The sequence below is a fragment of the Ptychodera flava genome, chromosome 10, assembly GCF_041260155.1.
Source record: "Ptychodera flava strain L36383 chromosome 10, AS_Pfla_20210202, whole genome shotgun sequence".
Classification (NCBI taxonomy): domain Eukaryota; kingdom Metazoa; phylum Hemichordata; class Enteropneusta; family Ptychoderidae; genus Ptychodera; species Ptychodera flava.
The window spans coordinates 12,276,435-12,420,613 of record NC_091937.1 but is presented as its reverse complement, the minus strand read 5'-3'; the positions used below and the strand labels follow the sequence as shown (position 1 = coordinate 12,420,613).

General features: G+C 37.5%; 5 protein-coding genes across 6 annotated transcripts; 3 read left to right on the top strand and 2 right to left on the bottom strand.

The window, feature by feature from the left end:
* The first annotated feature begins 30,082 nt into the window (after window positions 1–30,082).
* LOC139142034 (uncharacterized) lies at window positions 30,083–42,693 on the top strand. Its single transcript, XM_070711834.1, has 11 exons — window positions 30,083–30,328; window positions 33,139–33,211; window positions 33,733–33,901; window positions 35,786–35,921; window positions 36,699–36,765; window positions 38,235–38,438; window positions 40,017–40,142; window positions 40,619–40,901; window positions 41,617–41,684; window positions 41,880–42,177; window positions 42,310–42,693. The coding sequence occupies exons 7-11, from the start codon at window positions 40,127–40,129 to the stop codon at window positions 42,377–42,379; spliced, it is 735 nt and encodes a 244-aa protein (XP_070567935.1). The 5' UTR covers window positions 30,083–30,328; window positions 33,139–33,211; window positions 33,733–33,901; window positions 35,786–35,921; window positions 36,699–36,765; window positions 38,235–38,438; window positions 40,017–40,126; the 3' UTR covers window positions 42,380–42,693.
* Window positions 42,694–50,869: 8,176 nt separating this feature from the next.
* On the top strand, window positions 50,870–70,117 carry LOC139142033 (zinc metalloproteinase nas-28-like). Its single transcript, XM_070711832.1, has 11 exons — window positions 50,870–50,977; window positions 54,399–54,483; window positions 55,726–55,903; window positions 57,709–57,844; window positions 64,592–64,658; window positions 66,414–66,617; window positions 66,900–67,026; window positions 68,313–68,595; window positions 68,683–68,750; window positions 69,266–69,545; window positions 69,746–70,117. Exons 2-11 carry the CDS (start codon window positions 54,421–54,423, stop codon window positions 69,813–69,815), a joined length of 1,476 nt encoding a protein of 491 aa, XP_070567933.1. The 5' UTR covers window positions 50,870–50,977; window positions 54,399–54,420; the 3' UTR covers window positions 69,816–70,117.
* Window positions 70,118–71,469: 1,352 nt separating this feature from the next.
* Window positions 71,470–85,059, bottom strand: LOC139142032 (MAM and LDL-receptor class A domain-containing protein 1-like). Of its 2 annotated transcripts, none has more exons than XM_070711831.1 (9): window positions 84,934–85,059; window positions 84,374–84,608; window positions 78,691–78,843; window positions 78,052–78,338; window positions 77,636–77,720; window positions 76,892–77,053; window positions 75,826–75,969; window positions 74,839–74,978; window positions 71,470–74,028 (listed from the first exon to the last, which is right to left on the bottom strand). In XM_070711831.1, exons 2-9 carry the CDS (start codon window positions 84,432–84,434, stop codon window positions 72,943–72,945), a joined length of 2,118 nt encoding a protein of 705 aa, XP_070567932.1. In that variant the 5' UTR covers window positions 84,435–84,608; window positions 84,934–85,059; the 3' UTR covers window positions 71,470–72,942. The 2 variants fall into 2 exon arrangements, with proteins under 2 accessions (XP_070567932.1, XP_070567931.1); XM_070711830.1 differs by having other exon boundaries at window positions 71,477–74,028; window positions 76,892–77,056; window positions 84,934–85,057.
* Window positions 85,060–93,550: 8,491 nt separating this feature from the next.
* On the top strand, window positions 93,551–103,344 carry LOC139142031 (monocarboxylate transporter 10-like). The gene is made up of 4 exons (XM_070711829.1): window positions 93,551–93,824; window positions 98,594–99,174; window positions 100,018–100,399; window positions 101,030–103,344. Exons 1-4 carry the CDS (start codon window positions 93,647–93,649, stop codon window positions 101,236–101,238), a joined length of 1,350 nt encoding a protein of 449 aa, XP_070567930.1. The 5' UTR covers window positions 93,551–93,646; the 3' UTR covers window positions 101,239–103,344.
* Window positions 103,345–104,553: 1,209 nt separating this feature from the next.
* LOC139142020 (monocarboxylate transporter 10-like) lies at window positions 104,554–139,775 on the bottom strand. Its single transcript, XM_070711806.1, has 5 exons — window positions 139,525–139,775; window positions 138,046–138,430; window positions 118,569–119,162; window positions 112,143–112,512; window positions 104,554–111,528 (listed from the first exon to the last, which is right to left on the bottom strand). The coding sequence occupies exons 4-5, from the start codon at window positions 112,438–112,440 to the stop codon at window positions 111,095–111,097; spliced, it is 732 nt and encodes a 243-aa protein (XP_070567907.1). The 5' UTR covers window positions 112,441–112,512; window positions 118,569–119,162; window positions 138,046–138,430; window positions 139,525–139,775; the 3' UTR covers window positions 104,554–111,094.
* Window positions 139,776–144,179: the final 4,404 nt, after the last annotated feature.

The window sequence follows — 144,179 nt, the reverse complement described above, 5'->3', positions numbered from 1 at the left end:
AATTTTGACCATAGTTATCAGTGACGTTTCGGAGTGTCATACCTCCTATTCGCTCGGCTGTTGTATTTACGTATGAACATACCAGCGAAGGTCACGCGTCCGCGTAGCTTTCAGTAGTTCGGTTATAGAGTAAAAAAAATCGTATTTTACCATGCTAAAATACGGTTTCATATGATAATTTCAAGTTATCATGTCAGTTTAAACTTTTGAGAAATGTCACGAATATTTCACCCGAAATAGATGACACAATATGGTGAAAACTTTGGCACTTAAGCAGTACAGTTCTGAAAACCAATCTGAACCCTATGAGCACGTTTCATGTATTTTTAGCTCTATCAAACTGTACCGTGTAAACCTCAATATTCGTTATCTATTCAAGAAGTACTTAGGGGTTATTACACGAAGTTTGGGCGATACCGCGTCGTATTCGAGTGATGTGTCCGTATTTTGACGAGTTGCGCAGCAACGAGTCAAAATACGGACACATCACGAGAATACGACGCGGTATCGCCCTAACTTCGTGTAATAACCCCTTTATCATACATGCATGCTTTTTTATGACTGTTTTCCTAAAGACGCTCCGAAATTAGCGACGAAATCAACTTTAAATCGACCTTGCTTCCTCCAGGCTGTACTTATATAAAGTTGGTTGCTAAGGAGTGATGACAACCGTATCACTTTTCGATAATATTCCGCCATTAGGCCATTCCACTTTAAAGGAGGGTTTATGGAGCACTTTTAAAGCGAACAATTTAAATATTACGATGTCGACACAGGTTTTCACAATTTGAAGAAGATTTATTTTTAGTTTAAAATGACGGTGGATGTAAAACATAGGCGGGAGTTTGTAAAATGGGTGTGTTTTCGTGTTTTGATACATAACCTCATCCCTGCGTGAAAGTTATGAGGCCGCCAAAATCGGGTCAAAATACTCGCGCCACGCCAGCGTTCGATTTCAAACTCGATCGAGTATGAACAGTTGAGGGCATGTATGAATGCACAGTGGATATACCGGTAATACCCGTAGCAGTCAGTTTATCTCGAAGAATTATACATGTCCTCAGACGTCAAATATGCCGAATTTACCATCTTAGAAAGGAATTTGTGAGCGGATTAGGGAAAACATGAAGTGAGTACACTGTATGCTGTAGTGTCGTAACTCGTTCGTGATTTTGTTGCTGTACGAATAAAACATTTCAAAGGTATTTCCGTCGTCTGCTCGTATATTTTCGTTCCTGGCTTGCCTAAATAGAACTAAACTTCCTTTAACAACCTAAGCGAAAGTTTGACTTTCTCTGGATCTTACAATGGATCTGAAACCCGCACCGCACCGGTGCCCCCAGACACGATCACGACCTGTGAATCTCACTGACACTAGTGACAGGTACAAATCGGAAATATTATATGTGCACCTTCGCGAGTATTTTCAGTGCGGTTGGATTTTTGTGGCTCATTTATGGCTGTAAACGATGTAATTCACCGCCCAGATACTTAAGCTCATCAACAGGAAACTTTTCGTAAAGTGTTTCTATCATGATACACTGTCAACCGATATCTTACATGTAATCGTCAGCAGCGTAGACGACATGAAAACACTGCACCCACGGGACCGGCCGTGAACAATGACAGGTGTCGGCAAATGATACAAATTTTCAATACGTTTGTTTGTTATGTTTTTGGTACAACTGTGTCTTTGTACCTGAGTGCAATGCCCATGGAGTGACTGCAAACAACAGAATTTTGACCATAATCATAATGACGTTTCGGATTGTCATTTGTCTTATTCGCTCAGCTGTTTTATATGTACATAGGGCCTATACCAACGAAGGTCATGCATACCAGCGAAGGTCACGCGTACGCGTAGCTGTAAGTAGTTCGGTTACAGTGAAAATATAATTCGTATTTTCACTAGTTAAAATATGGGTTCATATCAGTACCGTCTGAACAATAGAAGAATGGCAATACAGGCATAGCATGTATGATAATACACATGTATCACATTCATACTATATGTAATTAAATGGACTAATCACCTTTATGTTTACTCGGTTTCATAACGTAGTGGGTATGAGCATTCAATGCCGGCAGCCAAATAAGCCAAGCTAAATTGTTAAATAGTAAATAGCGCTTGTAACACAGTGTAACTGGAAATTGATGATTAATCACATGATGCCATGGCATAAATGTGACCCCGCTATCTGTCGTATTGAGTTCCTCTTTCCATGTATGCGTTCTAGTTGATGCGTCACTCCAGCAGTATTTTTTTAGTGTTCATTTCCGGCCAGGTTTTAATTAAGGGTGTTGCGATATGTGATTTGTTCTGTTGTTAATCAATCAAAATTTAAACTGAGTGTCAAAACAAAAAAAAGTGTGATTGACCTCTGTACGAACAGAAACATGTATATAGTTCACCGTAAATATCTTCATATATATATTTACATGTGTAAATATTCACATATCAATCATACAAGGGTGCGCAGTCCACAGAGGAGAACTGACTTTGCGAAAAATACAGCCTAGGTGTCACCATCCTTTGTTTCTTGTATTGGGGCCAAAGCCTGTCGACTTGACCCATATTGGTTTTGTTGGGGTTTTTAGGGGCCCAAGCCTATCGCCTATAGCCTATTCTTCAAACTTTGCAAACAAAATTGCGAGCATTCAGGTGAACTTTGCCGCCATATGGATTTTTCAAAAAAATTTACTTTAATCTATAAAATTCTTAAATTCCAAAACCAAAGCACCATTTTAAGTAAAATTTTATTCATGTCATCAATAATATGAGTTCTATCAAATTTGCGAAAGGCATTTGGATCGGTAACGTGGTTCGACGGCAATCTTTGTTTTTGCGAAAAACCTATGATAACCATTGAGTAACGTTCAAAATACTGCTTCTCCAAAACTAATTCACCATTTAAACTGAAGTTTACTCATAGCATCGCTGGTGTGTGAACATTTAGGTGTGCGAAGCATATTTGAATCGGTCACGTTGTTTGGCGGTCATATTAGTTTTGCCAAAAATCTATATTGCCAGTGAATATTGTTCAAAAACGTTTTTCCCTAAACGCTGTAACTTTTTCTGAAATTTGGTCTGATCGTCATTCGGGCAAATATCTCAAACGGTCTTTTTTCTCTGAATCATTTTAAAATAACTTTTTTGCTTTTTTTGTGAAAATCAGTATTTTCAATTTTACCTTAAAACCACTCATTTGATCATTTCGTTTTATGGGTGGTCGTATAGTTGAAACGTGGTCAGAAATTTTGAAATTGTGGTGATATATGCCTTATTTCATTTTTAGCTCACGTGTTCACACACGTTGGCAAATGTCATAGCGATGTATGTCTGTCTGTCAGTGTGTGTGAGTGTGTCTGTCTGTCTGTCTGTCTGTCTGTTTACACGATTAGTAACAAACACCTTAATAGATTCAAGTCAGATAGGATATGCTACTGTAAGAATTTATTAGATTTTGGTTAGCGTGGCTTGCATATAATGAAGTTATGCAATATCATTTTTGCCGTATAATGCTTTCTCTATGGAGACGGTAATGACAGTGCAGACACATCAAGAAATACTGCACAAAATTTCAAGAAACTTTACACAGATGACAATCTCAGAACATTATGATGATACTGTGAGTGTCATGTCAATTATCTGCTCCAATGCATATTTAATGAACTTTTGTTATTAGTGACATAACTCTGATGTTCCTGCACCAAATTTGATGATACGTGCAACAAATATCGATCTGATATATATCTAATTATACTTAGAAGCATTGGGCATTGTCAAGTTAATAAATAGCTCATTTGCATATTTTATGAAGTTTTGTAATTAGTCATATAACTCCGATATAACTGCACCAAAATTTGATGAAATCTGCTCCAGATACTGATCAGACTGATATCTAACTTTGGTGTTAAGCATTTAGTAGTGTGAAGTTAATTAAGGGTTCATTTGCATATTTAATGAACTTTATAATTTTGTATATAACTCTGAAATTACGGCACCCAAGTCAGTGAAATCTAGTACAGATATTGATCTGATAAATATTTAATTGTACTGAGAAGCATTTGGCAGTGTCAAGTTAATAAGTAGCTCATTTGTTTTTTTATGAAGTTTTGTAATTAGTCATATAACCCCGAAATAATTGCACCAAATGTGATGAAAACTGCTGCATATACTGATCCAACATATATCTTATTGTGCTGTAAAGCATTTAGTTGTACGGGGTTAATTAGGGGTTCATTTGCATCTTTAATGAACTTTGTTATTAGTGATAATACTCCAAAATTACAGCATTAAATTTGATGAAACTTGCTGCATATGTTGATCTGATAAATATTTAATTGTACTGAGAAGCATTGAGCAGTGACACGTTAATAAATAGCTAATTTGCATACTTTATGAAGTTTTATAATAGTCATATAACTCTGAAATGACTGCATCAAATGTGATGAAAAAAGCTGCATATACTGATCCGACTGATATCTGACTGTGTTGTAAAGTATTTAGTAGTATGAACTTTATTAAGGGCTCATTTGCATATTTAATGATATTTGTAATTAGGTATATAACTCTGAAATTACGGTGCCAAATTTGGTGAAACATGCTACAGATAAATATTTAATTGTGCGATGAAACATTGAACAGTGTCAAGTTAATTCCAAAAATTACAGCATTAAATTTAATGAAACATGTACTAATGTTGATATGATGGATATATAATTTTCCCATGAAGCATTGAGCAGTGTCAAGATAATTTACATATTTGCACATCGAAGAAAGTTTTGTAATTGGTGATTTAACTCTGATAGTACTGTGCGAAGTTGATAAAACCTGCTACATATAGTGATATAACATATCTTATTGTTCTGTGAGTTGTATCACTATTAATGAACCTGTTGTAAAACACGTGAGCACATTAAGTTCACATTTGGTTAAGTAATATTTTTATCCCTTTTTACTTCATTTTCGGTTGATTTTAGTCAACTTTGCTAAAGCTACAGTCTGCGCATGCACTGAGTGTAAGAACTAAATGTGAGTTGAAGAATAAAAACCGACGCCATCGTGTTTCTCGGTCTCGCCCGAATTATTATTTTTTTTAACTTTTTCACGTGTATTTAAATGTGTCTCGTAAATATGAAGTTGACAGTGATGGTACTTTCGTCGCCGTAGTGCATTTTTTGTTACGAAAGGCTCCGTCAATCGACGGAAGAACGATGGCTTTCGTAGACTCTCCTTACCGGCTACCGGCAAATCCATTTCCTTTGCGGTAGATCTACCCAGGAAGGCAATCCAACTGGCTGCGATGAGCTCCTGTAGCGGGAGCAGAAGTGAAACGGAAGTGAGAGCGCCGCCACTGTTTGGCGTGTGTGTCAGACTATGACACAACGAATCGTCAATTCATGGCATTTTTGCACTGTCACGATAAGTAATGTTGTTTGTTTCACTGTTTTTACCAATATTTTCGCCAGAAAACCATCAGAATTTTCTCATGGCTACTTGAAATCGGGCACCGGCATGCATGTAATTGTCAACATCAATGCTTGAATGTAGCTGTGGGTCCATACCTGTGGTGTTTTCGGACGGGATTTCTGCCTTTTACGTGGTGGGTTTGACTTTTAGGGCGAGGTGAATAACCTAAAAGTCAATCCCAGCACGTAAAAGGCAGAAATCTCATCCGAAAATACCAGACATATGGACCAACAGCTATGCTTGAATGTAGTAGACTCTCATACTACGTATGAATACAAAGATTGCATATGTGCAAGTCATTCCGTATCGTGTCAAAACAATTTAGTATCGCGACGTTAACTTTGTGCTACCCGAAGCAAGAATTTACAGTTAACGCGAAAGCTATCGTAAAATTTCTAGCCGTGGACAAAAATGCAAGCTATGTTTTATGACCCCGGTAACGCTGCTCGCAGCTTTAATTTAGTTTAATTTTTTGAAAATAGCGATCAGTGTCCTAGAAAAGCTACCTTGCATATTCATATGGTCGACTAAATCTACCCGTCAGGGAACTAGAGTTAGAATAGTTTATATGAGATTACCTTCGCCTCTGAAAATACTATATAGTTGTCGTTGCATGGGACAATGCAATGTTAATATACCTAATTATTGCAACACAGGTAAAGGTAGAATTCTTGAAAGAATATCCTCATCATCGCGCGACGGTCTTCACGCAGGCAAACAACAAATGATAACATTTCCTGACAACAACTACTGTTCTTTATGATATCTGATGATAACTTCAACATCTAAGCTTAAAGAGAGCAGTAGATTTATTATGACAGCCGATACCACTGTAACTATATGCAATTAAGTGGTTTGCTAGGATTCGAATGACATGTCACCCTCCTCTTATCTTAACCTGTGAACATCCTTGGTTTTCAAATCATCAAGACTTATGAAGACTTATGTTTACAGGAGATTAGATGCATCCATAGAGATCCCAATTCCTTTACTTTGAAACCAAAACGGTCACGATCATGTATGTTCATATCTATCTTCAAATGTAGATTATCACATTAAAGTGAGAACTAGGCGTGTTCTCCGGTTAAACCTGTTGACATTTTGTGTAGCCATTCGCATTGTACAGGTTACTTGCTGAGTGTAGTCTGCATACATAAGTTTTCCTGGATTTTTTTCCTCGTTTCTTGTTTGGGATGGACAATATAGAATGTAACAGCTGAGCAAAGATAAGGCTCGGCAAATCTTAAAGTAAGGAAAATCTAACGATTGAAAACTGAAATTTTTACAATCATACGATTTCACTATGGCGATAAGTTATTAATTGTGATACAGTGCCCTACTTAATGCAATTCATATTTAAGCTAGGGCGTCTGCGATTATCTCTTGAAATTTTATAATGGAAGGCGGGACGTGAGACCTCCTTTCATTCTCTGATAAAGGTCCTCATACAATCCACACTTTTTATCGTATTTGCATTGACAGGTCAACCCATTATAGAGCAGTGTGCATGAGCCAAGAAGAAGGTCTCATGACGAGTCAAGTGTGTTTATGTTACTAAAAATCAAGTGTACATATAGAGAAGCTGGCATGACAAATTAACTCAAACAAAAAAAAATCAAAATATATCTTACAACTGCACGTGAATCTGTACGCCATTATTTAATAATGATTTGATAATGAATCGTCTCTCACAATGGTGATGGAATCCTTCACAGTGTTTAGTCAGTCTGATTATAAAAACTTGAGTGTTTAAATTTCAATTTACGACTTTGCCCCTTGACAGCCTTCTCAGACATGCCCGTCACAAGGCAGGTATCTGAAAAACCATTGTAAAACACTTCACCAAATTTAAATTAAAACAATGATAAAACTTATCATATACGCGATGTATTCAACACTCCTTATCTAATATACTGCACGCTAGCGCAGACCTATGAAAACGAGTGAGAAAAAGAAATTATATTCTATTTGTGAATAGCCCTACGACTACGACTAGAGTGTCCGGCTTTGGCTACGCCAGGTGGGAGGCGGCGTAGAAGCCCGTGGAGCTAGAAACGGAATCCGGATACCCTCGCCAGTTCTTAGGGCTGGTCCACAACTTGGTTTACTATTATGCACTTGTGTGACGATTTAACTGAGAATTTCTTTCCATTAGTAATTATGACAAATATTTTGAACATTTTTTAAAAATTTCTTACCAACATTCTTCGCGTTACGTCGCCTAAAGATATACTGGATGGTTGTAGAGACAGAGACAGAGGAGTCCCACTGCCGATGCGACTTCTCTCAGCCCAGCCACACCCCAGTTTTATAATTGTGCCGTTGAGGGCGTGATTGCATGAGCTATCACGTGTCCGAGTACCGCTGTCCGAACACAAGACGCAGCGCTATCTTTCGATCAGATGTGGCAACCAAGATCGACACAAGACTTTTCTAGCAAAAAAATTATCATTATTACCTTGGAACATTGCTCCCCTCTAAGTAACGCGCTTAATCTTCCCTGAGGTTCTATCAACGACAGCATTCCCCTCCAACTACGTATTTCCGGTACCCTCTGAAAAAAAAAAAAAAAAAAAAAAAAAAAAAAAAAAAAAAAAAACATTTTTTTGACATACCGCAAAAGGGTGAAATATTCATACCAGACAATTGCTCATAAACAAATGGTACAAGTCTATACAAAAGTAAAAATGTGCTCACGGAAAGTACAACAACCATAACATAACAAAATCATTGTCTATATAACAAGTAAAAATGTGGTATAAGTCTAGAAAAAAAAGTAGAAATGTGGTAAAGGTCCATATAACAAAATAAAAAAAATGGTACAAGTCTATATAAAAAGTACAAATGTAGTGCAAATCTATATAAAAAGTAAAAATGTGGTACACGTCTATATAAAAAGTAAAATGCGGTTCAAGTCTATATAAAAAAGTAAAAATGTGGTACAGGTCTATATAACAAAGTAAAATGTGGTACAAGTCTATATAACAATGTAAACATGTGCTCACAGAAAGTACAGCAACGATAACATAACAAAATAATTTTCTAAATAAGTATTCAAAACATATCTGTATTCAAGCAGAAATAGATGTTGATAGAATTCAGTAATTGCGGCACAGAGTCACTAGAAAGACATCAGAGTCAAAAGGGCTCGGCTTAAAAGTAGTTCAATACTAATAACGAATAATAACGAAGCCAAGCTGTTACAATTTTCCCACCGCGACCCACGACTCGCGGCTGAGTTCAAGATGTAATCGAACATGACATACTCGCTATCATACATCGCACACAAACGTAATATCAAAGTTATAAATCACTGCTAAACTAGGTTTCAGAAAGAATAGCTACCATAACGTTGTGTTGTTTATCGTCGATAATATGACTATTTGACACTGTTTCCTATAAAGAGTTCCTTACCTGAAGGAGTAATTTGTCTAATGGCTTGGGAAAATGTAGTCAAACAAGAAATCATATTGTAACAGGTTACAGCGTTTGCAATATACACAAAAATTAACTCCTTACCTTTAATTTTGCGCTATCGACTGAGAGATCATAGTAATGTTTTCATATCAATTATTAACAAGACACAAAAACGAGCACATAAGATACTGCTATAAAAATAACACTGAAATAAAATCTTGTTTCACTTTGTCGGTCATTCCTTTTAATTTTTCTGCCGTGTACAAATAAGTGGACAAAATAATCTGTAATAATACATATGAATATCATATCGATCGCAAACGGCAAATTTCAATCATATGTAAATTATTTTATAAACTGCCAGGAATTAGTCATTGATGCATGTAATGTATCTGACATTGGAAACAGTCAATATCCCCTCCTCCCCTTTTTACATAACAAGTGTTGCATTATGTGTCAAAATGGATATATACTTATGTATAGACAAGTCAAGCTTCGTCAGTAACAACGTCTCTCAGTTGTTGCCAAAACTGTTCTCTTTCGACATTATTGGCACCCCTTTCTGGCCAAGCAAGATAAGTTTTCGTATTGATGAAGAACTTCAGTATGTCTGACATATCTTTCTGTGGCACTTTCTCCAACATAATAACACAAGAATACTCTCATTATGGAGCGCATGCAACATCATCGAGAACGCATATCGCATTTCAAAGTCACAGTAAGAACTTTTAACGAAATTTTTCGACACGACAAATATAATCTTTCTGCTCTTTTTGATGTTTCCTCGATATTTGTGAATATGTAATTTCCGATCTGGAAGTCTCTTGTGTGTATACAAAGTGCTAGTTCAAGTTCGTTTTCTAGCACGGGTTGGAGCTGCTCGTCAACCCAATCGGAATCTCCTTCACTAAAACTGATAAAAGCATCGAACTCATACTCTCTTTCGTCTTCTAACCGAAAGTAAAGTGGGTAGAGCTGCTTTAGTCTGTTAATTCTCTTGTATGCATTGTAAACAAGATGCCAGCGTTTTTTCCAAAGCAAGCGGCTTATCAGGATAATTGGCAGTATTAAAAGAACGAGTGAGATTGCTATAAGAGGTCTTTCGTAACATTCTAATCGATACCCATCGATCATCAACACTGGTTTACCAGAGACAGAGTGCGGTTCCGTGCACAAATATGTTTGCCATGGAAAGGAACCGTCTACCGTGAATGAAAGTGTCTTGGTAGATTCAATCCATCTTCGAATAATTGAGTCGCAATCACAATTCAATGGGTTATTTTCAAAGAACACATATAGAAGCATTGGCAGATTATTGAACGTTATTGGGTCTATGAGAGAAATTTTGTTGTTACTTAGATCGAGCTTCGTTAAGTTTATGTTAAATTCAAACATATCCTTCTCAACGAACTTTATCTCATTGTTTGATACATCCAAAACTTTCAAACGCGTCAACTGCTGAAAATAATAGTTGCAAAGTATGGTTATTCCACAATAAGATATATTTAAGAATTCTAAATTTACAAAAGATTGAAAAACGACCTGATCTGCTGTTATATTACACAGTTCATGGACGTTTATTTCATGAAACTGCATATGGCTAAAGTTTGCAACTTTCAAGGTATCAGTTTCCTCAAACTTTAGATTGGCATTGTTTATTTTCATTGTAGAGTAAGATAAATCAATATAAGTTAATGAAGGTACATGTAACACTGCAGGAAATCCACTATCAATAAGTCTAATCTTCATTTCAGTCAAAGATATGAACCACACGTGGAATTTAGTGAAAGAAATGCCCGAACGTCTTAAGTCAATAGCATGCATTTTACTTGGCTCACAATTACAAATTATAGTATAGTCCATTTCGTATATAATAAATTTGCCGTTTTTGTCATACTTGCGAAATGCACAGTCCATGTAATATGCATCGGGTTTGGCTGTTGCTGGATAAAAAAAATTACATACATCTCTTCTTAGCCTTGGTGAGCTACAGTCGCCCGTTTCAAATGAAAAGGGGTCGGCCAAAGACGTATCTCCTAGTTCTTGACAACAGCCTCTTGAATATGAATACATTTCTTCATGCCAGTTAAAACGAAACTTTGACACCGTAGAAAACCTGGCCAATACATATTTCTGTACTGTGAGTGAGTTGTAAGCCATGTTTAAGTACTCAAGCTTCGGCAAGTCACTGAGCAAGTTTTCAGAAACAAACATAATATTATTCATGCTTAGATCGAGAATTTTAAGTGATTCTAAGCCTCTGAAGGCATCTCTCTCGATGTATCTCAGTGGGGAAGCACTATTGTTCAGATACAGAATCTTAATTCCCTTGAAACAGGAAAAAACATTTTCCATTGTATCAGTACCGCTATCGTAGAATAAAGTATCAACGTCGATGGAGTCATTAAAATCACAAACTGGCATCAAATATTTGGCAATTGTGAAATTTAGGGAAAATATTTTTGCATTTTGAAGAGCATCTTTGATCAGATTTGGTACCATTAAATCCAGGGGCAAGGCTGAATTTGATGAAATTGAAGATGCGTACTTGATCCATTCCTTAAAATCCTGCAATAAATCTACATTTTGGGGTATGAAGAGAGAATATAAAGACAAATGTATTCGATGAGTTTGGATATATTGCCAAGAACTCTGTGGTGTCTAGCGTTATACGCAGGGGACTAGAAAGGTAGAGTAGCTATCCAAAGTGTAAAATCGTATTTTTTGAAGGCTTGGAAAATTAGATAGCCAATCGCTTAAAGTATTATACTGTTTGTTGACATTCAGGTAATAAAAAAAGAACATACCACAAAAGACCTAGGAGCAACATGGTCGCCAGGAAAATAACAAGTCCAATCTAATGATTTCAAAACTTTCAATGGTTGGAGTGCATCTATTGTCATATTGTTGGGTATGTAAAGGTATTCTAAACTCTCTAGTTCCTGAAAGGAAGAAGCTCCTATGTTTATGGTGAGAGATAGAAGATTCAAGTAGGAAAGACCTTTGAGGCCCCGAAATGTTTCTGAAGTGATTTCTTTAAATTGTTTATCGACAGGTCCAAATGAACCAAGTTACTGAGGTCATCAAACGTCGATGGTTCAATCACACTTATGAGGCTCAAAGATAGGTTAAGATACCGTACGTTTGACAAACCACGTAAGATCGATGATGAAAGGGTCGGAATTAAGAAAAAGCCCGCCAAATCCAAAAATTTTATATTTCTGAGGTTTGTAAATTGCTCTGCGCTCAATTTAGAATTAAATCCACTATTGATGATAAGACGTTCGAGATTATGCGTACCTGCAAAGGCGGATGATTCAATGCTGCTTAAACTAATGGAGCTTTCAAGATTCAGATGCTTCAAATTAGGCATTCCTTGAAAACTATAGGGTTTGATTTCTGTTAGATTCACATTGTAACGGATGTCAAGATGGTTCATATTACTCTTCTCCATATTAGTGTCTGTGACAGACGGACCCACAAGACAAGAGAATTTTCCAAATGACAATCTAAGTGCTTCAGGTTCGGTAGGTTGTCAAATAATGATAAGTTCAGACAATTATGGATAATAGGGTCGCTATAATTTCGTTGTAAATTGACCCTCAATGTTAATTTTTCGACACTTTGTGGACCACGAAAGTTATGAGTCGATGTGTTTTCAAAATAATAACTCATTTCCAAAGATGTCAGATACATTACACCATTCCAAGAACAGCTATCGAATTCTAAACTGATAGCATCAAGAATCCTAAGAACTTTCAAATTATTGACCTTGCCAAAGTGTTGCATGGAATTGAATGAATACCATTAAAAGACAGGTCTAACACTTCTAGATATGGTAGGTTTAAGAAACTCGCTTCTGTGATAACACGTATCTTGTTATCGCTAAGATTAAGCCTCTTAAGATTAGAAAGAGGTTGAAAGGAGATTTCGTCTATTTTTTCAATGAGGTTACTATATAGGTACAAGTCTACTGTGGAAGTCGGTAAAAAGTCTGGTATTTGTTCCAAGTACATTTTTGAACAGTCAAAGCGATAACCATGATTGCTGTATTCTTCAGCTGGTAAGGAAAGACAGTACTTGTACGTTACTGTTGATTTCGCTCGATCAGATAATACTGGATGCAACAGTGCACATACGAACAGAAACCATAGCGCTTTCTCCAGGGAAAGGAACAGTGTCTGGTTTAAAGAACGAGCCATGACGGGGATGATTTTGTTTCCTTGATTCCTTTACCTCGTTCTTCAAATGTATTGAAACTCGTTCGTTTCTTAGGTGCCCTGCGAATTACGATATACAGTACATCTCTTGAACAAGGAAGATAGTTCGGTAATTTTAATTGACGAGATTAATGTTATCAGTATAAAATATCTCAATCTATAAGTGGAAAAATTTTGTGATATTCAAATATTATTTTTGAAAAAAGTTCTTCCTTTCGTGAAAACTAAAACTATGTCAAACATCTATCATTTGATTATTCAAAATTCGAACAATATTATTTCAAATTCGAAATAAATGTGTTTTAGAGTGACATCTTAACAGCATGCAACGACTTGATTACGGCAATAACATCCAATCAAATATTCAAACATATAAAAATCTTCTAAAGGAAGAATACTTTGCTTTGTTCAACTCTATCGTAAATCGAAAATGTGCAGCCTTAAACGTGATAAAAAGACCATAAAAGAATCATAAATATGAATAGTACCTGAAGTGTCAGTCAGACAAATTTTTGACATTGTAATATTCGTGTTGAGAAACACCTTACAAGCCGAAGCTACCACACTAATTTCTTGAACAAATAAATAGAATTATCAAAGACGCATTATCATTTGCGGTACTTATGTACGACAGAGTCCAATACACAATTAATAAAACTAATTTTATAGGTGACCTTATGTAGTAGATTGAGCTTAGCAGAATTAAACGGTGTCACCATTGTAACGAATACTTCCACCGTAAATTGTACTTCCAAGTCTTCGTATAGGTGCTTTTTAAGAAATTAAAATAAAACGGCACCAGTAAATCTCAATTATTTTAGCAAAAACTGCGCAACCCCACAGAAAACAAAGCTAAAGTCCAAACTAAACCCCATTTACACGTTTTAATTGTATGCTTTTTTTCATTGATCGTGTCATAATCTGTCATGTAAACTCCTGTTTGCTTACTCCAGATGTACAACCGATGTTTCATCAGTGTGAAAACATCTACAGGTAAGAGCCCATCATCTTCATTGACGCAACCCCTATAAGCAAGCCTGAGCAGCAAATGAGTCGAGTCAGTTTGTTAAATATTAAATTTTCGCCTATAACTTATTACAAATTACTTAGCCATTTCCCAGGTGATTATTTGGCATATAGATTACCCAGGTATCTCGTTTTTGGTGTCATTCAGTCTAAATTTTGAAACTATTTTCAAATGAACACAACTTCGAGGGCTTGGCTAAATAGTGGAAATACAGACATTTGTATCTTTTAGTGTCAACAATCTGTCATTTTTTTTACTATATGTCATATATCAGCTATCATTTTTAATTTGCTACAGTGAAAGATCAAATAGATATCCTGCCAAACTTCCATGCAGGACAACGTTCTGCAGAAATTGAACCAACTATGTTACAGCCATGTCTGGTTTCTGTTTACTGCATTATAGTTCAGCAGCAAGTAAACTGATACCGACGTAAGCACCACATGGCATACTCGGCTAGGGTCTTTAGTATGTGACCTATTTTGCCAGATCAAATAAAATGTATGATCTTGTTTATGCAATTATGTACAGCCATCCGAAAATGCAAATCAAGCACCAAGATCTGGGATCATATTTTAGAAATGCGGAACTGGCTCCAGCTAATCTTTTCGATCAGAAACTAGTCTCAGATCAAATTTTTGCAATCTTTTTACTTAAGCAAATTTCCAGCTTCTAGTTGACGAACTTGAATATATCTGCCGTTGATTTTGAAATGCAACCTACACATGTATTCACAAAAACTTACGTGTTGATGTTTAATGTTAGCCCAGATCAGAAACACTGTACACGCTCAGAAGATATCGGGAGCAAACTATTAGATCCAAGAGCATGTCCTCTGATTGGATAAACCCTGTTTTCATTAACTTCCCTTTTATACCTGGCGTTTCACTTTAGACAGTGTATTTATTAGAATACGCTTCCCTCAAATCTGGCGACCTGATAGGTAGGAGCTAGGTTTACATTCTCAACAAGAAGATCTGGGCAAAATTTGGAAGGTCGCGCAAATTTCGATATTCCAGCTTAAGAGCTCAACACGCCATAATGTCAGACAGGTCTACTGCTTGAGGTTAATTTCGAAATTAACGTCAAGCAGTAGACCTGTCTGACATTAGAACGGAATAATATAGTAAAATGCCATTATCAGTCGTTCATTATTTAGTTTGAAATTGTTAGAAGAGTGACTAGTTTCGTTGAAAAGTTACTTTGATGTACATCTATGCAGGTCCGCTCGTCGGAGACCTAGATGTACATGTAGTATACTTTGACCGAGCTTACCTTGGTCTTTCAAAGAATCCCACTTATCAGTGCAGTAGTCCTTACCAGGGTGATGTGCCTAATTATTGCCACATAGTAGAATAAAAGATAGAGCTCTAAAAGAGAACTTTGCTCGACAAAGGTACGCATGCAAACAACGGTTTGTCAAATTTTCGGACGATGCTATGTGCTCGTTTTGAAAACACCTGTTGTTCGTAGGGTTTCATATGCGATCTGATGGTAACTTCCGCATATCAAAGGCTGTTGGTTGTCTCAAAAGGGCGGGAACCTACGTGACACTTTTGTGCATGTGATGCAATTGATTGGTTGTTACGTATCAAAGACACACACACCTTATCTCCTCTACTCTTTAGTTGCCCTTAAATAATAAATTCAATGAAAATAATATCTTAATGATGGAGTATAGCTCACAGTATAAAACCATTCCAACAAAATGTCAGATTTGAACATCAGCTGAAATGATGTTCAAATGCTTCAACATATTTTAAGTGTCCTACAAGGTTCGTAATTCCGTAACTTATGAACAAATACGCTGACGATCATATACGTCTATTTTTTTTTAAAATGTTTATCATAAAGTGTTGATAATCACATAAGAAAAGTAAGTATTCTTAATAGTCATTTTGAAGTTAGATACATAGATTGAGAATTGTCCCTTTCGTGACGAAAGTAGGAAGCGAGAGTTCCCTCTGCGCATTGATAAAAACTCTCATTACGGTCACACAGACCTCATCCACGTGCATGGAGCGGTCGAAACCTCCCCCCCCCCCCACCTCCCCGTACATAGCTAAGAACTCGTGTGACATTTTTACATAATAAGGGTACACAAAGAAAATCCATCTATATACACCCGTGGCCACTTTAGTGTTGATCCAGCCTACTTGATACAGACAGAAATTTTGTTTGTATAAAGACAAGACAGACCCTGTCATGGTTGTAAATGTGAGCTAACGATTGGCACTCTGTGTTAAAAATTGAGACATAAGATACCACTTCCATTCATACAAGCCTCTACGTGATCATTACTTTATTGAGGGAACACACTTTTATGAGATCACTGCTATAGCAGCAGGCAAACTTGAGTGTCCAATGCAGACAGTGTCTGGGGAAATTGAAATAAACAAGACTTGTACATGGACCAGTGCATGGTAATGTTACATTGTATCTCAATTTTGAACACAGGGTGCCAATCGTAAACTCATTTACAACCCCAGACAGAGCTAGTACAAACAAAATTTCTGACCGCATCAAGTGGGTTTAATCACAAAAGAGAAGTAAACCTTAAGTCGTTGTCAGTATGCTATCAGTTCATAACTAATATAATCATAATATTGAATCGTGTCTGAATAAAATATTGATATTTCAATGTATATGATAACATATTCATACTTTAAATACTACACATTACAATTACGAAGTTCTTTAATCGAGTACCGCAAGAAATAACGTTTCGTCATCTGACCCAACGTTTCACTAAATAAAGACTTGATTCAATCGTATAAATAATTCGTTCACTCTGCGTCGAAAGACTAGGGATGTTTACTTCATTGATATATTTTGCGTATTCTACATACAGACTTTCTGTTCCCAAGGGGTACTAGATCAACATAATGGAGATAAGTGAGTGAGCCAATAGGCTATCACAAAATTCTTTGATCCGTTTCCACAGAAAAATAATTAAACCGGTTATGTTGAGCCGAGATTGAGGTGACAATGTGGACGATATGTTCTGATTTAAAACATCATTATCATGTAAGTTAAATTCGACAATTTCAGTCAAGCGTGCATTGATATTATCGATTACAGGAAACATTCAATTTGTAGATCAGAAACATATCAAAATCACTGTCCGTTCGATAAGGTTCAAAAGTTGGATGATAGAACACATGAGCGACCGAGGATGCAAAAAATGCCACAGTCGGAAATCGCAAAGCACATAGATTCTACATTTGATATCTATTACAAATATATCAGGTACTTGTGTTTGTGAATCAACAAAGAGTAGCTTTAAGAGCGACAAATGTGATTATTGATTTGACTTCAAAGTCTGTCATAAATATTTCGAATTGAACTTTTCTTCGCAATTTACAGATTGCGCGGTTTGCAACTAACTGACTGCGATGTATACGATATTGCTAAAACACTACGCTGACCACACATAGAGTTGCGTTGTCTACAATTCCGATAAAGTATTGTTTGTCGCATCCAAACAACTACAGTGTACTTTTACCTCTTGATGTTTTGGGGTAGTGTGTGATTATAACTTGAGAAGTCGTCATCATAACTATAATACTTTACTAAAATCTCAGCTCGAATATCGTTGACATATTGGTTTATTGACCAAAGACTATGCTCGACCAATAATAAAATTCCCCTGATGGTTCTGACCTGTCAAAATCTGACTATGCTATCTTACTTGTATGAAATTTACCAAGTTAGTCACCATTAAGGTTTTGTGCGTAGACCCAATAGACATGCCGTTTCCATTTACAAAAGCATTGATATGGACGACATACAGTTGGGCCCACAAACTGTGGATTGGTTGGTTACGTCAATGACAGATGCAGTCCATGTACCGGGTACAACATAGGCCAATACGGTGTATTCAATCGGGTTCGAACTAACAACATACATCATCAAGTCACCTAGCTGAGAAGCAAGAGACAGAACCGCTGGGACAAATACCGACTCTCAAAAAGAGTGGTTCAGTAGCCGAGCTTATAGTTGGTATATTTTTCTGATTTTGACCTTCCACACGTTGTAGAGTTCAAAAGTACTCATATAACGCTCGTACACTCACTATCACACATTGCACACAAACTTTATCGAAGCAATGAATACGTCGCCTACACTGTGCGAAAGATATATGAACATATGAAAATACTCCAGACCATAATGTATGAAAGCTAGTATCAATGCAAATCAGTTTTGTGACGTTTTCAGACAGGAAAGTAAATGAATTATTATATTGACACACTTTCGGTTCCCTTGTTTCACTCATGCTAGATTATCGTATTGATATCTGTATCTCTGTGCGTGTGTATGAATGTTTGCCTTCTCACTTGGTATCTCAAAACCGTAAACGAAATCTGGAACACGCACGAATTTTAGTAATGGCTAGATCTGGCTAAACTTTGGTGTCCACCTGACCTAGTCTTTCATGAGTAGGGTGTAGATGCGTGACAGCTCAGGTGGAACAATGAAGAGAGTGTACAACAACAATGTCACTTACGTTTTGGTGACAAGTGCACGTCTAGAACTGGACAACCAAATGGGTTCTACCAAATGGGTTCTATATTTAGAATTTTGTTAAGTATTTTATAATTAAAATTATCTTATTACAATTTCGTTCCCACATAGTGGCTTTGAATAGTTAAAATACGATATGGCCATCGGCACTCATCGCCTTTTAGGGGAGGGTTTAACTCAATTCCGATTATCATGTGCAAGTTCGCACAAACGATATGCCACAGTTGAGCTATTGAATCAGCGTTGCAAGCGTAACATTCCATCACCGTTCAGATTTTACTTCTTTAAACCTGTCTGCAATTTAAACTTCCACCGGCCTATTTCGTCGTTTCAAAACTTCAAATTTTCGTGTAGGAAAGGCGAAAATCGTTTCACTTGCAGGGTTTACATGTAAAAGGTCCTGAGCTTTATGTAGTCAGGTCAGGCAATGCACCAAATGATATCGTCGCTTACAAAATTGGACATTCTTTTAGCAATAGTATGATGTATACGATATTGCTAAAACACTACGCTGACCACACATAGAGTTGCGTTGTCTACAATTCCGATAAAGTATTGTTTGTCGCATCCAAACAACTACAGTGTACTTTTACCTCTTGATGTTTTGGGGTAGTGTGTGATTATAACTTGAGAAGTCGTCATCATAACTATAATACTTTACTAAAATCTCAGCTCGAATCGTTGACATATTGGTTTATTGACCAAAGACTATGCTCGACCAATAATAACATTCCCCTGATGAATCTGACCTGTGAAAATCTGACTATGCTGTCTTATTTGTATGAAATTTACCAAGTCACCATTAAGGTTCTGTGCGTAAACCCAATGGACATGCCGTTTCCATTTATAAAAGCATTGATATGGTTGACATACAGTTGGGCCCACAAACTGTGGATTGGCTGCCTACGTCAATGACAGATGCAGTCCATGTACCGGAACAAGATAGTGCCAATACGGTGTTTTTCAATCGGGTTCGAACTAACAGCATGATACGGCATCCATTCACCTACCGGAGAAGCAACAGACAAAACCGCTCGGCCAAATACCAACTCTCAAAAAGAGTGGTTCAGTAGCCGAGCTTATAGTTGTTAAATTCTTTCTGATTGTGACCCCTCAAGACGTATTCATATCACGCTCGTACACTCACTATCACACATCGAACACAAACTTTATCGAAGCAATGAATACATCGCTTACACTGGCGAAAGATACATGAACATTTGAAAATACCCCATACCATGATGAATGAAAGCTATTATCAATCCAAATCCGTTTTGTTACGTTTTCAGACAGGAAAAGTAACAGAATTATTATATTGACACACTTTCAGTTCCCTTGTTTCACTCATGCACGATTATCGTATTGATACCTGTATCTCTGTGCGTGTGTATGAATGTTTGCCTTCTCACTTGGTATCTCAAAACCATAATCGAAATCTGGAACACGCACGAATTTTAATAATGGCTACTTCTGGCTAAACTTTGGTGTCCATTCACGTACGAACGGTACCATTGCAGGAAAAAAGTTCCGGTTAATGACCGAAGTGGCTACAGAATTAAGCCACCATAACAGAATCAAGTTCCAGAAAGGCATATCAAGGTTAGTTTTTTTTCACAAATATTGTTAACACTGTTTATAGTGGATTGTTCACATAGCTACACTTCAGTAATGTAAACTAATAACATACACACATACATACACACATACATACATACATACATACATACATACATACATACATACATACATACATACAGACAGACAGACACACATACATACAGACACACACACACACACACACACACACACACACATACATACATACATACATACATACATACATACATACATACATACATACATACATACATACATACATACATACACACACACACACACACATACATACATACATACATACATACATACATACATACATACATACATACATACATACATACATACATACATACATGTCAATCTTTCAAATAATCAGTGTTTTAAACTAAGTATTTTGCATATCCTTTCTGAGTCTCCGTCGTTCAGTAGGTAGGCATTCATATCACACGTTGTTATTTATCGGAGCTTGACAATGTTATCAAAATTTCATTTGAATATAAACGTGAACGCACTTGCCTTAGTCAATGCTTCTATGATTTTGTCACTTCTATCTCTTGAAAGTAAACATTTCGACCTCACTTTACGTAAGCTTATCTGATGCAAAATAAACTTCTACTATGTCATTATTTCTTATATTTTTTCAGTTGCAGTTCCTATGTTGGAATGGCAGGCACGGGTGCTCAAGAAATCAGCATTGCCTCATGGTGCACGGTGAGTTTCACTTGGACATTGGATTTGCCTTTGTAATCACGATGGACTTCAGATTATTTGGAAATTTCTTTTACCTAAATATTCATTTGTCAATTCAGCCACACAAAGTCCATTAGTGTGTTAGAAAAATATCTGGGCTACTGATGTTTTATATTACAAGTCACTGCAAGATTTGTGATAGCACATACTGCATTTTGTATATATTAATGATCATTCGCTATTAACGTACATATTAAAGAGAAAGCGAGCCCTTTTTCCTGAAGAATAATTCAATTAGTTTCATTTATTATAGCAAAAGGTGCAAGGGTTGAAATTAGACTTTCACATGTATAACAGCACATATCACCCCAGTAGCCGTGTTTTTCCCCGAAATTTAGCGATATTCTCGTCGACGGCCCATAATAATACCTGCTATGTTTTGCAGAGCGTACAATTGAAAGCGGGAGGTCATAGGTTTTCAATTCGTAACCTAGCATGGAAATGTACACATTTCAAGAGAACGATATCTTCATACTTATAGGATCATATATCATCCTTGGGGATTTGTGAGGAAAGACTGTGGATACAGACTACAAAGAAACTGTCGACTTCACCTTAAAGTCATTTGCGAAAAGTCTCGGGTTTAATGTTATAAGACATAGTGAATGTGTCACAGGTTTAAGGCCACTGACATAATTAGAGTTAATAATAATGACTTTATTTCACCAGAAAAAAATGTGTCAACATTACAGGGAAGCAGTTCTAGTGGAACTAATCAAGCCCCTGGCCCTGAATTCATACAAATTATGACATCGAATTAATATACTTTGCCATCCTTTTCAAGAAGTACATATTACCTTTCAACAGCGAGGACACATCACATAAAAAAATACAGAGATTCACTGTTCTGAGTTCAAAAGAAAAATTTTAAGTGGGCTTTTAAATAAATTTCTTGTGTTGTGACAAAAAAACAAACTATTGACGATCACTTTTGGACAAATTCTCTGTTCCTTATCTTAGTTTTTTTTTTGTATTTTTGCTCTTTTGGTATCCTATTTTGGATCTATAGTCCACGAGATTGGCCATGCAATTGGATTTTGGCATGAGCAAATTCGAATTGGCCGAGATGAGTACATTACGGTCCCATTATGAGAACATCAAGCCCGGCAAGGAACATAACTTCAGTAAGTACGATATCGATCGAATTTCTTCGTTTGGGATGCCGTACGACCTTGGTTCGATAATGCACTACCCATCAATGGTAAGAGCTGCCAAACGTTTTTAGCTCACGTGTGTAAACACGTGGGCTAATGTCATAGCGATGTCTGTCTTTCTGTCCGTGTGTGTGTGTCTGTCTGTCTGTTTACACGATAACTCAAAAACGCCTGAACGGATTCAAGTCAGATTTGGTACACAGGTACCATATGCTACTTGCAAGAACTGATTAGATTTTGGTTAGCGTGGCTTGCATATTAATGAAGTTATGCAATATCGTTTTTTTTTCCGTACAATGGTTTCCCTATGGAGACGGTAATGACAGTGTAGACATATATCAAGAAATACTGCACAAAATTTCATGAAACTTTTCACAGATGACAATCTAAGAACATTATGATGATACTGTAAGTGTCATGTCAATTATCTTCTCATTTGCATATTTAATGAACTTTTGTTATTAGTGAGATAACTCTGAAATTCCTGCACCAAACTTGATGATACTTGCAACAAATATTGATTTGATATATATCTAATTATACTTAGAAGCATTAGGCAGTGTCAATTTAACAAATAGCTAATTTGCATATTTTATGAAGGTTTGTAATTAGTCATATAACTCCGATACAACTTCACCAAATGTGATGAAATCTGCTGCAGATACTGATCTGACTGATATCTAACTGTAGTGTAAAACATTTAGTAGCGTGAAATTGATTAACGGTTCATTTGCATATTAAATGAACTTTGTAATTAGGTATATAACTCTGAAATTACGGCACCCAAGTCAGTGAAATTGGGTACAGATATTGTTTTGATAAATATCTAATTGTACTGAGAAGCATTTGGCAGTGTCAAGTTAACAAATAGGTCATTTGCATATTTTATGAAGTTTTGTAATTAGTGATATAACTCCAAAATAACTGCACCAAATGTGATGAAATCTGCTGCAGATACTGATCCGACAGATATCTAATTGTGGTATAGAGCATTTAGTTGTGTGAAGTTAATTAAGGGTTCATTTGCATATTTAATGAACTTTGTAATTAGTGATATTACTCCAAAATTACAGCGTTAAATTTGATGAAACTTGCCACAGATGTTGATCTGATAAATATCCAATTGTACTGACAAGCATTGAGCAGTGTCAAGTTAATAATTAGCTCATTTGCATATTTCATGAAGTTTTATAATTAGTCATATATCTCTGAAATAACTGCATCAAATGTGATGAAAACTGCTGCAGATACTGATCCGATAGATATCTAACTGTGTTGTAAAGCATTTAGTAGTGTAAAGTTAATTAAGGGTTCATTTGCATATTTAATAAACTTTGTAATTAGGTATATAACTCTGAAATTTCGGCAACAAAATTTTGTGAAACGTGCTGCAGATATTGATTTGATAACTATTTAATTGTGCTATGAATCATTGAACAGTGTCAAGTTAATTTAGGGTTTATTTGCATATTTAATGAACTTTGTAATTAGTGACATTACTCTAAAATTACAGCATTAAATTAAATAAAACGTGCTACAAATGTTGATCTGATGGATATCTAATTGTCCCATAAAGCATTGAGCAGTGTCAAGTTAATTAACAGCTCATTTGCATATTAAATAAAGTTTTGTAATTAGTGATTAAACTCTGAGAGTGCTGTGCGAAGTTGGAAAAAAACCTGCTACATATAGTGTTATTACACCTCACTCATTCAGCGTGCACTGCCATTGGTTAAACACGACTCACGTGACATGTAAAAGAACGTGATGATGCCCTCTGCGAACTTGATGATGCCCTCTGCATTTGATATTACATGGATGACGTCATTTTACTTACTGCGCATCCTTTCTGCGCAAAACAAATTGTCGTTCGCTTGTACTTGCTACTATCGCTGCGAAACGTCATCCGAGCTGTCACCGGCACAGTTAGACGATAAATTAATGCAAGTAAACAGCAAACGAGCGAAAATGGCAACAAGGAATGCAATTTCTGTGTTCAGCGACTATGCAAGCAACAAATTTGAATATGCCACCTACTATAGGAGATCGGCAAACTTTCAGCGGCAACCCTGGACTCGGCACTGACAACATTTTACGCTGAGGTCCGGACTCAGAAAGGCGAACTGTACTCGAAGAAGTCTTTGTGTTTTTGTGTCTTTGCATGTTTGCTTGTTCGGTGTAATAAAAATAATAACACATGAGAGCTAGGGCAATATCACGATTTTTTGCCTGCCCTCGGGCTGGTGGTCATGATCGAAATACTGATGATGCCCTCGCCTACGGCTCGGGCATCATCAATATTTCGATCATGACCACCATCCCTTGGGCAGGCAATAAATCGTGATATTGCCCTCGCTCTCATGTGTTATTATTTAAATAACATATATCTCATTGTTCTGTGAGGCGCACTACTTTTAATGAACCTGTTGCAAAACACGTAAGCATATTCAGTTCATATCTGGTTTGACATGTCTTCACTTATCCACTTACATCGGACTGCAAAATACTACCTATGGGCAGAGTAAAAAGAATCAAGGGATCTTGTTCATCGTAGGTTTAATCAAAATAAAAGTATTCTACAGCAATAATCAAAATAGGAAGTAATTCTGTCTTCTCAGATTTATAACTCACACCCTTTATCTCTGCAGGGATTTTCGAAAAATGGAGAGCCAATTATAACTGCAAACGACCCTAACAAACATGATTTAATGGGACAGAGGGATGGTCTTAGCCTGTACGATGTGGAATTCGCTAATGCCATGTACAAATGTTCGGGTATAACATAGTATCTATATAATGTTATATAAACTATATAATGTATATAATATATATGTATATGTGTTTATGTGTGTATATAATATATGTATATATGTAAATACCTGTACGATGTGGAACTCGCCAATGCCATATACAAATGTTCTGGTAAATTATATATATATATATATATATATATATATATATATAATATATATATATATATATATATATATATATATATATATATATATATGTATGTATATATATATATATATATTATATATATATATATATATATATATATATATATATATATATATATATATATATATATATATATATATATATATATATATATACAATGTAATTATTGTTCTCTCACCCCGAAGACAAGAACAAGAAATAAAACATTTCATCTGTTTTTTCTTCTTGGTAAACCATTGAAACAACTCAAACCTGCTCAGAATATTTTTATTGACTACATACCTTCACAAAGAGACGCGAGAGGCATCATGTAATCCTTGATATGTATACAATAAAACGCTAATGAAATTTTGTCTTATGACCTTTGACTTACATACATAATCACGGAAGCAGTTTGCAAATCGAAGTGGTACACTCTTTGTTCCAGACTACATACATCAGGAGATAGATATACGAGAATGCTTGGCTTCTACGAGGCCAAAACAACATGTGAGGACAAAGGTATGACACTCGTCAAAATTACAAGTGAAGCAAAGAATACGGAGGTTGCGATGGCGGTAAAAGCGGCAGGTTTAGATGATGATGGTGTCTGGATAAATGGTTTGAAAACTCCCGATGGCCGTTGGGCAACCACTGACGGATACAAACTGGATGGTTATGAGAATTGGCAAGTTGGTGAACCAAGTGGTGCTGGTACTTGCTTACAACTATGGTAAGTCTGTTTAAAAGTTTATCAAATTGGGAATAGAAGAAATGTTGTTTCCCCTTCCTAGCACGATACTGAAGATTTTGCCGCTTATGTCACATAAGCTGAACGCAAACTTGCTGTGAGAAGAAACTTTGGAGCATTTTAACGAATGTCCCAATCTGATGTCCCTTTCGTTTTAGCTACGATGTTATGAATATACCGTTTAATCAATTGTAGGTAGATATTGAGCATTGTTTTTAAAATTATTGGTATATTGTAGACTTAATTGAAAGTTTCATCAAATGTGGATGAAATAATTTAATGCCTTATTTTTCCAACATGAAGTTGTACTTTGAAGGCTAAAAAATCTAGACTAGCACCTGGTGTACAGACTCTGGACGTTTCATGTATTTTCACTGAACTTAGAATAAATAAATCTATTTGGAACTTTCTAAAGTTTTATTATTTGTTTCTAACGTCATATAATTAGCTACGTGTAACCACAAGTACTGTAATCTAACCCGGTTAGAAGAAGCTTAGACGGAGGTTAAAAAACACTAGAAAATCTTTGTTACTCGTTGAAGTACCTTTAGTTATATGTGGTCATGAGTAGGTTTTGTTCCTGATATTACAGAGAGATTAATTTTGTCATCACCAAATCCTTCGTATGTGATCTAGATGTGTTACAAGGAAGTATGAATTATTGCAGCACCTCTTTATCATTTGGGGAATTCTGTTATTTGATGATTCGATTATGTTTAATATTTTTTTGCTTCTAGGGCTCGCGATATCGCTGGAAATGGATATCGCTGGGATGATACTTACTGTAAGCACAGAAGACCATTTGTGTGTGAGCCAGGTGAGGTTAATTTTATATCTTTAAATAGTAGAATATGATTTCAACTTGACATTGCCTTTTATTGAACGCTTTTGGGCGTGGCAAACTATGTGTGGTATTAATGTGCCTGCGAATGTCCAGTATGATGATTTTAACACAAGTTTAAGCAACTTTGTGACTGCGGTCATCTAACTGGCTTTCAAGGTTTGGTGGTGGCATACATTGAGCAGCTTACCTACGATGATGCCGAAGACGCCTGTGCAAGAATTGGAATGAAGTTGGCCAAAGTCACCAGTGCGGAGAAACACGATATCATAAAATCAAAAGTATCAGCTGCAGGAATGGATGGCAGAGATGTCTGGGTAAACGGTCGACGTGTCTCTGATGACTGGTACACAAGTGATGGAGTTAATTTATCCGACGCCAGGTACCAACCCTGGGCTCTCGGCGAATCTCAAGGTAGTGGAGACTGCCTGCAATTATGGTAAGAGGAAGTCATTGAAACTTATATCATTGAGTGCACATTAGGTATCCTATGGTATAGTTAAGGTATATAGTCAATAAAATTGCCAATACCGGTTTTTTTTATTCTTTCAGGGCTGAGCAAAATTATGATTGGGATGGGACAAACTGCTACACTGCGAAGCCTTACGTCTGTGTATATAAGAATTGACGGAAGAAGCATGTCACTAATTCGGCCAAAAGCAGAAACCAAACTTAAACATCAACAGAGCGAAAACTATCAGATTTCAATACAGGTAGTGACTATTGTGGAATTCTCTACAGTGTTCACTCTATACTTTTCGTAGCCTGTTCTCCAGTTTACATAACCGTATTTGGGCAAAAAGCGTCTTCGATAGCCATTGACATGAACATTTCACGTCATTGTTAAGATGTGGCAGATTTGGAAAATTATTGAATAAATTGATGTGATGAAATAAATTGATTACATTTGTTTTTCACGCTTTGTCGTTATTAATATGGCATGAGTGTGGTCGACTACATTGACATTTAATAATAAAGGTTACCTCATCACTTATTTCACGATTACCGTATTTGCGGAACCGATCTCACTAAAATCTTCGCTGCAGTAGAGATGGGAAATAATAGAAACAAGATTGGAACTAATTTGGGATAATTGGATGGTGAAGTAATGTCGATTTCATCTACAAATGTAATCTCATCTGCCTTTCTTTTTACTTTACACACTTTTTTATGAGTAATTTGTAATATTGCAACATTCAGCTATACGGCACCTAACACTTTTGAGAAATATGAAAAATATTAAAGTCAATTATCCTAAATTAGTTCCAATCGTGTTTAGGGCAAAATATTGATTTGTTTAGGAAAAAACTTATTTTCGATTTACAGGGTCTTTAAAACGCTTTATCTTTACAAAAGGTATAAATATAAATAACAAGGAGCTAAACCATTATTTTGCAAATGAGATGGCACCTGAACATGGCTGGCGTGAGAGAAAGAAACACGGGAAAACACAGTGGTCAGAAAATAAAATTTTCCGACATGCAATACTTTTCTCTCTGTCAATACAAACATAACTGTTATCTCTGCCATAGAAATCGTCTGCGAAATCTTCTGTGCCTAGCAGTTATTATTCGTGCTGTGCAGTATTCCTCGAAGAAGACAATTTTCAATTTGTTTACATAATACTATTCGTTTGAAGACAATAGTAGTGTTTGTTACGCAGTACTCCTCGTCGACGTAGGGGTACGACGCGTGGTAAAATCAATAAACGAAGTAAATGATCTCATTTGAGCAATGTTTCATGTGGAGAGACCGTGTTTATTCAAAGGCTTAAGATGAAAAACGTATTTAAATAATTCGGAGGCCTAGAAAAGCTTTAATATTAAACGGGATACAGGAGGTAAATACATCTTTTAAACCAGGTATGAACCGAAAATGCTCCCATGTTTCGGTAAATGTTGCCGTTGCCTGTAAATTGACTCTTTACTCTAACATTACTGCCATGAGTTTGTCACCTTATTAAAATTATCATAAACAACATCATGACAAATTTTCATCACGTATAATATCGAATGAAAAAATGATAAGTATACAAATTAGTAATTAGCTAAAATTAAAATGTTCGTATATCATTAAATTATCGCTTTACATAGCAAATCTAATTGCCCTTGGTCAAAATTGGTCACGTTCCCAAATTGTGAAAGCTCATTAAATATGCAAATTACAAATTTGCTGCCATGAACATGCAAATTACCTTCTACTACTGCAACACATTGTCTTATCAACATTCATAGTAAGTTACCACAACTTTGAACAAGTCCTGCCTAGATTTCACTAGTTGGTTAAGGCTATTCAATCTGCAAATTAGCAATTAGCCAATGTTTAACTGCTAACTGTCTTCACTGTTACGTCGTCATATCATCAATTTCGGTCTTGTTTTGCCAGTCTTCAGCCCCAAAATAAGTAAAGGTCATTAAATATGTACATTTGTAATTTGCTGCCTTAAAACTGCCAGATGACTTTCAGCAATGTTTATATCATAGTATATTTAGTGTACATTGCAATTTTTCATCAACTTTGTTTGCATAAATTAAGGTATAAATTCTAATCATGAACAGTGTCATCGTTTAAAACTTTTACAGGGCCTTGAAATCAGTCATATTGTTGTTTGATTAATATCTATAAGAATGTTTATAAGATATGATACTGTCTTTTCAGAATACTGATTTCTTGAGAAATAATTATGCACATCATATCAAATATGCAAGCAACGAAATAAAGCATTGCCACATATTTCGAATCCAAACAACTTAACTGTACAGTTAACCCTTTATGTTTTGTGATAATTTTGAAAATTTGCGAAGTAATCACCGTAATTATAACATTTCTCCTAAAATTCAGCTATTTTGAATATATCGATTAAAGCAATGTCTTTAAATTAATATATATATATATATAATTATATATATATATATATATATATATATATATATATATATATATAATTATATATATATATATATATATATATATATATATATATATATATATATATATATATATATATATGATATATTTAAGTTTTGTACTAGGGCGGGGCTCTAAAAATTGTCTTACTATTATTAAAGTTATGCGCCCGAAGGGCGCGCCGACAAATGCAACGGAATGATGAAATTTGTGGCTGGCACAATGCATTTTTCGCAAGTATGAGCTATGTCAAAATTAAAAAACACACTGAACCCCCCCCCCCCTATTGGGCATTTCAAAAACAGGGTGACCCCCCCCCCATGAATCCACCGCCCCCCAGGCTGAAGAAACTGACCAGTCCCTAACGAAACGAACAACCGAGCAGGGTATATATATTGTACACTAGGTAAACAAATCCGACTCTATCCAATCACACGGCTTTGCCCAAAAATACCCTCGTCAACTAGGTCATGGATGATGTCATTTTGAATAATTTACGATGGTAGAGGAGAAATCAATCGCTCGGGTTAGTTTCGAGACATGTATGAAAGTTTTCTATGACTCAGTGGGATGTGAAAGCTGATAAAAGAACAACTGTGTGCAAATGTGATAAAGCTATTATTACGCGTACTCAGTATAAAAAGGGACTAGTGTCAACAGCCTTAGCCACGGACAACTTGTCGCCGACATTCAATACAACTCAGGTAAGTGTAGCTTTACTTCCTTATTCTGCAACGGCTCCATTTACTAGCATAGCGTCGACAAAATCTCTCTCTCTCTCTCTCTCTCTCTCTCTCTCTCTCTCTCTCTCTCTCTCTCTCTCTCTCTCTCAATATATATATACAGAGATTCAGACTAGGTGAGCTGTTGTAGTCACAATTATATTGCGTACAATTATATTGACGATTAGCACCCCTTCACCAGACACAAAAGACGGCTTAAATTTTAGCATTCTCATCAGAAATATTTGTGACTTGACTCGTTACGGAGCATCGGGGATCCTGCGCGGGATCAACAAAAACACTCGATCCCGTAGAAGCTGTTTTTATGTTACTGAAATTCATGAAGTTTAATACGTTTTGACCAGGGTTTGCGTTAGATCATCGAATCCAAAAGTAACGTTATACAGTGAGAATATCGGAAGCGAACCAATGGACAAAATACCGAGACACAAAAAAGCGAAGTACGCAAAAGCTTTTGAATTCTATGTCGCAATCAGAGCACTCTGGAAATGTTGATGTGTAAGGTGGTGATGTCTCGCAAATAAGCATGAACGACGTAAAAGAATAAAACATCACGGCATTTTACGTTAAATGTACTTCTTTTTTGGAGCGTATAATTACAGGATTAGTGGAAGCTGGAAATTTGGCCAAGTTAGACACTAAATATATTGTGAAGATGTCAATTTGATACTCAGCTTTATTGGCAGTGAACGTTACTGTAACGGAGCTAGACCTAAAAATTCTGAATTATGACAAAGTTCGTCTCATCGTGGAGGTAGAAGCGAAACCAACTCAATGGTCACGTTAACTCGCAAGCAAAGCTCGACTGATCACTTCGCTATTTCGCTTCGCAATGACAACAGAAAGCACGGCATCCAAAAGCAGAAGTGGGTTTCCTGGACCATGACACATATTCATCTATTTTTGGACACCGTAGTATGGACGCCATAAGTGTCCTATGTCGCCGTCCGTCTGTCTGCCCGTCCGCCAAAGTTGATGAAACATGCAGTGTACATTGATGATACTAGGTGGGAAAATAGTAAAAGTCATTTCGCATTTTCACTTCAGCTAATCACTAATTTGCATATTGAGCGATTATTCTCAATTAGGGATATATTAGGATTAGCATGATCAATTTTGATGAAACTTGGTATGTTTATTTGAGATTTTCTTTACCACTGCACTGTCTCCCTAAAAATAATAATATAATAATAATAATAATGGGTTCTTATATAGTGCACATATCCACAAGTGCATGTGCTCAAGGAGCTTTACAGTATTATTATTACCCCTGGTCACTGGACCTAATATTATACCACTCAACTCCCTGGGGAGCAAACGACAGGTCATGTGTGCAGCCAATCAATGCTGCAGAGCTAAACGCACACATTACAACCATTGTCCTACCAGGTACCCATCACTCCTGGTTGGGGAGAAGCAAAGAGGAACAAAGTGCCTCGCTCAAGGACACAACACCATGTAGTCATGCCAGGGCTCGAACCCACCGTCCTGTGATCGTGAGTCCACTGCTCTAGCCACTGGCTCATGATGCTTCCATAATACATACCGACTGGCTACGTTGTCCACTCAAGTCTCACTTTGATAATGCATTTTGGCCATCAAGTAGCCAGTTTCCCGACGCCTTCGTTTATCTGAATCAAACGTTTTAGAAAGACAACAGCATTTATCACAGACTCATAGAACTTGGATAGTTGAATTGCATCTCTGTCCAAAACATTTCAGTGTCCTGTCCAGACGTGAGGTGACCCTGAAAAGTGATATTGACGATTCGGTTTACCTGCTGCTAACAGATATTTTACTTCCGTCGTCTCACTATTATTTTAGCAGGTCAGCATACAACCCCTTCGTCGTAAACCAGTGTTTTCACGACAACGGCTTTTGTCGGAATTTGAAACACAATATTAGTTCAGCCTTGTAATAGCATCCCAAATCCAGCAAACAGAGTCGTCGTATGAAGATATGGAAAATGATTAGTGCAATAATTGCATTGTTTGGAATTGTTACAGAACCAACTTAGAGTAGAATTACATAAATACTAGTGAAGTCACGCTTTGGCTTGCACAACTATGTAACTATTAGCGAGTTTCAGTTGCCAAACAGCTGTTTCTCGTCATTCTTTTTCTGGCAAAATTGTCGAAAAGTAGGTGGATAGGATGTCAGATTCCAAATAAAGAAAGCACTCTTATCAATCGGAATCGAAACCGATCAAAGAACTACATTTTCTGGAACTCTCCCACTGGATTGCTCGATCGGAGGCATCTTGCATAACGAGTGCCGCTGTCATCTTGCTGCGCTTTATTTCCTGTCCTAGGGGTTGATTCAGTTCATACTGTTTCTGATGGCTTACATCTGCGACCATGGAAGAAAATGAATATGTCCAATTGGATTAAGAATGGAAGGCGAAATGTGAACAAAAAAGTCCCTTGCCCATATCAAGGATTTCTGTGATGCCGCCTAAACCAAAGTGTTCCCATAAAGTGAACCAACTAAAATTAACGTGGGGCTCGGGAAGCGTTCAGTTGAAATGACAATAGTTTGTTGACAAATTCCCCTTTAACCTCAGTCAATTAGGGAACTTTGAACATCTGTTCCCACTCAAAAACTATCCACTCATGATTAAGCCTCGTTGCTGGAACCACCTTGAACTTCCGAGTTGCAATGTCCGGTCCATTGTTTTTATGGTATGGTCCAGGGTTAAAGTGACAGTTTTATTTATTACCTTCATTTTTTAACCAAGAACTTTATATTTTTCCCAACGTCTATTATTCTAGCCACAAGAAAATGAAGAGTCTCATCATAGAGGTAGCGTGTCTATTTGCGCTAGCTTCTGCCATTCCTTTGAAGGTATGTTGATATACATGGAGAGAAAGATAGAATTTATCGTTCAAAGTATTTTAGTCTTCACGAACGACTCAAAGCGAAATAAAACAGTTGTATTGCATCATGAAGGTATCATAATGGTCATTTTATTTGCATTGTCACTGTAAAATTTCTTGCCATTTTGGATTATTTTGGGGTAAAACATTTTTTGACAAATCCGAAACTCTTACAATTTGAAAGCTCAAATTGGGCTGAAATGCTTTAACAAATACTAAAGCCTGTTAATATACATATATCAAGTTTACATGTTTTATTTATTGAAGTCACCAGTAATGTAGCATCTTCATTTACTTTAGACATTGACTTTCACTGAGTGACAGTAAACAGAATCTCGTTTTTATAAAAATATCAATACAGTAACATCCAATCGCAAAACCATCCACTGTGTATGATATAGCAATAGGTGAAAGTGACAGAAACAAAACTCAGCTGGTATTGAAATACTTTCAAAAATTGACTTGTTGTAATCTCTTATTGCATGAAAGGTCACAAAAGAGGGAGAAAGCGGGGGTACTTTTGAAGGTGACATATTGCTGACACAAGACCAAGCTGCAATAATTTTCAAAAGGCAGGTAGGCCTACGTAAAGCACATAGTGACGTCAATACACGCTGGCCCAAAGGCATCGTGCCCTATGAGATTGACTTTGACACTCGTAAGTATCATCAAATTATTCTCTACACAAGACTATATGCATTTCGGACAGATATGGATCGATGAACTTTCTTCTGTCTTGTAAATGTTCGATGTGACTGCGATTTTTAAAGACATTTAATGTATGTTTGTTCTGAATATCAGAGGACGTCAGTCACCCTAAAATACAATTTTCCTACGCATTCTGATTTGCAAAATTCAAAAATGCTTAGGTTCACCGTAGAAAATATGATTTTATTGTGTTTTACAATAACAGATTTTTTTTAATATGTTGAGGAATGCTCGATACTAAATTTGCTATTGACTGAATATTTGATATTTTAATCAGAGTATCTTTTGAAAATAACTATAAATGTGATAATATAGGCTCCCAAAAACGTGACCATGGGAAATTATATTTGAAGTGGATTAAGATTGATGTTGTTATCATTAATATTTTCATGTCGGAAACCTTCCGTGGATGCATTGCACATATATTAGCCAGATAAAATTCCGGTGACGACAGGCACGCGGCAAAGGTAGCGTATTGTCACTGAAATTTGCTACTTCCTCTTGTGCAAGTTTCTCACCTCATCTCAGCTGCCGTGCCATCAGCCGTGATCGAAACGATGCGTTCCTGCGGGACCGTGCTACTTTCACGAGCAAAGACGATTGCAAAATGGTTATATGCTGTCAGAGTTGGGGAGGGGAGAATAGCGCCCGACGCATGGCATAAACTGTATTACTTGGGGTAAAAACATAACTAAGTAGCCCTCATGTTATAACCAATGAAATTTAATCCTGCGAGAGAGCCAATTTACACAATGACATTCACAAGTCATCGCCATATTTCCTTCTAGAAATGACGATCATATGAACGCTGATGCCACCACCAACAAGACTCTGTAGTAATTGCACATTTCGACATATTTCGACATTTTTGAATTCTCACATCTTGCCACAATGTAACCAAATCACCTAGTGACAAATTTAGCTCTAAACGCTCCTCGGTTACATCCCCGCCATTCTGGCGATAGACAAATCTATCAGGCGAAAAAACGCAAATACCGAATACGCATTACCACTTATGCTAGATCACATGTCTGGACCAAGTGATGTACGTATTCATTAAGTTAAGTGGAATGAATGAAATATTTAAATGGCCGTATTGTGTAAGTCGGAAACAAAATGATATGTTGCAAGTTTGTAAAAGCGTGTTATTTTGACGTACTCGACAGAAAGGACCAGGCATGAACTGATAACGCTCATACGTTTCAGCGTATATTGCAGTTGTCTGTGAATTGAAACTTTTGTCACATGTTTGCAACTTTATTGAAAGTGTTATGATCAACATCATGAACAATATTCACCACAAATTAATTTCAAAGGTCATTACTTATATAAATATGTAATAAGCTGATATAAAAATACTAAATTTCTTTGACTGCTGTCATTGTATCACCACTTTATATAGCAAGCGTAATTGCCTTTGGTCAAGTCCTTCAAGCTATATATGCCATACTGCGAAAGCTCTTTATATATAAAAATCATAAATTAGCTGACGTCATAATGCAGAATACCTTTCATTTATTCAAAATAATTGTCTCATCAATATACATAGCAAGTCTTATATCCCTATTTGTTAAAGTTAGTGACATATGTAAATTAGTAACTTGCTTAGGTAAAAATGCTTAACAACTTCCATTGATACCTTGAAATATCACTCCAACAGACCGATAGACAGACCGACATCGCTGCGACATCAGCAAATACGTGAGCTAAAAATGATATAAATGATACCTTAACATAATACACATATTGTTTAGCCGTGAAATGTATCGTATTATAACATTATATATATATATATATATATATATATATATATATATATATATATATATATAAGCCAATCAGGTATATATAAAGGCCGCCATGGAGCATTGGATGTCGCGGACATGCCTGCAATTTATGAAGTACACTATAGAATTGGCTCCAGAGTTAAACCACCAGAACAGAATCAACTTCCGGAAAAGCACATCCGGGTTAGTCTTTCTTACAAACAATGTGAACATTTACACTTGTTCATACAGAAAGCAAAACATCAGTGATATGGACTTATGACAGATATTCGAACATACATTCATACGTTCATACTACACACACACATACATACGTACATACACATATACATACATACATACATACATACATACATACATACATACATACATACATACATACATACATACATACATACAAACATACATATAATACATACACACATACATACATACATACATACATACATACATACATACATACATACATACATACATACACACACACACACATACACACACACACACACACACACATACTACATACATACATACATACATACATACATACATACATACATACATACATACATACATACATACATACATACATACATACATACATACATACATACATACATACATACATACATACATACATACATACATACATACATACATACATACATACATACATACATACATCAAGCCATCGAGCTAGCTGTTTATCCATCCAGCCGAGCAGTCAGTCAGATCACATTTCATTTTTTATCGGATTATGACGACATCGTCAAAGTTTGATTTTGAACATTAAATGACTTTACTCGCAGTGACTTATGCTTAAATGATTTTGTCACGTTTTTTCCTGCTGACACATATGGCTTGCTTCTTCCTTGCGAAAGTTATTATTAAATTCGATCTCAATTATGGTATCAAATGCAAAATGAACTTCAACTACAACATGATTTCTGACATTTGTAGTTGCAGTTCCCTTGTCGGAAAGGGATTCAGGGGTGCGCAAGAAATAAACATTGCCATATGGTGCACGGTGAGTTTACATATATTAGTAATTACGATAAATTACAGATGACTATGATATTTTCTTTTTGCTGAATGTTCGTAGTTCATATTATTCACAAACTTCTTTAGTGTGATAGAAAAATGTCTGCCTTATTGATGTTTTATATTGCAAGTCAATGCAAGATATATTACAGCACAAACTAAAATTTGTACATTATTTATGGTGATTTGTTTTTAAATATTCAAGTGACAGCGAGCCCTATCTTCTAGAGAATGGTTAAGTGAGTTTATTAAAAATAAAATTGCAAAATTAAGGTAAAAGCATAAAAAACATAAAACAAGATTGTCAAATGTATTACCGCCTATTTCACCCGTCCTTCCTGTTTATGCGATGCTTTATCAGATATATAGCTATACTGTCGTCGACCGCCCGCAATAACACTGACACTCTTCGTCATAGCTTACGATTGAAATTTGGTAGTGTCATAGATTATAAATTCGAAAACTTGCAAGGAAATGTTTACGTTTTCTTTCACTGCAACTCCATCCTTTATCCCACTATCAACTTACTCTCACCAGACCGAAGACTTCGCTCTCATAAATCTTCCAAATAAATCTGCAGAAACACTGTTAACATAAAGTTGGCGAGTTTTAAAATTCTGGAATGCTTACTTCTAAGACAATTTTACGGGTAAACTAAACCTTATAATGTCGGATAGACTTATGAATTGGCATTTTTAAAGGAACGTATTCTTCATTCAGAACGTGTAGGAGCATATATTATCCTTTGCTATCTTTGAGGAAAGACCCTAAATACAGATTACAAAGAAGCCCTGGACTAAGCTAAGCTAAGAAAATACTTTCACGAAAAATGCCTGACGTTTTAATGCCATTAGCCATAGTCAGTACATGCGTAGCAGGTTAAAGGTAGAATGCGCCTCGGGGACAGACATTTGGACCCTCAAACTTTTTCAATTCTTTTCTGAGCTATCACTTGTGAGGTTTCACTTTACAGCTGTTGGTAAGAAACTTCACCATCTTAGATTTTTGCAAATCAGAATTTTTCATTTTCTTTGATAGAGTTAACACAGGGATGACGGCCATTTTGACTTTCAGATATCGATAAATCTTGGGTGATATGTTGCTCTAGTGCCAAAATTTGCCAGATAACCCTTAATTTTCATTCTTGATTTTGAGACAGAATGGTTGAAATAATCCTTGAGGAAAGTCTGAGAAAAAGTCTAAGTCTTTCAATTCCGAGGAGCATACTCCCTTAAAGGCCATTTATTTATTTATTTATTTATTTATTTATTTATTTATTTATTTATTTATATATTTATTTCACCAGAAATACAAATGATGTAAAGATACAAATACAAAGAACATGAGAAGAAAAGAATATAATACAAAAAGTGATAAAAATACAATATTAGTACTCGACGAATGCCTTGGGTTTTTCTTTGTTCTTTTGATTTCTTTGCTCTTTTGGTATCCTAGTTTGGCAATATAGTTCACGAGATTGGCCATGCAATTGGATTCTGGCATGAGCAAAGTCGCACTGACCGAGATGACTACATTACGGTCCATTATGAGAACATAGAGCCTGAGGACGTACATAACTTTTATAAGTATGATATCGATCAGCTTCATTCGCTCGGAATGCCGTACAACCTTGGTTCGATAATGCATTATTCATCGACGGTAAGTGCTCCCGAGTTTTTATCAAGATATCCACTTACATCTGACAGCAAAAAGCTACCTATAGGCACAGTAACCATGGTAACCTGTTCATCATACCTTAAGGTAGATCGGCTAACAGTGACTTTAATCAGGATTTTTCTGAAACTTTCAGGAGATGTCTGGGATGATATTAAATGTTAAAAAATAAGAAAAAAAGATGGGGTCCCTATGCAAATTTTGGAGATATGGCGCCCTTTAAGTTGTCCCGCGCAAACATTTAGCTGAAATTGGTTAAAATGTTGTATTATTCCATTAACTAGTGTTATTGAATAATAAAACTGAAATATAGTAAAAACAATTTGACAGATTTTATACAACACAAGTCCCTGTATTGTAATATATTAGTTTTGTGATTACTTAATATAAAAATATCAGAGTATATATCAGAAAATATCAGAAAATATAGCAACGTTTCCATGAATAGTGCTTTTATAAAAAGAGCACAAAGTTTGGCCAAATTTTGATATTTTGATTACAAATGTCATGATCTGAAATCTACGTTTTCTTAAACTCTCGTAAATTACCCCAACAATATATAGATTTCGAATCACACGAAAAAATGGGCATTTTTAATACAAAAAATGCTATTCTGAAGCGCCCTCTAGCGACAGATCCCTGTTTAGTTTGATATATTCGAAACTTTTAATAGGTATTAGATAAAGTTTAGTTCACTTAAATACTGCAAATAATCCCACATTTGTCACACTTAAAACGGGCCTGTTACAAAAAGTTTGCTATCTTGGTGTGAACTGTTTTGACAAACCAGATATGAAAGTCGCACATGAAAGTATTTGTATGCTATATGGCACAAGACCACTAATTATTTCCCATAGGCCACCACAGTAGCGTTGAGCTCGATTTTCCTATTTTAAAACATTCAGCGGCACGAATCCTCTTAACAGGTGTTAGGTCAATGTCAGCTTGACTACTGATTAATTTTTCGTGTGGACAAGTCCACGGAAAATTTGAGATAGCGATGAAAATAGCGCCCTCAGTGGTGTTTTGACAAAATTCAGGCTTATTGTTATGATTTCTATTAGCCCTACAACTCCTCATATTACCTCCAAATGCTTCAGCCATTATTCACAACAGTCTGCATTTTGATTCAGGCAGAAAAATATCTTTACAAAAATTCTTGACGTTCAAGTTCAAACTAAACAAGCATCCATGCAGATATCAAAACTTCAAGGTCTTCACTATTTTTCTTCCGAACTATCTTCGTACCTTCGAACCCGGAAGTGAATAAGTGGGCTTGTGCCAATATCGTGACAAAAAGACCATTTCCGGAAAGAACGCGCTCGCGGAAAGAACGTTCGTACGCGTGCGCAGATACGAAGCGCAGTACGAAATTCGCATTACCCGCAACCTAGGTTGCATTGACTAAAACTACACTATAGGGCCTAATCTAGGATAATAGGCTAGTATAGTAATGTTGGTTTAATCAGCAACTTTCAGCTCATCAACTTTTCTGAAATATTGCAACTTTCAGCTGTAGACTACCTAACATTTTGATTATATTTGAACAATTAATTAATGCAGGGATTTTCGAAGAACGGAGAGCCAACTATAACTGCGAACGACCATACGAAACAGGATTTAATGGGACAGAGGATGGTCTTAGCCTGTACGATGTGGAACTCGCTAATGCCATGTACAAATGTTCTGGTATAACATAGTATCTATATAATGTTATATAAACTATATAATGTATATAATATATATTATGTGTTTATGTGTGTATATAATATATGTATATATGTAAATACATACATGTCTATGTGTTTATGTACATATATACATATGTGTATATATATATATATATATATATATATAATATATATATATATATATATATATATATATATTCCCTTTTTAATTATTATTATACTCAAATTCCAAGAAAAGAAGATCAAGAAAATTGTTTCATATGATTTTCCATCTTACAAAATCACTGAATTAACTCAAACCTGCTCAGATTAATATTTTCTGACTACGTTGATAAAAAGACTCGAGAGACATTATGTCATCTTGGATATGCAGACCCTTAATGCAAATAAAATATAATCGTTTTATGGCAGTCGAAATAAAAATGTATTCGCGAAAACAAACAACAAAATGAAGTGGTACACTCTTTGTTCCAGACCACATACATCCGGAGGTAGATACGAGAAGGCTGAACTTCTACGATGCCGAAAGAGCTTGTGAAGACAAAGGTATGAAACTAGTCAAAATTACAAGTGAAGCAAAGAATACGGAGGTGGCGATGGCGGTACAAGAGGCAGGTTTAATTGATTACGCTGTCTGGATTAACGGTCAGAAAGACTCCTATGGCCGTTGGGTAACCACCGATGGATACAAACTGGACGGTTATGAGAATTGGCAAGTTGATGAACCAAGCGGTGCTGGTAGTTGCTTACAACTATGGTAAGATTTTATTGAAAAGTTTATCAAATTGGGATAAAGACAAATTTTCTTTTCCCTTCTCAGCGCGATACTGAAGACTTCACCGCTTATGTGACAGCGTTCTGAACACAAACTTGTTACAAGGAACTTTGTAGCGTTTTCACGAATATTATGCATATACCTCTACATCAATTATAGGTAAAATTTGATACTGTGTTGAGCATTGATTTTTTCAAATTCTCTGTAGTGTACACTTTATTGAAAATATTATTGAATGTAGGTGAAATTACTGAATGCCCTATATTTCCATCATGAAGGCATACGTGAAGGCTAAAATATCTAATATTGCACAAACTCTTGAAGTTCCAGGTATTTATACTACATTTGGTATCTATTTACCTTGTCAGACTTTAATTCTTCTTTTCTCATACTACACGGTTTGCTTTTTGAAACCATAGGTATTAGAATCTAACCACAGTTAGAAATAACTAGGACTAAGGGGTAAAAAGACTAGAAAATCAATTATATTCAGAGAAGTGCATGGTTCATTTCTATTTATTTATGGTCGTGAGTTAGTTATGTTCCTCTTATAACAGTGGGACTTAAGTTGGCACCACCAAATCCTTTGTATATGGTGAGCAACTAGGATGCATGAATCATTGCAACATCTCTTTATCATTATTTAGGATTGTATTATCTGCTGATTTGATTTTGTCTATTTATTGTTTACTTTAAGGGCTCTCGATGATTATCGCTGGGATGATACTTACTGTGATCACAAAAGACCCTTTGTATGTGAGCCAGGTGAGGTTAATTTTGAATCGTAGACAAATCAGCAGAATGTAATTGTAACTTGATATTGCCTCTCAGTGAAAGGATTAGTGTTAAAGTATGTGTGGCATTCATGTGCTTGCGAATGTGCTTAAATTGTTAGTACGATGATGATTAACTGTACCATAAATAAGTTTGTGATTACAGTCAATCTAATCTGCTTTCAAGGTTTGGTGGTGGCATACATTGACCAGCTTACCTACGACGAAGCCGAAGACGCCTGTGCAAGAATTGGAATGAAGTTGGCCAAAGTCACCAGTGCGAAGAAACACGATATCATAAAATCAAAAGTTTCAGCTGTAGGAATGGATGGCAGAGATGTCTGGGTAAATGGTCGACGTGTCCCTGGTTATTGGTACACAAATGATGATTGGTACACAAGTGATGGAGTCGATTTGTCCGCCGCCAGTTACCAACCCTGGGCTCTCGGCGAACCTCAAGGTAGTGGAGACTGCCTGCAATTATGGTGAGACAAACTCGTAACAAACCTATATCATTGGTTGCCATAATAAACCCATGTATTCAAGTGCACATTAGATATCCTATGGTACAGTTAATGTATACAGTCAATGAAAACTGCGATTTTTTTTTCTTTCAGGGCTGAGCAAAATTATAATTGGGATGAGACAAACTGCTACACTGCGAAACCTTACGTCTGCGAGCAGTAGGAATGGATAGCTGCGTTGATGGAAGAAGCATGTCACTAATTCTGCCAAACCAAACTTAAACAAAAAACAGAGTGAAAGATTGCAATATAGGTAGTGACCTGCGTTGTATTAACTATTGCGGAAAGTATTCTTTACAGCGTTCACTCTATAACTTTCATAGCAAGCTGTTAGTTTACTTTATCGTTCGTGAGCAGAGAACGTCTTCCATAGCCGTTAACATGCATATTTCACTACCTTACTAGGAATTATTAGATTTGGAAAATTATTGAGTAGATTTGGAAAAATATTGAATAAATTGATGTGAGAAAATTAAAGGACGAAATGTGTCTTTCAAATTTTGTCATTATCAAAGATGGCATGAGTGTAGTCGAGGACATTTAAATATAATAGTTACCATGTCAACTGCTGATCACGTTGTTCACGATTAGCGTATTTGAGGAACAGATCTCGCTACAACCTTCGCTGCAGTAGAGATTGGAAATAACGGGGCCAAATACTCTTCATTTTCATAAGAAAAAATGTTTATTTTGAATTTATAGGACCTTTAAAACGTTTTTTTATTGACAATAAGATACAAATATGCGAAACAAGGAACTAAATCATTACTTTGCGGATAAGCTGGCACCTGTCGGTAGCTTGTGTGAGGGAAGGAAACAGGGAATTACACAGGGTTAAGATAAAACCTTCCAAAATACAATCTTTTTCTCTCTTTGATGTAAACATATACAGTTATCTCTGTCGTATTTATCGTCTGCGAAATCTTCGGTGCCGATAAGTTATTTCTCCTGCTGTGCAGTTTTGTTTGCAGACGACAAGTTTTGATTTATCTACAAAATACTAGTCGCTTAAAGACAATAGTTGTTCCAGTTGCAAAGTGCTCCTCGTTGATATAGGGTTATGATGTGTGGTACGAGTGTCGCTTCGATGCAAGTAAAATGTGATGTATGTGTAATAATGTGAATCACTTCTCACCGTCGACGACATCAAAGGTATCGGGCGGAAATTTAAAATGTCATTCACAGTCATGCACAATTAATTTTTTAAATATCATGGCGTACAAGTGACAAAGTAAAATTAGTAAGACACAAGCATGAAAATCAACGAGCCTAGGTACATGGTCTCATTTATGCAATGTTTCGTGTGGAGAGACCGTGATCATTCAAAGGCTTTCAAGATGAAAAACGTTTGAAAAAATTAAAAGTACCAGAAGACCTTTAATGTATAATGGAATACAGGCGGTTAATACATCTTGTAAACCAGAAATGAACTGAAAATGGTTCCATGTTTAAGTAAATGCTGCTATTGTTCTCAACTTGACACTTTCCTCTTATATTACTGCCATAGAATGTAATTTTATTAAAATTTCAATAGTCAACATCACGAATAACAGTCATTATATAAAACTGAAATTGAAAAAAAATTATGTTTACAAATTACAGATTTCCTAAAATGAAATTATACATGCATTAACTGAACTGTTATCAAATTAGCAATTCATGTAGCAAGTTGAATTTCTTTTGGTCGAAACCTCCAAGTTCTATTTGTCAAATTGTGAAAGCTCATTAAATATGAAAATTACAAGTTAGCTGATATGGAACTTGGTTTTTAGTATAGATTTCATGACATATCGTCCGGGATGGAATTGTCGTACGAGAGTGTACATTTTAGCATGGAAAATGAACATAAACACTGAACCTATCCAAGGCAAGAAAAGAAAGTATATTGAAGTTCATAGGTAACAGGTTTGGCCTAAGAGACAGCAAATAGTAGCTTGTCAGTGACAGCTGCTTACTTGCAAAATTTAACTAGTTTATTTTTTATTTCTGTTTTTAATTTTTTTCAGGAGTTTCGCTTCTGTTTCTTAGACTGTATTCATTGTTTACTTCAATTTCTATGGAACGTGAGCTTTCCTATATTACTTCAATTTTTTCCGAAGTCGCTTTTCGTTTTCATTTTACTTTACCATCATTTTCTTTTGCCTAACATTCAAATTGTTATTTATACAAATTAATGATGATAACATGATCATTACACTATTATCCTTTAGTTTTTACTATGTCAATCTAATATAGTTTCTTTATTTTCAATTTTTGTTAAAAATAGCAAACGATGTTGATATTTATATTTTTCAATGAGCGGCAGTCTTAGGTCACTATATTTTTTTTGAAAAAGATAAATTTATTCCAACAAAGTGGCAAAAAACACAAATCTACATAACTGTAAATGTGTCAAGCGTTTGAGCAAAATAACATGTCACTATAATAGAGCGCCACCAACGCCCTGAATGTGGTGCTTCGTCACATTTTGTATCAATGGTGGCGCCCTGACAAGGACGTGTGAACGCGGTACTGGGTCGCTCCCCAGGCAGAAGAGAAGCTTCGAGAAGCTGTATACCATCGCTGTGAGCAATTCAGCACGACAAGGCACATGAATGTTACCAGTGAATTTGGCATTCAGACACCAGGAATGAATTATTAAGCTGAGGTGTTATACCCACATTTTTGTATTTACAACCCCATGTCTGCAAAATTTGACTACAGCGCACAAATATAAAAAAAAATCTATTCGAACGTCTTCAGTCATGTAACAGAGGAGTTGATCTTCATAATTTGACCATGAAAATCATCTTGTGTCACAGTTATTTCTCTCACTAAGGTGTGGTGTTCATTTCAAAGACAAGCAAACAAACTAAAGATCACAGAATACAAGAATTTTTTGAAAAAATACGAAGAATTTAAGCGTTGAAAGAAGAGAGAAAAATACATCTTAGCTCAACTGACCTTGTACTGATATTTTAGATACAATGTGCATTGGGGTACTTTTGGTGAAAAAAACATAAATAATGTCGCTGTCTAATAGTGAACATTTTATTGTCGTTTGTTAAGAAGGGACACGTGTGGAATATACTACTCTTCAAAGCCGCACATTGCACACCATACGATTGGTTCATATAAAGGTCAATTAACATAGCAAAGTGCAGAAGCGTTTAAAGAGATTGGATATGTTGATTATTTTGATACAAAAAATGGAACATCTGACAGTTGTTTACATTAATGACTATGACATCAGTGGCATATGTTCGGTGTTTATTTTGGCTGGTGAAAAATGTATGTGGTTGTTTTTATTTTAACGTTGTTTGCAATGCCTACAAAGCCTGAACTCAGCAAGCAACATTGTCTCCATCGTCCGGTCCGCACTGCTTGGTTAGCTCGGTGCAGTAAAGTCGGAGGGTCCCTGTTCGTAGAAACACCCTTGCTGGCGGAAGTTGCCTTGTCTCGCTTTCCAGACCTCGCTGCCTCTCTCGCTTCATAATAATCGTGGTAAGATGCGCCTCTAGCTGAAGGAGTGTAAGACCCAGCACGCAGCAGTGAGGAAAAGAGCAGTGATTCGTTTTGCTTATGTCAATCCCTAACCCCGGCGACACAATTTATCCAGATAATTTACTCCTGTGTCGGCAAAGCGACGAGGTCTGAAAAGCTAGAATCCATACCTGTAAACAAGTAACCATATGTTTTGTCAGATTCAATGTATTTTCCCCATGAGCGTGTTGTTAAGTAGACTTGACATTGTGACTAGTCAGCTCGTTTTCAAAGAGAATCGCGATCTGTTGTCTAAAGCATTTAGATTGATAATTAGTAATAGAACCGAAATACACTCATTAGCCCTTCATGGCGTCGCAACACCATCCCGGCTTCAAGGACCGTCAGGCTTCTGTGATGCCCTGACCTATGACAATGGGCGAGTAGGTAATGGAAACTGTTCTATTTTAGATCGTCAAGAAACACAACTTTATTTTCGAGTCGGAGGAATGGTCGTTTTAGCTGAGAAATCCATTGGAGCCCCATCGCCTGTATTTTTTTAGTTTACTTGCCAAAAGAATGCCATCCAATTTTGCAAAGATTCAATTCAGGCGCTTGCACGTATGCTATAGCTATTTGAGTTGCAACTCGAAATGAAATATTTAGTTGTTAAAATCCAAGTCGTACATTCATCGTCAGTTATTTAAAAACATTCTGTGGTTACACTTCGATAAGCATTTTAACCTGTTCCTTTTGATTTCAAACCATCGAATTGAAAAAATGCAAAGCGATAAAGTTAATTAGTTTAAACTTGACAATGGCGTGTACTTAGAAAAGCAAGTAGGTTATGATTAAGCAAACACTTAACGAAAATGCTTCATTTAAACTGCTACACTATTTAGATGATTAAGAAGACATTATCTATCACTATTAAAAATCACTTTTTTCTCCTTCTACGTGATGAAAACAAGTCATATGTCTATGAGTTTTCCTCCTTGTGTAGTTTAATTTCATTTACCTCCGAACCTCGTGTATTTTAATAAACCTTAAGTGCCAAACCTTCATTTTATATCGATGATAAGAGAATATTCTTCTCCCAAGCCGAAATTAAACTGGCTTTAGATAGTGTTTCCTTCCAGTAAACAACTGATAACGAACTGAATCATTGGTATGCTAAACACCTGTTCAGGAGTTTTATGACCGCTGCTCTTTATCTGCATACTTAGCTCCACTCCTTCAGAAAGTTCACAGCTGCATACTTGCAAATTAAACTAGTTTATTTTTTATTCTGTTTTTCAATTTTTTCAGACGTTTCCCTTCTGTTTTTTAGACTTTACTCATTGTTTACTTTCATTTATATGAAACGTGAGCTTTGCCGTATTATTTCAATTTTCAGAGTCGCTCTTTCATTTTCATTTTACTTTACAAATGTTTTCTTTTGCCTAACATTCAAACTGTTATTTATGCAAATTAATGATGATAACATGATCATTACACTAGTATCCTTTAGTTTTTATTGTGTCAATCTGATATTGTTCCTTTTCTATTTTCAATTTTTGTTCAAAAACAGTAAACGACATTAATATTTTACATTTTTCAATAAGCGGCAGTCTCAGGTCACTATAGTCGCTTTAAACTTTTCATAGAGGGCCATCAACGCCCTGAAAGTGGTGCTTCGTCACATTTGTATCAATGGTTGCGCCCTTACAAGGACGTTTGAACGCAATACTTGGTCCCAAGGCAGAAGAGACGTTCTGATGTGTATACCACTGCTGTGAGCAATTCAGCGGAGCGCAGTGAATGTGGCATTCAGACGCCAGGAATGAATTATTTTTGCATTCACAGGTCCATGTCTGCCACATTTTAGTATAGCGCACAAATTAAAAAAATCGCTATTCGAACGTCTTTATTCGTGAAATACAGGAGTTGTTGATCATCATAATTTGACCATGAAAATCATCTTGTGTCACAGTTATTTCTCTCACTAAGCTGTGGTGTTCATTTCAAAGACAAGCAAACAGCCTAAAGATCACAGAATTTTTCGAAAAATATTAAGTGTTGAAAGAAGAGAGAAAAATGCATCTGCTGACCTTGTATTGATATTTAAGATACAATGTGCTTTGGGGTACTTTTGGTGAAAAGTACATAAAAAATGTCGCTGTCTTGTAATCAACATTTTATTGTCGTTTGTTATGAATGGACACATGTGGAATATATTACTCCTAAAATATATAAATATATAAAATATATAAATATATATATATATATATATATATATATATATATATATATATATATATAATATATATATATATATATATATATATATATATATTACTCCTAAAAGCCGGCAGTTCTCGCCGTACCACTTTTCAATCTTTCGGCTGACAACAGAACGTAAATTTTTGCCTTACAAGGTTTGCGTGTGCATGGCTTTCTGTTTCAACTTTTGGGTAATCATACGAAGCAGTGTAATATTTGGCATTGTACCCCATACATGCCCGGTACTTAATGACATTGTTCGCTAATTATTGCGGTGCTCTTTACATGTGTATGCAACGACACAAATATAAACAGCAGCAAAAACAAAGCAGTTTTCAATTTTATTAGCAAACGTTAATAACAAATTAAAAGAGAAAAACCATATAGGTACCAGGCTACAAAGTTCCTCTTACGGGTCAGGTAATTGCCAACATCATCAACACCTCCAGCCATTAGCGATGGGGTACCATCGCCCATCACAAAGTTTGCCGCCTGGAGGAAAGCGTTTGACAATAATTTGTATCGGACGCTTGCACTCCGTTTGCACGACAATTCAATGCCAGATGACAAGTACCTTTAGTGTTAAATTTGAGTGGTTAGCGATATCATATACCAAGCTGTATGTAAGCTGTATCGATCGGTGAATGACAACACACCTTATAGCAAACTCTTGGATAAGTGATTCACGATTCATCTTTAAATTTAATGCTATGCAGAAATACAACAAACGAAATACATAGCAAACAAGTACATGACAATACATTTTTCGCTCTACTTAGATGACTTAAATCGACGTCACATTCTCTCGTCTATAGTTGTACTAGAGAAATTGCTTTGCCCATATTTCAACTTGTACATAATGGTAGGTTGGTGAATATTTAAAACAATTTTCAGTAACAATTATCTTTCCTTTCAGCGAAGAGTTTTCCGTCGATTATTTTGATAAGAAAATGGAAAATCTGAAAGTTGTTTACTTTTAATGACTATGAATTCAGTGGCGTATGTTCGGTGTTTATTTTGGCTGGTGAAAAATGTCTGTGATTGTTTTTATTTTAGCGTGGTGCGCAATGCTTACAAGCCTGAACTCAGCAAGCAACATTGTCTCCATCGTCGGGTTCGCACTGCTTGGTTAGCTCGGCATAGCAAAGTCGGGTCCCTGCTAGAAGAAACACACTTGCTTGCGGAAGTTGCCTTGTCACGCTTTCAAGACCTCGCTGCTTCTCTCACGCATACTAATCGAGGTAAGATGCGCCTCTAGCTGAAGGAGTGTAAGACCCAACATGCAGCATTGTGGAGAAGAGCGATGATTCGCTTTGCTTCTCTCTAACGCCGGCGACACACTTTGCCCAGATAATTTACACCTGTGTAGGCAAAGCGGCGAGGTCTGGAAAGCGAGATAAGCCACCGTGACAGGTTTACAAGAAATTCATGAACTCTTACCTACTAACAAATAACCATATGTTTTGTCAGATTAACATAAGCGTGTTGTTAAGTAGACTTGACATTGTGACTAGTCAACTTGTTTTCAAAGAGAATAGCAATCGATTTTCGAAAACGTTGACATTGATAATAAGTAATACTTATTATCACTTCAGGGCGTCGCAACACTATTCCAGCTTCACGGACCGTTATGCTTCTGTGATGACATGACCTATGACAACGGGCGTGTAACTTGTGTAAATGCCGTTTCATTTAAGATCGCCAAGAAACACGACTGAATTTTCGGGTCAGAGGGATAGTCGTTTGAGCTGAGAAATCTGTTAAACCCCACTGACTGTACTTTTTGCATCCTACATACCAAAACAATAACATCCAATTTTGCAAAGATTCAATTCGGGCGCTTACACGTATGCTATAGCTATTTGAGTTGCAACTCGAAATTATGTAGTTGTTAAAATCTAAGTCGTTCGTTCATCGTCAAGTTTTAAAAAAACGTTCTGTGGCCACACTTCGATAAGCATTTTACCCGTTGCTTTTTATTTCAAACCATCTTATTGAAAAAATGCAAAGCGATACAGCTAATAAGGCTTTTAAACTTGACAATGGCGTGTACTTAGAAAAGCAAATAGCTTATGACTAAACAAACGCTTAAAGAAAATGCATCATAACAACTGCTACACTATTTAGATGATTAAGAAGACATTATACCTATCACTATTAAAAACAATTTTTATCTTATTCTGTGTGATGGAAACATGTCATCTGTCATGAGTTTTCCCCCTCGTGTATTTTAATTTCATTTACCACCGAACCTCGTGTATTTTTAATAAGCCTTATCAAGCCGCTACCAGTAAAAGTGCCCACTTTTCGTTTCATATCAGTGATAAGAGAATTTTCTTCTCCGAAGCAGAAATTAAAGTGGCTTTATGTAGTGTTTGTTTCCAGTAAACAACTGATAACGAAACTGAATCGTTCGTATGCTGAACACCTGTAGGGTAGTTTGATGACCGCTGCCAGTTTAGGCATCAAACAAGCGAGTCGGTCAAAGGTTTCATGTCTTAGCATTAATTATGAGACAGGAAGTTTAAACTACAATGTTCACCTTGACCTTGACATGTTGACAAGACATTTGGCTTTTTTGTAAGAAATCTGTCTGAATAAAACGAAATAAGTGAAAATTAGAGACACTTATATGGCGAAGCATTTTATAAAGGATGTCGACCCTTGCCCGATAAATGAACCCGGCCGGGCCGGGTACATTGGGGCCAACGTGCCCTACTCTCCTTTAAAACACGAAAGCTAGGTGCGATTCTTCCGTATGACGTCATTTTGAAGATATACGACGTTAATGATGGAATAAAACGTTCACTTTTGAAAAGTTAATTTCTGGAAACATCTGTGAAAATTTCCTCAGAGTATCAATGAAAGTGGGGAAAATTAGCACCTGTTGAGCGCATGCTCATAAAAACAGCGTGCGAATATGATAAGGAAAGCGATTTTGCGCGCTGTTTTGACGTGCAAAAATTGTATAAAAAGGACCAGCGTCAACAGCTTTCGCTACACACAACACAGACGTAGAACATTCAGATCAACTTAGGTAAGTTAGTTTTACTTCTCTATCCTCCTATGCTGCTTCACTGATTGGTATAGCGTACACCTGTAGAGACTTTCACGTCTTGTGCCGCATCTTTTCTCCTCGCTATAGCCGAGCATCGCATTTCTGCGTAAAAGAATTACACGGAAGGACATCACATCTTCCAGGTACGAACATCCGCCGTCTTACATTCATGACTCCGGTGCGTTCCTTCATGGTCCCTCCATCACTCGTCACCTCTATGGAGGGACCGAGGTTCCTTGTATGAAATTTTAACTTTTGCAGCAATCCCTGACCATAATAAGCGGACGCTTCATAAGTACGCCAGTCGCGCTGACTTAAATTCTAGGTGGGTCCCCCGTTAAATTAAAGCGAGAAACATTTGTGGTGGACAAGTTGCATGACAGATATCATCGGGAGGACAAGCTGTAGGCTTAAGGTTCGCGAAGTCAGGAAGCCCGAAGACACCCACACTGGGTTTGCAGAAAATAAAACTATAGGTCGTGGTTTACCTAAGTGAGAAGGAAGGTGCTGCAACCTGTTCGAGCCAGGGTGGGAGATGACGTCATGATAGTCCGACGTAAACGTATGGGAATTCAGTTGTAAACTTGAACTCCGGCTTGAACAAGGTAATCTTGACATTGACCGCGAATGGAGTCGGTGCATTTTTTAAAACCAGAACGAAGAGAAACAAGTCATCGTTGATGACACAGTCCCCACTTGTTAATAATGGGTACTTTGATTACATGTCCTCAGAGAGGATAGAGTCCTCTTCATTAATTAGGTCTGTGATAAAAATACTTTGATACAGATGGCGCTCAATGGCCAAGAGTGAGTTCCATGGTGATGAAAACATAAAACCAATATACCAGTAGGCCACCATCCTAAAGTTCATAAAATGAGTCAACTAGGAATTAATTAACAGGATGTTGCAAAACATTTTTGCATACAATTCTAACACTTAACAGATTATCACTGGTACCATATTTCATAAAGTTTGATGCAGTATTTACAACACTATGAGATCAACATCTGTATCAAGTTTCATCACATTTGACGTTGTATTAATTTGTGGCTATATAACCCTAATTAGGAAAGTTCATTACTTATGCAATTACAAATTAATTAAAATGACACTGATAAATGTCTTTTTTAATGTTAAAGCAATGTGAGCTTAACATTGGTTAACATCTGTATAAAGTTTCATGAATTTGATGCAGTACATATTTCTTGACATATCAGCCTACTTACGAAACTTCAATAATTGACATGTTACTGCTACATGCGAGAAACAAATTGACGAGCATATGTATGAAATAGGTCAATGTCAACTTTGAATGATACTGGTGGAAATATGTCTGAGTTATGGCTCTGTACATGAAAACATCGTAATAAAATGGCTGCCTAGCGACCATATTGGATTGTATCACATAAAAAATTGACCTACATATGTATGACATAGGTCAATGTCCTTGTACCAACTTTGAATAAAATCGGTTGAGATATGCCTGAGTTATGCCTCTGTATATGAAAAAATTGTGATAAAATAGCCGCCTAGTGGCCATATTGGATTGTATCACAAAACAAATCGACGTGCATATCTATGACATTGGTCAATGTCCTTGTACCAACTTTGAATAAAATCGGTTGAAACATGTCTGAGTTGTGGCTCTGTACATGAAAAAATCGTAATAAAATGGCCGCCTGGCGGCCATATTGGATCGTATCACAAAACAAATTGACGAGCATATCTATGACATTGGTCAATGTCCTTGTACCAACTTTGAATAAAATCGGTTGAGATATGCCTGAGTTATGCCTCTGTATATGAAAAAATTGTAATAAAATGGCCGCCTAGCGGCCATATTGGATTGTATCACAAAACAAATTGACCTACATATGTATGACATAGGTCAATGTCCTTGTACCAACTTTGAATAAAATCGGTTGAGATATGCCTGAGTTATGCCTCTGTATATGAAAAAATTGTGATAAAATAGCCGCCTAGTGGCCATATTGGATTGTATCACAAACAAAGCGACGTGCATATCTATGACATTGGTCAATGTCCTTGTACCAACTTTGAATAAAATCGGTTGAAACATGTCTGAGTTGTGGCTCTGTACATGAAAAAATCGTAATAAAATGGCCGCCTGGCAGCCATATTGGATCGTATCACAAAACAAATTGACGAGCATATCTATGACATTGGTCAATGTCCTTGTACCAACTTTGAATAAAATCGGTTGAGATATGCCTGAGTTATGCCTCTGTATATGAAAAAATTGTAATAAAATGGCCGCCTAGCGGCCATATTGGATTGTATCACAAAACAAATCGACGTGCATATCTATGACATTGGTCAATGTCCTTGTACCAACTTTGAATAAAATCGGTTGAAACATGTCTGAGTTGTGGCTCTGTACATGAAAAAATCGTAATAAAATGGCCGCCTGGCGGCCATATTGGATCGTATCACAAAACAAATTGACGTACATATCTATGACATTGGTCAATGTCCTTGTACCAACTTTGAATAAAATTGGTATAAACATGTCTGAGTTATGGCTCTGTACATGAAAAAATCGTAATAAAATGGCCGCCTGGCGGCCATATTGGATTGTATGACAAAACAAATTGACGTGCATATCTATGACATTAGTCAATGTCCTTGTACCAACTTTGAATAAAATTGGTTGAAACATGTCTGAGTTATGGCTCTGTACATGAAAAAATCGTAATAGAATGGCCGCCTGGCGGCCATATTGGATCGTATCCCAAAACAAATGGACGTGCATCTGTATGACATATGAAGTAATCCTTGTACCAAGTTTGAATGAAATCGCTTCTTGCATCTCTGAGATATCTGTGTGAACGGACGGACGCACGCACGCACACACGCACGCACGCACGGACATGACCAAACCTATAAGTCCCCCCGGACGGTGTCCGTGGGGACTAACCAGACTACTCGCATAGCCGCCGTTGCAGTACGGAAAGGTAGCCTGCCCTGCAGAGTATAGGGCTGAACAGTAAAGGCATGCGAAAAAAAAATATATATATATAAAGATATACGCTGAAGGCACGCTAATATTTCAACATTGCATATTTCACCTGCTTTAAAAGTATTATTTTACAGCTAGTGAAGTAAATTTGTTGATATCTTCAACGTCTCGCAATTGACTCTTACTAATGATTTCAAGTCACCTCCCAGCATTATTTCTTTGATAATTCACATTCGGCTACAGGTATCTATCTTAGATAACTAGTACTGCTGATAGTATGTATTTATCTTTCATAATTTTTTATTTTGATATGTAGGAGTCGTTGCTTCTATTCTACTGTCGCGAAAGCATTTTTTACTTTGTAAGATGATTTTGTTATGGTTTTTACGTTAAATTCCATTTTGCCCCTTTTCGAACAGACCTTATTCGCGAGTCAGAAAAATGAAGAGCCTTATCATATTGGTTGTGTGTTTGTTTGAGTTGGCGTCTTCCAGTCCTTTGGAGGTATGTTGTATAATTCTTCGGAGTCTTTTCGAAAACTGTTCAAACTGCGCGTCTTTTTATGTTATCTTCGCTTTTTATTGTTGTTTTGTTTTGTTGGTTAGTTTTGCTTTTTTGTTTTTGTTTTGTTCTGTTTTATTTTGTTTTGTTTTGCTTTGGTTTGCTTTGGTTGTTTCAGGGTTGACAATATCGTACTAACTTGAAAATGACAAAGGGTGATGTTTTTGGTAAATGTATAGTGTCTCGCAAGCGTTTAGCCAATTTGTTTACTGAAACCTATCGTGTTAAACTTTCCATACAGCTGCTAAATTGTCCCTAGACTCAGACTCCTTAAGTTGCTTTGAATTATAACAAACTACCAACCAGATGTAACCTTTCAAAGAGTGTTTTTAGATTCAGCGGTCATTCTGGCACGTAGCAAGATGACGGTGATAAGCGTATTGATCAGAACTGTTGGGTTTGTAAACATGTAAGCCTAAAGATATTGACAGTTTCTACGCTACAGTGTGTAGCGCAGCTTCATTTTCCATATTTGTGTTTACACAAAGAAAAGGCTTGGGTGGTAAGTCTTGATCGATACGATCGAAAAAAAGAGGGGCGATCGTCTTTTTCCTATCTATACATGTTTGCCGAATTCTTCAGAATAGTGATTTAATATGAGTGTTGGCTGATGAAAGTAGAAATTTGGGGAAATAATTCATGGTAAATGGCAAAATCAAAATTTTGAATGCCAAAGCAACAAACTTTACCCCGAGGATCTTATGATCCTCACTATGCATCCTCGTCATGAAAATTTCGTAAAGTGACGCGAAAATTATCAGCTTGTTGGTTGATGTCGATTTAAAGAAGTTAACGGATTCAAAGCGAAAACTAGTTAGCCGATCCCTAAATCACATATGGAGATACAACTTTTTCGTCTCGTACTTAAATCACTGCAAATTATAGTCGTAATGGGAAAATATCGATAAATCTTTTACTCAGGAAAGGAAAGAAGCGTATATCACTACTATTTTGGTCAAAGTCACAGGTGTTTACGATATTCAGTAAAACTCTAGTTCTCTTCAAAACCAGTCATCCATCGTGTACCACACTAGAATAGGCAATAGTGGACAGTCCACAGAGAAGTTAAGAGTGTCTTTTTAGAAAATCGATTCCCGCTCAATTTCATCGACATTTTACCTTGTAGTTTGTTAGGCAACTTAGAACATTTTGTAAAACCTCTGGAAACCTATAATTGCATGGCAGGTCATAATACAGGAAGAAAGTGAGGATACCTTTGAAGGTGACATATTGCTGACACCAGACCAGGCTGCAATCATCGAGGAATTGATTGAAGGGGACGCAGGAGTACGTAAAGCACATAGTGACGTCACGACACGCTGGCCGAGAGGCGTGGTGCCCTATGAGATTGACTTTGACACTCGTAAGTATCAGAAAACCTTTTTTCTACCAGACTGTACGTGTTTTGGGACTGATAGTGATTTACGAAGTGAATTCTGTCTTGAGAATCTTCACAGCTACGGCTTCTCGGAAGGGTTTTGTATGATTGAACTGACTATCAGTGGATACAATTGTAAAGCATTCAGAAAGGCTTGGGCTGTCCATACATGGCATCATTTCAATGTGTTCTTCTGTCGAAATATGTATACAATCGTCGGTATTGCCGCTGCAATCGCATTAACACAAAAGTAAATTTGCATTGTGTAAGACGTTTTAGAGTTTGGAGTATGGTGTTTGTGTTCTGTCTATTTCTCTTTGATTTCTGTCATTATCTAGCAGCTATTACATGACAAAGAAATAACAACACATTAAGCATACTTTGTTCCCAGCATTCGACTTTCACGCGTTTACATGATCATCGGATAGATAGTGTTCATTTTATTTGTTTCGAAGGGTTCATATGTGCATACACCTTTATTTCAAGTTGGGTCGTACTATTTCTTGTGGTTGGTAGGGAGGAATTTCGATATGTAAAATTCACTTTCATTGCAATTGCGGTATTTTAGACCAACCAAGACCTTTTTTACTTATCTACATTCATCATTAAAAGTTTCTCTACAAGACAAAGATTGCATGTCATTTCTTTGTTACATTGGAACACCTTGCTTGCTGTTGATTTAATCAATCATGACATCTGAAATAGTTGTCCACATTCCTGGTTTGTCGTCATTTTTAAGATCCCAAACGTACGTCGATAACTCTATGCTATAAGCATTCAGGCTATTTGATCGGATATGATATGCAAGGTGTTTTGGACAAATTTTCAGTAGACTGCAAAAGTGTCTATGGTTAGGCTGAAGCACTTCTTCTGTAATTGTTGCTTCATAGATAACGCCTGCAGGGTGGCTTACCCTCTGGAGTGGACAAAATTACTTGTTACGGCCGCATTTGCGTTCGCCATCGGATGCGCTTTCCTTGTGTCCGATGACCCTATTTTGTGTGAAATTCTCTGTGCAACCGTAGCTCAATTTCTCTGAGTTTCACTTGAAAATCTTGAGTCGTTTACATGTAATTTTGAACTCTTCATAATTTTGAGCCCTTCGTGAAATGTTTACCGAGACTCGGTACTCCTGATTGGACAAGTTTTCGTCATTGGAAACGGAGGAGATACGCTTTCTCATTGTATCGAGGATGTGTTATTGAAAGGGTGGTTTTAATTCTCGTGGATATGTACCGTATATATCTTTCCAGTTCTTGTACTGTTAGTACTTGCCATTGCACAGTTGTGTTCTACAGGACAGCAGAATCGTCATCTCTATATGGTCTCCAGGACCATTCACTTTCAAATGAGCTGTTTTTATGCTACGGCGTTAAAAGCAGATCTCGAGGCCAGGCGGAGTGCGGCGGAGGCAGAAAGCGACGAATAGTTTCTAGGCTACTGAGGAGTATACGTGTGCTTTTCTCGACTGCTTAATGTTTTGTCTCACGCTTCTTAGGAATGTTTCATTTACAAATCTTATATTAATTTTAAAATACGTAGCAGCTCGCCCCAAATGGTTACATTTCACCAATTCAATTCTCTCTCTCTCTCTCTCTCTCTCTCTCTCTCTCTCTCTCTCTCTCTCTCTCTATATATATATATATATATATATATATATATATATATATATATATATATATATATATATATATATATATATATATATATATATATATATATATATATATATATATATATATATATATATATATATATATATATATATATATATATATATACGCGTGTAGCCAACCAGGCCGACATTCATGACGCCATGAAGCATTGGATGTCGCAGACATGTCTTCAATTTTACCCTTACTCTGCTGGGGTATCTGCAATGGTAGGCCATCAGAATAGAATTAGGTTCCAGAACAGCGTATCGAGGTTAGTTTGTTTACAAATTTTCACGGTCAGCTTTATTGGTTCGGACATCAAACGACACTCCGATGATATAGAATACATACATACATACATACATACATACATACATACATACATACATACATACATACATACATACATACATACATACATACATACATACATACATACATACATACATACGTACATACATACATACATACATACATACATACATACATACATACATTGTTACGTGCAGAGAAAACGAACAAAAGGGTGAACTCAGCAGTTAACGTTTAAACAAAATTTATTACGAAAATAAACTAATTGCTAAGTCAGGGATAGAGTACAAGCTTTAAAAGTGTACAGACTACTTATCTCAGCTGGGACGGCAAAGCTCCAGTCTCAGAGTTGTAACAGTCAGTTGGATGAATGAACAGTCCTTGCAGGCTTGAAGCTGCACAAAGTCCACAGTATAAATCCAGCGTTGGCAGTGAAGGTCTTGAAAAGTCTAGAGAATGACTACTGCTGGAGTTTAGTAACACACAAGAGACACGATCCCAAAAGTCTGACTGGAAGCTGAGCACGTCCCTTTTATAAAGGCATATAAGAACAATCTAGAACTTTTATTGACATGCTAATTACTGTTCTAAAATTATCTCCCTTACACAACTAATCAACTTTCCAGAACATTCCAAACATGACTAATTGAATTCAAGGTTGTGAGGTCATTAAGGGCAGTGACCTTGAGAATGTTCTAGACTAATTGAACTCAGGTCATGATGAGTGTGGGGGGGAAATGACCTACATAACACACCCCCTCTTCAAAAAAAGAAAATTTTTCAAAGAAAAATCTTTCTTTTACAAATGTAATCTTGAAAAGGATTTAAGTACTCAAATTTTGTTTTACTCTGAAGTAAAATTTCTTGAAAGTGAACAACAATAAAATTTCTTGAAAGTGAACAACAATAAACTCTAAATACGAGAGAGACAGTCTGCAATAAATTGTCTCTGCCTTTGATATGTCTAATGTCAAGATTAAACTCCTGTAACATTAAACTCCATCTTAGCAATCTCTGATTTTTGCCTTTAAATTTCTGCAGAAAACAAGAGGGTTGTGATCAATATAAACCACTATTGGCTGATTTGAAGAAGTAACATAAACTTCAAAATGCTGTAAAGCTAATATCAAAGATAAACACTCTTTTTCAATTGTAGAGTAGTTTCTCTGGGATTTGTTAAATTTGCGTGAAAAATAGCAAACAGGATGATCTACACCATGACTATCCTCTTGCAATAAAACAGCACAGCAGCCGTATCACTAGCATCTACAGCTAATTTGAATGGCAAAGTGAAATCTGGTGCAGACAACACTGGGGCACTTTGCAGTATGGCTTTAAGTGTATCAAATGCCTGTTGGCATTGCTCTGACCAAACAAACTTTACTTTCTTTTTAAGTAAGTTAGTCAAAGGCTCAGTAATTGTGGAGAAATTTGGACAGAATTTTCTGTAGTAACCAGCCATACCGAGAAAGCGCATCAGTTGTCGTTTGCAGTTTGGTATGGGAAAACTTGAAATGGCACTGATTTTGGCATCAACAGGTTTTACCTCACCCTGTCCTACAGTATGTCCGAGGTAAGTTACCCTCGCCCAACCAAACTCAGATTTGGCAAGGTTGACAGTCTCTGAAAGAACTTCCGCATGAGCTTGATGTGTTCCTCCCAGGTGTCACTATACAGGACGACGTCGTCAACGTAAGCTGCACATCCGTCTAGCCCGGATATGACGTCGTTGATCATCCGTTGGAACGTTGCCGGAGAGTTCTTCATTCCGAATGGCATCACCTTGTACTGGAACAATCCGTCTGGTGTAACAAAGGCGGATATTTCACGAGCACGATCCGTCAGAGGGACTTGCCAAAATCCCTTCAGTAGGTCAAATTTCGTCACATACTTGGCTTTTCCCACTCGGTCGATGCAGTCATCAATCCTCGGGATTGGGAAAGTGTCTGTCTTTGTTAAAGTGTTGACCTTCCTAAAGTCCGTGCACATACGATAACTGTGATCTGATTTGGGAACAAGTATGCACGGCGAACTCCAGTTACTTTTACTGGGTTCAATAAAGTCATTGTCCAGCAGGTATTTGACTTCTTCCTGGAGATATTTCGCTTTTGTTGGATTTAGTCTGTATGGATGTTGTTTTACAGGCGTACTGTCCCCAACATCAACGTCGTGATAGATGACGTTTGTCCTCGTTGGAACATCTTGAAACAGGTGTTTATATTCATGGAGCAGTTCTTTCACCTGTTGTTGTTGTTCTGGCTGGAGGTGTGCCAACTTTGTAGACTCCAGCTTCTCCAGGATTTCTGAATTCTGAAGCTTGACCGAGCCCAGCTTTGAGTTTAGAGTATTTTCACTCAAGTCAGTTTCAGTATCACTATCTTCATAATGGTTTGAACTGACTGCACTGACAGGCTGAGTTATAGTAGGATTATCCCTATCCAAATATGGCTTAAGCATATTTATGTGACATAGCTGTTTTTGTTTTCGCCTGTCAGGTGTTATTATGATGTAATTTAAATCACTCAATTTCTTATCAATTAGGTATGGCCCAAAGTAACGAGCATGGAGTGGTTTGCCAGGAACCGGAAGTAGAACAAGAACTTTTTGACCTGGTTCAAACTTCCGTTTTGAGGTGTTTTTATCGTATTTGGTTTTCATTGACTGCTGAGATGACTCAAGATTTTCTCTGGCTAATTCACATGCTTTAGAGAGTTTTGTACGAAAATCTGACACATATTGCAAAATATTCAGACAATCATCATCGTCTGATAGGAATTTCTCTTTAACGAGCTTAAGTGGGCCACGGACTGTATGTCCAAATACAAGCTCAAATGGGCTAAACCAAGAGACTCTTGAATTGACTCTCTAACAGCAAAGAGCAGAAAATGTATTCCTTCATCCCACTGTTTCTCTGTGTCAAAACAGTAGGTCCTAATCATGTTTTTCAAAGTTTGATGAAATCGCTCAAGGGCACCCTGACTTTCTGGATGATAGGCGGATGACCTATACTGTTTAATGCCTAGCTGATCCATTACTTGTTGAAAAATTCCAGACATAAAGTTGGAGCCTTGATCGGACTGGACACATTTAGGGAGGCCAAATAAAGTGAAAAATTTGACTAAAGCTTTCACTATAGTCTTTGTCTTTATATTTCTCAGTGGTATGGCTTCGGGGAACCGAGTTGATGTACACATATTGTCAGCATGTACTCATTTCCTGATCTTGTTTTTGGTAGGGGCCCAACACAGTCTATTAGTATCCTACTAAATGGTTCTTGAAATGCAGGAATTGGCTGTAAAGGGGCCTTTGGAATGGTTTGATTTGGCTTTCCTACCATTTGACATGTGTGACAAGTTTTACAGAAATGTGCTACATCCTGCCTGAGATTAGGCCAATAAAAGTGACTGAGAATTTTATGATAAGTTTTCCTGACTCCTAAGTGACCAGCCCAGGGCGTTTCATGGGCCAGGCGCAATATTTCAGCACGGTAGGGCTTTAGAACCACAATTTGATGTTTTATAGCCCAATCGTCATCAACCAAAACATCTGGAGGTCTCCATTTACGCATGAGAATACCAGACTTTGTATAATAGGAAACAGAGCTATTTGAAGTTTTACCTTCATCATCTACCCTGTCAAACAAAGACAAAATATCTGGGTCTTTGTGTTGTTCTGCAATGAGATTTGATCTAGAAAATGTCTGACTTTGGTCAGCAGAAGTTTTACTGGAAGTTTCAAATCCACGAGGGATAACGGAATGATCCGTGTCAAACACCTGACTGAGAAAGGTGTCATTTAAGTCAACATCTGTGACATTATTTTTGAGAGTATTTTGATTCTCGGAAGTTTTCTTTGACATGGCTCGAGTAATAGCACATGATGGGAAAAGGCCGGGAATGTCTTCCTCTATTGGCTCTGGATTTTGATCTAAACTAGGATTATCAGTCACAAGTGGATTAGTAATGACCTTGTCCCCAGCAAGGTCGTTTCCAAGAAGAAGGTGAATCCCTTCAAAAGGCAAAAAAGGCCTAATACCTAAAGTCACAGGTCCAGAAACAAAGTCCGAAGACAAATAGACATTATGGAGAGGAACAGGAATGTAGTCATTACAATCTACCCCCTTAATAAGAACTTTAGAACCTGAAAATGACTTTTCAGAAAACGGCAGGGTATCTGCCAACAAAAGAGACTGGGAAGCCCAGGTATCTCTTAAAATTTTGACAGGGGTAGCGGAAGAGAAATCACTAGAAAGTGATATAAAACCATTATGAATAAATGGTTCGAAAATACCCATAATGCTATCTTGAGAAGAATTGACCTTGACCTCATTAATTGGGGATACGAGGGGTTTAACCTCAGAAAATGTGTTACACACATTATTAGACTCTAATTGAGTTGATGAAGAAATAAAGCCGGTGGGCTTAGATCCACTTTGACCACTTTGACCTTCACGTTTTCTTTTCAATTTGAAACACTCTGACATTAAATGGCCGTCTTTCTTACAATAATTACAAGAAAGTGTACCGAACTGTTTGTCAGAAGGAGATTGAGACTTGGGATCTGATGATGTGGAAGTGTTACTTGAATTTTGTGAACTGTTGTCATTTGATTTCCTACTCTCCTTTGAAAAATTCTTGGATGAAAAGGAGGAGTTAAATTTGCCTGCATTGTTTCTGTAGGAAAAGGACTGGGATGGTTTGCTGAGAAATGAAGATTTGTGGGTCAATGAATAATCATCGGCCAAACGTGCAGCAACCTCTAATGTATCTGCCTTTTGTTCATTGATAAATGTCTTGATGTCACTCCGGATGCACCTTTTAAATTCCTCAATCAAAACGAGCTGTCGTAATTTGTCATAATTCTGACTGACCTTTTCAGAAGAACACCAACGGTCGAACAGTTGTTCTTTTGTCCGAGCGAATTCGACATAAGTTTGATCCTTCACCTTCTCGCAATCCCTAAATTTCTGACGGTAAGCTTCAGGCACCAACTCATAGCCCTTGAGAATTAATTCCTTCACAGAATCATAATCTGAAGCCTGCTCTACTGACAACTGAATGTAAATTTCTCTGGCTTTACCCACCAAAGCACTCTGCAAAAGCATAGACCAGGACTCCTTAGGCCAGATTCAGACTCTGAGCAATTTTCTCAAAATGAAGGAAATATTTATCAACAGCCTTTTCTTGGAAAGGGGAACTAACCTGAAATGCTTAGTGATGTCAAACTTGTCTGAAGGGAAGAATTTTCCTGACTGTCCAAGCTCTAAACGTTTTATTTCTACCTGCAATCGCTGTTCTTCTAATCGCAATTCTTTTTCTCTCTGTCTTTCTTCCATTTCTAATCTTTCCTGCCTTTCTTTTTCTTTCATTTGTAATTCTTTTTCTTTCATTTGTAATTCTTTTTCTTTCTGTCTTTCTTCCATTGCTAACTTTTCACGTGCCAAATCTGCCTGTATTTCTAACTCTAATTTTCTGAGTTCAAAGGAAGACTCAGGTTCATAATCTTTTAGGGCAGACTCCTCAAATGGCCTGAATTAACTAAATGTTTTGCAATCTTGAACTGTATCTCTCCGCTTGCGCATAGATCTTTTGACTTCTACATTAAGGAAATTTGCCAGTGCTATGAGGTTGTCTTTTCTGAGGGAATTAAATGTGTCCTGATCAAGGTCCTCCATAAATTCGTCTGGCTTGAATTCCGCCATGATTAAATTTCGCTGAGTTCACAGTGTAAAGTAGTTTTGAAAAGGTAGGCAAAATGTTGTAAAACGGCTCAAATATTCGTCTCCCGGACGAGCCCCCAATTTTGTTACGTGCAGAGAAAACGAACAAAAGGGTGAACTCAGCAGTTAACGTTAAAACAAAATTTATTACGAAAATAAAACTAATTGCTAAGTCAGGGATTGAGTACAAGCTTTAAAAGTGTACAGACTACTTATCTCAGCTGGGACGGCAAAGCTCCAGTCTCAGAGTTGTAACAGTCAGTTGGATGAATGAACAGTCCTTGCAGGCTTGAAGCTGCACAAAGTCCACAGTATAAATCCAGCGTTGGCAGTGAAGGTCTTGAAAGTCTAGAGAATGACTACTGCTGGAGTTTAGTAACACACAGAGACACGATCCCAAAAGTCTGACTGGAAGCTGAGCACGTCCCTTTTATAAAGGCATATAAGAACAATCTAGAACTTTTATTGACATGCTAATTACTGTTCTAAAATTATCTCCCTTACACAACTAATCAACTTTCCAGAACATTCCAAACATGACTAATTGAATTCAAGGTTGTGAGGTCATTAAGGGCAGTGACCTTGAGAATGTTCTAGACTAATTGAACTCAGGTCATGATGAGTGTGGGGGGAAATGACCTACATAACAACATACATACATACATACATACATGCATGCATGCATGCATGCATGCATGCATGCATGCATGCATGCATACATACATACATACATACATACATACATACATACATACATACATACATACATACATACATACATACATACATACATACATACATACATACATACATACATACATACATACATACATACATACATACATACATACATACATATTCATTGTACATGAACATAAGCGGTTGCATCTACACGCAGGCCTATAAGTGAAGGCACTTCCTAAAGAAGAAAATAGTTCTACCTCTTTTAAAGTATAAATGACGAACGATTTCTATCATGTTTTTCAGTTGCAATTCTTACGTAGGAATGGTGGGCTTGGGTGCTCAACCAATTAATATCCCCTCATGGTGCATGGTGAGTTTGACTCTTAAGTTTGTCTTTGTAGTTAAATACGGTAGATTTCAGATGACGATGGTGGTTCCATTCTGCAAATAATCGTCGTTCGGAATATTCAGCAACACAAGCTCCATTATCAGTTCTCTTAGGAAAAAGTTGGACTGATTGATAGTTCAAGTGAGCAAGTCAGTACAAGATATGTGATAGCTTATGCAGTATTTTTATTCATGCTCCTGATCTTGTTTGTTATTTACATATTAACAAACCCTTGTGTCTAAGTCTTTGAGTGAGTCCATTCATTTTAGCAATATTGCTGTAAAACGATAAAGTAGTTTCTGATGCATTATGGTCGCTTTTAAATCAGTTTTTATTTTTCATTTTATGCAACGTCTCAGCTTATTTCTTGCCTAATGCCAATAACAACAATTTTCTGTATGTAGTAGTGCGTGTACAATTGAAGTAGCTAGTCATAGATTATAGATTGGCGTGGATATGTTTCCGTTTTATTTTGGCTGCGATACTTTTAAATTAGGAAAACAACTTCCCTGTAGCTAGATCGAAGTAGTCAGTCTAAGACAGATTTTAACTAAAATCTGCTGAAACGCTATAAACATGAATTTTGCCAGTTTTGAAATTTTAGATGTTTTTGTCGAGAAACGTATACAAAGATAGCTACTTCTTAATTCTTTGACAATGAAGACAGATTGTAATCTCTTCAGTTCCTTCCAATATCCTGTGTTTACACATAGTTTTAATTCTTTCTGACGTGTGACTCATCTCTAACCAATCAAAGTCAAAGACGCTTCTTACTTTCCCGCCAAAATCGGCTATATCACAGCCTGAATAAGCCACTTTACTTTAGTATATGTTTATGCACAGTATAGTGTATGTGTATGCGTATACTCAGAGCGCATCGCTCACCACTGGATCTGGTCGTCACTTATCCACCCACTGATACATTATATTATTGTAGCAGTAGTTCATCGTAGCTGTAGTAATAAAGATTGAAGAAATACAGTCGACGCCTCTGTCTCCATCACTTGAACTCAAAAGATCCTGATTCGTAAACAATCCCACACAGTTTTGCACCATGCCTCGCAATGTCGAATAAAGTTATGAATTTTGCATTTTCATGTGAAGGACTTCGTCATCCTTGAAGATTTGTGCGGACGAGACTAGGCGCGGACGAGACTTGTGAAAAGTCATTAAGAAGTGCTTGTTAAAGGTAGTATGCGCCTCGAAAGTGAAAGACTTAAACTTTTGCTCAAACTTTCCTCAACGAATCTTTCAACCGTTCACTTTCAAATTCAAGAATAAAAATTGGGGTCACTGCGCAACCTTGGTACTAGAGAAACAAATTACCCAAAATTTACCGATATTTTGAAATTCAAAATGGCCGCCATATCGCTATGTTAACTCCATGGGCTCAATAAAATTTTGGATTTTCGAAAAACTAAGACGGCGAAATTGTTTTTGTACACCGAGAGCTTTAAAATGAACCCCAACAAGTGCTAGATATAAAAACAATTGTAAAAGTTTCAGAGTCCGAATATCTGTCCCCGAGGTGCATTCTACCTTAATTAGACTTTATTCGAGAAACCAATGTTAGATTTTTATGTTATTAGCCATGGCCAAAGATACGTTCCGGCTGTTTAGGGCCAGTGACAATATTAAAGGCGTGATGACAAAATGTTAAGGCGAAATATTAATGATCACTTTCGAATCGTACTCATTGTATTTTTCTTTGAATTCTATGCTCTTTTGGTAATATAGTTTGGATCTATAACTCACAAGATTGGTCATGCGATTGGATTCTGGCATGAGCAAAGTCGCACTGACCGAGATGAGTACGTTACAGTCCATTATGAGAACATCGAGCCTGACGAGTTATATAACTTTGATAAATACGATATCGATCGACTTGATCCCCTCGGGATGCCGTACAACCTTGGTTCGATAATGCACTATTCGTCTATGGTAAGTACTCCAGACTTCCTTAAGTTCATTTATTCCTCTTCTGTCTATGCTTTATCAAGGAAGTTTTTGTTGTTGACATGTTTACTCCCGGCCGCATAGTGCTCATGGCTACGGTAAGTGACAATCAAGGGAATCGTATTGCTTTAGGGTGACACGACAAAAAACTTTAGAGCAACACTGAAAATGACAAGTATTCTCGTTTTGCAAGGGTATTTGTCTAGAAGTTCTGATTTCCCGGGTTTTTTTAATGTCCATGTCTTTGTCAAATATTTATCCCTGAAGGGGTTTTCCAAAAATGGAGAGCCAACTATAACTGCGAACGACCCTACGAAACAGGATTTAATTGGACAGAGAGATGGTCTTAGCCTTTACGATGTGGAACTCGCCAACGCCATCTACGGTTGTTCTGGTACGTTATATATCTCACAAATTGAATTCTTGTGTTCTCATCAAAAGTAGATAATATCCAGGAAAAGCATTCAATAATGTATAGTTATATCAAGAAGATAAACAGTTCAGGCGTATATTAACAAGAGAGAATTTTCACCCGCCGTGTTTTCTTCATGCAAAACCATTGCAATTAATCAGACCTGCTGACATATTGTTTCTCATGTCCTTGCAGGTACACTAGGGGTGTGAAAACATCAATTTAGGATCACTTTGATCTCACAATCATTATTATATTTTCATTTGATAAATGCTCATTGGCAATTTGCTCTCCCCGCGCCCAAGTCGCGCGCATTAAGTGAAAAATGGGTGGGTCGCGTGCTGGGAAACCGGAACTATGGCGCGCAGTACTTCAAATGGAATGGGTTTGTGCACTCTCCCGTCGGTGACAAATGTGTGAAGACAGACCAAAGCACGGTGTCATGTGTTATTCTGATTAATTCAACGTCAAATTTTATCACACAATGTACTGCAGTGAGAAGAAATATTTCATCCCTATAAACATGTTTCGTGCAGCATTTGATTGTGAGTGAATTGCGGACTGTTTTTTTCGAAAGGGAATGATTAAAATCAAAGAAAGCCAATCTGACAATAACTGCAATTATCTCAATTATATTGAACCGACATGTGAAAAGTAATCCCACGAACGAACAGGTTGAGTTGATGAATTTCTCTATCCTATACAAGTGTGAGATGGATTTGTTCTCATACTCTATATTATCGAGCGAGTGAAACCTGTTTTCGTTTGACGAATGCTCATTGGTCATTTTCTGTACCCGCGCTCTCAATGCGTGCACTTATTTGATGAACGAGAAGTTGCATACAGTTAAAACCAGAACTATGGCGCTGTCAGACGACACACTTCAAAGCGAACGGGTTTCGTGTACTCCTCCTCAGTGACAAACATATGCAAAAACGGATAATTTGATGTGGCTGTTTGACTATTAATGCATATTCCAAAGTAATTATTATGCAATGCTTTAAAATAAATAGCAGTGAGAAGAAAAAATGCAGGATGAAAATGTTTCGCACACCACATATTTTTCGAAGGGGGTGATAAAGAAGGACATCGATGACGACGAAATTTTCTTCGTCAAGTAAAAGTATATTCTCATATTCCTGGCCACTGGGCGTGTTGGATCGACTGTGTAGGAAAAATCTATCCCATACTCTCATAAATCGTCCCACACTGTGCATACGCATTCGTACGATGAAAACGCAAATTGGAATGGTTCGTCCTTATTTCAGATCACATAGATCCAGAAGTGGATACGAGAGAGATGGTCTTCGACGATGCCAAAGCCGCTTGTGAAGCCAAAGATATGAAGCTGGCCAAAATTTCTAGTGAATCAAAGAATACTGATGTTGTGATGGCAGTACATGCGGCAGGCTTAAGTACCAACGATGTCTGGATTAATGGTCAGAGGAACCCCGATGGCCGCTGGGGAACCACCGATGGATACAAACTGGACGGTTATGAGAATTGGCAAGTTGGTGAACCGAGTGGCAGTGGTGATTGCTTGCAACTATGGTAAGACTTTGTTTAAACATTTTTTTTGAAGTTTGATGTACATTGTGTTATGAATAGAGTTGATTATTCTATTTTGTTTGTTTATAGGGCTGACGCAGGACATCGATGGGATGATACTTACTGTGATATTGCAAGGCCCTTCGTATGTGAGCTAGGTGGGTTTAAATTGCATTGTACACCGATCGGTACTAACGTCTGTAATTTTAACATTGGATTGCCGCTGAGTAAACTTCGAAACTTCAGCAGTGTTTTCGTGCTTGCGATTCTACATGAAGGGCTACTAGACTTGTTTTTTTAGGGTCTATGGTTCAAGTCTGCGATTTGTGAATGTTGAAATTGGATGAACGCTATAATTTGTGATCTGTTTTCATATGAAACGTGTGAGTTGGGTGAAGGTAATGAGTGGGATGTACGCGATACATGGGAGTTTCAACAGGTGAATCCGGTAGAAACTAACTCACCACTGCGCAGACTCGATAGTGACGCTTAGACTTCAAAATTTCAAATAGGTTTGTATACAATAGAACAGACAGAATAGAGACTGTTGTAAATGAAATGATTTTATTTTTCAATATTTCACCGACGTGAAAAAAGTCTAATGAAAGGAAAGAACTATGATTTTGATAAAAGCTAGTACGAAAATTCATCAACCATTTAACCCTTTTTTAAGGTGTGGTGGTGGCATACATTGAGGAGCTAACCTACGATGATGCCGAAGACGCCTGCGCAAGAATTGGAATGAAGTTGGCCAAAGTCACCAGTGCAGAAAAACATAATGCCATAATATCAAGGGTGTCGGCTGCAGGCATGGACGGTCTAGATGTCTGGATAAATGGTCGGCTTATTTCTGATAATTGGTACACAAGTGATGGAGTTAATTTGTCCGACGCCAGCTATCAACCCTGGGCTCCTGGTGAACCTCAAGGTAGTGGAGACTGTCTGCAATTATGGTAAGACAAACTTAAAGTATATGTACATCATTGACGGTGCACATCAGATATATCTATGAAATAGTAAAGTATAGAGTCAGTAAAAATTGTCAATACCGAATTTATGTCATTGAGCGCACAAATGGGGTATCATTTGGCTTGGTAAAGTTATACGGTCGATAATAATTGTCGGTAACGAATGGGGTTTTTTTAACTTTCAGGGCTGGGCAAAATTATGATTGGGATGATTCCACGTGCTACAGTGCGAAACCTTACGTTTGCGAGCAGTAGAGATGGATAGCTTTGTCGAAGCGGCATTTTTCTAATTCACGCACGAAACAAAACTTCGAACAAAAACAACTTCAAATATATTGAGGTGTCGATATCGTATATGTTATTATCTTTAGTAAATTAATTACTGTGCAATGTAATACTCTGTATTAACTGGTCACTCTATGGCTTTGGTAGCCTTTGTCTTTGGGCAAATATTATTTCTTTGCTAGCCAACCATACTGGCTTCTTTCACTTCCTGTACTAAGACTTAGTACGCTTGGGTAATTATTGAATAAATAGATGTGATAAAATTAACAGAGCAGGTGTGTGTTTGTCAATTCATCGTTATCTATAAGGCATGAGAGTAGTAGACGACATGGACACACAGACATATACGATATGGTGCTAACTGCTCATCACTGAAAGTGTATTTACCCTAATAAGATAGAATGTGGATTTAGTTGTCACTTTCGACGACGAACGAACCGGGGATACCGATCAGGCATCGAAATCGCAGTCACACGAATGCCTTTTGTAAAATGAGTAACACATAGGAATCAAAGTCAAACTTATCGATGCAAATTATCCCCTGTAGACGTTTTGCATTAAATATGTACGTTATGAGTACTTATGTTTCCGGTGCTCAAAGTCTTTCAGTCTTTCACCTTTGTTATTTGCAATGAAATTTATATGTAGCTAAATAATTATTCGGCAACACTGCAAAATACGAGGCCCATAAAGAACATTTAAAAAGTAAACATAATCCTTGGGGTTTCCTATTTTTATCGGCAATGAGAGGGTTCCCTGAGAAAACTATCGCTTTTGTAAGGAGAATTGTATACGCTGTTTTAAGGTGCAACACACAGTCTGGACTAACCCTCATAGGAAACATATCACCTTTGGTATCAGGCATAAGGTTTTAAAAGCCACACTACATTTCCCGACACACACACACACACACACACACACACACACTCTCTCTCTCTCTCTCTCTCTCTCTCTCTCTCTCTCTCTCTCTCTCTCTCTCTCTCTCTCTCTCTCTCTCTCTCTCTCTCTCTCTCTCTCTCTCTCCACAATCGACAGACTTTTGGTGCCTCAGTTTCAAAGTGAGTGAGATGTAACGAGATATGCATATAACTAGTCACAAATATATGTTAAGCAGATAAATGGAATTATACTAACTACATTTGTTGGCCGATATTTTTGGTGGTAAAAATCAACATTTTGTCTGCACAGTATATACTCAAGGAGAAAACGCATAGTATTACATCTCATCGTCATCCTTATGCCATATTTGTATCATTCTACGTTGTCGCTAGACTTCGAGCGACAGTTGGAAATAGTAAAATCACAATAGGTCTGTACGAAGGCTGTTTATCCTCTGGCATGTTTTTCAGAGTACCCTTTGTGATCCCGTGTGTTCCAAACGTACATCCCTGCGCTTGAGTTACAGCTTTGAGGATGATGATGATCATGACGACGACGACGACGAAGATGACGATGATGATGATGATGATGATGATGATGATGCCACCTCTATTAGCCTCTACTTCTGATGAAGTCAGCTGCCATTTCAAACAGACAGTTAATTGAACAGTAAATTACAGACCAAGCGAAGTTACAGATGACCGAACGGTTGCACTCTTACAATACAAACTAATCAAACATTGTATTAAAATTCAGTAAATACTTTATTCTTTGTGACACTGGAAGATTTGACAACTTACATGACATGTAAATTCAATAATATCGAGGAATAACTCAATCTATTTATATTACATAAAGAGTATCTATAACTGGAACAAACATGATTAGAAAGTATGTGAGACAAATACACAAATGTTACAATACTTTTACCTTGCACAAAGGCGGCCATATTGAAAGGTATGTCACATTTTGAAGGAATAATGGCGGCTGTATTGGCAAGATATGTGTCATTTTATCACAAATTCACATTTTCATCATAAATAATATACACTGAAATAAATTATTAAATTCATTACTGAAAAATATTTTTACAGTGTAGTACATATTGCTTATTAAAATGAGCAAAACGTATAGCTCTAACTTGTCGGCGGAGGTGTAAAACTGACCTTTACCACTGTCATGCCACAACCTGTCCAAATATGGTAATTTTATAATATCTTGAAAAATAAAGGAGACTAATTAAATTCTGTCATTTGAAAACAATTATTGACCTGAATGCCTATAAGATGGCATCATCATCTCAATGTGATATTCATGCACCTCTGTGACCTATGACCTGTGTCATGCTGGGTCACTTTACTCCTAGCACGACTACTCTTCGCAACATAGTGAATTGTACTTCACGGTAGTGTACGTCTTTAAGTCAAGTGATTATCATTTTGCCGCTTTGACTGTGACGTGGAATGTAAACTCACTCTCAAACGTACATTAAACTTTGCTATATCTTTCATGACTTTCACATTACACGGCTGGTGTCTGTCTCTTTGATATTGTATTAAATAAGTAGCAATTAGAGATATGGTCTGTATCCGACAAAATACTTTGATTTCTGAAAGAAGCATCGCCTGTGGTCAATGCATAGGCCTTGGTTAGGGTTCAAATAGCTTTGCACTCTCCTGTCCAATTTGACTTCATGAGTAAGCTGGGAAACTGGCCCGTGTCGTACCAAAAATCCTCTCGCTTTACGAATACCAATAATGCGAGCAGTGTGTTGTTATCGAAGATGCTGAGCAACGCGAGTCGTCAGTGGCAGAGACTGCGATGCTCATATGTGTGATGGCTGTGCGCTGAAATCTCGTCGATAATTCTCATCACCTCACTACAATCATCTTAAAACTATACTTTGATCGCACCAATGAATTAGGTGCTGGGTTGCAACCAGATAGGTCGGAAGCAAAAACTTCAGGACAACAGCCATACATTCATAGAAGATTTTATGGCCGAATCGCAGGAACTATTGCACCCAATAGAAGCACTCATTGCGTTTGTAAAAGGTCAGTAGTCGCGACGAGAAACGGTAAAACTTAGTAGGCCTCGACAAAATGAGACTTGAAGGTGTACTCGATGTCGACAGCGACGTAGCCAAAATACTGTGAAGCCAATCAACCTAGTTGGCATTTTTAAAAATCGACTTTAAAATTAGATGCTTTGGTCTTATTCAGGAAGTATCGATGACGATTGCTTTATCGTCAATTCTTTCAAGCTGCAATTTTTCGTTGCTGTACTTTACATTGTCTGTTTTGGGAAACAGTTCGCCTTCCTTCATTTGTTTGTCACTGAAGACGGCGTTCTCCACGCCTTGCTGGTTTGTCTCTAAATTACTCTTAACAGTCCACTGTGATGTATGCCGTATGCAGTGGTTCACTGTTACAACTGTAACTACCACAATCACGAAGAAAACAAGCAGGCCTCCGACGACCAAACAGATTGTAACAATGAGTCTCGTGCGATCATCTGTTTCAGATAGTCCATCAAATACCTGTGTGTTGTTTACTTTCCCTGTGGTTTGCTGTCGTAGCACGGTAGTTGTTTCTGGTTTTACTCTGGTTGGTCTTTGTGATTCTGTTGGTCTAGACGTGACTTTGACTGATGGTAACGTATCAGAAGGAGATTGCGGAGATGATGATTCTCTTGTATCGTCCGTTGTAATGTTTTTCTCCTTCGTGGTTTTCGTCATCGATGACCGATGACTGTTCGTGTATATTGGTTGATTGGTTGTACTTCCATTCCGTGGGGTAGTGCCCTCAACGATGGAATTGTTTTTTGTGGTTGTTTTCGACGTAGACGTCAATGGTTCGGTTGATAGTCGCTCCTCGGTCGATTTTTTCTCTGACGTAACCACGCTGTGAAATCCGGATTGGTGGAAGTCAGCTGTGGAAGACACACCTTTTACCGTTGTTTCCATAAACTTTGACGTCACAGCTTCGGTTGATGGCTGCTGATTGGTCGTCAGTTCTTCAATCCGTGAGGTGAAAACATCAGATTGATGAATGTCATCCTTGGTTGAAACGTCATCGCTTTCTGAGGTCATCAATATCGGTGACGTCATTGCTGCCCCAAAAGACGACGCACTAGAAAGCCGTGATTGGTGTATATCATCAGTAGTGTTGACGTCACTGCTCTTAGTGGTAATCAAGGGCAGTGACGTCATTTCCAGAGTTGGGCTTACTCTTCGTGAAATACGTACATCATCAATCGCCATATCACTCAGAAAACTTGCCCCGACAACTCCTTCAAATATCACCTGCACGGACGAAGCAAGAGATAGTTTAGATATTACTTCCTGTTAATGACAGCAATTTTCATTCGATATCAAATTTTATACGTGCTTCATGAAGATCACCCCTGGGAGCTTTCGATCACAATGATTAGACATGCGAAATGACGCCCTCTGTTTGCAGATTGAAGATGTCAGTCTAATTGTGATACATGCATGTCACCCTGAGCCATAAACAGCAGAGAGGGCTATGTCCTTGCCTGAACCAACCTGACGAAAACAAAGCTACTGTAGCCAATATACAAAGGACTAGTTCGACATTTTTACAGATCTGATATTGTTGCATGAATGATAAGTCAATGTGTTTTGCAGAACACACGCACAATCTGCTGGCAGGTCCATTTTAGGAAGACCAGACCAATCGAGTACACGCTGAACATTGTAGATATAATGTAATCAGAAGTTTTCCCGTAAGGATCAGGGAAGGTGTCAGCACAGTAAGGAAAAGAATTGGATTATACGTCAGTCATTCTACACATGGTTACCCTACCCAAAGATAACCGTGGTCTGGTATGGTCACAATATTGGTCGTTAATCAGTTCAACAACGTGGCAGTACACCTATTCCATTTTTAAAATAGTCACTGCTCTATTCTATTAACGAATTTGATCAAATTAGTATTTGAGGCAAAGGTCCCATTGCAAAATCGGTGTCTCGATTTTACACACCTATCTCCTAATATACCTGGCGAAAGTACGAAAGAGAATGTCTAATTCACCTAGACTCGGGTAACTTAGGGTAACTCGGGTAAACCGTACACAGAGTTTGGTAACTCACCTGAAAGGAATATGTTACATTAAATTCCAACTCTACAGGCAACCAGTGATCCCCGTATGTCCGCTGGTGTCTTCCAGCTTTACTCCACACTAGTTCTTCAGAGCTATTTGTGACGTCCCGGATGTAGACATTCAACTGACCTAGCAGAAGTAAAAATTAAAACGGTGCACTCTGTAAGTTTTGCTTTCCTTGTCAAGATTTTTTTCCGAAAGCAAGGGAACTGACTACTGTTTTCAGAAGTTACTGAATACTTATTTGATTTCACATGGTGATCATCTATTAGGCTCTCTGATATTTGAAAGATGATGATGATGATGATGATGATGATGATGATGATGATGATGATGATGATGATGATTGTGGTGGTGGTGGTGGTGGTGGTGATCATGATTATGATGATCATCGTCATCCATCATTATCACCATCATCATCGTCGTCATCGTCAACAACATCAACATCATCATAGTATCGAAGAAGGCGAGATTGTGTACTTGAAGTTTTCATTATTAAGAAGGGCGAGTCGTCCCGTCGGCGATGAATGTCATGCAAATGTGAAGCAAATTCAGCATATGATGCATGTTCATGGTTCACTAGTTTTGTAACTTTCCAATCACTACAACACGTTACAAAAATAAACTTTGATTGCCTAGCTTTATTTATATTAAACCGCTTCTGCACCAGTTTTGGTAAAGCCGCCATTTCAAAATGTTGGATATGCGCAAGAGATGTTGGGATATGTTGTGCATAGCAACAGATCCATTATATAGGTCCCATACACGCAGCCGCAAACGGGACGACCCCCTTTCTTCAATTGCCTTGGGTTTTTCAAAACATTTTGAAGTATAACTTCTCTATAATCCTATTTCCTTCTCCTAAAGTGGTTTATCTTTTTTCGCTGTTGTTCCTATGTTTGAGTAAGAGGGGCCTCTGTCTTTCGGAAGTTTGTAAAGAAATATTGTGATGTGTCACTTTGGAGTCGGTACTTACCCATGGCAGTGCCGTGCATGTGATTGTAGAATGTCACCGTACACTGGTCCTCGTTTCCTTCTTGAACTTCGAACACTGGACTCAGAAGCCTCGCTTTGTTTCCTTCCACCTGAGGTGCAGACGCCTCGACGTATGCGTAGAATCCTGACGTGTTAAAAACGTTTGGGGTACATCAAATCATGGTGGTATGTGACGGTATAAGAAACGACACTCTATCAGACATTCCAAAACAGGTGCTCACACAGCCGTACCTTTCCTTAGACTATGATTTCATCCCTTATTGTAGATTTTCCCTCGAAAAACATTATACATGTATTTGACAGTCCACACACACGATTGTCCTGTCTCCGATAATTTGTTATAGACACCTGATCAATTTTGGAATTTTCTGATCTTGGCGAAAATAGTAAATGTTGTACTACGCTAGTGCAGCTTTTCATACCATTTATAATATCTTAATGTGAAATTGATAATATGTGTGAGTATTTGTGTGTGTGTTTAATATTCATTATCATTGTCATAAACTTATATATATAACTTATATGGTGTCTACTGCATCCATACCTCCAATGGAGTGTCAATACAAGTCGGTCTGATCATTAAAATGACGCCTATTGTGAACATAACCGACAAAAACACGAAGTCTTAAATTTGAAGAAATATGGGTTAAACCCATATCTTCTAGCTCCTCTTGTTGTAACTTTCTAACTGTAGGAGAATATTTCAGGTAGTTTTGTTTGTTTGTTTGTTTGTTTGTTTATTTGTAGTTCTATTCGTACGATCGTGTCGAGATGCGTAGTGTTCAGGCTGTCAGTACAAACCCTACGTGTGGAATGTCCCCTGTTATTGTACACAACTGAATATTAAGTCCCAGACAAGAATTCATTGTCTTCAATAACCAATATATATTTTACATAATTGGTTGTGTTTACAATGCTATTTTGTATTCAAGAATACTTTAGAGAGGAGAACTAGTAAATGTATATAAAGTACATAAGATTTGAGCTGTTTCAAGTTCCCTCTTAGATGGTTATTACTCTTAGCGACAAGGCATGCCACGACTTACCTTCTCCGCTCTCGCCGTGGGTATGGTCATGCTCCGGTCCGGTGGCGCCGGAGGGCGTGCTTCCCTTGTGCAACGTCCAGTTGAAGTCGTCATGCTCGTCTTGCAAGAAATCACAGAATCCAGTCTCGAAGTTGCATTCCGAATACGTGACGTTTTGTGATACTGCTAAAACAAACAGAAAGAAACTTTCACTCATAAAAATTGGAATGTAACTTGTGTTGAAATTTCTATTCGCTTATTATGCAAAGTTGAAAATATTTGCAATTAGAAACCCCTCACCTCTAGCTTTGTACACTTAGCGCTATCACTATCATGAACAATTGCAGACGCTTTGAAAACAATATTGTCGCTTTTTCTTTATCATTTTACAGAGACAAGGACGATTAATATGAGAGGCTGTATCACAAACCCGAGAGACTATCTTGTATCGTCTTTTTCTCTGTTTATGCTGTGGATAAAATTGGTTGCGTCGGTTTCATTCCAACATACAAGTAACCACGGTATATGACATGGATAAATGGACCTAATGGTCGCTCGGTCACTACGAAGCCTCCATTCTCTATTATGCCCTAGACGGTGCTGAGGCCAATGTTCGGGGTCCAAGATAATATATTCCGAAACCAGGCCATACCATCCCGCTGATCTGGATGAAAGTCTGTCGACAGGAGAACACTTTGGAATAGGCTGACTCTGGCGAATAAAGATCCCAGGATGCAACGTCCAGTTTAAGGTCATTTTACTCACCGGCAATTATTGTATTTGAAACTTTGACGTCATCTATACCGATTTCTATGTCCTGCAAGCTGCCTTTGATGGCTTCAAAGACGATCTAGAATTGTAAAATACGACAGAGTTAGCGATAAGGACAACTGTTTCTACAAAGCATAGGGATTTGCTTGTGACTTGGAGGGTGAACAAATGTCTATTTACTTTTCCGCTTACGTTGAAATTAGATATGACCATAACAACTGGAATTGCTCCATGCTACAGAGCTGTATCTGGTCATGTTTTACTCGACGACGCATTTTTCTCAGTCAGAAAGAAAGTGTATCGAACTTTTTTGTTTGTCTTCTTGTTTGTTTAATTATTTTTCATGCTTGCTTGCTTACTGCATATACACTATATGAAGTTATCCACAGTGCTACGGCGTTACTCCATACCTGGTTGTCAGCTCCTATCGGAGGCAGCTCAACTTGACCTAAAATCCACGAGTCATCACTGCTTGAAGTATCTCGCCGCCAAATAAGCATTTCTGTGTTGTCCTGGCCACGGAGCAGCACGTTCAGTGCAGCGCTTCTGTTAGTAGATGTCCCGTTGAAGTACATATGATACCAGAAAGTTAGTTTTGCTCCATCGTCGCTAGAGGGCAGTGTTTGGGTCTGAATGCGAACCCGATCGCCAACCTCAAGACTGGTCATGTTTGCATGTATGAACCATCCTTCAACACCTAGAAAGTAATTATTGATCACAACCGTGAGTTTTTTCGACAGTCTAATTACCATCTAAAACCAAACAGCATGGCAAATTATTCTGGCATCAGTAAAGTATGTTTCTAGATCTGCAACAGAGGCTAACTGTCGGTTACTTTGGATCGTTTTCTCCGTGTGTCCTGAATTGGTAAGAATTTCAAATTAGCATATTTTTTAACATTTCGGAGAGATATGACGTGAATATGAAAGACAGTATTTCTATCTTGGAAAAAAGAGCAAAAATAGTCAAGCCATGACCTGGCAAACAGTCGTATTTCATCTTAAAACTTTCGACTGAAAATTGCTCTTCAAACTAGGACGCGTTCTTACTTTGCAGTGTATGGTCGAATAGAATTCCTAAATCACCGTCTTTTCTTTCACGTAATTTCGTCGGCCCTTGACTTCTAAGCCAATCAGACTGATCGTTTATATCTTGGATCCAATCGCATAAGTCAGTTTCGAAATCGCACCACAATGCTGCACCTAGAATAGCGAATCAAAATGTTCGTTACATGATTACTTTTACATTCTGACTGCACACATTTTGCAAGATGACGAGTTAAGGTATATTGACAGGAACAGATAATGAAAAGATAATAAATTTCAGTGAAAGTTTTATCTAATGGCAAGAACATAAAATTACTTATGTTGGAAACATGATATAAGATATATTAAAGCGCACATTTTTTTCTACATTACAGTCCATACTCTCTTTAGGTGACTAGGCGATGGGAAATCCATCGCTCGAGGGCGCTCATTGCGGTGAAAGAACTTTGAACCATTAATTGAAGTCACTTTTTAATCCCATGCAACGCAAGTGAAACACTATGAAGTTTTCTTCATGTATGGTTAATTTGTACTTTATTTATAAGATGATAGAAAACTTGGTGATGTAAACCCTCAAGTCCAGCGAGACTTGAAAATAAGGAATACGCCTTGAACTAATTCTCACAGTTAAATCCCATTATTTTTTTCTTCTTACACATAGTTTTTTTTTGGTTTTTGGACCTTTTCTTTGTACACTTTCGTTTGCTTAACTCATTTACAATTAAGTGGACATGGAGTTTCATGGCGATGATGGACACATGTGCTGTCGCTGCTCTTCTCAATAAAAGACTCCGTTAATGACACGTTGTACATCTTAGGATTACACTTGTAACTTCGCAGCGACAAAAGGCAAGACTGAGAATAACAGGAAGGGGACAGTTTCCTACTTATTTTGTTTTCCTAAGACATTGTATGGGTCGCACACTTCAAATAATCGGCGATCCTAAAGTGTCTTTTCAAGCGGGCCGAAAACAAGAACAGGAAGTCAGATGCGACGAGGCAAAAACGCCGCCGACTGACAGTCTATTCTGTTGATTGATTGATGAACAAGATTCAGTAATTAAATGTTATCGTTAATGGCGACACGGGTTACTACCTCCATAGTATGAAAATATGCAAGATTTTGATCCCTGGAGATTAATTGTGGTAGTGCGCGAAATACCGTTTAAATATAACTTTAAAAAGGGTGCCACTTGCCGCTAATCAAAGACACCGACGTTGTGATATATAGTAAAATGTGTCTGCTTTTGTTTGGTTCTTATTTACTTTCGACCCACCGTTTCATTTCAAAGATTCTGTGCTCGAAGAATGTAAGGAAATTACACGAGATCAATTACACCAGTGCGCTGACTTAAAGGAAAAGTTTAGGCAACGTGCGCATCACTTGAAAATCTGAGAGGCATGTCTTTTTTCTGTTAAAAAGTTTTCGCAAACATACAAAACAGCTAGGACGCAAAATATGTTTCATTTCACAATACTTAAACAAAACAAGCAATTGACTCAGATAGGTGTTTGAAGCTGGCTTCTCTTTATAATCATAAAATGTTAAAAAGAAAGCGAACGTGCTTTTCACCGTGCAAACAAATCAAATAACTGCTGTGGTAATCTGGTAGTAAAGTGGTTCTGGGGAAAATAGGAAAGAAAGAATATGGCATAATCACATCACTATTGGACAATACCAATTAACAGAAACAAATCATCATCTATTTATTTTACCCGACGCAACTTTGTTTAATTTTTACTAGTAATGTACCTGCTCTTTTACGTATCTCAACTCTAGGCTTCAAAAAGACGTCGATCATAATGCCGTACACTTTTTGTTCGTCCTCAAAATAGTAAAATAGAATCACAACAGAATCGAAGTCAGCATCCCTAGTGATCTAGAAACTGTTCACAAGTACCGTAATGAACCCTGAACACCTTGACGTACAGGTTAAACTATTCCAGGATAATTTTGGTGAACATGGAATGCGATCATGCTGTCCATCACACACTTACGACCATTTTAGGCGATATTGGAAAACAATGAAAGTTTTTATAGCAGTCTCCGTCCATACGGTGTTTTACCCCATGGGAACTTTCAATCTTCGGCCGCATTTTTGTAGGATTCATTGTTACAGGACAAACATGCCGTTGTCTTGCAATGCTTTGAAATGAACTCCTGGAACTTCCTGTTTGTTGAGTGTGCTTTATATTATAAGTAGCCTTCAACAGGTGGTTGCAAATCGGAATTTCTGGTAACGTCAGTAAAATCATGGAACCATAGACCCGCCATGACCTAGTGCTCGAAGCTAGATCTATCCTAACGTACAATTATTATGAAATATATGGAAAAATGGATTTTTTTCTTACTTTGCATTTGAGTATATGGTATTTCCCTTATAGACCTGACTTCTGTTACTAGCCGTGCTATGGTGCCCTATTTAGTGTAATATCATATGGAGGTTGTAGCAGCAGCTAATTCCATGACTATATACGGCTCGCTATGGTGTGTGTATTTGCAGTGCAACCGTGCATAAAGGCCGCCCACTCATTAATTGTCGAAACGTTTAGCGTCTGTGAGCTATTGAAAGTAAAGCTATTTATAGTTCTTTGTAATCTACCTACACTGGCGTGGCATTTTCAATGGTTTCTTCTCAGAAAGTCAAAAGCGTGCAATCACTTGAGGGGTTTCGATAACAATTTTTCCGAGTAAATAAACACACGTGAACTCCGCTATGGTGCGTCGACCGCGTTCAGTCGCACCCAAAACAGGTATTTGTCCTCGACGAAGCTTTCTCGTGACCCTGACAATCCTAAATACCTGCATGGCGTGGTCAATCTGATTCCACCACCTGTTTGTTCAGCAGTTGTGCTGAAGCGAGCATGCGATGACGTCATTCTCCAAACACGAGGAAGTATTTCTTTTCAAAAACAAAACCCCCGCCAAGTTAAAGACATTTCTCCGCGTTGGCAATTCTCTCTTTCTACATCCATGGTAATGTCTACATGTATTGACTGCCTTCATACATAGACTTTAGTAGGAAACACCCCTCACCCTCATTTTATAGCGTTGTCCTATACTTATCCCAAAACATCACAATTGCCATGAATGCGCTACACCACCGTCCCTCCACCCACGAGGGACGGTGGCTACCCCTTTATTTAACAGCCACAAATCTAACCCCTGCACGTACCATAAAACATGGAGGTACAAACATGGATGCTATCGTTTACATCCATGGTTCAAGTGAGACGACCTCCATGCAGTAACCGTTAACTCAGTCCCTCCACCCACTATGCCGATAAATGGCACGTTTCACGTACAACTCAGATAGTATATTAAAACAGAAGTCAAACATACAACGTTGAATTATTTTCACTATACCGTCGCACGGTGTCAGAGTACGACCAGATTCATCGCTTTCGATTGCCGGCATGTCATCACGTAGCCAGATCAATCTGTGACATAGCCACCTACGACAGGGACGAGTCAAGTTACTGTTTATCATTAAACAACTATTTCGATCCTCTCGTTTCTGGTCATCTTCACAAATAAAGCATTCCAGCTGCCCGAGGACATCAAATAGAATGATTTATGATACCTATACGGCCACGCTGCTCCTAAATTTCCTACACTTCTTACTCGCATTGAAAATTTGAGGTCAGTCGGTGATGAAGAGTTACTTCACGGAGCGTCAAATTTTTTTTTTTTTTTGCTCTAAGATGTATTCCTGATTCTAAAGATTATTTAGCTGTAACCTATGGCATCTCTACCTATGCATCTGGTCAAAGTTTTTTTTTAATACAGACGCTACAACGCAAAGGATAGTGTGACTGCAAATTTCCATTGAGATGATTGAGCTGCAACCCATGTCTGAATGCGTCACCATTGTTTATCCGTTGCCATGGAGAAAGGCGGTGTCGCTCCACTAAATTTACACATCTAGGGTTACCATGACTAACAACAACCGTGATGCGATGTCAAAGGGCAGCCTGAGTCATTACCATAAGAGTTGGTGGAACGCACTCCACCTTTTGTATGATATATGGCAAAATACTGTACCAGTGACGGAGAGATTGTGGACAAGGTTGTGATTGTAACTGAGATAATGGATACGGTCACATTCCTTGTGGAGGGCATTGCTGCAACTCATCATACAAAACCATAAGCTCACATGGTTTTGACACTTTACTCCAAAACACATGAAATACTGGCCGGCAACTATTGTCTGGTAACCATAAACCATCGCCCCAGGATATCTGTTTTAACCAAGGGCATGTCGTCTGCTTGTATTACACGGCGCAATCAGCATCAAGCACAATTGTGCAGAAATTGGTGAATTTTGTAATTACCCATGGAACAATATATTAGCAAATGAAAAGGTATATTTTCACATGAAGCATTTCCTAACGTCTATACGAACAAGAGACAAGTCATGACTACTCAAAAAGGGAAGAAGTGGCGATAGTTTACTCCAAATATTCGATTAAAAATACGATATGGTCGTCTGCTCTTCATGAGAGCATACATTTCCTATAGAAAGTTGACTATTATGTTCAAAGTAGATATAATCCGACAAATTTTGCTTACATGCTGGCAAAAAACCACCATTGTTCTGTAAGTGCATGTTAAAGAGGCACACCTTGATGAATCTGAAACATATTTTCACCGTCGAATAGTCAAGATAAAAACATCTTCGCGCAAAAGTTCGTTCGGCAACCCTCCGATTACCTTATAAGTACATGATGACGCCAGTGTACTTAGTGCTGATAAGAATATACCACTGCCCGAGATAGGTCATATAGGTCTCTCTCGTTGCCTGAAGTATTTTTACCTCTTATCGATAATAGTATACACACTTGATTTAACATGCAACAAATGACCACGGTATTATTTTACTGCGTTATTTTCAACCCCGGTGTTCAGTTAAATCACAGACAAGGTGATTTCATGAATAATTGTGACGTGTGCGTCGAAACAATAGGGCTCCTTGAATGCTGCATTGACAATACCTCAGCGTGCTAACAACCGTGTTTCATTGTCTGTGACAACCATTAAATTTTCTCTCTTGAGAATTGGTATTCGATGATGACGATTAATGTCTGTACGTACGACGATATGTTTGAATAACGGGGTTATTCAAAGGTCAGAACCATCGACCGAACGAACCACTGCCAACATTCCGACCTTACTTTCAGATCATAAATTCTCATTTTTTTCAACAACAAAAAATAACCTGATACTGAGAAACCACACGGGAATTTCCGCAAATGTAAGATTACGAAACCTGTCCTTCATTATACTAGAGTTACATTTTAATTGAGAAAGATAGAGAGTATGAATTTTATAAACGTTCTAGAGTTACAGTTTAAGAGAGAGAGAGAGAGAGAGAGAGAGAGAGAGAGAGAGAGAGAGATGCGCGTCGAGCTTCAAGGTAGCAAGACCGTAGATTATTATTGTACATAACGGGGATAATGACCGCTACCCTTCATAATTTCCGTTTTCTTATCTCCTCTAAATTGTCATGATCGCAGTTCCTTCCTTTTCCCATGGTCAGTTTAAAACAATATTAAATCTACGTGAGTTGTTGAAATTCACCTTGACAATATAGAAGTCGTGATTGTAACGAAGAGTGAATGCTGAAATATTTTCCGGTTAGATCTATTTCACGCGAATATGAAAGTTCTGTAAAAGATGACTTACCTCTTGTCCAAAATACAAACAGCGTGAGAATCGATCCTCGTAAACATGGCGTGCAACCCATCGCTGAAGATACAGGGAAGTTGTGATAGATCTGCGAATCAAGGACTGTCAATATCACTCTTTTGATAACAGATCATGTACACTGCCGGTGTCCCGAGTCGTACAACCACAGTGTTGAACTCTTTTTGGGTGGAGCCGTTCGCTATTAAGAGTCACAATACTTCACCGTAGAAATCTGTGATAATCAAAGGATTCTGAGTGAAAAGTTACGCAGTGTTGTATGTCCTGCCGGTGACTCTTGGCTCGTGTGTGTTTACACATACGTAGGGTCACAGTGGTGTGTGAAGTCCCCTCTTGTGATACTGCGAGTAGGTGTTGAACAATGTCCCAGTGCGAGCAAGAACAGCGTGAGCCAATCTGTTCGCTGAAAACGATCTAGCCAAGGTCACAACAGGTCAAATACTAGTCGAGCGAGACGCTCACTGGGTTTAGTACTTGTGAGACACGCGTGGAACTCGGAGACATACGATCTAGAGAGATTTGTGTGAGAATTTCCTTACTCGTGCTGTTGAATGACCGGTTGCTTCCCGTTGCAATCGTCGATACCAGCTGTCTGTGGTTATAAGCGCTTTCGCGAGAAGCGGGGGCAGACTGCGGTTGACAGTATACCATTGTTGATCGCTTTTACTCACGCTCGCTTCGAGGCAATTTGCATACCGGATTAAGTTGACGCCTTTCAATTTCACCGATAGCGGCGTTTTGCGTTTGAGGTGAAAAAGTCCCGTCGTATTTGCATTGTCGAGCAAGCAATTGTGTTTGAAGCGACACTGGAAATGTCGTGAAAATTCCTGTGGTTATGGTTTAAAACAAACAATACGAAGTGATAAACACCGTGAGAACACACCTGACATTCCTTCACAGTTGTTGTGTTAAAGAGAGAGGACCGACTTCTGAAGGGCACGATCGAAAGTCATACAATATCAAATTGTCTTTGTGCAGTTCTTTCTATAGGATGATAGCTTTAACGTTTGACATTGTTGTATATTATTTTCTGGAAAGAACGCGTATTTTTCTTCTCTCTGATATATCTTAAAATGCAAAGTATCATCCATCCACAGCCGGCCAGCGCGGTGTATACAACATGATGTGTTACTGACGAATCCATTCTAATCTTGACCGTAAATAACTTGTAAACATTAAAATTCGATATTATACATACATCCTCATATGCTGCAATTTGAGATTTCTAATATCACTTGCGGCTTCCTCGATTGTTTATGTTATTTTGTAGGTCGGACTTCATGACGTCATGTTGTACTTGATGAACTCTGTTTTCTCGCATTACTACATTACCATTTATTTTTTCAGTCATTGCCCAAGACATTGGCATGATCACAGTAGCAGTAGCCTGGTAATTGACATCGAACGGTATTCTATTACACTTGAAAAAAACAACTACAATGCATAGCTCTATATCGACCACCTATGCATTAACTTGTGCACGGAGGATGGAATTTCTGCCCACCTGCGCGGCGGAGGCCAAGGGAAATAGGACGTGACTGAGCAGAACTATATTTACAATATCTACAGGTATTTCAAACTTCCACAATCCTAAGGGTTGTTAAATAGGAACATAAACACGAATTTGTGTCTGGAAGTAGCTGTTAAGAGGGCATTTCCGGTTCAAAACCAAACATCTACTTCTTACGCAAACATAGACTTGGTTCATCTTCCGGGTACATTAGTCATTTGCATTTTCGTGGGATACAATTACAGATTAACCCGATATCGTCCTGAGTTGTGTCATTTTGCCATAATTATACAACAGATGTTTCCTTATTTTTCAGAATTTAATGATCATCCAGCTAGCGATCTCTTTAACGACACAGATAGAATTTCTCTTTGTCTGTGCAGACTATAAAATTTGAGGCGAGTGTGTGTTAACGCTTGTCGAACTAGCGAAAACAACAATGAACGATGAGGGCAGTGTTCAGTATTCAGTGAGCTCCACAACTCATTGTGGGAGACAAGCACCTTGCATGTACGACATAAACCATAAGCTTGTTCACCACTACACTGATTGCAGTCACAATTCATTAATTAACTTATTCATTAACTCACTCGTACACCAGCATGGGGTAAGTCTATCTAGACAGTTTGTCGCTCAGCTGACTTCTAATAACAACAGCTAAAAGTCTGAAAGAGATGTTCTCAGCTAAAATTCATGCAATACCATACATTATACCTCACTTCATTTCTCGTCACTGACTTCATAAATAAAGCACAGACACTTAGACTTGCTCAGACTGAGTATCTTTCGTTGGACTTCGATGAGTTATCGCATCTGTGCAATAAACGGATCAGCTATGGCTAGGCAGACTTAACCCTATGCTGGTTTGCTGTGATCAGTGAGTAAGTCGGTAACTTTGGAATAGTATACTGTGATACCTGAGTTGAGCGTTTGTATTGCGCATACAAGGTATTTGTCACACAATGAGTTGTGGAGCTTACCAGTAATGCATCGTAGGTTCTGGACTCATAACAACAAAGTTTTAACTTGGATATTTCTGTTAATGTGCAGCGGCCCGAACGACTATGTCCGTTGGTAAATTGCCATTACTGGACCAGGGCTATTTTCTGCTTGATTAACTGTTCGGAAATAATGGATTTGCCAGAATATTTCGACCCGTTCTGTCGATCTAGTGCTCTTTGAACCCCATCTCTAAAGATCTTCTGGGCCTATGCTCAGATTGTAGCCAATTGGTTGACTGAAAAAGGGAAATGTTTCGTTTTTTTCTGCCGAAATAAACTCTGCAAACCTACGTGCATGAGCGCAACCGAAAAGCAAAGAATTTACTTAGTCTGATCTAATATCAGAAAAGCAAAACTATAACTCTCTGATCAACTGTTGGGGGCGACATCGCAGATAATCACGAATAAATGTTTTGGACAGTAAATCAAAGTTCACACGAGACATGACTTCATAGAAGCAAATATTTAGGCAATAAAAACACACCCAATCGACGGAATACCACGAGATTTTGACCAGTTCACGACATATATGCAAGAGCGATAGCAACTGCATATATGAAGTGAACTGGTCAAAAGCGAGTGGTATATCGTCGCTGGGTATGATTTATCGCTATTATATCATAACATGTACAGTATATGGAAATTCTGATATGGAACGTCGAAAAAGGAATTTTGCTCTTGCCGAAAGCTAGCGCGTGTGCCAACCGTGGTATATCGCGAATATACCACGGTTATTTTCACGTCTCGATTAATCAGATCGCTGCATTTGCGCCATCAATACACTGGTATGATATAATACAGGATATGGTTGACCATTAAAATTGTTCACTGTGCTTGTTAGACGCTCAACAAACAATATGACAACCTGCGTAGGTATGGTCTCTAGTTCTTTATAAATCGTTAGTGTATTTAGGTGCAGACGACATGTGAGTGGTGATCATCCTTAAAATGTTCTAAAATATCAATATTTATTTACCAATTACCATTCATCGTTAAAGAAGCATCATTATATCACTAGAGTCAGGAAGTGACACATCTACAAATCCAGCATGCAAAACTTGAACAATCAGGACTTCATTTTCATCGAAAACAAAAAGTTAAGCGGTGAAAGAAACACCAATTTGAAAACATCAGCAGGTCTTGCAGAGGATACTACCCGATTCTATGTGCTAACAGCATTGCACAAAGATAATATAACAATAAATTGATTGCAATCCCTCAGCCGGAGAAATATATCTGCTACCAATAACAATGACAGTTTACCCTTCATGTTACCGAGATACAGACCTTTTTCAGTTTAGTTAAGCATAATCGCTAACTGTGGGCATTGTAAACGTCATGTAGGTTGAGAGGTCAGTCTTATTTGTCAGAACTTTGAAACATACTGAAATACTGGTCGATATATGACCGTACCTTATTACAGAACACTTTTAAAAACTCGATGACGAAATATGTTTTCTGCCTGAAACACAGTAAATGAGTTGTTGTTCTCTAAGGTAAATTAGACCTTTGGAAGTAAATCACGCTAGACCAGACGGCAGAATTTTTACTGACTGGGAGAAAATCTCCCGGTCTTGAGACCTCCGAGAAATGCTACATGTATTTTGTTGCGGCCGTCCCAATTACGATTTTTCTCTTTGACCCTAAAAAGTACAAATAGAGATTATCCACGCGTCCGAAATGCACATTTCATGTAAGTGACAATTTGCTATATGTCATTTCTACAGAAGATATTACTGTTATGATTGTTATTGAATAAATGTAAAGATATACAAAGAAAGCAATGCTGAACTTCAATAGTGAACTTCAATGTTCAGAACAACAATGGCAAACTCGCCTTCAAATTTGAACATGCTGAATATAGTAATCATGCTGGTACACTTTTCTGCATGCGAAAATGTATATTACATTATTTTGGTAAAGCAGTCTTCATATTGGAAGAAATTATCCTGATCGGGGGACCTGTTTTTCTCCATATTCCGATTTTTCTCACACATTTTTCCCCTGGTCGGTAGGATTTCTCCCTATCAGGAGGCCCACTCGACTCCCTTTTGCTTTAGTCTGCCTTAATGTTGGGTACTCTGTGATAATGCGTCCATTTTATTTTAGTTCATCACTGATTTATTAAGAACTTTGCACTTTCCCTGACATCAAAGCGAATAACATTTACTTTTTTACTTTAGCCGTGACGGGAAATAAACAAATATTAAGTTCCCTGAATTTTGCTGATTCTTGGTCAGGAGGTCTCTGTTTTTTAGGATATTTATTGAAGGTGACATTGTACCTAGCCTGGGTTGTTAGAGGGCTTCCTGAATGAGGAATGTCGGGTCCTACTGGCGACCTCACTGGGTTAATATTTTTGATATGTACAGGAAAGGCCACGATAAAGCAGTTACAAATGATTAAAGGAAGGGGACTCGATCGCAGGGATGGATCTTGTTCTAGTCTGTTAGAGGATTGTGAAGGTGTAATAGTCTTTTGTTTTCCATTGAAATTGTAAATAAGTAAATTTCCTGGCAAGACAATCTGACGCCTGAACCATGCCTTTAAGTCCTCTTCGGACTGACAGGTGAACGATGGCACATGTCTCTGAAAATAACGTTCTGTTGGAGTTCAATAGGAAGTCACCGTGGCGTAGGGTTCAGAGTAACGGATTTACTGTATGTGGATGGCGAGTTTGTAACACGGGCAATGCGCTGTGCTCAACATGGCGAAAGATAGAGTTGCAAATGAAAGAAGTTACTTTTCCTGTCTTACGCAATGTTGACCAACCCATAAAATCCCTGATAAGTCCACGGATAAGCATAATTAGTTGTGTTGACTAATTAATTACAAGATGTGTATATGAGAGATAAACCTCCTTGTAATGGGGTGTAAAATAAACAAAGAATCAAGAGGCTAGCTTTGGTTATACAATCATTTATTTTATTTACTCTGATCAGTCAGAGCATGAAGAAAGGAGAGGAACTGATAGAGAAAACGGTGAGAAAAACTCAATAATTTTTCAATAACGTCTGGTCCGCCTGTGCTCCTAATTGCTTTTGTAATAGGTAGTGGGTACCTCGTCCTATGATTGGGAACTGTATGATAATTGATAAATATCGTGATCGATTGCAATTCAGATGTCAATGAGCTAATTGCCAAAGGTCCCAGGCACGGACGGTTACAAATATCATATCTTCTATACGTACCCAGATAGGTGATGTTCTCTCAAGCTCTGACATTAATGATTGACGTCATTTGAGTCAAATCAGCAGAAAATAAATCTGTGCAGTCTTTTGCATATTTAAATAAAGTTGGTCCATGAAAGCTACGGTTCACCTGTGCTCTTATTTCCAATCATTGGTCTAGCGGGTCATGCGATTCGAGGCACCGTCGCTGCAAATAATTGTACGTGACTTGACAAACAACAAGGATGCTGCCACAGCTCACGAAAACACAGTGTGTAACTCTTGCTACAGCTATAGTGAGAGATAGAGGTAACACTGCCACCGTGCAGGGATGCCTGGGTTTAACGTTGATGTTATCTGTCGGTCGGCCGCAAACATACACCCTGACCTACGTAGCTAGAGCGCACAAGATAGCAAAGGCTGCCATTTGAAAATTAAATCGAAAACAAAGGGTTCACACAGCTGGGTCAAACTTCAAATCAAAAGGGTTTTGCACTGTCACAGCGAAGCTGTGAGTATAGTGTATGCTCTGTTGAACAGAGAAGTTAAAGTTTCAAACTTGTGGCTTATATGCAGTCCAGTAGTAATTAGTTCCATTATTAGGTGCAGCATATGAAACGTCACGTCAGCGTGTAAATTCACTTGTCGACCTTTCCAGTAGCTTTTATCATGACCGAATTTCAGCCGTTCTAATAACTTATCAACATTGCCCGATAAAGTCGAGTCATCGGGCAAATAATCGAAAATCAAAACAGCGCGTTTTCTGAAAATGAAATACTAATTGCATCTTACAGTTTTAACAAATGAGTTAAACCATCGTCTGGAAGAGGGTTAGTGGTTGTTTGCTATCAGCAAGAGTCTGATTGATGAGTTGACCTCTATATGGACTTATTGGGTCATGCTCAGAAGAACAAGCCCATTGAAAACAAGATAATGTAACGAGCTCGTCGGAGATATTGGAGAAGATGCGCTCAAACAAACAAGCCAATTAGTTGAGAGGGGTTTACGCATGCGCAACCAAAACGAATTAAAGCATGTGAAATTGTGCTTTATTCGTCTGATGAAATTATTTGATATCTGAACCAACACATCTACTCCCGAGTATGGATGATATCATTTGGCGGTCGTTAGATAAGCTGTAACTAACAATACGTCATGAGAACGCCCTTTGCCAACTCGTACAACAGTCGTTAACACAAATAGTAGCCGCAAACTTTCCGGGAAAAAAACAACCGCAGATCGACCAATGTAAGTCTCCTGTTGACTGCCACAACTGTAAATCGAAACATAAAGAGGGTGTTCCTTTTATTCCTTTTAAGAATTGATGTAATTTGCTTTATCCACAGCCTTTATTGATATAAGGCTCACAAAAGCCGGTAGAGGTGCGTGGCCAGTATTTTATAGTAAGGTATTAGGCCTATCAACCTACTCCATATAAAAAGTCAGGTAAAACAACTTTTAACATGTCAACCGCACGATAACCAGGTATTTATGATGGTCAAGTACTTATAGGAACCAAGATTATAATATAAATATTACTGCGAGTCAAGGAGTGTGTCGGCAGTGGATTGGTAATGAAAAAGGGTTAAATGTATAGAGGACAGATAACGAGAGAGAGAGGGATGGGGAGAGAGAGAGGGGGGAGAGAATGTGTATGTGTAGCCCTTAGCCCAATTAGAAGCCTAATTTGCAAATTCATAATGTGCATCGTCAACATTTTTGGTGAAGAAACTAACATTATCAATAGCACATCTGTAAAGACTTTGCATCAGATTGATCACTGAACAAGAAGTAGTGTCATTTTCTTTACAGTTATATCTATTGTAGGTACAAGTAGAAATAGGTGTATATCATACCCTAGAAAATATCTCGCCCATATTGCTTATTGACAAATTGTGCCTTCAGAAAAGTACATAGCTGATTAAGAATGAAGCATTGTAGACTTTCCAAAGTATTTCAATTGCAGGAATAATAAGAAGTCAATGGCCTAGCGCAAGAGGGTTGTATCCCCTGTGTGAAAGCAGAGGAGATACGTCCCTCTTGCACAGGGCCATTGAAGAGGAATGTTGGCCAAGCAATGAAAATGTATAGTGCATAACGATGAAAACGCACTCGGAAAACCTGCTAAGTCAACATATTTTATACGTTCTTATTAAAACACGGGTAATTTTGTTGATTACATCTTAATATTTAGCCTCGTGATATCACTTTTTGAATACTTTTTCGAAATTGCTTCTCTTACTGAGACTTCTTCAAGACAATGACAATATTACAATGGCATTTTCAAGCTGCATTCCATCTTTCAACGTGCATTAAAGTCATAATGAATTAGCTAACTCTGGTTGCCATCCTCCCTTACAACAAACACTCCAAATATCCTTGGTTTACGAAAAGGAGAATTTGCCTTTTTGAACTTGTATAAATAAATCAACTCTAGGCTACTTGAACGATTTCAGAGGCAAACGGAGATGTGTTATTCATTGTGACCTTTGGAGTTATGTGAAGCACCCTTTGATGTTATTTTGAGGATATTTACACAAAGCAGTGTCTAAATTAAGTAACATACCGGCATTGACCGAATCAACAAACATCCTGCACTGATCTTCATTGTCTTTTTGGAGTTTGCGTTCCACTGGTGTGACCTCATCTCGTATTATACCGGTGACAATTATCGCTACCCTGGAGTGGTTATCTGGTGTACAGCTTGCGTCGACAACGAAACTTGTATCATCGGGATTTGAACGAGAAGATCACTTCTTTCAATAGCGTCAACTTCAAAACAAGTAGTGTTATACAGATAATTACTGTAGGGAAAGAGTGCTCCATTCAAGATGTCGCTTTTATATATGTAAATGTGTATGTATGTATGTATGTATGTATGTATGTATGTATGTATGTATGTATGTATGTATGTATGTATGTATGTATGTATGTATGTATGTATGTATGTATGTATGTGTGTGTGTGTGTGTGTGTATGAATGTAAATGTTATATGATTATATCACACGTACGTACGTACATACATACATACATACATACATACATACATACATACATACATACATACATACATACATACATACATACATACATACATACATACATACATACATACAGATAGACATTGTACATAGACATTGCACATACACAGATAGATGGGCGGGATAGACGCATAGATACACAGATACGTACATAATAAAGGGTCTGGTTTGACATATGATACGATTACGGTTATAAATTTCAAGAAGAGATCTATTTTGAACTATGTCATAGTCTTCGTTCCCCGATCGGTCTTACCACAGACAAGGAAAAACGCCTTGTCTGTGGTCTTACGCACAGCGGCGTTGTTTTCCACATATAATAAGAGTTCAAATAATTAGCCAAAACATTAATTCACGTTTTATCTCGCGTACAAGACGATAAGCCATCTAGGTTGTTTGTTAAATTATAACCAGTCCGACATCTGGGTAAGGCGTCATTTTGATCAACACCAGGTGATGGCTCGGAGTGAAATTCGTGTTGTGTGACTCTGTATTCAATTTGCACAAGTGTCTTCAAACGAAGTTTTCGATGGGCGAGGAGGAGAAGTCGAAGCAAACAGAGGGTTCTTGGGCATGGCTGGTGTGTTTTGCCTCGTTTTGGACCAATGGCACGGTTTTCGGTATTTTGAACTCGTTCGGAGTTCTGCTCGTCGCGATGTTGGAAGACCCGACGCTCGTGGAGTCAGGAGCTGACGCCTTTAAAACATGTGAGTAAGGCGCGCTCTTTGAACGGCTGCGATTTCCAGGTCTCTTTAAATCGTACATTTTTAAGGAAGAATACGCCTCGGAGACAGATATTCCGACTCTCAAACTTTTACAATTCCTTTCTGAACTTCCACTTTTGGGGTTCATTTTATAGCTCTCGGCGAAAGAAAAAATGTTCACTGTCTTACTTTTTCGAAAACCAAAAATTATACTTGTTCTCCATAGATATAACGCAGGTATGTATGGCAGCCATTTTGAATTTCAAATATCGGTAAATCTTCAGTAATTTGTTTCTCTAGTACCAAAATTTGCACGGTTACCTTCCGATTTTTGTTCTTGATTTTGAAAGAGAATGGTTGAAAGATTCCTTGAGGAAAGTTTTAGCTGAAGTTTGAGTCTTTCACTTTCGAGGCGCATACTACCTTAACCATTACGATTTCCAAAGTTGCATGTACACTGGTATCATAGACAATTTCAATATCTTATAAAAGGGTTGCACAGTATGATAACTTTCAGTAAACAATTGTAGCAGATAATCCAAATCTCAAGATATCGCAAAGAAATTCAAAGTAACCTACGAATGATGACAAAGTGTAAATCATAATTTTACTGTCTGGGAAAGACCACTGATGTAAAGAGACTATATAGCAAGGCGATGTAAATAGACTAGAAGTATTCTGTAAGAAATAATATTGAAATATCTGGGAATCAATAACATATTTGTAAATTTGAAAAATAATCATTAAACTGGTGTAACATTCATGGAATGCATTTTGAACGTTGAATGCAAGGCTAAATCTACTGATGTTAACGAAGTTGATGCCATCTTTGGCTGTAATTTGTGAACAGGTGTTGTTTTTGATCTAGCATAATTGTTGGTTCTGTATATCAGCTGTTAAAAGCCAAGGTTCTGTACTGAGAAACGTACAAAGTGTTCTACCGCCACAGACTATATACAAAAATATTTGCGTGACTGCTGCAACCTATAGCAACATTGAACGGAACTTGCTTTGCTAAGCCAACGAATAATATATATGCCATTGTGCAAACTAAAATATAATAAGACGTACTTGCAAGAAAACGTAACAATGATATTTCTATTATGTATTTAATTATCAACCTCTCATTTCGAAAATATTTCATAATTCCTCAAAATGGTACTGCTATTTAAATACAATGCCTGTATGCAAATTAGCGGCGTGCTCACCGCAAACTTTCTAGACTGGATTTGATATGTGATAACGAAAATATTTAATGTCAAAGTTGCCCATGGTTTAGATAATTATTGAATTATGGGGTGGAGAGCCAATGAAACTATGTGAATATTAAGCCTGTCAATGACCCTGGCTTTTGTTTCTCCAATCATGAATGGCAATAAGGTAGCGACCGTGTTCATTTTGGGTAGTTTGTTTAATATGTAAATTATTACAAATCTGAATGGAAATGATGTAATACGAAAAAGTGAAATCACCATCAAGTATCCTTAAACTCAATACAAACTTTGCGTATCATACACGTCATTGTTACACAGGTTTCAAATACAAGTCGTAGAAAGAATCTTCTGACAAATTCTTGGGAAACGTATGATTTCCTCGCGCGAATTTATCTAAATGAAATCAAGCGATGATATTCCACTCTTATACGAATTAAAATTTACATAGACAACAGTCCCTCCTCCACAACGGCCTGTGCACGTACGTATCTTAGCTTTGATCACTGATACCAATATTTTATTGTAGAGATCTGAAGTACAGTATATTTGACAACGACAAACCAATAGTCTACAGTCAGTGTAATAGCGTAACTTAAATGGCCAGTAAGCTGTAATGTGGATGATTATTTTTCATTATTCCTGTTGTAAATGTCAGTTACAAGTTCTTGTTTTTAAAAACCAAATATTAACCAGTCAATTCAGCGTCTATACATGCAAAATGCAATGTTTTTATTTACATATGATTCCTAGGCGGGACCAAAATCAACAATAGCAGTACAGTTCACACATGTACAGGCTATATCTCAACATGCTTTGGGGAGTAGAACAAGAAAATGTAATTGAGTCAGACATGCAAAACATCACAGTAATAAAATATCTAAAATTACAGCTGTTAGCCTTTAAATAATATGTGAACAGTTCAGTCAGTGCTTTAATAAAATAAGTTGTAACTTTTTATGTATTTTCTACCATGTTTGTTCTGTTCTTGAAATACAGTTTCTTGTCCTACTCTAAAGATGGTGTTGAAATTCTCACTGTACTGTTCAACTAATTATCAAAGCCAGTAGAAATGTACTAGCTGTACACTGTTTTTGTTGAATGAATTTCAGTCTGGATAAGAGTTAATTTGTTAACAACAACACTGCATGTTGTCCAAAATGCTTCGTGTGTGAAGGGTTTGTACTTTGGATTCCAAGATGTAAAGTGGGTGTGCTTGTTTTCGATCAAGAAACAATTCAAATGATATAAAATTAGCCGCCATTGTCCCTACCCTTATTTAATGTTTGCGATGCTTGTCAAGTTAAGAGACAGTTCTTATGTGGAGAGCGTTGGATTGATCTGAGTGTGACCACAGTGTTTGCTGTGGTTTTGTTGTTTTGTTTCCACTTATGGCGTTACCATGGTTACAAACCGCTAGCATTATTTGAGATGACTCTTCCACGTATAAGATTATCCCAATGTCGAGGAGTCACGTGGCTTGGTGTCGTTGCCAAGGATTCGTTTCATTTGTACAGTCATAGACCCTAGACAACAGACGAGCACTCCGGACGATTTCTTTCCTTAGGGTCTGTGGTACATTACAGTGTGAAGAAGTGACTTTTCTGCGAATGAACGCTTCAAGTTTCCGAGAGCCAACATTTTAAAGTTTTCCTGTTTATCACCACAACCTTAAACTTAAAAAAGCTGCTAAGATGTGGATTAATTAGAAAAAACGGATAGTAAAATTTGGCAAATATTTTTTAGCTATACGTGAACTCTCCTCGAGTTTAGTGATGTACCAATCGGATGACAACCATTGCAAACAAGTAAGCTTTTGTCTGTATTTAGGTCACCCGCATAGTTTACGGAAAAATCAATGACTGCAGTACGTCCCTCACGAGTGTAGATGATTCAACGATTCTCGCATGTTATAAGACAATGTCCTGCCTGTACAGCCATATCAAATCCCGTTAAATATCGCAGAGCACGGTAAACAACCCTATTCATGTGACATGCCAATGTAGTATCTAAAATATCGCCCATTATTCAGGCTGCATATGCTTCTTTACTCAAAGGTTACAATAGGTGGATATTTATTACGATTTTTTTGAATAATCACAGTTCAGCTTGATAAACTCAGGTCATATCTTATGGGTTTCCGTAAAGCTTAATGGATTAACGAATTCGTCTTGAAATAGCAGGCTTTGACATTGAGAAATTATTGAGAAACATCAACAGTGAATTAGTTTTGTCCTTATGTCATCTTAACACTACCGAAGTCAATCCAACACAGAGAGGCCCCTGCAACTGTGCCTATGCTACACAAAGTTCACGAGATGCGGTCGTACGGTAGTGCCTCAATACAGACAGTTTTTTTTTTCGGAACTTAAGCAACCTACAAAATCAATTGAAAGCATAATTATGGGTTAATTACAAAATTAACAAAGACATTTCTAAAATGACTGTATTTGGGATGAACCAAATAGATATTTATATCTCTCCCCTCCAACTGGCTCATCTTTGTGACTCATCCGTGTGCCGATACGGCGTGAGATGGTTCCAACCCATCGCTGATAGGCGTGGAGAGGGATATAAAAATAGCTAACAGATCACACGGATTAATTGCCTTGATCTTCTGACCCTGCCATTCATACATTCCGTGATTGGCGATCTGACTCTCAGCAGTCAGGTACCTGCTGAACTTGAAAGCCAAACCGACGTTGCATATTTTTCATGAAACACCGATTTAGTTAAAATTGAAGCAGTGCAGAATCGATGTTTCAGAAGTTCCAAAATTTTTTTTATTCTGATCGCAATTATACATTAGGATTTATGCACGTTATTTATGGAATTAAAAATGACTGTTTACCAAAATTATTGTTTTTCCACTATCCAGGAGATTGTGTACGTGTATAGCAGCCGTATCTGGTCCGACCGTGTTCATACGCGTTAGACCAAAAGGCCAAAAATTTAATTAGGTCAAAGTTTGGCGGGGACATTCGGACGGTAAAAAAAATACAAAATACTCACTTGAGATCAATGTCATTGTCACAGCAAATGCTAAGACACATGGAAGTCTGATGTCATTCAGTTGTACGTGCGCCGTGAACCTCAATAAAATTGATGAGAGGCACCATAAGGATCCAAACACAGCCATAGATTTAGGCTTCGGAATATGCTTTCAGTACAAGGCCTGCAAAGAGCAATTTTGCGGTGTGCATATACACATTTACATGCATCTATGAAGCAGACTACAAGATTACCTGCATAATCCATGATCTCTTACATTACACAATGAATGGTATCAAATTAATATTAAATTTAAAAAGTGAAGATAATAATGATGTCACGTTCTTGAATGGGGTAATAAACATTTGAAATTTAGCATGGAACCGATACTCGACTCATGAGCGGCTCACACCATCGATTTTATAGGCACATAATTATGCAGTTAGTTAGGTTTGATCATTAAAGATTAGGCTATTGTGGTCGGGATGTTGACATACGCACAATAAGCTGTTAAAGAAGAACACATCATCAACAGCAATTACAGCTATTTTCCTTTCTTCTTTTTTCCAGCATGGATAGGCTCTATCGCCATTGGTCTAGTATTCATGATATCACCAGTGGCTGGTATCATGGTCGACGCGATAGGAGGTCGCAAAACGGCATTGATTGGTGCAGTTGGAGCCTTTGTTGGATGCCTGGCCAGCTCTTTCGCCAAGGCTCTCTGGGCGCTGTTTCTCTCCTACGGGTGTCTACTCGGCATTGGCTTTTCCCTGGTGTACACGCCCTCACTGGTCATTCTCAGCCAGTACTTCGACAAACGCCTCGGAAGGGCCAACGGCGTCGCTACCGCTGGGAGCGGCGTCTTCACCATTTTTATACCGATTTTGATGCGCCAGACGAGCATGAAGTTAGGACTCTACCACACCTTGCGCATCATCAGCCTGCTCGTGTTCCTTCTCATCCTGTGTGCGCTGACGTTTAAGACACCCGAACACCCGCCGGGCAGCCACGAGACCGAGGACTGTGACAACGCCGAGGCCAAGAAAATTAAATTCATAAATCCGCACATCTGGAAGCTCCGAAATTACCGCCTGTGGTGTTTAGCGATTCCAATTGCATCTTTAGGATATTTCGTGCCTTTCTTTCATTTGGTAAGTCAAATGTTGATGAACAATTTCTACTCGGAGGGCCAAAGTAATTTCTATGGATCGGAAAGCTAGGGTATGGTGGGTCGCGGGAACATTGTGGACCCGGTCCCCCCCCCCAAAAAAAACTACCCCTTTGCTGTTGTAAATTTAGAAAGGTTGTGGCAGTTTGAAGTGGTGCAAGCACGAATCTTACGGTTACAACTCTTTTCAATGAATCCTTCAACACCTTACAAAATCAAAATATAAATAAAACAGACAAAAGAGGGGATCACCTTCCAACAGAATTTTTTTCACATCAATTTGATGGGACTATCACCTTCTGATCCTAGTAGTTGCTAGAATGATTTCATACTGTCCGCTACCTTTGCGATAATTTTGCCATAAGTGACGTCGCCATTCTTTATCAATAAAACATATGCCACACAAAATGATCCTGACATACGACATCAACGCTAAGGTAGTAAGCGCCTCTGTACAAGATTCAAACTCGTGTTCAAATTTTCCTCATTTGATTAATAAATTTAACCATTCTCTCAAATGAAGAATAAAATCAGGGGTCACCATGCAAAGTTTTGAACGAGACAAACAAATTGCATAACATTTACGGATATTTGAAATTCAAAATGGTCAAATCCTTGAGTTAACTCAATATTCAGAAAATGAAAATTTTCGTGAAACTTAGCCGGTGAAAGTTTTTCTTACTCCTAGAGCTCAAAATGAGCCCTCCACAAGTGGTAGATCAGAGAAGAATTGTAAAAAAATTCAGAGTCCGGATATCTGTTCCCGAGACGCGTTCTGTCTTAAATTTATTTCCAACTTCTTATTCTTTTTTACTCGTTCTTGTAGATCAACTATGTCAGAATCCTGTTACCGGACGCCCATGGAACGATCCTGATTGTTCTGCTGGGTGCTACATCATTAATAGGACGATATCTCTTCGGTCACATCTCCGACTATCCACGAGTGAAGAAGATTGTCAACCGAGTGGAGTTACAGCAGCTCTCCATGATTGCTATTGGCCTTTTCAGCATGTTGGTGCCGACGCTGGTCTTGCATTTCTCGGCGTTGGCAGTGGCCATACTGGTGATGGGACTGTTCGACGGGTGCTACGTGTGCATGATCGGCCCGGTCGCCGTCGACATCGTCGGGGCCAAGAACGCCTCGCAGGCCGTTGGGTTCCTCCTGGGATTGATGGCGCTGCCGATGACTGCGGGGCCTCCGCTCGCAGGTGAGTCATGATGATCGATCGAATACTATTGCACGCGCTAAATAAACAAGAAAAGTCACGAAATAACAAAGTAGTAGGGAAAAATTCACTTTGACGGAAACCTTTTCACTCTAAACGAAAACTCGCCCCTAGTCGCCTGGCTTTCCTCGGCAGCAAAGTTATTTACTGGTTGGCCAAGCAAGGCGTTCACCCCACGATCTACGCAACAGCCTACCACTTAGCGCGATGGTCTAATGTTTAGTCCTTCAATTTATTATACGTTTTGATGCTTATATGCTCACAGACTTGGAGCAAGTTTACTATAAACGTAACAATCCATGATACGAGTCTATTTACAGGAGTCCTCAATTCCTGAGGTTAATAGTTAGATGGAAATGACTATTAATCCATCGCTCTAAAAAATATCCATGCTTTGAGTACCAGGGCTTTCAGGTTTGTAAACAGATGGAAACGATTCCATAGTTGCATAGATGATGACCGGCTTCGCAATGATAACATCTATTGTTCATAAAGATCTGTCCTGCGTGGAGAAATAGGGTACGGTTGCCTCACATCGTTTATATATTTGAGTCACGAAATGTAATTACTGCAAATATTTTATTTAAGCCGATGTTTGCTCCCCTTTTCCAGGTTTGATTTACGAAAATACCGGATCATACAACCTTGCATTCATTCTCGCGGGCGTGCCACCCGTGATCGGTGCTTTCATCATGTGTTTTATCAAGCTGGAGGACGAGAAGGAGAAGCGGGCCAGGCCATCGGTCGACAGGAGGAAGAACTCGGGTCAGGTAGCTCTTCTTCGAAGGAAACCATCAGAACCTCAAGCTGAGCCGGTGTAACTGTGTCCAAGGACGATGTCAGTGGTTATGGATTGATGTAAAACAGCGATGGCTGAAAAACGGGCAAGCCTGTCAAGCGTCAAGGGTTTATAGCACAGCTGATCCAAGCATGGCCGGCCTTCTGATAAGATTACATCATGTAATGTCTTGATGCAAATCTTCTTTTCTTATGTCCATTACATTGATAAAAGTGAGAAACGTATCGTTTCTATGACTTAAACTATCTGTACCAGATGTGTCCATTTCATTTTGCATTTACGCTTAGGTTCAGACCAACACGTAGGTCTTGCCAGGCACCATTTAGATTCTGAAAAATGTAACCTTCTAAGCTCAGTTTGCTCATACTTTCAGTTTCTTCTGTTCTTAAAGTTTTGAACATTTGATGGTCCAGGGGATAGACCATTTGGTATTCAGGGGGGTTTAGAAGATTGATGAGGTGGCATTATTTTTTCCAGCCGGCTCCATCCACTTGGAATTTTTTTAACTCTGTGAACTTAGAATCAAACTGTAGTAGTCAACAAATACCGTTCTTGGTATGCTTTGATATAGACTGTGTTTACATGCCAAATTAACTTGGCATTTTGACAAGCTTTAGTGAGAAATAAAACTAGCTAGCTTAATACTTGAAGCGAACGTTTACAAACCCAGTCAACTGGGTGTTTCAACAAGCTTTTAGTGAGAAAAAGAAGCTGTCCGAAGACCAGAACAAAACTTTTGAGTTGTAACCTTCTGAATTCACCGTCCCGAAAGCTGTGTAGATGTAAAATAGGAAACAGGGCATTTATAATATTCTCAAACAGCCTGGCCCGAGGAAGCACCAAGAAATAACCCAAAAGCTGAACCCCAACGGCGCGCCAAAGTTGAAAAAGATATTGCCAGAAAATATCATCTCATTGACTTTTTTCTTTGCCGTTTTTTTTGTCATGCCGATCGTTGCTGACTTTTTTGTTCATTTCATCATCGCCAGTCATCCAGACCACCTCTAGACTATCAAATGGCCCCCACTCTAACCTGATGCCACTTTTGTCCCTCGTTAAGTGCCCACAGTCTTTTTAAATGTGCAGCTTGGGCCTCACTTTCACACCCTTAAGGTAGAATGCGCCTCGGAGACAGATATTCTGACTCTCAAAGAATTCTTTTCTGATCTACCCACTTGTGGGGTTCATTTTAAAGTTCTTGCTATAAGAAATCTTTTCATCATATTAGTTTCTCGAAATTGAACATTTTACTTTTCTCCATAGAGCTAAAACAGGGATGGCGGCCATTTTGAATTTCAAATATCGGTATATCTTGGGTAATTTGTTTCTCTGGTTCAAAAATTTTCACGGTGACCCTAAATTTGTATTCTTTATTTTGAAAGTGAATGGTTGAAATATTCTTGAGGAAAGTTTGAGCATAAGTTTAAGTCTTTCACTTTCAAAGCGCATGATACCTTAACAGGGCACTCACATTCAAAATACTCCGCTACCATGAGTGCAGTTCCCTTCTATACAGCATTCTGAAAACCTTCTTTGAGCAAATAAATGACGAGTAGTCCCATCAAATTTTGGACAAGGGAGCATTTTTTATTGCATCACCGATAATTTACTTCTTCATATAAATTTAATTTCATTTACACTTAATATAAATGTATCTATTTTGCCAATAACATGTTAAACACTGCCCTGAAATTTTCCTGTCAGTACCTTTCATTCAAGTATAATTCTATTTTCAATATTATTTGCTTTCTTTTACTAGTATGTCTATGTTTTCTTTATATTTGTTTTAATTACTTTCACTGTTTTCATTTTATCTATGCTATCTGTGGCTGATTTGTATATTTTAATACCAATTATCATCTAGGTGTATGTATATTGACAGGGTGAAATTCTGCAACATGTAAAAGTACCAATATTTACAATTGATGTGAATGACAGGATCTATTAAAGCTCGTATTTTCAAACTTTACTGTCAGAGTTAATCATCGGATTTGTTTTGTGTCCCCATCATTTCAGAGCATTTACAAATGTTGTGGTTAGCACGCCCTCAATTTCTTTGTTTGTTCATAATTGAAATCAGCAGGAATAAAGCGTGTCACGAATAGTTGAAGAGTGCTTGTTAAAGGTGTTACTTCTTTGCTTTATGGTCGCTTTCCCACCACTGTCTCATTTGAAAGTTGTTTTGTATGCTCTAGGAACAACCATATCAATCAGAACCACAACACGAGAGAGAGAGAGAGAGAGAGAGAGAGAGAGAGAGAGAGAGAGAGAGAGAGAGAGAGAGAGAGAGAGAGGAGAGAGAGAGAGAGGAAGAGACAGAGAGAGAGAGAGAGAGAGAGAGAGAGAGAGAGAGAGAGAGAGAGAGAGAGAGAGAGAGAGAGAGAGAGAGAGAGAGAAACAGCGATTGGAAGGTAAATTTTAGTGGAGAAATGTAACAGATTCTATGTACTTCACTACAGATGCATGAATAAGACAGCCAAGCAGGGGACAGTGAGTGGTGTACATTCAAAACTTATCTGTTAAACTTTGACGGAGGGAATCTGAACATAGAGGGCTCTATCCAATCACTAGAGTACAGGAGCAGTTTATTTTGTAACATATATTTACTTTGTTTACTTACTCTTCCATAAAGATGTTAAAAGGAAGGGGGTCGTCCCTTCAGCGGTTGGGGTGGGGGGGGGGGGTTGTTGTTGATATGTTGCCTCTTCCCAGAAATTGTCGATATGAATGTCGGGCAAATGTGAAACACATTCAACATTTGATGCATTTTTATTATTTTTTAGCTTTCTCATCATTGCAAGACTTTGCCAAATAAAACTTTGGTTTCGTCTCACTTCGGCCACACTGAGTCGATAGTTTCGGTTCAGCCGGATTTTAGAATTTTGGATATGTGCAAGGGGCGTTGGGGTGTGTTGCACAACAGACCCATTGTATGGATCGCATACGCACGGCCACAGACGGGACGACCCCCTTGGCCCTCCCCTCAAAGTTCTTTAGATGGCATAAAAACATGCTTGGGCTTTAAAATGGATGAAAACAAAAGGACTGCTTGAGACGGCCACGGGTGGTACGATACATTAAAAAACAAAGTAAATCACACAGTCCAAAAGGGGGCGCTACAGTTGACCTGCATGACCCTTGCCGCACCGTACGACACCACAGATTACAGACAACAACAAGTGAGGTAGAATCCATGGTCACAGCGTAGTCCATGCGGGTACCTATCATTAGCCAGTTTGGACAACTATCCCTAATGGTCGGTCACAGAGTCTGCAATTTTTGCCAGTTGGTAAGTACATTTTTGGAAATCAACGATATATCGACGCCACAAGTTGCATGTGTTTTACCAGTTTTATTGTCGTCTGACCGTGTGCAAAAGTCAATATGTAAATCCCAGCAAATGTTACACGTATTTGGAAAAAAATCAAGCAATATAAAACTGACGTTTTCTTTCAATCTTAACGTTCAACTCTTACAGAGCATGCCACAACTTATATCTGTACAGTTTAAGTGACGCAAAATTCACGGTATCACTAAATTATAGACAAAAACAATATTCAAATCGGCTTCACATATGTTTAATCTCGGAAGAAAGATACCTACTGATTTGATTTGTAAACTTAGCTAACTTAGCCATCGCGTTGGTGTGAATATTGTGACGAATTGACTTATTTTATTGGGGGACACATTCACTTCTATGCCTATGTCTTGTAACAATAATTGTAAGTTTTGCCAGGGCTTCCATTCGACAGAAAATTTTCAATGGTGGTTCCATACCTCTTATGAATCGTTGCTGTGGCTAGGAACGCATGAACTTTGGCATTTAAAACAGAAATCAAAAAATTTACATCTGACTCGACGTAGCTGGGTGTGACACCCTTCACTTCTGCGATGAAACAGTCCATGCTCTGCTGCATTGGGACTTACAAATTTCATTGCAGGAATGACAGCTACAGAGAAAATAATACACAACTTCACAATTAATTCAGTCTATCAAGTGCTTTTTTAACCCCACATTATAAACAAGCAAGAGGGCTTATTCCCTTGTTATCAATGGCATGCATTGTGTGCTTATCAACCGAGAATTCTGGCATAGTGCCAATCAACCAGTAGGTTTATTTTTTGCAATTTTTCAGATACAATTTACTAATACTTGCTCTTAGGGTATATATGCTGCATCCAGACATCTAACATGTTAAACACTGTTCTGCTATATTTTTAGATTTTAAACATCTAAAATATAATTATCTTTTAAATTTTGAGATTGTGGCAAGTTTGGACATTTCTGCCAAAAATTAGGAAATACCTTAAAGGCTGACAGTACACACCAACATTCATTAAAAACCTTTTCACAAACTGCGACAGCAAGTTAAAGCACATGGAAAATACACTCATTTGCATGATCACACATCATTATCTTGTCACCATACATGAAATATTCCTCTGTAAATACTTAAAGGTGTTCTTCATTACAAGTTGTTCTGTGAAATACCCTTTCTACAATTTTTTCCGCCTCTCAATATTGGATAGTTACAGTGTAATTTCTGAAAAAGCTGTGTATGTTGGAAAGGTCATAGAAATGGTGTGGTCAAAGTTCAAGGGTTATACATCCTGGTACCTAATGCCCTATATTGAAATTCAGCCAAGATGAGACCACTGTGACAAGACCAATGAAGCTCAGTGATGTTACAGATTGTTTAAAACTTTGATTTCAATGTTTTAAGCAGGAATCACAGAATCTCCATGGAGTAACTGAATATATGTTTTGCAAACAATAAATATATGCGCCCCTAAAGTAAAAGACTTAAATTTTTGCTCAAAACTTTCCTCAATGATACGTTCGGTCATTCTCTTTCAAATTCAAGAATAAAAATCAGGGGTCACCTGGTAAACTTTGGTACCAGAGAAACAAATTACTTTAAATTTACAGCTATTTAAAATTCATAATGGGGGACATCCTCGTGTTAGTCCTATGGGGAAAAATTAAATTTTCCAATTTCACAAAAATAAGACTAGAAATTTTATTTATTCCAAGAGCTTCAATATGAGTCCATACAAGTTGTAGATCAGAAAAGTGTCAGAAAAAATAGATAGTCTGAATATCTGTCCCCGAGGCACATTCTACCTTAAAGAGTATTTCTAACAGTGTGAGTATGCAGCAGTCTTTAAGTACCAGGATGTACAACCTTTGACCTTAGATTAGCACAGACCCCAGAAAGTGACAGTATTTCTATCCAGTAACTGCCCATCAAATCTTAGACACTTTCTCCATCATCCAATGCCTAACATTTTGAATGTAAATTGCACATTTCATATAATGCATCCTTAAAAAAGCCAATAAAAGAAAAATACAGATCACTGAATTTTTTAAAACAATCGGCATCTGACAAATTTAAAACAAGTTTTTAAAAATTATTTTACTTGGCACTGAAATTTAAAACCTTATCTCCAGACATTCACAAAAGTCTGAAAGTTCCAACTTCACCAAGGCAAAATGGTTTACATTAATAACAGAGCTAGCAAAAATAGAGTTACAAATGATACATATCAAGGAAATGCTCAAAAGTAACCATACATGCCAAGTATCCTCAAATGCTGTCACTCCAAATACAATACAATCAATACAAATACAATACAATCATTCAGCAGGAGTTAAAAAAGATGAAAGAAATATTTTAACCTTTCACCCTTGAACTCCTGTTACATTAATTTGACCCAACCAATCAATGTACACAAGGGTGTTAAAACAAACTTCAATTTCGGTGTGTCAAGTATTACTAGTATTTTGCTTGGCACCACTACCACTGCAGTAAATATTCTTTTCAAATCAGGTAAATGTCATTTTCTGATTCAAGCCACGCAATGGCTGCAACTCGCTGTTCGTCAATCAACTAAAGGCATTCCCTGTTTAGAATGCAGGGGAAATTGATGTGATAGAAATCGGTATAGATGAAATTTGTGGAGTTAACATCATGCTTAAAGGCAGACCACTTGGCAATGGGAATTTGACAGCATTTAGCAGTACATGGAATTGTACGCTTATACAAAGTCTAATAGCATGCACATCTCAAAATGATGGAAAAAAATTGTCATATCACATAGCCCGTTGAAATCTTCATGAACTCAAAACTGTGGAGTCCATTGTCTTTACAGAGCCACAATTTATGTAAATATATGTAATTATTACAAAATTTCCCCGAGTTTAGGACCACATACACACGATTTTTCCCATGAGCTTCATGTCAAAGGTCATCCATGTTATTTGTCTAGCACCGGTGATGGAGGTAATGCAAAATCATTTGTCTTTTTCAAACTGCATAATTGTGTGATTATATAGCCCGAAGAGCCAGGATGTGGAGTATACTGGCAACCCCCTATCCAAGTAATTGTCCTGATATTCAATATGTAAAGTACTTTCCTGAAAATTCACAGTGAACAGCCAATGAAAATGGAGGTAACTATCAAAAGCTCCCCTATCACAGTGGAAAAAATGTTTAGATGTGTGTTGATTAATTAGTCCAGAATTATTAGCCATGAATATATTATAACCAATCTGCTGCCAGCTTTACACCTTGTAATTTTGGCCGACAATGATACCAACTGTCATCAAAAGTTTGGTTCCCTTATAAAACCAAGAACTGAGCTTACACTTCACAGAATAGAAAATCGCCAAATAGCAGTGTTGTTTCCTTTAGTGTTCTCCCTAGAAATTAAACAATATCATTTATTATGCATAACAAATGATATGCAAATGATATGCAAATGATATCACATTTGCACATCACCTTTACAATGAACGAAAAGATTTTGCTGTATCGATATTAAAAAACTTGCTCACAAAAACACACGTTTTTGGTCAAATCACTTACTCAATCACTTCATTTCCCTATGAGAATGTACTACTTTAGCTGTCTTTGATTGCGGCCATATCACCCTTGACAAACTTGACAGGCAGCCGCAGCTCATATTATCTGGTAGCCTAGGTGGTCATATACATCATTTACATGGCAAGGTCACCATCATTCTTGATGGTGAACTCGCCATGTTTTCGTTCACATTTTGATAAGGTGGAAGTACAGGTGTGTACATCTCACGCATATACTTTTACATAGTCAAAGTACTCTGTGTTTGAGATTAATTAGGCAGTGAAACAAAAGTCGAATTTAAACCAATAAACTTCTGTTGAGGGTGCCCTCAGTTATGACCGAGAATGCCTCAAAATATTCAACAGTGAGCGTCTCATCAGTCGGGATCAAACAGTCTAAAAGTTCAAGTAGTTGTTAAAATGAGTCATTCCATTATAATTTGATAAGCTAACTACCTCATAAGAAATAACTTTCTGCAGCTTTCTTCAATATTCTGGTCTCTTAGCGTAAAAGAATATAAGTCTTTATAAAATGAGTATGGTAAGGCAAAATAGGTGTATAACTCTGAGTTTATGTCAGCACCAAGAGGGTTTAATCTCATTTAAGGTTAGCGCTTGGTAATAAATTACCTATAAGTGACATCATTGATTGGAAATCCTCAACTGAGCATTTAGAGACAATATACTATATTCTGGGATACTATAACCTTATCAGTACAAAGCATACATCTGTGTACTAAGCTGTTCCTTGTAAGTACATAATAGACTACAGTAATATTAATGAAAATAGATACCGGATTAAAAACTATACTTGAATGAAAATTTCACTATCAACACTTATTGAAGTAAGCTAGGGCTTTCCCACTCTGTATTATCCCAGGATGCATTTCAGCTGCACAGAATAGCTTGCGAAGTTCATTTCCTGGTCACCATGGAGACAGTAGCATGGTTTACGAAATATATAAATCAGTATTTTCAGTAAACAACGGGAGCAACTTTTTACACTTGAGGGCGCTGTCATAGGGGCTTTGGTATCTAAGGAGCATCCCAGAATGGAAAACCCTGTAATCTAGCATAGAAGAGAGCATTAAAAACAGAAGGCTGAAATATAACCTTGTATTTTATGAGTACTGCTTTTTCCTGTAGTACATTACAAAATTCTAGCCACTGATGTCACAAAGTGTGTTTAAGAATTGCCCACTGTACTCATCTACCATGTTATACAGAAAAAAGAAAAAGTCCTCTCAAAAATCTTAACCATCAACTTTCCTCAATAACTTTAAAAGAGAAAGACTGAAATCAGGTCAGCAAGTTTATATACTAACCTCATTAAATATTCATTAGCATGCCAGCAGGCTATTGGTTCTGAGGTGAATAAATTTACATAATTTATGACCTAATACTGATTGGCTAAAACCTGGAGTTCTCGATAAGATTTTTTTCATCCAATAATTTTCTTGATTATGATAATAAATATTATCTCATACTTTAGCCATGTGATGCCATTTTTTTCAAAAAAGGCCTTGTCACTGCTCTTGGAATTTATATCAAGCAAGTGAAAATCATTGCACAGTTACAGTTTAACCTCACCCTTCTCAGATCCTCGTAACCATGTGAAATAGTTACTTTGATTAAAAGTCACCATTGACTTTGTCAAGCTGTAAAATGACAGTTACAGATCACTTCTCACAAATACTTTTTTGGATATAGCTGTTTCAGATAAATATTCCTATAGATACAACACCTGACACACAGTACTCTTACAAGTTTGAATGAAACTTTCAATGAGAAATATTCCCAAAGGTAGATATTTCTTCATTTATGAAGCCATTTTAATACCCTTCTAACCCAGTTATGCCCTGTAGTATGGAATATTTATGCTTTGCGTAAAGTATGAAATAGATCATCATAGGCACATGTTGCCATGGTTACTGTTACTACATTGGTAAGATTTTTCGTTTGCTATGCTGGCATAGAAGTAGCATTGTCAAGTTTGCTTTTTCATGTACTCTACTGATGTATCCGGAAAATCACTGTGATATGTATGGCTCTGCTTCATTAATTTCCTCATCACATTGTAGAAACAAGTCAAGACAATTCAGGAGGGCAGCTAAACTGCTGCTCCAGTATCTATCACTATATGTATGTAAGATACTAACTGTATTCTCTCAGAAACCAGCTAGCTAACCTGTCAAATACTACTAACCCCATGAGATATTATGCCCAGGGATATTATGCCCATACACTTTGTATGATCCAGTGGATCATACCATGTAGATATAGTGGGTTTGTAGATCAGACAACATACTGGAACAATTTGCCTTTTGGGTGTTTTGTGCTAAAATGAGTTGTTTTTATATCTGATTGCATAATTGCCCAGCACTTTGTTTACCATTACCTATCCTATCTTACAATGAAATTTGATGGCATTTGTTTGGTACTTCCCTATCGTCCCCACATCTCAATATGCCCTTCCAACTTTACTTCTTGAAATATTTTGCGGTGGACAGCACATCAGTAGGCACAGTTACATGTGGTTTCTGCTCTTTAGCAGAAAAGAGCAGATTTGAAACCTTTTAGACTCATGGTGGCGCTCTACCATTCTGTTGGTCACATATACTCCTCATCTGAACTGACATACATGTAGCCTATCTGTGATATCATTGTTTTGCATATACAGTTGTATTACATCGTAGTAAGTCTTTAAAAAGCTTCTTTGATTTTCATTTGCTTCTCATACTGTTTACAGTGTGGTTACTGGACTTGAGGGGAGATCCCCAACTTTTCAACTCCCAGGTAGCACCATAAGATTTAAGTGTAAGGAAATTATGATGTAACAAGGCAAGTTAAAGAAAGTAATAGATGCATAATAGTGGGTAAGAGACCCAATTGTAAATCATTGTTGTCCCGAAATCTCTCTTAATGATAGCGCACTGAGAAGACATCTGTGCTGCCTGCATGTTGATGATTTAATTTTCAACAGACATTGGAAAACACAGAATCTTAAATGTGGTCAAACCACTGTTACCATGTCATAGACCAACAGCAACTCGGCTTCGTCTGTGCCATGCGACGATGAATGCTGGGCGTGACCATTGAGCTGTTTCAAGAGTTTTTCAGCAAGATCGCTGTGCTGTTGATCGCGAGACTTGCCAACGCCGTTCGGCATCTTTTGCGGGTGATTAATCCCGTTTGGCTGGAGAATGTTGTCATGACTTGGTGCCGGTGTTAAATGATGCCGGATTTCCCATCGTCTGGTGGTGTCAGTGTCAATATCCAGCAGGTCTTCCCTGGATACTTGTAAGTATTCCAGTGGTTGCGACGTCGGCATGTGGGTAATGTGTTCAACAGGTCTTATGAGGAACAGGATGCAGGCTGCAATGATAGGTGGGGCACCAGCCAGCATGAATGCCAGGTTATACGACCCAGTCACATCGTATATTAGACCTGTGAAAAAAAAACAAAAGAATCACTTATGATACATTGAGGGCGCAAGTCATATTTACAGCCAAATGCGCACAAATTTGAATGCTTTTGTCACCAAGTTGAATTTCTCAGTTTTTTAAGTCCTTAGTACAGATGAAATACTCTAAAAATTCAACTTGGTGACAAAAAGCAGTAAATTATTTTTTAAAAAATGTGAAGTTTTATGATTTCACTTGTACCCAGGACATTTCCAAAAAAAATTCAGAAATTCACTTACCAAATAACTTCCAAATTCAAACAAATGATCAGTATTTAAGTTAATCAAATGGATACTGTGTAATATATTTTGATCTTGAAGATTATCCACTGTGGAGTATAACTTCAAATGAAATTCAGCATGGTTTCAGTAACATCACAGGAGAAACAAGTTCAACTGGACTGAAAGATCTGTCACACGTACGTGGGCACTCTCTACGGTAAGAGGGGGAGCATAGAGAGCGCCCTCTAGTGATGGATCTTTCAGTCGTAACTGTAGCATGCAATCAAAATATACTAATAATGTGTAAGTGTCTCATATATGTTTAGTTGATTTGAAATCACATATTTTGCCAAAAGGATATTTGAAGTAAGCTTACCAGCTACGGGTGGTCCAACAGTCAAGGGTATTGACATAATACCCAGAATAAATCCCACAGCCTGGGAGGCATTTTCAGCGCCGACGATGTCAAATGCCACTGGTCCCATCATACAGACAAAGCAACCATCAAAGATACCCATGATGAGAATCGCGCTGAGGATGCTGGCAAAATGCGAGGCAGCGATTGGAATGAGAGTGCTGATAACGCCGATAGCCAGGAAGGACACCTGCTGTAGGACCACTCGGTTCACTCTCGGGATGTCGGCCACTTTGCCGAACACCAATCGGCCAACCATGGATGTGGCACCCAAAGCGCCGATCAGAATCGCTCCATTTGCACTTGGCAAGACATTCTTCAAATGGTTGATCTAATGAAAAGAAATAAAAAAGATGTTGTGAGAGTAGAAAAGGGATTGCTTCAGCAGGTCCATCTATAGTATACCAGGATAATTTTCTTAAACAAACAGCAATGCCCGTAACAAATATTGGCTCTGTTGTATGTGCTTTCAGGCTCATCAGTAAAAGTGGAAAAAGACCCGTTGTCATTATGTCATTATGTCATTTGCTGTTCTCATGCTAAAAAGAAGTAGACTGCTCATGACAAATTCTAACACTGCTTCAATGAAGGTACAGAATCTATTGTTCAAAATAATGAAATTGTAGTGACCAGAATATTGAGAATTGTGAATTTTTTATTTTTTTCTACAAGGCCAAATTTTTACCCCTCAATCACCAAGAAATTGGATTTCCCCCCCCCCCCCCTCTGCATTGTTTCCTAAAGTGTTTGTGGGCCTTTTCTGCAACAAAAGATTTTGATGGGGCAGCGGTTATGTACAAGAGAAAAATACAGAATATTTGAATAGAAATTCTTATACAATGCAAGATCTGAGGTACATGAATATTCCACATTGATTAAGGGTCATTAGCATAGAATTTTAATACCGAAACAATGCTCATTACTATAATCTGCATATTTGAATATCATTATACCTCGCATCTTGCACTAATAGGAAATTCTCAGCACAAAAAAGTGCAGTATCTGTTCATATATTCCTATGATAAACTTAAAACTCCAATGGAATGAATTACATGTACACAGCTGATATATGACAAAATATACCTGCTACATGAATATGGTACTAAACATTGTCACTTTTTGTCAGTATTTTCCTTGGTATTATGAATATATTGGTATTATGAATATACATTTCAGAAAAATGTGAGAAAGAGCATAAATTCAATGGCCTTGATGGGGATATGTGATGAATTGATGTGCAACACAGACACCCACAAGTTCAAAGAATTTACAACCAATCTCCAATTGGTCATGCCATATGTCATGTGACAAATACAAATGTCAGGTGATTGGCAATGTGATCTGTGCAAGGCTGGTGTCAGATGACGTAAAGCAAAGGTATGTCAGGATTGCAAGGTGATAGTGTCAGGGTTGCAATCTTAAATCAACATTGACTGAGATAGGTCCTGAGTTTATTCCCAATAAAAGGATCCGATTAAAATAGAAACCTTGAAGAATATAGGTCAGTGTAACCCATGCTTTATTCCTAAATATGTGAAGGGGCTGCCAATGCATGCAGATGACAATTTCACTTAAAACAAGCTGAATCACACTGTTGTAACATGACAGCTCAGAAACCGCAAGGACAAACTTTGATTTCAGTAAAATGTTTATTCAGGGAAAAATTGCCCTTGCTTTTTTTTCTAACCTTGCTTTTTTTAGGTAGAATATGTGCCCCAGGGACAGATCTTCACACTCACAATTTTTACAATGTTTTTTTTGGTCTACCACTTGTGGGGCTCATTAGTTTTGTGAAAATTGAAAAAAAAAATTTCCCCACAGCATTTACACAGGAATGGCTGACATTTGGAATTTCATATGTCAGTATAAAGTATTGGAAAATTTGTTTCTCTTTAATCAAAATTTGCATGATGACCCCTGATATTTATTCTTGATTTTGGAAGAGAATTGTTTAAAGTTTGCATGAAAAAGTTACAGGAAATGTTTAAGTCCTTCATTTTTGAGTCACAAACTAATTTAAGCTGGGGAAATGATTTGGTTAATTTGAAGTTTTTCCTCATCAGGAAATTGACCAACCAAATTGACCTTTGTGACAATTGGTTTTCCTATGAATTATCTCTAAATCAATGAAAGCATGAATACACTTCCTTCAAAGCATCAAATGTGGAGGGGATATTATCCAACAACACGGAGTACCTTTACAGGTCACAGTGTTTGCTTGCATTTATCCTAGTAACATTTGAACAGTGTTTGACTAGCACACACAAAACAGGTGAAAAAACACCCATCGTATGGACTGATATGAATATTATCATCTGTATGTCAAAGATGTAACATGTAAGCTGTCATCTCAGTGTGTGTAAGGGTTACCCGAGTATTTTTTTCTGTGAATGGCAAATAAATCAATCTTTGTATTGACAAGTCTTTCACCCATATCTGTGCAAACACTTAAGACAGATAATGCTTATCTAGACATGCTAGCAAATTGCCAAATAAACCTTTAAGCAAACTGCGATATTTGATATGTGAGTCATTGTTACAATTACCACGGTAGATTTTGACATAAACGAGGTCAGGCCACTCAAACTAGCAAAGTTCTTGTCCACTTGTGGTTTAGAACTTACATGGCCCTGTGACCCCAGGGCCAGCCAAGCAACTGATTTGACTGATTGTGACCAGAGGTGTTTTCACACACAAGTACACTGAGGTTCTCTAAATGATATTAAAACTGAAGGCAGTGCACAACTCACTGTATGATTTGAAAAATTCCCCCTCTCGCCCTCTAGATTTCCCTACTACTCACTGTGCACGCTCCATCACCCTCCCCCTTTCACATGATTTTGCCAAAACCAAATCAGTAAAGATCTGGAACAACCAAATCCTTGCATGCTCACCTGCAAGGCTGTTTTGTTATCTTATAAACGACAGAAGAAAAATTTCTTCATCCACTGAGGGAAAAATTAAATCATACCCTATCCCTACCTGGTAAAATGAACTAAAAATGCCCACTTGCCCACTCAGACTCAGAGATCCCTCATAAACATCTTGGTGTGTGTATTCTCCTCTCCCCATAAAAGTATGGTTGAGCCTCATTGTTTTAAACTTTCAGTGCAGTGTTGTGGACTCTCATACACATACAACAGGTGGTTGGTGGATTCTGAGAAATCTTGCACATTTGTCCATCCTATTGTTTGTGTTTGAAATATTGCAAAGTGGAAACTGTGAAACACGATAAATAATTTAGCATTTTTGCAAGTGATAGCATTAAGATTGCAACAGATGTTGTTAAAATCCAGTGATACGTCAGCTGTGAACTCATTCCGGTGGGAAAATTCCAGTTGGACAATTCTGTGATAATCTGCATTGTTATTAGCATTCCAGATAGTGTCAGATCAGATATGATTTCATACTTTGGGTCAATAACCCAGAGTTATGAAATATTGCTGACGCTGCAGTACTTGAGAGAGAGAGAGAGAGAGAGAGAGAGAGAGAGAGAGAGAGAGAGAGAGAGAGAGAGAGAGAGAGAGAGAGAGACAGTCTCAGAGAGAAGGAGGAGAAGGAGGAGGAGGGGGGTGAGTTTTCAATCTGTTGCCTGAAATTGCTTGGCTATGTTGTAACTCTGCTGAAGAAAATTCTTTAAACACTGCATAGTAAAAACACTGAGATTTTTGGCAACACTTTTATGGAGCCTACCGGTACTTTTCAATTCTCTATCAAGATTCCAAAACTACCACATTGGCCAGTTTTTATATCTGTTAAATCCTAATTTAATCATAACTTTACAAATTGACCAGCTTATCACATTTTGACCTGGTCACGCCATCTTGTTTTTGGCCTGTGCGCGAGTAACAATTTGAAAATTTTTTTCAGAAATCAAACGTGAAACAAAATCTTGGTATTTGACCTTTTGAAGTTTTTGTAATAGCAGATATAATTTTGTGATTTTATTATTTGCAAACTGCCAGCTTTTCCTTGATATGCAAATTTTTTACCTTTTTTAATTATGCAAATCTAATATCATGATTTGCTCTTTTCTGTTTACATTGTAAGACTAATTACAGTGGTTTGATTCACTTTATACAAAAAATGATAAAAGAAACTGACACTAGATGGAGATTCATATAATTTTACATGTATTTACCAAACTTTGGCGACAAATGATCTGCAGCAAAGCTTTTAATGTACAGTTAGATTCCAGGTACACTGTTAGTATCTATGACTAAACTAGAACAATGTAAATATAGGTGAGTTCATCGGGGGAAGATAACAAAATTTCAGGTGACCTGTTTTGATAGACATTATGTCGGCGATTCGGTCAATATTTCACCAAATTTAATAAATCGTGATTTATCAAAGAAACGTGCCAGCCTGGTAGAGTAGTGATATTTTATAATCACCACGGTTACAGAAGTATTTGTATCTTGTTTTGAAAAACAGGACAAAATTACGCGACATGTACCTCAGGGGTGAAAAGTTCAATCCAACAGATTCAACATCCCACCATCCCATTGAAAAAAAAGGTTACAACGCCTGAATCTTATCTTTAACTGACATTTATGGTATTCCATATATAGCAATGCTAGCTAGTTCACATTAGAAATCAAAAAATCTGATAGAAAAGTGGTATTTTGAAAGAATGAATAAAAAAATGAAGGAAAAAGTCCCATACAATTGTCTGTACGTGAGTATTCTATTATTACATTCAAAGGTATTAGCAACAGCCGTGTCCTGTCATATGGAATCATCTGTATCCTGTTATAGGGAATAATACCGGAGCTGGGAAAAAGACTTAGGCCACCAGTATTGTCCTTTTCTGATAACTTTTTATGGACTCATATTTGTTAGCTTATATGTTAATTGTTTGTTTGTTTCCATAGCGATGACTTTCAAGTTTCATTAAAACCTCACCACACAGTTGATACTGACAGGATTTCCTGTCAACAGCTGTCATGTAAAGTTTCCAATCCCATCACAGTGTGGTTATTATTCACCACAACCAAACCAATATCTAACCCCTGATTCTGTGCTAACACAATCCACATTCTCCACACTGTAAAAAGACCAGCAAGCTATCACCAGTTCTTGTTTTCAAATACCAGTCCCAAACTGTGAAATAAACTCCTGTACACTGACATTGTACGACAGCAATATCAAAGCTTCAATCTTTATCCGTCACTTTTGCTCTGATAAATTCTATCTAAATTCTATTCATAACAAAGTCTTGCATACTTGGAGCAAACCATTGAAGTATTCATGGATGTTTTTACAACAAACATATTTCCATAAGTTCCAACATGGCCTTTTGTTTGAAAAAACACAATTGAGAGTGGAAAGTGTATTTATCTTGTATAAAAGGGCTTATCAAAATAGGAGGTTTTCATTGTATAAACAGCCGTACTAGTGTATGTTGTACCGCAGAGTTCACTGAAATACGCATTCTTTGCAAAATAAAGTTTTATCTCTTTGAAGCAAACAATATTATTAAAATGGTTTCTGATACTTTATGTACAAAATACCTTCAAAAGGGACCACTTTTTCAAAAACATACCGGTATACATTAAAAGCTGAAAGAGTTGTAATCTCTGTGAATATTTTTTCCATGAAAGATATCAAAAGAAGAGGTTTGTCACAGATAAATAGCTATACCAGACTGCACTATCCTGCGGATTTCTACACCAATCCCAATCTTCATAATAGGGCATAATGATGTCATTGTTCTCTCATTAATATGCAAAAATAAATATTTGTCTGCATTTTTAGATTACAAATTTGAATGGTGCATGCAAGAATGACATAAAAACATCGCTTTGCTGGTGACTGCTAGTGTAACAATGAATCATAGTACTAAAGACATTTATCGCTCAGACTATAAGCTGCATGCAACACTGACAGATATCATAGTGACATCATCATCAAACGTTTCCATCAAATTTCAAGAAGTTTATTTTGTAATTGCACTCTGAAACTCATGAAAGTTGTCAATATTTGGCTTTCATTGAGTTCCACATAAACAAGATCTGTAGCATCTTTTGCAGTAAACTTTGCTTGTATTTCTCCTGTTTCATTAGTTTGTGTGTTCTTTCAAACAACCTTGAGCAACAAGTGTGTACATGCATTCTCATACACATCTACACACATTCATTTTCAGTAGTGTTACCAGTATTTGAGTGTTTGCAGCTGCAATAAATTGCACTGTAAGCACAAATCATTCAAAAAAAGTGACTCTTAAAGTGGAGCATTACTTTTCAAGTTTACCAACTCACAAAGCTACATATACCTTGGCAAAAACTCTGTCCCCATATGTTGGCCGAATATCAGAATTCAAACATGGATGAAACCAAGGACATGTGATCAGAGAAGTACAAAAAAAATTTGTAAAATACTCACCAGATGTACAAATGGGACAAAGTAGCCAAAGAGTCCGATAGGCACTGCGACACACCATATGATATAGTTCCTGTTTTTCCATATATGGACGTTTATGTATCTGGAAAGCCAACCTTTGAATCCTTTCTGAACTTGGAGGTTGCTGGTGGATCCATAATTTAGCCCCGGTGGGAGCAGTGATTTAAACGTCAGCGCGCACGGGATGAGGAGAAATACGAGCCCACTGATAAATCGCAGCGTGTTCCAAAGCCCAATATCTTCGAACGAGTTTTTCAAGCGCAATCGGTATCACGATTGTGAAAAGTCCACTGCCAGCAGTGACAAGGCCATTGGCAAGACCCAAGCGACTTTTGAAATAATGCCCGAGGATTACCAACGAGGGCGTATACGTCAGCGAAAATCCAGTACCCAGGACAATACCGTAGGTGAGAAACAAAAGTTCGAGTCTCGTGGAGAAGGAGCTTGCGAGGCATCCGATGAAAGCTATGACGGAACCAATGATGGCAGTTTTGCGGCATCCAAGCTTGTCTGTCAGGACACTAGCCACTGGTGACAACAGGAATGTTAACCCTACTGTCAGTGAACCCACCCACGCTGCAAAGAAAATGGAAAAGAAAAATTAGAAATTTTGTAGAAATGTTTTTCAAACATAAAAGTTTAGAATTCACCTATACTCTCAGAGGATGGTTTGTTTTCATATAGTTCCGTTGATATTGTGACCATGACATCAGTTAGTTTTCTTACTGGTGTTTTCAGGGACGGTGAAAAATCTTAGTGTACTTTATAATAGTTATGTGGGAAGATACAAATCAGCGTTAGGTTATTTTAGTTTTTGGTGTGTGAGTCATCAGCAACTTGTTTGATGTTTTTTATCAGCAAAATTTCACAGAATCAGTCGCAAGTGTCCAGCCATCTTTGAAAAATTCCAGCAATCTGCTTAAGTACAGGCGACCTAAACCATGTAAACCCCTTGGTTGGAAGGGGTCAAAGGTCATCATGAATAATTATTATGATTGATACTGTTTGATGCTACCAGTACAGATATCAATTTGACATGTACATCTGTCACATTACATGAAATACAAATTTCTTACAAATGGTGCAATAAAATTGTGTATTTTTTCATATGAGAAAATCATTAATTATTGATAAAATTGAAGAATTTCAAAATTGTTGTGTTCTCCAAGTTGCAGTGTATATGGAAATTGTGCATTGATTAAGTACAAGTGTATAGACACTACTGTCTATGGTACATTAATGACATTGATACAATCCATCTAACTGACTACGGTACACCCAAGGTCAGTTCAGGTCAATCATCGGTCAAACAAAAGGCAGATTATTTCTGAACAATGCAGAGCTGAACTTCAATGATCAACAATCATCCTTAATGGAGCTGTTTAAGGACACACACGTGTAGATTATTATAGATACATGCTGCACACACATATGTATGTACATATTATATATTTACACATACAGGCATACACACCAAATGCTACACACATATGGTATATATGTGACATATCGTGGCATTTTGACACTCATAGAAGGCCTTGAAGAGAGAGAGTCATTGAAATATGGTTAGGGAACACAGCATGATACAGTCTGGCCTTTGAGTCTTATAATATAACTTGGATATTACAAGATGGAATCTGACAGTTAAGCTGTGTGAACGTCAGGAATTTGAATCAATCAGAAAATACAAAGACGATATCAAGACGTTCCCTCGGTGTTGTGGGAGTGAACGTGATATTGCTTGATTTATGTAGCAATTTATAATGACATCAGCTTGTGCCCCTGTGACAAAGTGCTGAGTCATAAATAAAACTATAGGAGTCATTGCGTTTGATATTTCTTGTAGGCGTACTGGAAAGACAACAAGTATAATTTAAATGCAGGTATGCATACTGACTGCATGGGACGTTGAGCATGAAATCATTGTGTCAGAATGCGCACACACTCATGCAAAAAACACAAACATGTACATCTTAAAATTTTTTAGTCCCCGCGGACGAAGTCCGGCGGGGACTTATAGATTGGGTCCCGTCCGTGTGTCCGTCCGTCTGTCCGTCCGTCCGTCCGTCCGTCCGTCGGTCATCAACAGTTTCTCAGACACTGCTAAACTAATTTGTTCAAACTTGGCACAAAGGCATAGCACTATGACCTACAGATGCACGTTGATTTATTTTGTGATACGATCCAATGTGGGCGCGAGGTGGCCATTTTATTGCGATTTTTCATGTCTTTAGACCATAACTCAGACATCCTTGAGCACATTCTGCTCAAACTTGGCACAAAGGCATAACATTATGGTTTTAATATCCATGTCAAATTATTTCGCGATATGTTTCAATATGGGCGCGTGGCGGCCATTTTGTTGCGATTTTTCATGTCTTTGGACCATAACTCAGACATCCTTGAGCACATTCTGCTCAAACTTGGCACAAAGGCATAACACTATGGCTTTCATATCCATGTCAAATTATTTTGCGATATGTTTCAATATGGGCGCGTGGCGGCCATTTTGTTGCGATTTTTCATGTCTTTGGACCATAACTCAGACATCCTTGAACAGATTCTGTTCAAACTTGCCACAAAGGTATAACACTATGGCCTACATATGCATGTCAAATTATTTTGTGATACAATCCAATATGGCCACGAGGCGGCCATTTTGTTTGCGATTTTTCGTGTCTTTGAACCATAACTCAAAGATCCTTAAAACGATTCTGTTCAAACTTGACACAAAGGCATAACACTATGTCCTACATATGTATGTCGAATTATATTGCGATACGATCCAATATGGGCGTGAGGCGGCCATTTTGTTGCGATTTTTCATGTCTTTGAACCATAACTCAGCCATCCTTGAACTGATTCTGTTCAAATTTGGCACAAAAGCGAAACATTATGTCCTTCATATGAACACCAATTTACTTCGTGATATGATCCAATATGGCTGACAGGCGGCCATTTTTTTGCGATTTTTTCATGTCTTTGAATCATAACTCAAACATCCTTGAACCGATTTGGTTCAAACTTGGCACAAAGGCAAAGCACAATGACATACCGGTACATATATGCATGTATCAATTAAGCTTGCGATAGGATCCAATATGGCTGCAGAACTGCCATTTTGTTGGAATTTTGCGTGTCTTGAATCGTAATTCAAAGGTCATTACACCCATTTTGTCCAAACTTGGCACAAAGATCAAGCACTATGGCATACATATACATGTCAATTTACTTCGTGACATGTTCCAATATGGCTGCCAGATTGTCATTTTTTTCCAATATCGCTGTCAGATGGTCATTTTTGGATTCTCATGTCTTTGAGGCTTAATCATATGCAAATATTCTTTAAACAATGTTGTTGAGACTGGTACAAAGATAAAGTAGGCATACATATGCATGTCTATTAATTTTGTGCTATGATCCATATGGTCAATACACAGCCATTTGATTAAATTTTGGTGTGATTTTTTTATGTCTTTGAAACATAAACATAGGTCACTGTCCCTCGATGGACTGATTTTGTTCAAACATGATACGATAAAATACTATGGCTGCATTCTTGTGCACATTAATTTGTTTCATTATATGATCCGAAATGGCTGATTACAACAACATACCCGATCCCATACCATTTCTAAAATTCCACCAAACCATGTGTATAGTATGTGCCATCATGACACTGGAGGCAGTAAGGGCATCGTTATGTGTGATGTAATCAAAAGTTCCTTGAGTGGTCATTACCGGCAGAGATGAGTCATTTATTGAACGTTCCTCAGATTACTTTATTATGCAAGTCACAGGCCTGATGTACCTGTTGCATCAATGTCATTCAACAGCGACCTAGACCACAGCTACCTAGACACAAAGATTATAACAAAATCGACAAGCGGGGACTGTGTCATCAACGATGACTTGTTAAATTGAAATATGGGAGTGGACAGCTGTAAATTCTATACCAAACGATGTAAACATCTGTGTGTACATCTGTGGATATATGAACAAGACCACACCTTACATTGTATAATAACACCTTCAGGCTTTTGATCATTTGAGAGAGTCTCTCAATGCTGACTCTTGGAGATTTGTAAACTGTTACAAAGTGTACCGTACAGTGATGCTGCTAAGGGCACATCACATCTACTCTAGTACACACATGACATCTTTAAAATATCACAAACATATATTGTAATACCAGTAATACAGTGTTATTGCAATTTGATACATTCCACTACTGTGATGACTGTAGCCAAACATCTGATAAAGTTGTGCAATGTATGTGATTAGTTTTCCTGCCTTGCGCTTTTCAACGAGACAAGTTCATCCTCAGTATCAAAATATGGCACAATTGCTGACAAAAATTCTCATGAAAACCTGTAGTTCTCTCAGGCTGAATAAATCAGTGCATTCTGTGATAAATTTAGATTACGAAGGTGGGAAATATTGTGAGGGAATTCCCAGCAAATTTTTCATGAAAAATGTAAGTAAAGAATAGAAGATGCATCTGAGAATTAATCTGTTAGGGTCTGGAGCGTAGAAACTCAACTAATTAAACTTAATCAAGAATTCCAGTCACTGGTTTGGGAGTTAGGGTGATGTGCAAACCGATAAGGAAGTCATCAAGTGATAGTCTGCCTGCAGGAATGACTTGACACCATCAGTCATTGCAATGAATTATCAACAGCATTGGCTTTCAGATCACATACTGACATGTCATAGAATTACAGAACCAAAATCACTGCTGTGTGAATTGCAAAAATAGAACTGTATTGATTATAATATGTTTTCAGTCAACAGTTATGATAAATTTAGAATATAATCCTGAATATATTATGTTGATTTTTGTATTATTTTTCCAAAAGTACATTGAAAACTTCATTAATGGCATTACTCGATATACAAAGAATTAAGCATGTTAAGGATTAATTTAACCCTTTGAGTGCTGTAATTTTCCCACCAAAATTTTAGTGCAAAATTTTACGAGTTTCATGAAACTTTCTGTCAGATTTTTCATAATTTTGACCAAGTAGACATCACATTTCATTGGCTACTGTTTCTTACCAAAATTTTGGCAAAAATTTTGAAAAAAAATTGACTGGGGTATATTTTATAATGGCAACAAAAACTGACTTTGGCTCTAAAAGGGTTAATACTTCAACTCATTTCCCATCCATGCCAAATGTGACAAAATATTTTAACACATTAAGTGACATGCATTTTTTTCTCCATCAAAGCAATAATAGATACATGCACTCATGCTGCTCAAATTACACATTTTTTGGGATATTATTCTCTCATGTATCTCACTCAAATTCATGGTAAAGTGATTTTAAATATTGCCTGGATACATGATATGAATGACAGTCATTCAGAACAATAACTCTGTGACCTAAGAAGGGGGCAATGACCTTTGTGTCAAGGGTCAGCCAAGGCAAGCAGCAGACATTGAATCACCAACTTCCGTAACTTCCAGCACAGAGACCCTTATAACAATGGCCACTGGAAATGCGTGCCAAGGACAAAAGGAAGTCGCAGGTTGACAGGAAATCGAACTTTATAAAACATGACCCACTTGTATGATGGTTATGGCACTGTCACACTTTGACTATTTAGCCAGCGTATGCCAACGTACGAAACTTATGCTATGTATACGCCCAAAATTGAAAATAACATCATTTTAATAGTTCAGCAAGCAAGCATTTAAGAGGAATTTTGATATGTTGGCATATGCTGGCTAAATTGTCAAGGTGTGACAGGACCCTTTCATCGGTGCAGGCCACGTCAAGATGTACTCTTGTCATCACTTGAAATAATTAGTATTTGGCATCGTTGATTTTTGACAATATTACCCAATAACCACATATTTGTTCCAATCACTTTTCAACTCTGACCTTGAAGCTACATTTCATAGGCCCTGATTTGTTTGTTTGTGGATTTCTGAACTTGTTTGTATTTTCATTGGTTTTATTATACTTAGTCTTTTACATTGCATGATCAAGTCAGCATTTCTGTGCTCCAGCAACCTTCCTAATTGCTCTCCATTCATCAGTCAAAACTCATAAATACTTATTTTGAGTCCTTTTTCTCTGAAGAGAAGGGTTTGTTAATCAGAAGCTTTTAAATTTCACCCTTTCACCACCATGGTTTGGCCCAAGCCCATCGTTATCAATGGTGATTGTGGACCTGTTTACAGGGTATTAGGGTGAAGAGCTTAAGCAGTATAAAGTACTGTTCATATGATTTTCAGTAATTTGATACTTCTAGTCTATCAAGGCTAGAAGAGAGATATAATACCAGCTAAGGTTTCAGGTTCTTTGACCGCCCGGCTGGTTCAATTGTTGTTTACTTTATCTTGAAATACAAGGGCAATGACCCCAGTCGGAGACTACCCAGGTTAGTCTTTGTTGTGTCCAACGTCAGCCTGCTTTCATGAACAGTGATGAATAAACTCAGAGGTGTATATAACACATAAACACATCACAGGGGTGGTGAAAGGTTCGTCGTGGAAAGTCCCCATACAATGTTCAAACAACTTTGTATGCTGGTATATGTATTGTGTTTACAGGATTCACACATATGCACAGCAATTGTACCATTGATTGTCTGGCTATAAACAAGTTTAGTGATTGCAACCCTGTTTGTATCTCTGTCAAACAACTTTTCACTCAAATCTCATTCCCGTTCCTTGTCATTCCCATTTCTAAACGTAAGGATCTGATCCACAGATTTGAAAATTCAAGAATCCGAGTGAATGCTAGGGAATATGACTATAGGGTAAATGATTCCATTCGCTCAAAGTTTAGCTGTTTTCAATTTGTCCTCATCTAAAGTGAACTGTCTGAAAAGCAATTTGATAAAAAAAGGCCACTCAAATCTGCGAGTGGCCTCAGGGGAAAGGTAGTGACAACACTGGGATGTGCCATATCACCCCTGGATTTCAGCCAAACCTTTATCGCCATGTCATTTCTTTGCGTTAATGGGTGATTATATCTCCTGTTGGCTGTAATTTTTGATGAATATTTCAGCAGTCTTGTTCTGTTTTTAAAATTCAGTTTCCTGTTCTACTGTCACAAACCGCGTCTTGCTGCCTGTGCTTTCCAACAAAGTCTTATGGTGCCTAGTGTCCTTTACTGTTATTGATAACTGAAGATGTTCAAGAATTCATTTTCCAACAATAATATATTATACGCAGTGTATTGTGTTTGCAAAGATAATTTATTGTATGTTTACGTACTTTTGGAGAAGAATCGGGAAAACTATATACTTGTCTTTCTGACCAAAAACTCTGAAAATATTATCAAAAGTTGCAGATATTGTCCATTTAAATATCCATGGCAATTCATCAATGACTGTAAATCTTTGTGTATAAAAGTACCCTTTGACCCCTATTTCCCAATGTATAGGTCATGCTTTCCCATAGAAAACAATAGGGTTGGACAAATATTTGATGAAGAATACCTTAGCAATGGGTATACAATGAGGTCAAGTTTTTGAGCAGTTCACATTCTGCTATCGCTCATGTATATATGTTGTGAACTGCTCAAAACCTTGTGGCATACCATCGGTAGATGTGGTTTATTGCTTCAATATATCATACAAATACAGCGATCTGATTTGTCAAGATATGAAAATGGCCGTGCTATACTCGCGATATAGCACTAGCAGTTAAGCCAGAGCTCATGACATATCCTCATGCATACAGTGTATGTCATGAACTGGTCAAACCTCATGGAATACCATCACTGGGTGTGCTTTATTGCTGAAATATGTTTTAGCATGACAAACAATTTCATTGTTTCCTTTCCGGAACAAATCCAATTAATCTTATTAACAGGGTACTATATGAAAGCGAGCTTGTCAAATCACACATATTCATCATGCAGTGAAAATAATGGCTAGAAGATCATTTATGATTAAAATGTCATTTTTCATTCTCTTTTCAAAATTGCATTACCTTGTTTGCACTGACAAAGGTAAAAGGGAACTTTCTTGTAATCTGCAGTTTGCATGGCTTGCCTGTGTTTGTTGTGCACCTGTCACTTGTAAGGGAATAAAAATTAGCACATTCACAGATAAGCTTATGATTACAGAAAATAAAAAGGACGTCAAAAAACCGTCAAAATGGAATCAACTATAATAGCTTTCCATTGATGTATGCGTTTTAAATATCAAAGGAAGGTGACTCTATGATAAATGCCTAAATTCTCACATATCCCAGATACTGCCTGAATTCTCACATATCCCAGATACGATGCCATGTTGGGGGAGTGTCAGTGGGTGTGTCTGATTACAGTGCCTTACCGACGTCTTCCCAGGTTAATGGTTGAATTAAGACCTTGATTTGAACATCAGGTGATTTCTAAAAATAGATCACATCGTGTTCAAGACCATGTGACAGTACTTAAAGTACTACAGTGAGACATGTTAACTGTCGAGGAGATAAAAAATGTACAAGAGCTTTCAATGCCTGAGTTGTTGTCACATTAATTTAAACAGAGACTAGAGAGCTTGTCACACAATATGAATTCTTGTGGCTAGATTACAATTCAACCAGCTGTAGAAATGTATATCATATCACAAAACTGAGCGTACTATCAGAAGAGATTCAAATTTAAGCTGCAGTCAAAAATATTATGTATACAAAAATCAGCATATTAGCATTGTCAAATCAGCTATTCTTTTCCAAACATGTCACATGAAATGCAGTTGTTTTTCTGAACAGCTGATCTAATTTCATGGGTCATGTGATCATGTTCATTTCTTCGTCCTTGCAGTAATGAGTGTCACACAGTGACAGCACTGTAGAAATGCTTAGTCAGCTGTTTTTTTCACTGACCTTTCACAGCACACTGAACAACTTGCAATATTCAGCTTTATATTATTTGCCCAATTGCATTTAATGTCCAACGAAATTAGCATACATATTAGTTTGCACATCACATGACGGTGGTAAATCCACATAGATGTGGAAGTTTGCTTTTTACGCTAACATTATATTTTGGCTTATTTATTCACAGGACATTTTCATATCCTAGTCAGTCATTATTTTATTGAGTTCAAAAGAAATCCCTTTTCAGCTATATTAGATACTTATCATTGATAATTATCCTGAGTATAGTGAAGCCAGTTCTCGTTGTCACTTATTTTATGACGGTATTTTTCTGCAATAGGCAGTCTTCAAACCTCTAAGATTTTTACCAGTCAATTACAAATATTTTTACCCTAAGTCAGAATGCGCCTCAAAGACAGATGTATTTGGAATTTCAATCTTTTAAAATTCTTTCCTAATCTACCATTTGTGGGTGCTCATTTTAAAGGTATACTGTCACCTGTTCCAATTTTGCCACAGTTACCATAGAAAGAGAAAATCTAACCAATCATAGATTTTAAGCGGGTGGCACAGCGCCCGTACATGGGCATTTTGAATACCAAGGAGCACCCCTTTGACCATATATGGTCATATGTAGATTGCAGGTGACTGTATACCTTTTAAGCACTGGATGTAAGAAAATTTTCACTGTCGTAGTTTATCTGAAAAATCAAAAATTTTATATTTCTTGATAGAGCTAAACCCAGGGATTGCAGCCATTTTGAATTTCAAATATCGGTAAATATTGAGTAATTTGTTTCTCGGGCACCAAAATTTGAAAGAGAATGGTTGAAAGATTCCTTGAGGAAAGTTTGAGCAAAAGTTTAAGTCTTTACTTTCACGGGGCGTACTACCTTAAATTAATATTTTTCCATGCAGGCCCTCGTGTCTCTTCATTAAAACTGTTACCTCACAGTGTATTTATTACCTAATCATGACAATACAAACATGTGCAAGGTCACTTTTCATTATATATTTTATATTTTCCAAAGTTCATTCTCCCGGATAGAAGTAGCTAACCTGCGGAGATTGACAACAAGGAATGGAATATTTTAAAAGCATGGTGTGAGAATACAATAAATGTGATGTAAAGACCACCTTAATGTCATTGAACCCTTTTAGTGTTGTAACTGTCCCACCTAAATTTAATGCCACATTTTTTTCAATTTTAATGAATTTTTCTGTAATTCTTTGATAATTTTGGATCAAAGGAACAACTTTTCATTGTTTTTCATATTTTTTTCACATTTTGGAAAAATCCGAAAATAAATTGGCTGGTTATGAAAAAAAATGTCTGTGTTATATTTTTATAATGGTTGATAAAATTTTGTTAATCTTTTTGTTCACATCCTGTACACATTGTCCTATGCATCTTTGTAATGAAGACCCCCTATCTTCTTGATCATTGTATAACACAGCAGTTACTGTGATACACTGTACAAGTATTATATACCCCACTACATTGTCCACACCCTTCCTTCAAACGTACTCCATTTCAAACTCACTATGTTTCTTACCAATCACAATAAATCTTTATTTTACCTGAAAATGCGTCATACTTTCACAAAGTTTTACTTTGAATATCCTGTGGATATATAATAAATAACAATGTTCCCAAAATTATTGTGACTATAAAAGAATATTTGCCATGAATTTTTTTATCATTTCAATTTGAAAATTAAGTAAAAAGTAGTAGGAAAAGAAAAATACCACAGATAATTATTTTATCAGCGTTGTTTTTAAAGATTTAGACTTGCATAGTTGAATTGATTGATAATGTGCTCAGCAAACTGACAAGACATTGTGAACAACTCAGGGGAATATTTTCATATTCTGTCTATTTGATGAACAATCTAATGTTTGTTCGATGTGTTCAAACTCATTGGTGCAAAATTGTTTGCATTTTAAGTCTGCTGGTATGATTTTGGCAGAGGAAAGCATGGTGGCGTAGATTCGCCTGAAACTTTCATCCATTATTTGAAATGACAATGAAACTTTGAGCAGACGTCATCAGCTTTGCATCGTGAAAGCCCTTGTTGACATGCTGAAGTACAATAAACTAACGTCACTCGTCCTAACAGCATGAAGCTGAAAGTAAGGTTATGATTGACAGTGAGGGATGGCAATTGAAGCTGTCATAGTGAAGTTGTTTACTGGAGACATACACATCCGCCTATTCATGCCTATGGGTGGCGTTACCAACCATTGTATGTAAATGAAAATACAAGGCTCTTTCAAAGTGACCTACAATCTGATGGGAGGGCACTTACACTATCCGTCACTTACTGAAGGCAAAAGTGTTTTCTTTAGTTTTGTGGCGTTGCTTTGTTTTATGACAATTGGTGTCATTCATGGGTATTTTGAAACAATGCAAATATGCAAATATAGAGCAAGGGCTGGCAGTGAAACGTGTGTAATGGATGACCATGACGATCCATGCAAGGTTGACTTTTAAAAGAAAAAAGTCATTAATTTTACAAACAATGGTTAATAAAGCTTTTAGGAATCCTCCAATTCATGAACTCGTAAAAAAGAAACTTTACAAAAGAAAAAAACTTTTTTATGACTCTGTACTTTATATATGACATCGTACCTTCGGGTCAATGATACCGAAAATCTTTTCATTCTGCTACAGAAGCCACTCTTTGACACAATTTTCTGACCTGTTTCTCAAAATTATGCCGACAATCTTCACGAAGTATGTAGCCAGTGCTCTACTGTCCCTAAAACTTAAATATTTCTACCACAGTCCTTTTTACGTTGGCAAAAATGAACTCAGTTATATGAATATGCAAGATAACAGGTGTCAATCAATGCAAAGAAATAATTTTGAAATCTTAAAATAGAGGAAAGAGTTTATAAAAAAAGTGGAATGAGTATACAAGGTATTGATATCAAGTTTTTACCAGGTCAAAATTTCATATATTGCACAATGTGATGTGAGGTTCATGAATATGCAACATTGGTAATGAGATATTATCATTAAGAAATGCTTCTTAAAACAAAATCTATTTTACACACTTTCCATAAACATATATACTACAATGTTGTGCGTCAATGAATTACATGTTACATGTTTCTTGATATGAGTTGCTATGAAACAATCAAATGATGTTAAGTCAACGAAAGTATTAGCCAGGTCACAAGATGTACATATTACATTTGATAAGATTTGACACATTTTGCCTTTTTAACCCTTTCACCACCATGGTTTGGCCCAAACCCATTGTTATGAATGGTGATGTTGGACCTGTTTACAGGGAATTGGGGCGAATAGGTTGAAGTACTTTTGCACCCATGATTGTAGCCAGATATGAACAATCACACATTTTGACACAGTCGATGGGACAAACATAAACAAAGAGCATTTATATTTGGGTTAACAGTTCACTCTGCAATTTATTCCATAAATATAGCATTTTTATTGTTTTACAATTGCATCAATCATAATTTCTGTGTTAAAAATAGATGTTCAAGTATGTTTTGATATAAAAGTAGCAAACGTGTGACAGTTTTGATAAGATAATGAGCGACTACCACAATGATGGCACTGCCTACCATGTTAATTGTAGTATGACAGCAGCTAGTTTTTCATTTGTAAGTTTATCTAACCTTTTTTATTTCAGGGGAAGATATAGACATCTTTTAGAAAATATTACACCTAAACTCTAAATAACATTGCACACAAGTGGTATATGTTACACTTAGTCTACAACTGTTCATATTTTGACCTCCTTGAAACAGGTGAAGCATAAGCAATGCCAATCTTTTACCAAGCCCCTTTTTTATGAAAATGTCCTTCGTCACAAGTCATCCCACTGCAAAACGTGATTATTCATCGTATAATGAAAACACATGCAATCTGCGATTCAATTATAAAACGGTACATTTATTTTAACTTCTCATTAATCTGAACCTTTAACAATTCCACAATGGGGTTAACTTTTTATTATTTTCAGGTAGGTGCTTTTTTCCGGTATTCTAGCAGGATAATAGAATTTTTCTATTAATTGAATTCTTGTATTCTTTATTGCAGAATGACTGTGGATTGGAGAGCTGTTTTTGAGAACACAGCTGATTAATGCCATTGAAGTGCCTAGCAAGATAAAGGACACTTAGGCACAAGCATGGGTCTGTTTTTGAATCACTCAAGCAGATACAAAGTTCGCATTGATGCCGTACATCATCCAAAGTACCAAGGTGAACGTTGATGATTGATTTAATGTTTGTATACTACGGTAGCAGCCATGGAATGGTTCAAAATTTATAGTGTAATATTTCAAATCTGGGACTGCAGGGTAATCCATGAATGAACTAATGTATCATGCCCTAGGGGTATCTGTTTGTTCATAGTAGCAAGCTCAGAGTGTCTTGTACATTGCAAAAATTGCAATATTTCATACATTTTGGCAAGGAATATTACTAAATTATCCACAAAACCATCAATATTTTAGACAGTTGGCAAAACAGTAATCATCTTTAAAATTAATGGAAAATTGACCCTACGATCACTCTACGTAATTTCACTGCATACTTGATATAAGACACTAACATTCATCTCAAGAAAACGTTTGCCTTGAGTTTGTAGGAAATTTGATAGTCAAGAGGTTTAGAGTTTGATGTAGTAGTAACTGGCACCATCAAGTATGCATTATTATTATTTTACAAGTCAATATACAGTCATAATAACCAATGATAAATTAATGCATCTGAAGTGATGTTGCCGGCTAAAAGGCGCTGCAGTTAAGGACCTGTAAATACATACATGTACAAATGCAATGGATGGACAGAGTTTGCTATTCCACAATGAACAAATCAACTTACAGCCCTCTTCTCTCCCATAGCATGAACAAATGTACCAAAAAAAAAAACCACCGTCCCTGGGAATATGCTTTCCATGTATACCACATTAAAAGTACATTTACTGCATTTTGTTTATCATCGTAAAAGCAAATCAGAAAAATTTGCATGCCGGCAGGTTTAGCACTCAGAGGCGTGATGTTGAATATTTTGACATGGTCCAATAACCCCTTGTAAAAATGGATCTAAGACATTCTGATCGGCTTGTTTACTTGTATTCTCTCAAAGCGCATGATTAAAGACAAACAATTATGCAGCTTAAAGATCTCACTCTATCAGTTGACTACGATATCAGATGTTCTTGTTGGAAGTAATCATTTTAACCTTTGACCTTGAATCAGAACGCTGACAATTTTCCACATCAATACTATCAAGATTTTTGTTGTCAAAGAAAGAAGTTGGTTGATATGAATTCCATTTGTATAATAACAAAATTGTCTTAACCCCTTCACCACCATGGTTTGGCCCAAACTCATTGTCATCAATGGTGAGAGTGGGCCTCTTTACATGGAATCGGGGGTGAACAGGTGGAAACATCTTCAAAGTTCGATTTTGAGTCACAAAGGTTTCAGGCTTTTCAAAACTGGAATGGTACTGACGATAAATCATTGTGCCAGGAAGTTATAAAAAAGGATGAGTATTGAAATACAATAAAACGAATGGTTAGACAAATACTTATAAGAAGATGTGTATTAAAATTGGCAGAAAAACCAGAGGTAGCAACAGAATCCAAATTAAGTGCATTGGTTACCAAAAATTACCCACACCCTTGGGCCTTCACAACACTGTAGTTTAGTTTACACACATGTTAGCCCAGGTGGGTGTTACAAGATAAATTACAAAATTGATAATAGCATCTAAAAATACAAATACAGAGTGATCTTTACAGACTCTTAATTTATTCATATATGTTTTATTGAATTCAGTGGCACCAGAAAAATCTGAATATTATATTGTATGCAAATGAAGTGAAATGAGCAGATGTTCATCCAATAGATTATTGACATCAAGTACCGGTCAGAAAGGCAGATATTTGGACTTCCATGGCAACAATAAAATGAAATATCTATTTTTATGAGCAGTATCATATGGGCAAAACAACTAAAATTGCATCCTGTTTTTCAAATTTTTAGCTTCTAAGATAAAGTACCCATTGTCTTATTTCCTCTAGGCCATACATTATATCCTCAACCATTCTTATCGCTACATCACTCTGGCTTCCTCCGATGCTATTTAATATTCCTTCAACCTTTGCCAGGCCTTCAAATCTTTCTTTTTTGTCTTCTGTCTCATCCCGTCACGTTTTCACAAAAAATCCTTGTAAAAGTGTTTTTTCAGTTCAACCGTAAATTTTGCGGAATTGTATTTCATCGACCCTTTGCAAATAAATTCACACTGTTTTAGATGCTGAAATTTGGGTGACATTTCCAGAAACTAAAATCTGTAAATCTCCCTTTCGAATTAAATCTTAACATCAAAACCTGTTGGTGTGGCTGAAATATCTTTGGAATTTATGGTGCAGAATTCAGGGATGTGATTACTTTGACTCAGTGCCGGCTCGACAGAAATAAATCAAACTTAAATCGTAATGGCAGGAATGCGTTGATAATCTTCTTATGCAAACAGCTGATGAAATATAATGTAACACGTTGTCCTTCAGTCAGTATTGTTTCATTCTTGCGGCCGTAGACCCGTGGTCAACCCACCCAGGTGTGATGTGCATGCAGCTTAGCACGCACACGTCGTTGTGGTCTAAATTGCAACAGATTCATCTGACCCTAAGATGACCCTGTTGTAATTGTGGCTGTACTCAAGGCCAGACCGAAGCCATACAATGAGTTGAAACATTCCGACATATTTTGGATATGCCACTACAGAAACACTTGAACTATGACCTTTTCAGCTTCTTCACAGACATCTGAATGGTCATGTGACATTCACTGCTCTCAGCAGACCATCAGATTTGTGCCTTGTTTTAATTATCAACATCAAATAATTTAAAACTTTTTTGTCATCTGTGTAAAATATTCTATGTCTCTCAAGTTAGTCACATACAACTTCACATGAAATTTTCACAGAAGCAATTATTAACCCTTTGAGAGCTGTAAATTTGCCCACCAAAATTCTTGTGCAAAATTTTACCAATTGTTTGTGAATTTTTTGTAATTTTTTTGGCAATTTGGACCAAATGGACATTACATTTCATTGGCTACAGTTGTTGATCAAAAGTTTGGAAAAAATCTTAAAAAATTGTCTGGGTTACACTTTATAAAGATGGCAAAAATTGACTTTGGCACTCAAAGGGTTAATCAACACAGACTGGAATATTGCAAATGCCTGTACCAGATAATAGCTGCTGTTTGGCACTTTGTTTGTAGCCGGTGGCATTGACTAATTTAAAAGTTACACAAGCAGTATTATGAGCTTAAAAATGCAAGTTGATAATGTCACATACTTCAAATAACTGAAACATGATTTGTTGCATATCATTACAATAGCCAGCACAAATCTATACATGTTTAATCTTTACAGTATACTTACAAAGAAAGTCCTTATATTTTTAAGTTTATTGAGTTTTATTTTATTTAATATAAATTTAAAGTACGCTTGCTCAAAAAAGAATACTGGAATTGGCTAATAATTAAATATTTTGCAAGCAAGCACGGAGAGAAATGCTTTATTCATTAGCTGTGACGTGCTCGGTACTAATAAATCGTCTGTCAGGTTGCTTTGGAAAAAGGTCTTGAACTTTGGTGTATCAGTGCTGTGAGTAGCCTGGAAATGCTTTTTAATGATTAAGGTATCAGTACACAAGGTGACTCGTAAAATGTTACACAGCCCCTCTTGAGAAATCTCACCAAGACATAGCATTAGCTTGCTACTCATATCAGTTTTACAGAAAGAGCAGAGATCATGCTACTGACTTGACATTTCATGAAGTGAAAATCTGTTGATGTAACTCGATCAAGCACTAATTATCTCATCATAGTAAATCTGTGTGTACGCACTGCGTGTTGATGGAGTGGACAGCATCCAACGCATCACTCGGACTCAATTCTGTCATCCTGAATTCCTCAAATGTGGGGGGAAACAAATCATGAACAAAGTGCTGTGACATATACATATGTGTTCATGCAGTGCAATGGTCTATGAGTGTGGACTCTATTACCAATATAACATCAGCAATATTATTTTACACTTTCCATAACAAACAACCACAAAAGTTAAAAGTTTACCAATCCTGTTTTTAGTTTGAAAAGGAATGCCATGCTAACAGATTATAAACAGCCTGCCACTGACAATGGGCCCAAAACCATCAACCTAAAAATATCAGAACCATGTAGATTATGTGTACTTGCTTTGTTTTTGAACTGTCATAACTTTCCACTCAAATCAATATACATACAATGCATTGCCATGATGTTTCTGTAACAGCTGCCCTCAGGGCCATATTTGAATGCAAAGCTTAATTTTGTATTTTCATTTAAATGACCAAGAAATAATTTCTGATTGTTCTAATCTAAAGTGTGTGAAATTGTGTATAAAATCCATTATTGAAATCAGAATCTGATATATATATACACATATATACACATATATATAGCAACGTTTTGCTTAATATATATATTATATATATATATATATATATATATATATATATATATTTGTGTGTGTGTATATATATATATATATATATATATATATATATATATATATATATATATATATCTCAAGCGAAATGTTGCTTGTAACACCAACTTTAGAAACTTACAAAATCCAGTTCTATCAATCTTTTCATATATGTGCATGCATATATATATATATATATATATATATATATATATATATATATATATATATATATATATATATATATATATATATATATATATAATATATATATACATACATACATACATACATACATATATATATGGGTAGGTCAGCCCTTAAAAATGGTTTTAACTTGAAGCATTGAGTAGGTGTGTGAGAGTTGAACATCCGCTGGCATGTATGCCCATACTAGGTCAAAGCATAGACAGTGGGAGGGAAAGACTCTATGGTCAAAGGCAATCCTTTTCACCACTCTTTTCTGGTCAAGGTCTTTGTCTCATTTGCACTGTGACAATGGTCATTTGTTACGGCCACCAGAACCATTCAGGCTGTTTGGCCAAATTCACAGAGGTCATACTGACCTACACCCAGATTGATCGTCAATTAAATTACCATGCAGTGTATTTGACAGTCACTCTCACATCTTGCCTAGTTCCAGTGGTATGGTCTATTTCATGGCAGGAAATCAACTGGACTTTCAGTCAAAAAGATTTTTTGTATTCTGTCCAGGGTCAATCATTGTGGAATTATAGACAGTAAATAATCTCGCTTCAACCGTCTACGATGGAATACTATATCAAACCCATTGTTCTCGCAAAAAGCGTTGTGCTGGCTGTACAAAAAAGTCGCAAAATCAATACTGTCGCCCAACCCCAATGCTCAAGTACTCTTGCAGGAAAAAGGACGCTAACCTCTGAGGACACATTGCAGACCTGTTTGCGCACGCTGGCAACTTTACAGCTGCTTCATGCTGCGAGATCTACGCTTTGACGTCGCCTACTGTTCATCAGCATATACAATACACAGAAAAGGTTACTGGTAGCAAATTATCTGTGCCGGTGTTTAAAAAGGTGTCTGTATTACACTACCGGTATACCATTAATGTGTTTAACCTCCATGCCTAGACAAGATTGAGATGTCCATACACATGCACTGTAATTTTGATTTGAAAAGCGTTGGCGCTATTGAAAGACACACTACTACTGACGAAAACAAGTGAAACGCTTTCATGAAGCAGTTGTCACTTTTGATTGAAAGTAAAGATCGTAATATTAGTTGGTTTCGACGTGTGTTTTTGGGTTTGCTTTTTTTGTGATTTGTGTAAGTTTGTTTTTGAGAACAAAAAGGATAACATTCAGCAACTTTGCCTGATTGAAAACAGTGAAACTTTCTAGATCAGGGTTCAACAAGCTTGCGCAGGCAATCAAATCAGGACAAAAAAGGTGTGAATGGGATTGATTTTGACGTCACCAGCGACGGCAAAATAATTACATCGGTTTTCACCTGAAAATGACGCCTGCAGGTCCTTACGTAACATCTATTATCTCTTCATCAAAGAGATTCATGGAGAGAAAGTGATTATAACAATGTTGAACCTCGATTTATATTTATGCACTGACTCTACGATGCAATGAGCGTTCAAGGCCAGGCCGCGTGGAACACACGCCGCTACGCCCGACACCGAAATTCGGTTTACCGATATAGAAGTATCTACTTACAATAGATTATCTTTAGGTTTATCTGATCTGAGTAAACGTTAAGGTCAACATTAACGACGGGGTTCCCCCTTTCCGTTCCTTGTTGCATAACCAGCGACCAGCTGATTGCAGTGCCAGAACGCCGGTATAGTGTATAGGCCTACATACGTATAGACAACGGCACAGCTGATCACAAGCAAACACCGCATCGGTGTACTCAGACGTCCACACGTCGGCGATTAAAGTAAAATTTGTGTGGAAACGCTTTGCCGCTATATTTATACCGATTCTTCGCCTTGCTAGAAGTGGTAGGGGAAGAATATCGGTAAACAAAAAAACGTCGATTTTCTTCGGGCACTTGACGGCGTTGTTTTCTCAAAATGGCGAGAAATTCATTGAAAATGCGAAGTGTACAACTCACCGGTTTTGAATGCATCAACCCCCGATGACTTCAGGGTAGGGTCTTGTAGCATCGCGACGAGAAGAACTCCGAATGAATTCAGGACTCCAAACACAGTACCGTTCGTCCAGAACGAAGCAACACACACGACCCAGCCCCATCCACCTTCGGGCGGGTCGTGAGTTGGGCGAAGACCGGTGATACGACGCTCCGTCGCCGGCGAGTCCGGAACAATCTCGTCCGTGTGTTTCTCAAATTTTCCCATCTTCTTTTAATAACAGTTGAGACACTCACGACTCGAATGTTCAAAATGCATGGCCGACATTGACGTCGGTAAACAAAATCTTGGAGAAAAAAAAATCTGTCTACGTCGCCTTGTCTTGTCAGTTCAGTTCCCGTGGAGTGCCTGTCATGGAACAAAGCGATCATGAGAACGGGAAGCAAAGTATACGTGTGGTTTATTTGAATAACAAAGCCATTGACAGCTGATTGGGGTGGCAACCGCTATGATGCAATCACGATAGACCTTGGAAATGCCCGCCAAATTTCAAGCACAAAAGGAGCCGCTGATATTGAGCAGACGGCTAAACAAGCATAAAGAATGCAGAAATCGAGTGCAGTGTTTCCGAAAACAGAAAGCTGAAATAGCTTCACGAAAAAAGTGTTAGCCGCGTCGTACCTTCGTCATTTTTATGGCAGTCTACGGTCAAATATTGTCAATACTAGCTATATAGTTGAGACGAGACACAGAATGTGGAGAGACTTTGGATGAGAGAAGGCAATCGCTCGCGTCAGTCATTTTAAATCAAACTCAAGCACTTTTATTAAATCTCAATATCAAAAAATAGAGAGGGCGCACGCTTTGGAAATTCAACAATCCAGACTGGAAAAACGTTCTACCGACAGCATGCGGCGTATCCATGGATGCATTCGAATTACACTGAGAATGATTACATACTTAGGGAGTCTCGCACTGTGTAAGTCACGTGTTAGGACATGGACACAAACCTGATCAGGACAGAGTGATATATTTTGTTGGGCAGATTTACTGGTCGGCCGAACACTGTCGGGGTGTTCAGGAAAATGGTCTGAGTTGCGGACATGCTTCGAAAATTAGGTATAACAGGTATACGATGTCTACGAGGAAATGTGTCGATTTATGTCCCCGAAGCCACGGCGTGCCAACCGTCGCCGTTACCGGTACTTCGGCGTGTTTCAGTACGTTAACTTATTTCATCATCCACGTAACTACAGTCAACATTTGAGCCTCGCGTGGTAATAGGATATCTGGAAAGTTAACTGTAAATGGTAAACTTAAAATGTCAAAAGTTATGTGAGCGATTTTCCTGGTTACGCTGTTGGGAGTTCTGTGACTGTGTCAAAACCGTGCGTGGAAGGAAATCGCTCTTGTCAGCTCAGAGCCGTAATCTACGTTAACGATGCCAATACCCCGCGCGCACTCGGCAAAGAATTTAAAAATGTAATAATACGAATATTTACCTGTATATCCAATATCAGAAAACCAACTGACGATGGTGAAGATGACGGACAAGTAATTTGATAGTGATATTATATTTTGAAAGTACAGCCAGGGCGGTTTATAAACTCCTGTCACGGTGGAGCCAGTCAGTACGTAGCTTATGCATAGAATTGCAAAAGACCTATGACGCATTATAGGGCGCAGCTTATATTCAGAGTTTTACCGCACGGCACTCTCTGTGTCGTTTTACCGCACGACCCTAAACGACACTGTTATATGTAGAGAGCGCTGAGGTATATTAGAACTATTTTCAGTAGACGTCTAGGCATGCGTGATGTCTGTTGTATTGCGAACAAAAGTGTATACTTAGACGTCACGACAAAAAGGGCCAGGGTGACCGTTCAGCAAAGTGAGCAACATAACATAGCCAGTCGGACTGTCCAGTTTTGCAACAACACGCCTAGCGCCTTGTTAAAATACATGGTAGGTTGACAACAATAGCATACCAAAGAGCGGGTATTCTCTACGGTTTCAGTAATTCCACAGTTCCAACAAACGATACCGCGGGCTAGTCTAACAAAAATCACATTGAGTTCGGTAAACACCGATTGCAGATAGGCCTAATACCATACTATGAATACTATCTTTTTAATATGGCGTTGTTTCATCTCAACAATCACCAATAATTTGAAGATTGAATGTGTCTGAAAACCTCAGGCTATTATATGTTTTGACAAGCTTTTGTCGTATACGGGGGGGGGGGGAGCTTTTAAGGCAAAATTTTCAGTCTCGCATTTTGCATTGTTGAAAGTCGTTCTTTTAGAGTATTTTTTGTTTGAATATTAACTGAAATAAAGTTAATTTACACAAATACTGGATAGCTACGTTTAAATTGTCTAAAACCAACCGTGCATAGAGCAGCCAGCCGTGTTAGGTCACATTCATTTTTGGTATTCGTTGCTCACACGTCACAGGTTATCGCTGATGGCGGGAACACTCCACAATCGTGATGATGTCAGCTTAAAATCCGCTGTGATTGCGACACCATCGCGGTAGTTTTACGGCTGAAATATAATAGACTAGGCCACAGTAAGTTAATGCTGTGTTTTATGTTAACTCAAATTCCTACAAGTAGATGGGTAAGCGGTTAAAACACGAAAAATATGATACAATAAATTGCAGTATGCCATTAATTGACAGTTTTTTCATGCAACATATTTCATTCATTCCTGCAACTATCTGCTTCTGGACGATACAATATCCGTTTAGACATGGTTGCATGGTTGTAATGTGACCACTGTAAGGATTTGTCTTGCAATGTAACAGTCACAGCTTGGTTTTGCGATAGAATAACATCGACAACTGAAAACTTTTGCAAGAAAAGTTTTGGAGTTTTCCTGAAAAACTCGAAAGTCTAAAGCGCGCAGACGCAAAACAAAGGATTTATTTACTGTGGCCTTATTCGTCACCTTGAACTCATCGTGTGTCTTTCGATACTGTCTGTGGTGCAACAATCAGAACAAAAGGTGTAACTTTGTGAGATCCAATGAACCGAGCGAAAAGAAAAATACAGTATGGCGCATTTAAGAATAACTTTGAAGTTCAAGTTTAAGGGTCACCTTAACTTAATCTATGAACGGTCCCTCCACAAAGGACCGCGTTTATGACAAAGTTCTAAATTGTGGTGAAATCATTGCGTACAACTCAAATAAAGCGTCTGCTGTGTTATCGGAACTTTTCTGTGTCTATGGACGTGTGTGTCGTAGCATAGACCCTATAAATGAGGGTCTATGGTCGTAGTGAACCTCACTCTAGTCTAGAAGCTGGGCACACTGACGTCCTTTTATTCGAAATTATAAAGAGATATCGCTTCCACACCTCCCAAAATTGTGATGATTGCCATCTTGTGTTAGTTTGTGCATGGAGAAACGTAATGCGTATGGAGAAACGGAAAGTTCCGTTTCTAGCTCCATGGTTTTGAGGAGGGACCGTGGTTTGTGTAAACTATTGAACCCCAGTAGAATAATAATGTGGAATGGTTGACTCTGACCCGGAGAGGGCCACGTGACGCGTGAAGGAAGCATGCAAGGAAGCATGGCTGGTGCGTGAAAAGTGCGAGTCAACGTAACGTTGCCCAACTGGTATATTTCCTGAAGCTGAAAGTACACGGGGGGAGGGGAGCTGGGGGCTACCACGCTGCGTTTCGATCCATTGTCGATCGTCGATTCGCGAAGCCCCTAATGATACAAGCAATTTATAAGCTCCCCTGTTGTATATCACGGAGGCTTCGCGACTCGACAATCGAAACGCCTGCGGGGGCTACGCTCGTCGAACGATTTCTGGAGAGGAGCTGGAGTTCGTAAAATGAAGTAACTATTACACATTCATAATGGTATCTCAGCTTATAGACGATATAAATCTACTATCGGAGAGTGGTTTGTTGGAAAAGTTGAAACGTAACTTTATAAACGTAATACTATGGGAAAGTGGCTGGCAACAAGCGGGCGACATTTGTCTCTCTGAATCACAGAGTACTGCGCCAGGTCTCTCACCATGACAATTCTACTACATTATAGTAGTAGCCTTTCAATGCTCACTTTGTACCTGGTCACTTTGTACCTGGTATTTAACACGTAGGTCAGGAAGCTAATTCCATCGTCTCTGAACTCTAGTTGGTACGCCCATTCAAATAGGACTCATCACAAAATACAGTATCGATATCAGTCGACGCCGATAGAAATTCGGATAAATTTTGCCTCGGTGCGCCCGTCTGCGTTATCGCGTCCTTTGATTTTTAGTAGTTTTAGTATTCACATGGTAGTTAAATAAAGATATTTGAAAATTCTTTTAGAGCAATTACCGACTTTTTTCGTCAAAAACTTGGGACAAATATTTTTAGCAATTATTAATTATTGAACTGTGACGTCATTAGGAATCAGCTGTGGAGGGTCATTTCAATGTAAAAGTATGGGTGTGAATCTACATGATAAAACATTTATTGTAATGAAACGTAGAATTTATGTGAAGGTTGAAAACGAATGTGGATTCCGAGGAGTGCCAACCCAAAGAAATATTTGTATTCTCAGAAGATATAAAGCGTAGCCGAGGTTTCCATTGGTGTAAGGTGCGCCTAGTGAGTGCTTGGCATCGTAGACCGGTCATTTACACTATTCTAGCATAACCCAAGTAAAAATATACTTTTTCCGGTCATAGTGCTGGAGAAACGATGGACGTAATTATTAAACGTCCACTGTGTGTCCATCGCCCATGCATCTTCGGAGGTACATTTTCAATACGGTACACAAAACTCACTCAATTGTCTCTCCCGGGTCCAATATTCATGCATGCACGTATACAGCCATCCTAATGGCGTATAAAATTTCATATCATAATGCACATTTACGGTGCAACAAGATCTAGACGTTGCATGATGTATCACTTTGGTGGATGTTTGAATTTTAAAATCACTCGGGCGTCGACAAATTCACTTCTTTTTTTCTTTCTCGCCTCTCGCCTAGCTTCAAGAGGTGAGTTGCACGTAATGTCCACCGCCAAGCGAGAAAAGGACAGAAGGTGAGAGGGCAAACTACTCGCTGCACGATACTGACGCCAGAGTTTGCTGGAAACGCCCCAGCTATTAAATGTAAATAGATGTGGTCTGCGATAGATGAATAGTTTGAATGATGACGTCATTGCAACATTAAACATCTGGAGGTGAATCAAGAAAATACTTAACAAGTGCAGATATTAATTCTACATTTATTCCAATAAAGTCGAGACGCTCAAATAACGGTGACATGCAAATAAGTTTTCGTGCTTTGTATTTAGAAAATATGTACATCTGAAGTCTAAAATTTGTTTATATCATTTATTACAATTTGGTTCGTATTTGTTTCATTATTTTTTCTTTTATTTATTTATATTTGCCTATTTATTTTTCATTATTCATTGATTCATCAGTTGTATGTTTATTTGTTTATTGTTTTCCCAATGACGGGCATTCAGTCTGAAAGCGGAGTTCACTGAAGCATGCTTTCAGTAGTGTCAAATAAATCGACATCAAGAGATTATCATGAGGTACGTTAGTGCATTGTAAAGGAACCAGCGCTCGTCACAAGAAATCAATCGTTTAAGCCATTGATTTCCCATGCTCAGTCAAACGGTGAAGATTAACAGGTATTTTCATGCTTGCGGATCTTCTATCCCTTCTTACAAGCAATATTGATCGCTATTCAACCCAAAGGAAAGAAGCAGAGAACACAGTGTGCTATATAAGGGGAGAATTGTTTGATTTCTAGGGTTGAAGATGTGAATTTTTAGGGGATGTCAGCACATGCAGGAGAAAAAAACTCCTGTTGAAAAAAGTGGTAATGCAAAAAAAGGATTTGCTGCCGTACCAATTTCCCCGTAATCAAATTGTTCTCCCCATGAGCACCGACAATAAGTCTTTATGCTGGGCCTTGCAGACAAAAGCACGTACATGAATACACTTTGCATAAAAATGCTATTATGTCGGCCTGAGGGTCAGAGGTATTGGGCACACAAGTCTGTGGGTGACGTCATCATGACTGGCCATTTTGTGCGTACTGTCATGTAAGCAGTCACGGTGAAAGAGTTGACGCATTTACTGTATTAGAACAGTCAAAACATCTTTAAAGATTAATGACGTGTTACG

Excerpts from the sequence above, each read along its gene's own strand:
- LOC139142031 (XM_070711829.1), top strand. The coding sequence starts at position 93,647 with ATGGGCGAGGAGGAGAAGTCGAAGCAAACAGAGGGTTCTTGGGCATGG. Across the intron at positions 93,825-98,593 it reads AGCTGACGCCTTTAAAACAT|CATGGATAGGCTCTATCGCC; the intron begins GTGAGTAAGGCG and ends TCTTTTTTCCAG. Across the intron at positions 99,175-100,017 it reads TCGTGCCTTTCTTTCATTTG|ATCAACTATGTCAGAATCCT; the intron begins GTAAGTCAAATG and ends TCGTTCTTGTAG.
- LOC139142032 (XM_070711830.1), bottom strand. The coding sequence starts at position 84,434 with ATGGGTTGCACGCCATGTTTACGAGGATCGATTCTCACGCTGTTTGTA. Across the intron at positions 77,721-78,051 it reads CGATAGGAGCTGACAACCAG|ATCGTCTTTGAAGCCATCAA; the intron begins GTATGGAGTAAC and ends TTACAATTCTAG. Across the intron at positions 77,057-77,635 it reads TTCAAATACAATAATTGCCG|CAGTATCACAAAACGTCACG; the intron begins GTGAGTAAAATG and ends TGTTTGTTTTAG.
- LOC139142033 (XM_070711832.1), top strand. The coding sequence starts at position 54,421 with ATGAAGAGCCTTATCATATTGGTTGTGTGTTTGTTTGAGTTGGCGTCT. Across the intron at positions 66,618-66,899 it reads TAATGCACTATTCGTCTATG|GGGTTTTCCAAAAATGGAGA; the intron begins GTAAGTACTCCA and ends TTATCCCTGAAG. Across the intron at positions 67,027-68,312 it reads CGCCATCTACGGTTGTTCTG|ATCACATAGATCCAGAAGTG; the intron begins GTACGTTATATA and ends TCCTTATTTCAG.
- LOC139142034 (XM_070711834.1), top strand. Across the intron at positions 40,902-41,616 it reads GGTAGTTGCTTACAACTATG|GGCTCTCGATGATTATCGCT; the intron begins GTAAGATTTTAT and ends GTTTACTTTAAG. Across the intron at positions 42,178-42,309 it reads GGAGACTGCCTGCAATTATG|GGCTGAGCAAAATTATAATT; the intron begins GTGAGACAAACT and ends TTTTTCTTTCAG.
- LOC139142020 (XM_070711806.1), bottom strand. The coding sequence starts at position 112,440 with ATGGTTGGCCGATTGGTGTTCGGCAAAGTGGCCGACATCCCGAGAGTG. Across the intron at positions 111,529-112,142 it reads TGTTGGACCACCCGTAGCTG|GTCTAATATACGATGTGACT; the intron begins GTAAGCTTACTT and ends TTTTTTTCACAG.